Source organism: Phoenix dactylifera, chromosome 8, assembly GCF_051530095.1.
Source record: "Phoenix dactylifera cultivar Ajwa chromosome 8, Ajwa_hap1_PhDact_Kaust_v1.1, whole genome shotgun sequence".
Taxonomy (NCBI): domain Eukaryota; kingdom Viridiplantae; phylum Streptophyta; class Magnoliopsida; order Arecales; family Arecaceae; genus Phoenix; species Phoenix dactylifera.
The window spans coordinates 29,427,600-29,551,901 of NC_143197.1; the positions used below are offsets into that span (position 1 = coordinate 29,427,600).

General features: G+C 40.0%; 13 protein-coding genes, 1 long non-coding RNA gene and 1 pseudogene across 23 annotated transcripts in view; 6 read left to right on the top strand and 9 right to left on the bottom strand.

Moving 5' to 3' along the window:
• The window catches only part of LOC103714381 (putative protein phosphatase 2C 73), a 3,899-nt gene extending 3,097 nt beyond the window's left edge, over window positions 1-802 (top strand). The window contains exon 5 of the mRNA XM_008801600.6: window positions 70-802. Within this exon, the coding sequence (XP_008799822.4) occupies window positions 70-516 (447 nt within the window). The 3' untranslated portion in view covers window positions 517-802. The remainder of the gene's footprint in view (window positions 1-69) is intronic.
• A 4,320-nt stretch (window positions 803-5,122) lies between these two features.
• LOC108511558 (uncharacterized) lies at window positions 5,123-6,340 on the top strand. The gene has a single exon (XM_017844574.4). It carries the CDS (start codon window positions 5,321-5,323, stop codon window positions 5,762-5,764), a length of 444 nt encoding a protein of 147 aa, XP_017700063.2. The 5' UTR covers window positions 5,123-5,320; the 3' UTR covers window positions 5,765-6,340.
• Window positions 6,341-10,509: 4,169 nt separating this feature from the next.
• Window positions 10,510-13,958, bottom strand: LOC103714408 (cation/H(+) antiporter 15). Its single transcript, XM_088702148.2, has 3 exons — window positions 13,844-13,958; window positions 12,754-13,793; window positions 10,510-12,440 (listed from the first exon to the last, which is right to left on the bottom strand). Exons 1-3 carry the CDS (start codon window positions 13,956-13,958, stop codon window positions 11,175-11,177), a joined length of 2,421 nt encoding a protein of 806 aa, XP_088558274.2. The 3' UTR covers window positions 10,510-11,174.
• Window positions 13,959-16,384: 2,426 nt separating this feature from the next.
• Window positions 16,385-32,039, top strand: LOC103714407 (uncharacterized). 4 transcript variants are annotated; one of them, XR_015968391.2, is made up of 7 exons: window positions 19,448-20,202; window positions 20,647-20,725; window positions 22,349-22,439; window positions 22,648-22,714; window positions 23,253-28,661; window positions 28,766-28,983; window positions 31,305-32,039. XR_015968391.2 is itself a non-coding variant. In XM_026807391.4 (5 exons), the coding sequence occupies exon 1, from the start codon at window positions 16,418-16,420 to the stop codon at window positions 18,827-18,829; it is 2,412 nt and encodes an 803-aa protein (XP_026663192.4). In that variant the 5' UTR covers window positions 16,385-16,417; the 3' UTR covers window positions 18,830-19,260; window positions 19,368-19,432; window positions 20,647-20,725; window positions 22,349-22,439; window positions 22,648-22,714. The 4 variants fall into 4 exon arrangements, 3 of the variants coding, with proteins under 3 accessions (XP_026663192.4, XP_026663182.4, XP_088559572.2); XM_026807391.4 differs by lacking the exons at window positions 19,448-20,202; window positions 23,253-28,661; window positions 28,766-28,983; window positions 31,305-32,039 and adding exons at window positions 16,385-19,260; window positions 19,368-19,432; XM_026807381.4 differs by lacking the exons at window positions 19,448-20,202; window positions 23,253-28,661; window positions 28,766-28,983; window positions 31,305-32,039 and adding exons at window positions 16,385-19,260; window positions 19,368-19,393.
• On the bottom strand, window positions 24,705-28,698 carry LOC103714379 (aldose reductase-like). Of its 3 annotated transcripts, none has more exons than XM_088703452.2 (9): window positions 28,534-28,698; window positions 27,807-27,857; window positions 27,633-27,706; window positions 27,265-27,352; window positions 25,877-26,083; window positions 25,700-25,771; window positions 25,397-25,438; window positions 25,106-25,282; window positions 24,705-25,027 (listed from the first exon to the last, which is right to left on the bottom strand). In XM_088703452.2, exons 1-9 carry the CDS (start codon window positions 28,681-28,683, stop codon window positions 24,938-24,940), a joined length of 951 nt encoding a protein of 316 aa, XP_088559578.1. In that variant the 5' UTR covers window positions 28,684-28,698; the 3' UTR covers window positions 24,705-24,937. The 3 variants fall into 3 exon arrangements, with proteins under 3 accessions (XP_088559578.1, XP_008799819.2, XP_088559579.1); XM_008801597.5 differs by having other exon boundaries at window positions 25,397-25,462; XM_088703453.2 differs by having other exon boundaries at window positions 25,397-25,462; window positions 27,633-27,728; window positions 28,534-28,674.
• On the bottom strand, window positions 30,266-34,713 carry LOC103714380 (aldose reductase). 2 transcript variants are annotated; one of them, XM_008801599.6, is made up of 9 exons: window positions 33,780-34,709; window positions 33,094-33,144; window positions 32,934-33,007; window positions 32,580-32,667; window positions 31,410-31,616; window positions 31,246-31,317; window positions 30,946-31,011; window positions 30,658-30,834; window positions 30,266-30,579 (listed from the first exon to the last, which is right to left on the bottom strand). In XM_008801599.6, exons 1-9 carry the CDS (start codon window positions 33,927-33,929, stop codon window positions 30,490-30,492), a joined length of 975 nt encoding a protein of 324 aa, XP_008799821.3. In that variant the 5' UTR covers window positions 33,930-34,709; the 3' UTR covers window positions 30,266-30,489. The 2 variants fall into 2 exon arrangements, with proteins under 2 accessions (XP_008799821.3, XP_088559574.2); XM_088703448.2 differs by lacking the exon at window positions 30,946-31,011 and having other exon boundaries at window positions 33,780-34,713.
• Window positions 34,714-37,033: 2,320 nt separating this feature from the next.
• Window positions 37,034-46,368, bottom strand: LOC103714377 (protein RETICULATA-RELATED 5, chloroplastic-like). Its single transcript, XM_089925085.1, has 7 exons — window positions 45,627-46,368; window positions 44,535-44,664; window positions 41,279-41,809; window positions 40,866-40,973; window positions 40,074-40,622; window positions 39,264-39,380; window positions 37,034-38,313 (listed from the first exon to the last, which is right to left on the bottom strand). The coding sequence occupies exons 1-7, from the start codon at window positions 46,283-46,285 to the stop codon at window positions 38,149-38,151; spliced, it is 2,259 nt and encodes a 752-aa protein (XP_089781211.1). The 5' UTR covers window positions 46,286-46,368; the 3' UTR covers window positions 37,034-38,148.
• Window positions 46,369-50,590: 4,222 nt separating this feature from the next.
• LOC103714378 (uncharacterized) lies at window positions 50,591-60,619 on the top strand. Its single transcript, XM_008801595.6, has 11 exons — window positions 50,591-50,836; window positions 52,316-52,464; window positions 52,785-52,966; window positions 53,131-53,901; window positions 54,035-54,091; window positions 57,937-58,297; window positions 58,382-58,581; window positions 58,995-59,071; window positions 59,848-59,949; window positions 60,051-60,237; window positions 60,345-60,619. Exons 2-11 carry the CDS (start codon window positions 52,317-52,319, stop codon window positions 60,432-60,434), a joined length of 2,175 nt encoding a protein of 724 aa, XP_008799817.4. The 5' UTR covers window positions 50,591-50,836; window position 52,316; the 3' UTR covers window positions 60,435-60,619.
• Window positions 60,620-62,133: 1,514 nt separating this feature from the next.
• On the top strand, window positions 62,134-66,166 carry SEF (HIT-type Zinc finger family protein). The gene is made up of 4 exons (XM_008801592.5): window positions 62,134-62,579; window positions 62,963-63,065; window positions 65,576-65,685; window positions 65,774-66,166. Exons 1-4 carry the CDS (start codon window positions 62,475-62,477, stop codon window positions 65,975-65,977), a joined length of 522 nt encoding a protein of 173 aa, XP_008799814.1. The 5' UTR covers window positions 62,134-62,474; the 3' UTR covers window positions 65,978-66,166.
• A 955-nt stretch (window positions 66,167-67,121) lies between these two features.
• Window positions 67,122-70,746, bottom strand: LOC103714375 (laccase-3). Its single transcript, XM_008801591.5, has 5 exons — window positions 70,506-70,746; window positions 70,272-70,423; window positions 69,825-70,069; window positions 68,495-68,623; window positions 67,122-68,392 (listed from the first exon to the last, which is right to left on the bottom strand). Exons 1-5 carry the CDS (start codon window positions 70,617-70,619, stop codon window positions 67,311-67,313), a joined length of 1,722 nt encoding a protein of 573 aa, XP_008799813.3. The 5' UTR covers window positions 70,620-70,746; the 3' UTR covers window positions 67,122-67,310.
• A 2,240-nt stretch (window positions 70,747-72,986) lies between these two features.
• Window positions 72,987-80,499, bottom strand: LOC113463203 (uncharacterized). The gene is made up of 2 exons (XR_003387039.4): window positions 79,742-80,499; window positions 72,987-73,710 (listed from the first exon to the last, which is right to left on the bottom strand). It is a non-coding gene; the product is annotated as an uncharacterized LOC113463203 (long non-coding RNA).
• A 7,793-nt stretch (window positions 80,500-88,292) lies between these two features.
• On the top strand, window positions 88,293-102,683 carry LOC103714374 (sorting nexin 2B). Of its 4 annotated transcripts, XM_026807376.4 has the most exons (6): window positions 88,311-89,473; window positions 91,840-92,049; window positions 92,194-92,454; window positions 96,135-96,221; window positions 101,958-102,037; window positions 102,465-102,683. In XM_026807376.4, the coding sequence occupies exons 1-6, from the start codon at window positions 88,472-88,474 to the stop codon at window positions 102,577-102,579; spliced, it is 1,755 nt and encodes a 584-aa protein (XP_026663177.3). In that variant the 5' UTR covers window positions 88,311-88,471; the 3' UTR covers window positions 102,580-102,683. The 4 variants fall into 4 exon arrangements, with proteins under 4 accessions (XP_038980862.2, XP_038980863.2, XP_026663177.3 ...); XM_039124934.3 differs by lacking the exon at window positions 101,958-102,037 and having other exon boundaries at window positions 88,293-89,473; XM_039124935.3 differs by lacking the exon at window positions 92,194-92,454 and having other exon boundaries at window positions 88,306-89,473.
• A 951-nt stretch (window positions 102,684-103,634) lies between these two features.
• On the bottom strand, window positions 103,635-106,930 carry LOC103714373 (putative leucine-rich repeat receptor-like protein kinase IMK3). Its single transcript, XM_008801589.6, has 2 exons — window positions 104,849-106,930; window positions 103,635-104,521 (listed from the first exon to the last, which is right to left on the bottom strand). Exons 1-2 carry the CDS (start codon window positions 106,791-106,793, stop codon window positions 103,857-103,859), a joined length of 2,610 nt encoding a protein of 869 aa, XP_008799811.5. The 5' UTR covers window positions 106,794-106,930; the 3' UTR covers window positions 103,635-103,856.
• A 4,615-nt stretch (window positions 106,931-111,545) lies between these two features.
• On the bottom strand, window positions 111,546-112,789 carry LOC149753073 (protein ASPARTIC PROTEASE IN GUARD CELL 1 pseudogene; annotated as a pseudogene).
• Window positions 112,790-119,183: 6,394 nt separating this feature from the next.
• Window positions 119,184-120,202, bottom strand: LOC103714372 (PRA1 family protein B1). The gene has a single exon (XM_008801588.6). The coding sequence runs from the start codon at window positions 120,121-120,123 to the stop codon at window positions 119,422-119,424; it is 702 nt and encodes a 233-aa protein (XP_008799810.3). The 5' UTR covers window positions 120,124-120,202; the 3' UTR covers window positions 119,184-119,421.
• Between the last annotated feature and the right edge of the window lie 4,100 nt (window positions 120,203-124,302).

Sequence of the window (124,302 nt, forward strand, 5' to 3'; positions counted from 1 at the left end):
TTGAAGAGTGGAGGAGATGTATGTTTTGCAAGTTAATTCATCTAATGCAAGCATTACGGGTTTTTGTAGGTATGGGATGTCCTATCAAACAAGGAAGTTGTTAAGATAGTGTCATCGGTTAGTCAACGATCTGATGCTGCTAAGATATTAGTAGACCGAGCAATCCGAGCTTGGAGATCCAAACACCCTACCTCTAAAGTTGATGATTGTGCCGTTATATGCCTGTTCTTGAATCTGCTTCCCACATCAACCATGGCAACCATGGAGGTTCACAGGAGCAGTGGAAAATCTCTTGGATTATCGTTCTCCGAAAGCTTCAAAACAGCAAGAAGTGGGGAAGTCTCCGATTTGGATGATGAGAGTACTGCAGGCTCAAAGAAAGAGTGGAGTGCTCTTGAGGGTGTCAGCAGGGTGAACTCATTGTTGAAGCTTCCTCGGCTTACCGGTGTATTGAGCTGGCGTAAGAGATCGGTCAAAGTAGAAGAGAATGAAATGCCAGCTTCACCCAAGATATAGTTGTTACCCTTCAATTGATGCAAACCAATTTTAATTAGAGTAGATATGTGCTTGAAGATATCCTCTCAAAAAGGAACATGTACTTGAAGGTGAATCCAAACCATTGCCCAGGCAAACACAATCACCAAACTGGCATGGTCCTGTGCACCTAACATATGCTCAACAGGACAAGATGTTCCCATGATCTACGCTGCTGGATTTTTCTTGAAAAGATCTACTCTACTAAATATGAAAAACAACAAAAGGAACCAAGTTGATGAGCAATAATACCTTCCATTTTTCTTCATTTATATCACTGAGATCATTTTGATTCTTTCACAGTGTGCTCTGCTTCTTATCAGCAATAAAATCAGAACAACTGCAGTGTAGGGAGGTATTAATGAATATAAACAGCCTTCTATTGGAATTATCTTGGTGAATCTGGTTTTATTCGTTCAGGTGAAGGGAGGCAAAGGGCTTGGATGCTTTATCAGTTAAACTTGCTCGTGCTCGAAGAATTTGATTTATTTGCTATAGTCTTTGCTGCATTTATCAAGCTTTGTGAAACATACCAAGTAGATGAGTGAAGATATCCCATTGGGTGTAGGAAATTCTAGCTAATCTTCAACTCTCATCTCACTTTCTCTGATCAATAAGGATTTCGGACCTTTAATTAGATGAAGAATAATAGCACTTGGAGAGCCCTTCAGAGAGGAGGTAAATAATGACGAAGAAACATGTTGACTTATAGAGAAGCAGATTCATATGAAATACTAAACCGTTTCATTATAGGAATTCTTTCAACTTGGAGTTACATGTAGAAGAGCATACTTCAATTTTGAGTGATAATAAGATAACTTTACTCAGAGAGCTTAATTACATAGGGAAGTTCTTCATCAGGTACTCCAGGATTGCTGTTGTGGCCTCTGCACCCATAGGTTCACATCCATCATAGCCTTTAAATGGTGCTCTTGCGGGTTCTCTTCATGACTAACGTAGGGGTACTCTTCATGACTAATGTAGGACACGTACGTGCAGACAAAATGAGTCTCCCCATTCCTTAATACAGGTCTTACAATTTGGTTAATCCAGGTCCAATTCTATAAATTTTCCAATTTCTGGTCAATACCGCTTCTTTGTTTGTACAATAAATTTCTATTTCCTTACCACATGGTCACACACTCGCTAGGGCAGTTTGCTTTTCGGCCTCAGGGATCCAATCGCTAACCCACATAATTTGGTCTCTATGCGGCAACACACTCTCGAGTGTTGGCTCTAGAGGTGTAACTAGACAAGCTTGGTTGAGCTTGGTTTGATATTAATTTCAAGCTTGACTCCAAGATCGCACTTGATTTACTTATTATTATCTTGAGCTTAATTCAAGCTTAACTTTAAATCAAGTCAAGTATGAACCTATTTGATTGGCTTGATAATCCTAAATTGATCTAAAATTAACTCAAGATTAAAAGAAATTTAGTTTAAGCTTGATATAAGCTCGAAATAAAATTCAAGCTTGGTTTGTTTAGCTTCAAATTGAGCTTGATTCAAGTTTTTTTCAAGTCAGTGCCCAAGCTGAGCTCGAAATGTTCAGTTCCTTTGACACCCTAGTTGGCAGAAGGTTAGCAGGGCCCAATGCGATGCCCAAATTCTCATGTGAAGATCTTGTATCCAAAAATTCCCCTGTTAAGATCCTGTGTAGTATTGGTTGGACGAGAACATCTACAAAAGGTGACAACCGGCCAATGTTTGAAGAATCAGGCAATTCTTTTTATAATTCCTTCAAATATATATATATATATATATATATATATATATATATATATATATATATATATATTATCGGGGAGAAGAAAGATTTTTCTCATCCCACTTAACTCGAATCTCTCAAAAAAAAATTAGAAGAACTGTAAAAATAGGATTTAAGTCTCCTTTTCTTTCATTGATAATAAAACAAACGAGGTACACAATTCTATTTATAATTGTGAGTTCCATGCTTGCATAATTTCTTAAATAGAGGTTCATCCATCTCCTCTACATATCGTCGATCTCCATGGATAATGATTTGTCTGTGCTTTGTAGACTGGCTAACCTCCCAAGCATCTCCTGCATATGGCCAAGGATCAAGGACCTACCCACCATCCTGAATAACGATTGATACAGAAGGATCACTATCTCAAGTGAAACACCTATTTGTTTCAATGTTGGATGTCCTTAATTTGATCCTCTCTTTAGTTAAGTATACCAATCCTTTTTTTCTCTTTTTTCCCTTCCTCCTTTGTACATATCTGATACTCCTACGGGTGTACATTTCTCTACCATAACAAAATTTGGGTGGTAGGCCTCCCCTCCAATCAAAAATAAATAAATAAATAAAAGCTAATAACGCAATATTACCATCAATATAGCCCCTGCCATCAACAGTACTTTGTTGCTGGTTGGCACTGCGACAGCCATTCATAGTGTTCAGTTTGTAAAGCAATTAATTTAAGCCAATGCCAGGCTAGCATGCAACATTATATCACGATATATAGAACTAAGCCGGTAAGAGGTCGCACAAGAAAAACAAAAGCGGACACCAAGTCAATTAGGAGAGGACTGGCCGTATACGAGTCCTTACGAAACCTTTTGCCCAAAAGGCACCCCTCTTATTATTATTACTATCTTAGGGCCCCCCACCCCTTGTCTTCTTGCGCCTTGACAGCCTTGCAGATCCAGCGGTTCCGCCGCCGTGGGACCGCCTCGCGCTCGCCGTCCGATAGGACGGGGTCCTCCGCGGATCCCACGGTGGTCGGTGCCCGAGACTTGCGAGCCACGAAGCTTCTCGCACGTAAGCACCAATGCCCGTACACTCCCACCGTCGGCCGGCTCCATTCCCAAGCTGCCCTCCATCCTGTCCACCTGTTTTTCTTATGCGTCCTGAGGGTATTTTAGGGATAATATGATGGGTTCTTTAATCTTAATCATGTTTTATAGTGACAAACTTGATTTATTAGCCACCCAATCTATATGGAGGACGGTTTCAAAAAGAAAAGGCCCTTATAAATATTTATAATGATTTTGAAGGACCACAGCGTTAAATAGATGGTATAACCAGTAATTAAATAATGATTGTTTCTCTTAGAAAATGATTAAATAATTATTATGTGGCATTATTTTGTTATAGTGGCCATTACGAGTATTCGTGCCCGCACGTATTTAATTATTCTCTAAATAAATTTTAAGTATTTATATAAAAAATATGCTATTCAAATAATATCTCTACAAAGCTATGTGTAAGTCTTGTTGCAGTCATCTGTAGACTAATATTATACAAATCAAATAGCGGTGCTATTTACCATATTCGAAATGGTGGCTAATAACAATTGTTTTGGTAAATCTTGGACATCCAATCCACGGTTAGGTTAACTGTCGCTGTTCACAGATATTACAATAAACAATCATATTTGATTGTTAAAGCCTAGCCGGATGACCAACAGGGCATGTCAGGAAAAAAATCAACATTTTTTTCCGAGCATCATCACTTTTATTGTCCAATCGGTTGATAAATTTTGCTCCTTAGCCTAAGCCTATACCATAGAGTGGTGTCCAAAAAGGTTACTCTATCATGGTGATGAGGCCGGCAACAGTCCCGGAATCAGTGAGGCTTGGTGCATGCTGTGTCCCCCCGAGCGCATCTCCATGAGAGATTTGGGCGGCTCCGACGGTGTGCACTCAGCCTGAAGGCCACCCACTACGCAGGCATATTTGCAACTTTAGATGAGAACGATCAAACACCATGGCCTAGAATTAAGGAGGCATGTTTAGAAACACCACAACAATATCATTGGAAAACTTTTGCTAGATACTCAATCATCTGTAAGCAAATGAAGATTATATGCACAACAAAATTAATAATATTATGCACCATGTTGGAGAAATAGCTGATAAAGATGATGGCTCCTCAGAATTCACTAGGCACTAATATGAAAGTTGTTACTGTTTCATATTCTTAATTATGATTGCATGCACTTATAGGTTCTTATTAATTTAATGCCAATTTAAAACTGAGCCTGTTTGTATCCATATTAATTTGGTGCAGGATTAAACAAAATCCAGCTGCAATAGATATTTTAGACTGATGGGTTTACGAGAGGAATTGGGCAATTCATGCTATGATAAATCAATTATTTAGTAAAACTTTCACCGAAAAACTAATCTGAAAATTAATAGAGGTTGCATAATTAAAGACGTCTTTGGGATATGATTCCCTGCAACATTACACAGCCAAGCATTTGAAATGGCCGACCTTCCTAGGAGCATTATTGTGCTTAATGAGGAGATTAGTGTCATCCACTGCTACGCGTATTCTGGGAACATGTAAACCATTCCAGTTGAGTCAGTGATGGTACGTGGCAGAGTAGATGAGCCTCTTCCGTACCTGCATTGCAGGCTGCCACCCTGTGAACGTGAAAAAAAAAAGTACAGGCTATCAAGATGTAGCAAAATTTTATAAAACTCTATAGGCCCCAGAGAACATGATGGAGAGGTGCTGCTCATCTTTCTTTTTTTTTTTTTTTTTTTGAAGTAGTTGGATGAGGTTGGGAACAAACTTTCTCAGCTTTTAAAATGGTATTGAGCAAGTCCAAATGAAACCCACCCCCTAGAATAAGGAGACCTTTTTTGTCGCGGTGCAACATGGCTTTTCATGCTAGTTTATTCAAATTGAAGTGACGGCTTCTATTTATAACCATGGCAACCCCACCAGAAGAAGAAGAAGAAGAAGAAGAAGAAGAAGAGAGGAGGAGGAGGAGGAGGAGAGAAAGAAAAAGGAAGTAGATAGGAGAAAATGGGCAACAGCCTTCGATGTTGCTTGGCTTGCGTCCTCCCGTGCGGCGCCCTCGACGTCGTTCGGATCGTCCATTTGAACGGCCAAGTCGAGGAGTACAGCCGTCCAGTCCCCGCCGGGGAAATCCTGGCAGCCAACCCCGACCACATAATAACCAAACCGTGCTTGCAAGGAGTCAACCATAAGATCTTGATCGTGTCGCCTGGCTCCGACCTTAAGCGAGGTCACATTTATTTCCTTATTCCGGAGTCATCGCTTACAGAAAAGAAGAAGAAGAAGAAGAGGAAGCATCCCCAGAGAAGCACGGCCATGTTTGAAGTATCAGATCAGGACTACTTCCTAAAGGAGGTTCCTTCCGAAAAGAAGCCCGGCCACCGTCGGAGGAGGAGCGGTCGGGTTGGCGTATGGCGGCCGCACCTCGCGAGCATATCAGAAGACCCATGAAGATCCCGAGAGGCCGGAATCTCACATCAGGGGGGTACCTTGGAGAGCCGGATTCCACGGATTGACATTATTTGCTGGTCTCTAAGTTGGGATTGCACGGATGTGATCTCTCTTTTTTTTTCCTCCTCCCACTTCATGGAAATGAGTGGAAGTTGTGGGACCTTGTGTATTTTATGAAGATCGATCATTTCTTGGAGAAGAGGGCTTAGATTGACGCACTAGAAGAAAGTGCAATAAACCGTTTGTAATCATATGGGGATTGGTACTTTAATACCCACCAAGTTGTATAAAGAAATGAAAGCGTTTTCTTTCGTATGCAGGTCGATCTTAATGTCCATATTTATATATTAATCCTGTTTTTAAGAATTATTTTCTTTTTTGGAATTCAGATATTTTTGGTTCTAGTAAGACGTTGAGGTGTGCAACTCCCCCCGAATCCTTTTTCTTCATCCATTTATTTCTAGCTCTCTCTAGCATCAAGCAAAACTTTTGACTTTATATCTTCGTTTCACCATTGTGCTATTGAAACAAAAAGTTGAGAAAAAAGTTGATGTTTTTAATAATTTGTACCTTATTTTTTACCTTATCTTTCAAACCTTGGATTATATGACATCAAATCTGACCATGTCAGCAATATATATAGGAATTTGACCACAATTACATCAAATTTCAAGTACAAATATATTCTGAGTTGAGTCATTCTAGAAAATATAAAAATAGGTTAGAATCAATTTAATTTGTGATAGTATGTGTTTTGAGAAATTATTTTCAAAACAATGGAAGGAAACATTTTATTGGTGCATACTCATCTAGCAAGCAAATAATGAATTCAAATATATGAAACTAATGTATTCAACAACAATAAAAAAATATATATCTTGAGTTGTAGTCTCTTCTTTCTTGGAAATATATATGATAGTTATACATTGATTTTTTAGTGAAAGAATGAAATGCATGAATTTTTAAGTTTGAAGCTGATTTGATGCAAGAGATTTATGTCACTTGGACAAATTGGACTTTGGCTATGGATGTGAAGTTTCAAAATGAAATTTGGTATGTCAAATCCCTGATATCTTAGCTCTTTGAGTTATATTTGATGTTTGTCTCATCATCATCATCCTTGAATTTTATGCACTTAATGAAATTCTGCTATGCTCTTTCTTCGAGTGCCATCTTTTTCTAACAAAATATTTATATCTAGATTTGCTCCATATTATTATATCCCCAATCATGGGCATAAACTAATTAGGTCAAAGAGACGATTTAATGAAGCCTTTCACACTCCATCCCTCAGCAAGGAACCATGAAAGCTTCATTGAAATGAACAAAATAAGATAGAACATGTTATACATCCACAATTTCTCTTAGTTATTCCAACCCAGAGACTGCATTATCTAGTTGGCCTATGGGACCTGAACCCTAATCCTCTCTATTACAACCTTCAAAAGGAACTAACCTAACTTCCCTCAAAGGAGGGAGAAAAAAACTTACCAATTAATGGTAACAGCATAGTACCTAGCTAGCAATGGTGCTTCACAATCATTGCAGTGTTGCAGGACACCATGGGATCTGTGATTCAAAATGTTATGTTCCTCAACCACACTTAGAGTTTGGGTTGGCCCCAATTATGATTTTAAACAAAAGAAGATATCAAAATTGGTACCTGTTCCATTATTCTCCCTAGATTACAAGCAAGAGCCAGAATAATATTATTCAGGGTATACAACTTCCAGCTAATGCAGTCCCATTTTCTAAACAAACCATTTGCTACAACTGTTGGATCGAGTCATCACGAGAGGCTATTTATATATAACAACCATGCCTATTGATTCCTTTCCTTTCTCGGTTTAAAAAAGTACAGTGGACAGCTACGAGGCTGTGGTTGGATAAGAATATTAACTTGGCCTGAATTTTTCAAAGTTTAGTATCTTTCAAGTAGCTGCCAGAAGTCATCGCTATTCTATAACATTAATCATCGAGACTGCTAACAAAACAACAGCACTAATTATTATAATAAAGTTATAGATTATTTAAGATTTTTATGTAACGTAATATTAAGTATAAAAGAAATATACTTTCGCTCAGATTGGCATAAGATAGTACCATGTCCGTACATGGAGAGAGAACAATACTTTATTATCCGTGAACTCCGTCTTCTTATTGGAACTGCAAATACGCTGGAGTGTTAAACTTACACGGCCATGCTTAATTAGCACTGTAATAAATTTTAGTTTACTTTTGTGCATGAAATAGTAACAAGTTTTCAGTTAAAAAAACATAAATCTTCGTACTCGCATTTAATTTGCAGAAAAAGAAAATATACTGAATTAAGCAGCAATTTTACACCAAAAATAAATTAAGCAGCTAGAATATGTCCAAGAAGTTTGCCTCAAACATGAAAAATATATGAGACAAGTCAGCTTAAAATATCAAAAATTAATTAAAAAATCAAAAATTTAGTGGCACATGCTATATATATTGCCTTGCTTCTACATTACAAAGAATTAATAAATATGTTGACAAAAATAAACCTCACAAGTTACCGCCGATAAATTAAGTATTCTACCGGAAAGCTCGAAAGGAGAGGGTATATAATATAGCGACAGGCTTTATTGGCAAAAAAATGATTTATTACTGAAGTATTTTATCAAACATTATTTTTTATTATACTTAAAGTGTGCAAAAATATTTTTGCTGAAACAAATGATATTTTTCCCACTTTTGCTTCTTTCCGGCAACTAAAATAAAATAAAGTAAATCATACTTTAAAAATATAATTTTGAGAAGTATGCATTCTAAGCATTTTGTAGACTTTAGTTTTTCTTCTGTTTCTTTTTAACTCTTGAAAGGAGGGGGGAGGACCATCGAGCTAGGTGGCAGCACGGATAGAATGGGGCTTTGTTTCCACCGATGTGGCCCAGGTTCGAAATGCGCGAGCATCGATTAAATATGGAGACTGGATGCCCTCCGTCTGGACGCACTCGATGGGTGCACTTCTGGTCCACTGATACTGAGGTGGTGCTAGGATGACGTACTCACACGTGGGTAACTACGAATCGGGGAGGATATGAGTGTATTGTCTATCCGCATCGGATATTTTCTGGTGAAAGGAAGGCCCAGTGGGGGCTGCTACGCGGGTGGGGTTAATTCTCCTCCCCCGCCCCCTTCTTTTGCCTAAGCAAAAAAAAAGAAAAAAGAAAAAGAGAGGAAGGGGAGGGGTACTGTGCATTCTCAAGTTAATTATTTTTGCTTATCAAGAAGATGAGAACTCTATTTTTTAATTTCCTTGAAAATAAATAATTTGTTTTAGTTGTAGTACCATTTTGTTTACGAGAAAAAAAAAGAGGCAACAAAATAAAAGTTGCAGAGCAAGTACTACTAGATTATATTAGATATTTTTTCTTTTTTTCCATATATATATATATATATATATATATATATATATATATATATATATATATATATATATATATATATTCGCACATAACTGAAGTTGAATATATTTGCCCAAGAAGAAAGAAAGAAAGAAAAACTATGGTTGCGTCCACCTTACAACGTTAATTGGTTATAACAAGAATATATGAAGCCATTCTATTAATGTGTTGACGGACAACACATGAATTAATGCTTCTTAATTGGCTCCTCAAACCACATCAGAGATGACCATTTACCTCTCCAACAACATCCAGTTACTTCACTCGAGATTATAATAAGGAAGCTTATAATCTTTTGGGCCAACTTATACCGTGTTGAGATCCCAAGAGGGGACTTCTCTTCTTATACGAGAGGAACATATAAGGGAATCTAACCAATGGTGAACTGCTGTTTATGTTTTGCCAGTTTATACGTGTCATCCAATGATGACTTTTCGAAATAATCAGTAATATTTTTCTCTATTGTAGTTAAAGCGGCTTCCATGTCCAAGAATGCCAAGATCCACCATCAATGCAGCGTTTCTTGCTCTTTAATTAACTTTCTCTTCTTGAAACGCCATGCGTCAAGAGGGAAAGATGCCGTGCGTGTCTGAGCTAGCTGTTGGAACATGACTCTGCGTAGATTCTGGATTCCTGACCATGATTGAGAGAATAGAGATTGATTTAAATAAGAACAGATCCTTTACCCAAAAAAATAAGAACAGGTCGGCCAAGTTTTCCTTATTGCTTGTGGTTGCGTGGAATAGGAGCTTCTTTGTTTTCCGTTTCCGTTTCTGTCACATAGTCCATTTCACTACCTACCGAATCTTGATTGGTCTCATCAACCAATGCGCTGCAAATGGTTTTTTTCTTCTTTGTTTTTGGTACAACCTGCAAATGGTTGATAGCTGGCGAGTACAGTACGAAATGAATTGTTTAAACCCTTGCCACATGCGGCTCTGCCGCCCTGAGCGTGGGTTTGGAATTACGTGCATGCATGTATAAAATCTGTAACCTTCCCTCGAAGATAGTGCCTAGAAACTGGCCGCAAAAATATTGAATACGTTAACCTCCGCTTCAACCAATCTTCTTGACCTAGTAAAACCGAAGCCTCGTTCTACTACCGATAAAAACCGGCAGTTAAGGTGATACCATACTTAATGCAGTGATTGCTGCGGCATACTGGCATTGAGTGATTACCACATTGTCAACATCATGCTAAATTAGATAATAGATCTGTATTCTACTTTAAATAAAAAAATAGCCTAAAAATTCTTAAATAAGTTTATTTAGAAATTTTTTTTTATAAATTTTTTTTTTCGTACTGTCGTCCTATAATTCTAACTTAAATATCGAAGGATACTCCGTCAGAAGCTTTTCGACAAATTGATTTTTTTAGATTAACCTCGAAGAAGACCAGTTGTTCTTCATCTCGATCTTATTCAACCTCACTCAACTCGGTTCCTACTGGCCTTAAAGCAGGCCAAGCCACTCAGAATTTTGCGGCCACAGAAATATTTAAACACATAGGAGCATTATATAAACAGGACGGAAAGATCCATGTTGAGTGCATTACATTGCAGGTTTCAAGATTCGCGTATGAGAAAATACATGATAATTTTTAAAAGACGAGCTGAAGGTACACTACTTGGAACACGGTACCACGGTACCACGGCAACCGATAAACTTGGACTCGGTCCGGTCGAACCGTAACTACAAAAAAGAATCTTAAATAGACTCATGGCCCGGTGCAATGCATGACAAGCTTTGAGATATATGTTTAAGGTACGATACTTAGAACCCAGTACTACATCATCCCACAAACTGAACTTGGCCTGGTGGAGCCATGGGAAACTTAATTGGCTGCTCGAACCCAGATCCTTCTTCCGATACTATGTTCATCCCTCCATAGTCCAGAAGTGCGGGAGACTATTACCATTATCTGAGATCTCCAAAACAAAACTCCTAAAAGGAAAACCTTTGTAGTCTAATTTAGTTTAAGGCTGCCTGTGAATCAAAACATCCTTCACCTCCTCCGGCTGTTTATTGTTGGGATTGAGGATGTTAGCCATCATTCTTCCCCCTTGTCTCTTCCTTGCACCGGCAACACTACCACCACCATCTCCTCCTCCCTCCCCTGCTACTCTGTCGAGCTGCTGCTGCTGCACCACCATTATCGACACCTTCCGCTCGAAGTGCGCCACCGCAAGCATGTCCCCAATGATCCCCAGCTCCGGGCACTCGCTCCACTCCGACAACCCGCTAGTCAACGGCGACGACTCCAGCCCCTTCCTCCTCCCCACTATCAACAAATCATACTTGTTGCTCATATCCCGTACCACAGCCGCCGTCCCCTCACCATCCTCCACCGCCTTCTCCATGTACGTGACCCGCTCGGCGTCGCCGTGGCGGTCGCGGAACTCCTCGATCATGCGCTCATCTTGCATCGCTTCCTCGTCAGGCTCCGACGGGGTGTTGTTGGCAGACAAGACGATACGGATGACTGCGAGGTAGATGCTGTCGTTGGCGGCCATGCGGGAGGCGTAGGCGAGGGCTTCGCGGTCATCGGGGCCGCCGAGGAAGTAGACGGCGACACGCTGGAGGAGGCAGTTGGTGCGGGCGCAGGTGGTGCCGGCCGGGAGGCTGTGGTCGACGAGGATGGCGACGGAGCAGGGGGCGAAGTCGAGGACGGAGCGGTTGAGGGAGCGGAAAGCATGGTTGGCGGTCTCGCTCGCGCCGTCCGACTGCTTGTGGAAGGGGAGGAGGATGACGTTGACCTTGCGGTCGAGCGCGAGGGAGCAGACGTCGTTGTACATGGTGGCGTATGGGGAGATGGCGACAAACGGGTGGACGGAGACGGCGCCGGGTGAGGATTGCTGCTGCTCGAAGTAACGGAAGGCGTTGACAATGTGGTCGGAGGTCGAGGGGTGGGCGGACGATCGGTGGCTACGCTTGTGGGGGCGGAGGACGGAGGCGGCCTGGCCGACGAGCTCGGAGACGTGGAGGACGGTGAGGGAGATGGGGGAGTCCTGGGTGGCGTGGGAGGACTCAAGGAGGTCGAGGACGCCGGCGACTTGGTCCTGGTTGTGGATGCAGGCCAGCAGGCGGAGCTCGTGGTTGGGCTTCGCGTGCTGGATGGTGCGCCGCTTCCGGGAGACGTACCGCACCGACGGGTTGTACAGGAGCCTGATCAGCGGCATGTTCACTGCCGTGATGCACATCACCGACACCGTCAAAATCGAGTAGTGCTCCACCGTCAACAACTGCGACCATTTATGCATGCATGCTTTCAGACAAAAGTTAAAATTACATGCAATGCTACTCGAGTCGAGAAATATTGCATCCGTTCAGAATATTGGATACAACCCTATGACTCACCCGGCGCTTAATACTTGATAGTCATAAGCATCAACAAGAAAATTGCATCTGTTTGCATCACGATATTTTAAGGGCAGGGTCTTTGGCTTTAAGTTTTTCCTTTTTATATTAAAGCATCAAGATATTTTAAGAGAATCGTGTTGCCTGAGGGTGGCGGATCTTAAAAAGTGAATACAAGCTGAGATGATGATACCTCACCTCCCTGTCACCCCAATCATTGATAAGGGAGATTTCGATGATCCCTTTAATGTTGGACATGAGCCCCACAGTGATGGCATCCCGGAGAGGCATCTTCAAGTAGAGCGAGGCGGCTACGGAGCCCATTAGCTTCCCCACATAGCACAGGATCACCACCAGCTCCAGCATCCCCGACGCCTTCAAGCTATTCAACTCGGAGAAGTCCGTCCTGAACCCGGCCAACACCATGAAAGAAGGCAAGAACAACGCCAAGAAGGAGGAGTCGACCCTCTCCGTCATCGTCGCCCCCACCGGCATCCCTCCCGGCAGCGCTAGCCCCAGTATGAATGGCCCCAGCAACGCCCGGTACCCCATCATATCGGTCAGAAGCCCCGATGCCAGCGCGGCCAATAGCAGCCACACAAAGGGCCCCTCGTCGAGCAACTCCCCTGGCGGCGTCCGTTTCGCCACCCACTTGGTCGCTGGCCGTGCCACGAAAATGACGAAGAGCAGGAACAGCGCAAGCGCCGCCACGGTGGCCACCGGCCACGCCGGGCTCCGGGACTGCATGGCCAGCCTGTACGTGGTGGAAGCAGCACCCAGGACCCAGCTTATTATGTCGGTGACGAGCGCGCCTGACATGACTATGCGGCCGAGCTCCGAGTTGAGGAGGCGGAGCTCGCCGAGGGCGTCGGCAATGACAGGGAAGGACGCGAGGGAGAGGCGGGAGGAGAGGTCGAAGAGGAGCGTGCCATTACCGAGGTCCGGAGGGAAGTGGGGCTGGAGCGCAGCGATGAATGCGGTCGAGAGGACGAAGGGGAGGACGAAGCCAGCGATGCCGATGATGAGTGCACGCTTGCCGGGCTTCTTGATGAGGTTGAGGTCGGTTTTGACACCTATGGTGAAGAGAAAGAGCATGAGGCTGAAGAAGGAGATGATGTCCAGGAGGAAGGTGCCGCGCGCCGGGAACAAGGTCCTCCGAAACTTGGTGCTCCGCCCCATCACAGACCGCCCCAGTAGTATGCCCGTCTGCACCAAGCCATGACAATAATAATCCAAGACTTAGCTAATCATTCTTGTAATGGACCTTTAATTGTTCATTAGTCATTACTTGGTAGAGGGTTTTTCTCCAGGAACTTGAATTTGTTGTAACATGTCATGGTTGTCTTGTCTGAACTGGCATCTCTAGTTATACGAATTAGGCAATTGGATGCTTCATTGTTCATATTCGCAATAAGAGAGAGAGAGAGAGTATGAATTGGCATCTCTAATTCGTCGTATGAATTGGCATCTCTAATTGTATGCATCAGGCAGTTGGATGCTTCATTGTTCATATTCACAATGAGAGAGAGAGAGAGAGAGAGAGAGAGAGGGAGAGTGGGGGAGTAGGGTTAAGAGGTCATACCACTATTTGTGAGACAACTCGAGGTTGGCCAAGGTGCCCAAGGACATGGTGAGTTGCATTTGACAACAAGAACATTACGATGACCTCCGACAGCAAGAGGGGGAGCGAGTACAGGAGGGGCCGTTCCCCAAGGAATACTCCTTGGGAGTTGACCCAATTTTTTTCGTAGCATACCGTCCGGAGACGCTTCACAGATGTCCCATTGGCGACTGGGGACTCGACGAGAGACATTGGAATAGGATAGGGGCGCCTACGGGAGGGTCCTTATGCTCGTGCTGGCAATTTAGACATGCAAGGAAAAAGGCGAGGAACAGAAGAGACGAGGAAGAAGAGAATGGAAGAGTAATAGCCTCAAACTTTTTTGACATGGATGAAGAGAGAGAGGCTGGTGAAACTTGCTTCATTTCTTTCCTTGTCGATCGTTGACCGTTGACCAATAACGTTGTTGCCGTATTTAGGGCAGTCCTTCGATTGTTCCGGTGGAGGTAAAGCCAGACACTTGTCACTCCCTCCCTCCCTCCCTCCCTCCCTCCCTCTCTCTTTTTTTAAGACTGTTTTTAAGTTTTTTTTTTTGCCAAAAATGGAAGTATCATACATAACGTGTATGGATACGACCAAAATAATTAAAAAGCAAAACATCATGGAGGGCCCTAGGCAACTCCGTCTCTCTCATCCATTGGCGGTCCCCTGAGTGGTTGGACTGTTTTCAAGTTTCATCTAGCCAAATGGGTAACTAAAGTGGAAATTTTCTATTCTAGGGACTAATTAAAGTTCTCATTGAGCGAATTACATTTTTAGCTTGCTACCCAATGAAACCAACTGATGTCAATTACAAAATTATACGTAATGATTCCCCTAAAAACATGGATCACCTCTATTTCATGGTGAATTTTTTGATTTATGTTATGGAACCTATATGTAAGACCATATAATTCTCTTTGGTGTATGATGTGAATTCAAACATGTTCATAGTTGCATCCAGAAAAATGATCGTTGGGCAAAAAATAAATCAGTTTTTCCATCTATTGTATTTTGCTTTCGCCACATACTGATCCATAAAATATGACATCACATGTATGTATATGCACTGAATACCCACTTTTTTTGCTAGATCTAAATATGTTAATCTGACTGCATGACATGAACCATATATTATACCCTCTTATATAGATCCTCTCATAAATGGATCCTAAACAGACTACATGAACTTGAATATTTGGTTAAGGGAAGTGAGACAAACAGTTGCTGCTAAAATTCGTTCTAGAAGGTCGCTGACGGATCCATATAAGAGAAAAAAAATCCGATCTACGCTAAACAATCTGTATACAGGGAATGAAGAAGAGCTCGAAGGTTGTCAAAGTTGATCCGGTCAAAGGCACTTTGATACTTAAGTCAAACAAGGCTCTGGGGCATAGCAAAAAAGTAGAAAGAAAAAATCTAGAATAAAGTAGAGAGAGAGTAGAAAGTATCTATATATTTTATGTGCTTGGTACCTTGAGCTTTCTTTTTTAAAGAAAGAGTTCTTGCCTCATCTGAGTTGGACTGTAAAGCCGAAAGGTAGGAGGAGAGCCTTTTCTTATCTAAATCAGTTCAAGAATCTAAATCCAATTAAAATAGGCCTCTTATGATCCTACATATTAGTTCATAATTGGATGATAGATTTAGGTCACATCACAAACCATGCAAATTTTGCCTACAAGAATGCATGCACGTGAATTTCGCCTTTTCCATATATTTTGTATCTAGGCCATGTTGAATTTTATTACAAATTTGGGATCAGAAGCTTGCATGCTGCCAATATCGTTGATCCAGGCCAGTCAAAATTGCAAGGTGCAGTCACCAGCATGTGAGTCAGAATTTGCGAACTTTGACACGGGTCATGGCTTGTGGACGGACCCAACTCCTGGCAACATTCGCGGATACGTGGCCCCATTCTGCTCATAATTCATCGAATTTGGATTGTGTTCTTCACGCAAAAGAAGGATTCCCCTTCCTTCATGCGAATCCACCATTGGATCGCGCAATATCCGTTTTGAAATTTCTACGAGCCGATGAAAGAAGAAGTTCGAAGTGCTTTGATAGCTGTGCGGGGCATCATCCAACGTTTGACGTCGTGAAAGAAGAAAAATCATTCTTTGGCGCGAAAGATATAACCCGAACCATTACATCATGAGTTAACCACAGTACGTACCGATCAAATCTCAGCCGTCGATCTCCCCTTCCCTCCCCTTCCCCCCGCCTTCCAAAACCCCTTTCCGCGTCTCTCCCCCACGACGCACCATGAGACCACCTCCTCCCGTCCCAAGAAAACCCTGCCGGCCCTTGTCCTGCTCCAGCGCCTTGTCCAGCTCCAGCTCCGCCGCACCGGGGCCACACCACCCCACTCAGCCGCCTGGCGCCGCTGCCTCCGCCGACGACGACATCCCCCTCCTCCGCCGCAACCTCGCCCTCCTCCTCTCCCGCCCCTTCCTCGACGCCACCCTCTGCCGGGAGACCCTCGCCCGCCTCTCCCCTTGCCGCCTTGACAGCCTCCTCCTCGATCTCCGTCCGGCGATCAAGCCCCGCCCCGCCCTCCGCTTCTTCTCCTTCGCCTCCGACCGCTGCGGCTTCCGCTTCACTTCCCGATCCTACTCCCTCCTCGTCCACGCGCTCCTTCGCTCCAACCTCGTCGCCGCCGCCCGCCTCCTCCTCATCCGCCTCATCGGCAGCGGCGCCGGCAGCAACCTACCCCTTCTCCTCGACGACCCCAGCCACCGGTTCGCCGAGGTCGTTCGCGCCGTCGCCGACACCATTTCAGCGGATGAGCCATCCTCTGGTGCGCTTGATACCCTGGTCCACGTTTGCTGCACCCAGTTCCGATCCGACGTCCCGAAGCTCGCCGTCGTGGCATTCAAGATCCTTGTCGAGCGAGGGCTTTGCCCGTCTCTCAAGACCTGCAATTTCCTTCTGGCCTCGTTAGCTAGGAGCAGTGATTGCAAGAATGTGTGCACGGTGTTTGAGGGAATGCGACAGTTTGTTTTCCCAGACGCTTACTCGTATACTCCTCTCATTGACGTCCTCTGCAAGAACCACGAGGTCGAGAAGGCGATCAAATTGTTCTCGGATATGGAAAGCTCGGGAGTTTGTCCTACAGTCGTTACTTACAATGTGCTGATCGATGGGCTCTGCAAGAAGAGGATGTTGGATGAGGCATTTAGGTTCAAGGAGAAGATGATGAGGAGCTCGGTGAATCCGAGCGTTATCACATTCAATATTCTCATCAATGGCTTGGTTAAATCCAATAGGTTTGGAGATGTGGAGTGTATCCTAAAGGAGATGGAAGAGATAGGTATTGCGCCAAATGAGTTTATTTATAATACTCTTATTGATGGGCATTGTAGGATGGGGCATTGTTCAGAGGCTTTGAGGTTAAAAAATGAGATGGTTGTGAAAGGATTGCAGCCAAATTCAGTTACTTATAATGTGCTTGTACATGGCTTGTGCATGGCAGGGGACATGGAGCAGGCTGTGTATCTCTTAGATGAGATGCTATCAAATGGAATGGAAATAAATGTTGGGCTATTTAATTCAATTATTTTCTACCTTGTTACAAATGAACTGAGATTGGACTCTGCCGTGAGGTTCTTGAGGGAGATGTTGTTGAGGAATTTAAGACCAAATGATTCTCTAATGACGTTGATGGTTAAGGAGCTATGTGAGAACGGGAAGCATCGTGAGGCAATTGATATTTGGTTAAAAATGCTAGAGAAGGGTTTTGGTGTGAACACCATGACTTCGAATGCTTTGATTCATGGGCTATGTGTGTCCGGAAACATGAAAGAGGCAGTTGGGCTTCTTAGGGCAATGCTTGAGAGGGGATTGGCTTTGGATAGGGTGACATACAATACTCTGATTTCAGGATGTTGTCAAGAAGGGAAAATGGATGAAGGGTTTAAGCTTTGGGAGGACATGACTAAAAGAGGGTTTAAGCCTGATATTATTACCTATAATACATTAATACACGGATTATGCAATTTGAGTAGGATGAAAGAGGCCATTGGGCTTCTGGATGAGCTTAAGAATGAGGGTTTGGTTCCGGATCTTTTCACATTTAGTACAATGGTAGATGGTTATTGCAAGGCTAAGGAAGTCCATAAAGCCAAAGTCTATTTGGACGAGTTGGTTAGTTGGGGTTTAGAACCAAACAGTGTCATCTATAATTCACTTATTGGTGGTTACTGTAGGGATGGTAAAATTTCAGAGGCTTTAAATCTTCTTGATGAAATGAAAAATAAAGGAATCGCACCAACTTCTGTGACTTACTCCACCATTATGCATGGTATGTGCAATGTTGGTTGTGTGGAAGAGGCTAAGAACATGATTTTGAAAATGAAAGAGGATGGTTTGGCATTGAATGTTGTAACCTATACTACACTTATTGGTGGGTATTGTAGAATAGGTCAAATGGATGAAGCATGCAAAGTGCTCGAGGAAATGAGTGCTAGTGGGTTAGCCCCGAATAAGGTTACTTACACTGTCCTGATGCGTGGGTACTGTGAAATGGCAAACTATGATGCAGCAGCTAAACTTCTAGATGAAATGCTGGATAATGGTATTGATCCAGATGCTGTCACTTATAACACGTTAATGTCTGGTTTCTCGAAGGAAGGTAGAATGGAGAAGACTTTTAAGATACCTGATTGTATGACTTGAAAAGGTGTGGTGTTGGATGAGGTTTCTTAAACTACTTAACTATTACTGGATGCCAAAAGGAAGCTGCTTCCATATCCAAAGGAAGCATTATCAAGCAGGGAATTGGGCCTTAGCATGTCAAGCTCGCTTCATGGGCAACCGAACCTGAACAACTACTTTCAAAAGAAATTATATGCATCTAAGGCATGTGTTAACATGCGGTGGAGAGTTTCCCTGGGACTGCAATCCTAAGGCAAACTTGTGCTTATATTCACCAGCCATGAGCACTAATTCCATTTTGGAGATGGCACTCTTGAAGGTTGAGATGGTTGGCATTCATGAAGGTAGAGATGGTTGACATTCATATCTGGCTGATGATCATAGGCTGACGGGTTCTAATCTTGCCAACTGTGCTTTTTGTAGTTTGTGGTTTTATGTCACTACATTAGACGGTATACATGCATTTGATCATATTAATATAATCTCATACTGTACTCATCTTTCTTTCTAAGCATAGCTGTTTCATTCATGCTTTTCCATGTGATCTACCTTTATGCAGGCAGCTTATTGGAGAAACATGCAAAGGTACTCATTGCACATACTAAAAAACATAGCACATATTAGGTATCAAACTTGTCTCACTTTAGATGAATCCTTGTCCTAATATATTTTTTCAAGTTGTATTCCTATTTGATCTGCATATTTCCATGCCCACCCTATTGGTTTTGGGAGTAGAATACATGGCTAGTTGTTTTGCAACTGGGCAATATTCCTATTGTATGTGAGACTTGTGGATTTCCTGAAGTTGTATGAAAACTAATGCCTCTTTTCCTTGTTTTCTTTTTTATAATGCTATTTCCTTTTCATTATCCAATTTTATGAATTTTGCATCTAATTCTTGCATTGGAAAGATTATATTAAAGATTGGGGTTTTGACCAATTCATTCTAATTGATTCGCAAACTTCTTCATAGTCCTGATATCACAAGATCGATTCCAACCTATCTTCCACAAGACTGTAAAATTAGGGCTGTTGGTTGGAACCAGCAGAATCTTAATCCAGTTGATTATGAAGTATGACTTAAATTCAACTTGTTATTGACCTTTATCTTCGATGTATTGATTCTTTTTGTCCGAAAAAAAAAATTGAAGCTTGGGCCCTCTACCTCACCAAGTTGCACGGTTCATATTTTTATTAAAATTGGAAATGCAATATGTTTCAAACCTAAGAATTTGTATAGAAACCATCTTAAGGGAAAAAAAAGATGTAGCTATATGTACTGACTTAAATTTATAACACAGTCAAATATCCACTGAAGACTACCATATTGTGGCAGGAAATAGTTAAGGACTTCACGAAGACATGTTGGTTCTCTTCCCATGTTAGAAAAGCAGGTACACACACATGAACCAACCTCCATCATATACTATACAGTGTCTACTTATCATGCAAGTGATCCATATCTTTTCCATCCATAATTAGGAAAACAGGTGATAAATTTGCATCACCTTTGTTCACATCAATATCATCACCTTTGTTTTACTGACCAGTTATTGGTAATCAGACACATTCTACTTAGCCATATTATAATCGACAGAAACCGTTATAACTTTAACACAATAAGTGTTCGTGTTATTATTTTAATAAGATGCACAAAAATGAATCAGTTTTTACCAGAGTGATTAATGTGACTTTTCATTATCTTCCATGTGTCATTCCCAAGAAATTTTCAAGATAAATAGAAGTCTTATCAAAATTTTAATCATGCGATTTTTTCTGCGATGTGTCTGACATAATTATCTCTTGTAAAAATTAAATTTAAAATTGATTATCTGCAGGATATCGTTCAAGCTTAGGATTTCAATTTTGAACTCAAAGGAACCATCAGCCAAGCATCATCATCAATGTCAAAATGAGGTGTGTTCCTTTGTTATTTCATTTTATTATTTTTTTATGAAGTTACAATATGTTTGTGCTTGATTGCATGTACATGCAGCTGGTGTTCTTTCGGGGCATTTATTAGGGCAGTAAAAAAAAATCACGGTTTCACAGCTTTATAGAGATATTTCTTATGTGGTGTTATGTTGCAATTTAACTGGGAGAAAGTTTGATGGCTAGTGCTGGACGAGCAATCTAACTGAGGCCCATGATACAAACGTCAAGTGTCTAGAGGAACCTGGTCTAGAGAACTTTGGACAATTTGACACCAGGACATCTCTGTACCTTATAGATGTGCTTATGAGCATACTTATGAATATAGTGGATAATCAATTGTACGAATGCTCATATATCATAAAATTAATAAAGCCTTCACAAAATTGTTATGTTAGACTTGATTTTTGATTAGAATTGCCAAAAGTTGATGCGTAGTGGTTGTGACATAATAATTTACCAATTTTAAGTATCAAGTAATGTAAGTGTCCATTCAGTGGTCCAAAAATTGGGAGCGTGGATGCAAGACATAAAGGATATTTGCATTCAAAAATGAAAACTGCATTCTTCTGTCTTCGTTAAGATTTCTCACTTGGAGCATTTGGATCTAAAAGAAACTGAAGAAATTAGAGTTTACTTGTCTCAAGGTTTTAGTAAATATATAGTTTTAGAAAAAGACTGGAGGGCGTAGATATAGCCTTTTGTCTCTCCAAGCAGTACATTATGTTCCTCGAGAATATTATATATGGATTACTTGAATCCATCTAGCTGGCAATAATTAAGTTAAATTATCCAAGTATGATTGCAATAATACATCAGCCATTTACCATCACCTCTCAGATTTAGAACAAGATACTATATGGTTAGGATGATGTTGAATCATCTGTGGTGCTTCAAAAGTGGCTATCTGCCATCTGCGGTAATGCAAGGCTTATTTTAAGATGATATTATTCTGCCACAAAAAAACCATTTCTCTCTGCATTGAGAGTGGTTCTAATCGTGCAGCTTGCTAACTGGCCTCCTTAGGACAGGTCATGGCAACTTATAGGACTGGCGTCCTCTTACTGTATGAACATGGTGAATGATAGGAGGATATAGTATTCTGGATCATTATTTCTTTTTCACAGTCATCCTGCAAAAATGAATTTGGTGCCATCTCTGTACATTGCTAGCTTTTTGGTTCACCTTGCCACGACAATCAATCTTGAAGGACATCACCTGTCGTAGATCTGTGAGCCTTCAGCTCTGGACTCAACCAAAGGTTGTAGAGTTCCATTTGATTAACTAATCTGGCATTCTTTGATGTTGTTTTACATGCTCATTATTGATCAATAAACTAACAACTATATATTTATTTTTTGTCAGTTTTTAATTCAATTTATTTGTGTAAGTTTTGAATCCTAACCTGTGACCAGTAATGAAGACATATTTGCAAGTATACTGTGAAACAAATTTGATTTTATAATTTCCTTTTGTTGCACACAAATCGACAGTTGTAACTTGATGTTGAAGTGCTGACTGGGAGTCGCTTTACCAGTCTGGGTATGCAATTCTATAATCTTTTCTAATAACACCTAAATCTGTAACTTAGTATTTGTACATCATCAGGTTGCACTTAGCTGTCATGGATTAGGATCCAAGATATGACCACTTCAACTTAGAGGGAATGCTGATGAAGCCTTGACCACTAGTATGAAAGGTTAGAACCTGGAACTGACCATGCCTTTTTTCATCTATAATCAACATTCTGCTTCATCGCATCCATCACTCCATCGGAGATCGGACTGTGAATAGTTTTTGGTGAAATCAGACCATGAATTGTTACTGCCTGCCATTGCATAGGTAAAATTGCAGTGCTTCTTTGACTCTAGTACAGTGTTTTGAAAACAAATTTATCTTGATTTCAGTGGTGGGATCACTCAGCAAGCATTAAGAAGTGATTAAGGGACAAGATCAGAGATGGTGTATCTAAAGGTTCAGCTTCACATCTCATTTCTTATCTTGGCTAAACTGACACTGATATGTAATGAACCAAAAAGTTGCATGACTTGGTATAGATTGATGCTTTCATACTTCTGGATCAACCAAACGTCTTTGGATTCTTTTATCTATAGCCTGCGGTCTTGAGTCCTTGGGAAGATAGTTGAATTATTGCTGAAATGCTTATCTGATAATACTTTATAGAATTGGAATTTGCTCTAAGCACTTGTACTTCTTTAAATAATTTATAGTTTGAGTTTATCATCTTTGGAACTCATGTACCATTGCCTCACACAGGTCAGCCATAGCATGCAGATAATTGGCTGACCATATATTGATTTGCTGCTATGCTCCAGACAATTTTGGTATGGGCATATTAACTGCTGCCCACATAAGCTAAAGAATAGCTAAGATGCTTGTCTAAGTTGAACGTACCTAAATTACTTCCAGATTTGAAGTGTTTTCCCCCATATAATTTTAGATTCCTAGGCCCAATAAACATGTAGCAAGTTGAAGTATTGATCTTTTGCAGAAAAAATGATGCAGCTTAGCTTCTATGCAGTTTGATGTTCTTCTATACCCACGTCTGTCTCCAAACCGATCAATAGCACCAAAGGTTTGCATTCTTATTTTGGCTCTCCAGGCTCATTTTCTGGTCCTGATGCCAGCAGGTTAGCTCAGTTTATAATTACTGATATGTAGAAAACCATTACGGCATTGCATTGTTTCTTTGTAACAGTTCCATGTCTATGTTCTATGCTTACACAATACCATCGTCCTTGCCAAAACTTCTGTAGCATGATTTGAATTCGTTGCCAAAATGTTTACCTAATACATCATCGTCCCATTAACAAGATTATTTAACCTAATGAGCATATGACCAAATGACCGGTGTTCATTTTTCTTGGCCATAGTTATTTTCATGGTTTGTCTTGCAATGACTTATCATATGAAATGCCTGATCAGATCAGTTAAAATAGTTAGTATGGAGATTTTAAATTTGAGTCAAAGGTGTGGTCTATTTTGGTCCGAAACCAAACCAAAATCGATCCCCGATTTTGGATTGCAGTTTGTTTCAACGGTATTGAAACCAAAGATGGCAATCAGATCGAGTTCGAGTTGGACCAGATATAGATTGGGTCGAATACATGATTAAATAAGCCAAAAATCCAATCTTAAATCTGGTTATTTTATTAAACAGATTTTTTAACTCGATGTACAAGTTGAAATAAATTAAATAGGTTAAATGATTAAGCATTACCGCCCCAATTGAAATTTACTAAAACTAACAACTAATATCATTTTATATTTTATTTTAATAATTACAATAATATGGAATCATATCTTCACTATATAAACAGCCCATTTAATTTTAATTTCCAATTATTTTTTAATTAAAAAATAGATAATAAATATGATCCTTAACAAGCCTAAAACTTCGAATGAAACTTTGACTATATGATTTTATAAAGACCATCCGAAACAACTAATAATAAAAGACATCTCATAGTAATAACAACTTTTCTTATAATAGTTATGTTGTTTTAAATTGACATGCATTTAATTATAAAGCAATTGATTTTAAAATTCTTGAAAGAAATACCTAAATTTGATATATTTGTGAATTCAAATAAAAACTAAAAGAAATATGATTATATTCAGCTTTAAGAGTTCCATTTTTTGTATGTCACGAAAAGCAATACGTATATATACGTATTGAATTTCAAAAAGCAATACGTATATATACGTGATGTAATTACTCTAAATTCTTAAATTTTTTAACTTTTTAACTTTTTATTATGTTTTTGCGAGGGGCAAAGAAATTGTTGTCAAAATTGAAACTCCATGGAACCAGTAGAAACCGAAATTTCAAGATCTCATGATCTACCCATTGGTTTGATCCAGTATCTTTGTTAGTGCAAACGAGCTAAGTGCATTGAAACTCTCGTACTCTTAGCTAAACCCATACATAACAAGCACAGTATTTAAGCAAGACATTGAGCACCTTAACCGGATAACATAGAAGCACAAAGCATAAAACGAAAGACAAGAGCATAAAGCAAAAGTTATCCTAAAGCAAAAATTTTACAACTACAGCACACTTTGCATTCTATTCTTAAGGTACGGTCCTAGGAAAACCAAGCAAAAGTTATACAACTACAGCACACACTGCATTTTATTCTCAAGGTACAGTCCTAAGAAAACCAAGTAGGCAAGCTAGTCCTCGTTGTCCCACAAGTCGGCTGCACACCTGTATGGACCATGGGTCTTGTTCACAAATATATCTTCTCCATCCAAGACTCTCCTCTGCAACACCGAAAAGCTCATATGAGTTCCATCAAAACAGAAGCTATGTCCCAGCTAAAGAAGAGTCCCGATATTCACCTGATCCCTGATGCTACTCAGAGCCCGGAATTCTTCTTCAGGGATTTCCCATCCAAAAACCTGGATGTTTTCCTTTATTCTTTCAGCATTTGTTGATTTGGGGATGACACTGGTCCCCCTCTGGAGTGCCCATCTCACAAGGACTTGCCCCGGGGTCTTGTTAAGCTTGTTTGCTACCTATATATAGTAATTGTAGTTAAAAAAAAAAAATCAATTGATCAAAATAATCTGCAGCAGCATCGATGCAGCAAAACTTGATGGTAATAGTAGAACAAAATGGAGATGACAAACCTCTGTAACAGTTGGATCATGTATAAGATCACGGCCATCATCCTGAGATCCAAGGGGAGAGTAGGCCTGCAAGTGTAAGACTTACTAGTCTTATGCATGTCTAAATTCTATACTTGGGAAATTTTGAAACTATAGTCAAGACACTTTTGACTTTAATTCTACTCTGTTGGACACTTGGACTTTGATTCCTGCTTTGTTTTGGTTGTTATTCCTGTCTTTGCAGCTATATATTTCTATTTGTATTGTGTTGATGTTAGTAAGACATATTAGTGCCTCTCAAGAAGATAGGCATAATTTTCTTACAGTCACATGGATCCCATTTTTCTTACAAGCCTCCAACATCTTATCATTCCTCCAACCTGGGTGCATCTCCATCTGTGCTCCAGCCCAAGGAAACATGACATTAGTCCAGTAGTAAGATAAGTGCTTCATCACTTGTAGGGCCCTGAAAAAAACATAAAAAAAAAGGAGATAACATACCTGGCACACTGAGGGCATGGTTTGTGCAATTCGGAGTAGCTTGTCAAGCTTCTTGAGTGTGAAGTTGCAGACACCAATATCCCTAACTAGTCCATCTTTCACCAGCTGTTCCATTTCTCTCCACACTCCTTCCATGTCAAAGTCTTGTACTTCTCCTGCTTCTGGTGGCTTATGTGCTCCTCCTTTCAAGTGAATGGGCCAGTGGATCTGCCACCGCCAAATATAATTAGTTCTCATGACATTTTGGAATGAACTGTAGAGTTCATTTGTAAGCCTTGGCTTGTAAACCTCATCTTAGATTAGCATCAACAAAGATAAGAACTACATGATACTAACTACCCTGCTGCTACAAAACATTCCTATGGGTCTTTTAAACTAGTCAAGGCTTGTTTAGATATTTCTACAGGATTAAACTGAAAATTCTGTAGGAATCAGGTGTGTTGGCCCATTTATCTTGCATTCTAAGAGCCTGTCTAAAACCAGCACAGGTACTAACCTTTGGACTGCAGGATTAAAAAAAAAGACCTATGATATTGATAGAGGGCCATGCTTAAATGGTCAGGCTAATACACGAATCCTACAAGATTTTCAACCTAATCCTGTAGAAATATCTAAACAAGGCCACAGTTTTATCATTATCCTAGAACTATTCACATCCTATCAATGTTAACCTCTAACTATCGCCAATCCTTTAGGCACATCCAAACTGTTATCCCTACCAAGGTCTCTTCAAATTTACGTGACATAGTTTATAAACATCCGTAACTCAGATGCTGGTAGAATTAATGTATAAACTGTATATTCATGTGAGGTATAATGTGGAGCACAGTTTCAACTTGGAAAAAAAAAAGGCGGATAGATCTAAAACTTGCTAGTCTTGTTTATCAGAATTATTGAAAAATTCTCAGATTATTCTTGTTGAATTTTTTTTCCTTTGATTGAAAGGGACTCTAAATTAATTGTAGGCAATCAATTTTACTTTAAAAAATTAATTTGAAGTTGATCACATATAATTCAAGAAACATTTCAGGAAAACAAATTAATGATGCTATTGATTGCTAGTGATGGTGGTGTTTCAGCTATTGTTTGTCATTTTTGTCTCTTTTATATTTGTTTTTCATTAGTTTAAAAGCATATTAATTGCTTAGATTCTTTGTTCTTATTGATTCTTTTCTAACTGCTGATTATCTGAATTTCTTGAGCTTTTGGTGAATTCTCCACATTTTTTTTAATTTTCAGAATCTGGGATCTTGGCCTCTAGCTGAACATTTCCCCAATGGCTAAATTTGTGCCCACAGTAGAACATAGTTTTTCTTGCCTTAAGCTAACAGAAATAATGTGGATAGCTGACAAAAAAGCCTCGTTCATTCGAAAGACTGTTTAAGTACCAGGTAGAGATCCAGGTAATCAAGTTGTAGATCCTGGAGTGTGGTCTTCAGTGCAGTTCGGACTCTATCAGGAGACAAATCTGAGCACCTGCATAGAACAGTCTGAGCTTCCTGTTTAATTTTCTTTCTGATGCTGTGATAATAAAGGTTGCCGATAGAAAGCCACAAAAAAATCCCTATTAAATCAAAAAAGAAAATCCTATAAAGAGAGCTTCATATCCATGAAAAAGTAAATTGTTGGCCATGCTGTTCAGTCTGTTGCCACTTGGATTAGCAGCCATTTATTTAAAACCAACGTAGATATCTAAACATTAGGAAAAAAACAAACAGAGAATCGCCTAAAAGTGAGTGATTGGATGATTCCATACCATATCTTGGATGTGATGAATAGGTCTTTTCTATCAATCCCTGCTTGCATAGCAGCTGCGAGGCCATGTCCCACCTGAAATTCCAGGTAGATAGATCTTGAGAAGAGCCCTGTTGTGGATCCAATCCTGGCATGAAACAAATTGAAAAGAAAAAAAAGTAAACCGGACTGTTACCTCTTCCTGAACTCCATATTCTGCCGCTGTATCGACATGTCTATATCCTGCCTGCAGTCGTCAACGGACACACGGCATGAGTATTTGCTGATATATGCATATGGGAGGTAAAACCATTACCTTTTGCAATGAGTTAAGGCCATAAGCTTGATTTATTCCTGTTCATGCTTTGCTTTTCTTTGTGCCTATTGAGACAGTTTTTTTCAGTTCATGTCCGGTCCATTAACAGCTCAAAAGTGGGAATATTCGAATGCATGATTGTTTATTTTTCATCTTGTTATTCACGAGCAAGTAGGGGTTCAAAAAAAACATGTGATAACACTTCATCCTCCTGAACTAGTGGAACTTTTTCCCTTTTAAAAAAGAAACAAGAAAAGAAAAGATCTCAAGGGGCTATATGGATGCCCAACTATCGCTTTTTTGATGCAAATAGAGAAAGGAACCCTTCCCCCAGCTTTCGTAATGAAGGGGCCGACTATCTCTTCCCTGCACCAACTGATGTATCCAAAACGAGGGCCGAGAAGATTAGTTTGCAAATGAGCCTAAATTCCAATTTGATTCTGAATCATAGGGAGTGCATGTTAAAAGAGCAATAAACGAATGCTTATGTGATACAGTAAGTAACCTCTATAAAATATTCTTAGCTTGGCTTTGGTCTTTTTTTTGTCTGATACACCAAAAATTCCACGGGGTGTGGAAGCGAGACAGATGGGGAGAGATGGAGAACCTCGGTGATGGCCGTGAAGACAGCATCAGAGGCCTTGGAACCAGACCTCCAGGTGCCGAGCCCCACCGAGGGAATGGTGTGCCCGCTTATCAGATGGAAGCACCGGGGATCCGCTTGGCCTTGCGCAGGTATCAGTTGTGCTTGTGCCATCCTATCTTCTCTTCCTCTTTCCAACTCCTCCTCCCTTAACAAAAAAAGCTAAGATAGGCTTGATGCCGTCGATGTCTTATAGATGGACAGCGCCGTATGTATGTATGCAGCTCAGAGTGGAGGGCTTTGGGAGAGTGACACCTATGCTCATGACATGACACGTAGCTTTGAGCTCTCTTGACACATTGCTAACTTTTTGGTGCATCTTGCCACGACAGCAGCAATCTAGATGGACATCACCTGACATAGGGTTGTGAGATAAAGGCTTATTGCTCCTCACAACCGACTCAGCCAGTCAAGGTTTTACCTTTTACAGTCTTATTTGATTTAACTCGTCTGTCATTCTTTTATATTATTTTACATGAGAATTCTTGGTCAATAAACTAAGAATTAAACCACCTATTGGTTTGTGTAAGTTTTGAATCCTATTCTCTTACCAGCGAAAATATACATTCAGAGATACTGTGAAGCAAAATTTATTCGTAAATTCCTTCTAATGCATGCAAATCGACATTTGTGACTGGATGCTAATTTGAATTCCAATTCTTCCTCAACTTCAGCCCACTGTTTGGTGCGTAGATTCCACATTTCTACTTGGCTCAGCTGAAACGAGATTGACCCTCTATGACATTCTATCCAAATTAGTGGTGTAAACTCAGCAAAGCATTACAACATAATCGAGGAACAAGATCCAAACTGGGGGTTATTTTTGCCCCAGCTGATTTAGATTCCCAGGCCCAACAAAACATAATTTAGATTCCATCCAAATTAGTGGTGTAACCTTTTCTTCCATCCAGTATTCCAGTTTGATATTCTTTCATATCCACGGCTGACTGCAGGCTGATAGGTAGCACCTAAATGGATAAGCTCTGAAATGGTCTTGTTCTTGGTGCTGCTCTCCAGGCCGTTCTGAACTTCCGATGTTAGCAGATAAGCTCAGTTTGTAATTGCTCATATGTAGCAGACCAGCAATGTATTGTGATTTTTCTTTGTAACAGTTCCTAACTTATCTTCCATGCTTGCATAATACCAGCTTTGCTGCCAAAATTTCCAAGGCATTCAATTAAATTATTTTTTCTGAAATGTTTAACCTCATATCTATGATCATGATGTTGACAAAATTGTTGACCTAATGAGCATATCATCAAATGACAAGCATTCAACTCTGTTTGGCCATATCAATGATATTATCTAAGTTTGTCTTGCCATGGCTATCATATAGAATGTAAAATGCCTGACATTTCATGTCTTAGTTTGAGTGAAATAATCTTATGGATCTGTAGTTTGTGTTGCATCATCTATTAGTTTATTCCCAAGCATCCATTATTGCAAGAGTTAGCAGCATTTGAACAATCATACACCTAGGGAACCCATAATAAGCACCAGATTTTCCCCCTGTCATGATGACTTTTTTTTAAAAAATTTTGTGACCCACTTTTCTTCTTTCTCTGTCTTTCTTTCTATCTTCTTGTGTTATTCTCAAACTTTTAATGAAATGGTGGAATTTTCATCCCTCCAATTACATAAAAAAAAGCACCAGATTCTAAAGAGATCGATAAGATCCCACATAAACAGGATAATATCGAAGCACGAAATAAACAACACTACATAAAACAAATGTTATACAATAACACTACACTAATGCATTTTATTCTTGAGGTTCAGACTGAGGAAAACTCGTCATTGTCCCACAGGTCAGCTGAAGCACGAAATAAACAACACAACATAAAGCAAATGTTATACAATAACACTATACTAATGCATTTTATTCTTAAGGTTCAGACTAAGGAAACCCAACAAAGCAAGCTAGTCCTCATTGTCCCACAGGTCAGCTGTACTCCTGTATGGGCCATGGCTCTTGTTCACAAATAGATCTTCTCCATCCACGACCCTCCTCTGCGCCACCAAAAAGCTTATATTAGTTCAATCACCACAAAAACAATGTTACAACTATAGAATAGGACCCATACTCACCTGATCCCTGATGCTGCTCAAAGCCCGAAAGTCCTCTTCAGGGATTTCAAACCCAAAAACCTGCATGTTTTCCCCTATTCTTTCAGCATTTGTCGATTTCGGTATGACACTGGTCCCCCTCTGAAGTGCCCATTTCACCAGGATTTGCCCCTGGGTCTTGTTTAGCTTGTTCGCTACCTACATAAAAATAATCGAGGGTGTAAGAAATTGAACTACTCAAGAGAATTAGCAGCATTCAAGCAGCAAAACGTAGTAGTATTACTAATAGAATAGACTGAGATGGCAAACCTTTGTAACGGTTAGATCATGGATAAGATCACGCCCATGATCCTGAGATCCGAGCGGAGAGTAAGCCTATAAGCAGAAAACTTCAGTTCTATAAATGTCGATACTCTCATTCCTGAGAAAAATGTGATCATGGTTGGATAATTGTGACTCCGACTCTACTGGCAACTTGAACCTTGATTCCTACTCTTTTCAGTTTTTCTGACATTTCCTGTCCTAGCAACTCTATGTGTCTATTTGTTTTCTGTTCATTTTAACAGGATATTTTAGTGCCTCTGAGAAATATATGCATAGTTTACTTACAGTGACTTGGATCCGGTTCTTCTTACAAGCTTCCAACATCTTATCATTCCTCCAACCAGGGTGCATCTCCATCTGTGTTCAAGCCCAGGGAACGTAACATTGGTCCGGTTGCATGATAAAGGCCTCATCGCTTGTAGGATCCAGAAAAAATTAGGACTGTGTACCTGGCACACTGAAGGCTTCGTCTGTGCAATTTGGAGCAACTTGTCCAGCTTCTTGAGTGTGAAGTTGCAGACACCAATATCCCTAACAAGTCCATCTTTCACCAGCTGTTCCATTTCTCTCCACACTCCTTCCATGTCGAAGTCTAGTACTTCTCCTGCTTCTGGTGGCTTATGTGCTCCTCCTTTCAAGCGAAAGGGCCAGTGGATCTGCTACAATAAAGTACTGTTAGTTCTTGTGAGCCATATTTTAGAATGAAATACAGAGTTCACGTGCCAAACTTGCTTCTAAACCACAGTAAGAGGTACAGAGCAACACTTCCTGACCATTAAAAGCCATTCTTATGGGTTATTATTTTTCTATTCATTCTTTTTTTTTCTTTTTTTGAGTGAATATCTGCTCCTTATTCTTGTCATTATCGATCTCTAGCATAGTTTGTAACACTTAAATCCATGTTATCTTACGTTTTATGATCACCAAGCTGTTACCTTGAGCAAGGTGTCTTCAAATGTACTTGGCAAAAATTCTAGATTATTTGTAGTTTAGCTGCTGGTAGGAATTAATGCAAATGCAGCAGATAGCCATATACTGGATTCATGCACAAGCAATCAGTGAAGATGCTTCATTAACAATGACTCGGCCATATATCCAGACCTATAAGTCTTGTTGTTGATTATATGTTTACAATGTTTTCTGAAGTGTCGAACAATTCTTGGACTACTCTTGAATAATTTGCCATTTGAGTGAGTGACTCTACTACACATAATTCACTAAATAAAAATGTTGAATAGACCGGCAGTATTTCGAGAAACATTTCCAAAGTACAGATCAATGATGCTATGGCGCTGCTAGTGATGTTGGTGTTTCTGCTATTTTTCATTATTCGCCTGTCATTCTTGTTGTCTCATAATTAAAATCATGTATCATTAGATTCTGTATTTCTGTCAATTCTTTTACAACTTATAATTGTCTGAATTTCTCTTTCAATTTTGGTGAATTCTCCACGTTTTTTTTCTCTGAATTTGAGATCTTTGCCTCTTGCTGAAGTGTTCCCTAATGTTATGTTTGTGGGTGTAATGGAATGTAGTCTCTTTCTTACCTTAAGCTCATATAAGAAATATAGAGCGGTAGGACAAAAGTAAACCTAGTCATCCAAAAGACTGCTTTAATACCAGGTAAAGATCCAGGTAATCAAGTTGCAGATCCTGGAGTGTATTCTTCAATGCGACTCGGACCCTGTCAGCAGACAAATCCGTGCACCTGCACAGTGCAAAGCTTACTGCTTAGTTGCTATCTGATGCTCTCTCAAGAAAGATCACAGAATGAAACCCACCTTAAAATTCCTATAAAGAAAATTCCTTAGTCATGTCAAAAAGTTTGTAGATTGTTGACCATGCTGATCAGTCCCATTCCACTTGGAATTGTTGTCAAGTTATTTATAGCCTACTTAGATATCCAAGCATTGACCCCTTTTTCCTTTTTTGAATAGGGGAAAAGAAGAGAGCAGAGTTGTGATGAATTCATACCATAGCTTGGATGTAATGAACAGGTCTTTTCTTTCTATCCCTGCCTTCATCGCAGCTCTGAGGCCTTGTCCCACCTGAAATTCCAGGCAGCTGGTTCCTGATGGAAGTTCTCATGTGGATAGCTGAAACCTGATAGTCATGAGAGTTACTAGATAATTACCTCTTTCTCAATTCCATATTGTGATGCTGTATCCACATGTCTATAACCTGCCTGCGGTCCCAAGTGAAAATATACATGGCATGAGTATGTGCTCGGGTATGATTAAACAGGAAGCAAGACCCAATTGCCTTCTTTAATAGGTGCCTCATAAGCCTGATTTATTCCTCTCAATTATTAAGCTTGTCCTAACTAAAACTCTTTCATTTTCTCAGCTCATGCACAGTCCATAAACAGCCCAAAAGTTAGGATACTAGAATGCGCGATAGCTTGCATTTCACATTGATGTAGACATATAAGCCAGGGGAAGAAAAAAAAAAAAGAATTAAGTTTATTTCCATGTTATCTTCATTGAGAACTTTGAGGGGCAATTGCCAACTATAACAAGAGTTTTAAATACAACCTGTAGTTTGCAAACCGGCCAACCGACTGATCCCCGTCCCCTTCATATTGGATGAGGGAGATCTGAATTCAAATCTAGGTGGGACTGCCTTCTGATTATTGAATCTAGGTAATTCTAAGAGACGATATCCCCTAAGTTTTCTTTTAAAAAAACTGATAATGTATAAGAAGTGCATGTTATAAGTGCAAACATATTCTCATGTAATCTAGTATGTAATCTTAGCTGGGCTTTGGACGGATTCAATCAGATACGTGTCAGCAATTTGAAAGAGAGATAGAGAGAGGACCTCGATGATGGCGGTGGAGACGGCGTCGGAGGCCTTGGAACCAGACTTCCAGGTGCCAAGCCCCACCCGGGGGATGGTGCGGCCGCTCAACAGCTTGAAGCCCTGGTGATCCGCTTGTCCTTGCGCCGGGAGCTGGTGTGTTTGTGCCATCCTTTCTTCTTCCTCTTTTTCTCCTCGCCCAAGGGCTGGAGATTGGCTGGGCTCGACATGTTGGTTCTCTTATAGAGGGAGCTCCCCAGGCACGTATGCATGCGGCTGAGAGTGGAGAGCTGCGTGAGAGTGCCACCTATCGTCATCACATCACACCATGAGATGACACGTAGCTTGAGCTCTCTTTACACGTGTGACTTCCATGCAGGCGAGAAGACCGTTCTTCTTGGTGGGTTGCTACTTGTGGTGGGGCTTTGCCCGAGCAGTTGCCACCTTCCTTGATTGGAGGAGGCGCGGGCGCTTCAAAATCGACCTGCAAAATTGTCTCATATAATTCATATTTGTTCATTGATTATTTATTTATTGCTAGTTTTGGTGGTTATGTTTATGTTAGTCCTTTGGCGGAGCGGCTAGAGTTTTTTCATGGGCAAGTGGATGGAGCGCTTGATTCCCTTTTTCCTTTTAACTTACGCGGACGTGGCCAAGCATGCATGCACTGCATCGATGATATAATTTCTCTTAGAACATCGTTGAAGAAATTATATCCTAAACCAGATGCACTGCATCGATGGTGCATCACAGAAATAAGATGAGAGAGGGGACAATTTAAGATGAGCTGCATGGTGAATGGACATGAGAAATCTGACTGGTTTGGTGCACTCCTAACATACACATAGTTTTGAGTATGATTTGCCTTATTTTCAGCGCCCAACCCTAGTGGTTCATCAAATGGGAGATCGCAACAACAGAGGCGGTCGTTGCAGTGCCGGCCCGAGCGTTAGGCGACCAAGGCGGTCGCCTAAGGCCTCGGGCCAATGGAAGGCCTCCGGGAGGCATGACCCAAAGAAAGCAAAGGCCCCATGTAAAAACGGGAACAGGAGCTGGTTAGGAGTCTTCCCCCTTGATGGAAGGGAGGTGGAGAGTTTCCTGGCCTGCAGAGAAGCAATTTGGGAAGTTGGGGACAGTAGTTTTGTTTTGGGTGGAGAGAGAGAGAGAGAGAGGAGGAGGGATTTGGTTGGCTTGATACACGCCTGAAGCCACTCTTATCTTTCATCCCATCTCTTTTTTGGTTTTGTTTTTGGTTTTCCTTCCCTCACATTACTCCTGATCCAGCTGGGCCATCAGCAAGAAAGATAGGGGGATTGGAGATGGACTTCTTGAGTTCTTGGAGGGTGGAGATTCTTTTAATTTTCTCCTCAGGGTTTCTTCTCCCCTCTTGGGTGGTAGAGAGAGAAAAGGAGGGAGGGGGTTGAATGGCTGCTGTGCTGTGATGTTGCAGTTGCTGCTTGGGTACTCACCTGAATGGGAGATGGTGGGATGGGACTTTTATTAATTAGATGGAGTAAATTTTCCATAATGCCCCTACTTTGTCTTATAAAGAGGCGCCTTTCTGGATAAATTCTTTTCTTTACCTTGACCATGAAGTGCCACGGGATGACCTTTTCTTACCCTGCTCTTGCTTGACATGATAAACAGTATTGCCAAGCATTGTCTCAGTTATCAGTCTCATGGCCCTTTTTTTAGAGCAATTACATTTTTGTGCTTTCATTCAAAAATTATATTAAATTGGAAAAGCTTCTTATCTATCTCTGTTAAATTCATGTATCTTTGTTGAAATAGTGTACTTGATAGCTATCTATTTTCATATTATTTTTTAAATATTTTATATTTATTAAAAAAATTATTATTAAAAAAAAGAAGCCTCATTCATTGGATTCGCCTTAGGCCCCCAAATGTATCGGGCCGCCCCTGGGTCGTTGTACTATCCGAGTCTCAGTATCAGCCCCGATATCTCAACCGAGCTAGTTGCTACATCTTTGGAGGGTTCAGTGAGCTTGAAACGGCCCACTCCGAAGTCGGATATCGTGACGCCATTGTTTCTCACGCAGTGGAAGGTGCCGATCGATCACTGCTGCAGGATCTCCCACGCATATGATGGAGAAGAAATCTGGAAGATCGGTACTTACTTTCCACCTGCCCACAGCCGAATCAGACATTTGGATCACTGGTCCGCAGTACCCCACGGAACAGGCATGTACCACCGCATAGTTTTCTTCGTCAACATGGAGGCCGAATCCATGTAGAAAAGAAGCATGAGGTGGCTCCGGGAACAGGAGCTGTTCCTCAATTACAGGTTTGATTCATGAGAACTTACATTTGCTTAACAAAGTAGGAGCCCGCCTGAGGAAGCAATGGTATTGGGAGAGTGTTAAGCACGTCGAAGAGGGTTCGAAGCAAAACACACTCGGGTCATGGCCGCAGGCATCACTGGCAGGTGACGAAGCGGGCGTGCCTGAGAAAAGGCGAGTTGTCATTGTCATCGTTGTCACGAAGCAGCCGGGCAAGGGGATTTGAACAGGCGGACCACGCGAGAAGAGATAAGAGCGTTGCTTGATTTCGACGCACGCGGCACGTTTGAATCCAAAAATAGAGTGGTGCAAGGGGAGATGCTGAAGGAAATAGCTGCGGCTGCCTTTGCTTTCACCTTCCTATCCAACATGGTAAGGAAAACAAATCCAAACTAGCCCTACAGAGGAAAGGATGGAGTTCTGCAGGGTTTAAAGCTAATGGAATTATATGATGCTCACGCTTATGTGTCGAACTGATGGAAGACTTTCATTCAGTGTCAGGAAGAAACAACTTCTAAGAAATTTGGAAATATTGGAATCATCATATCCTCTAACATATCTGATTCATGACTGAAATTAAAATTAAAATCAGAAACAAATTTAAATACTAGAAGAAAGTAGGGGTTGGAGTATTTCCATCCCCTCTCTAGAATCAGCATGAGAAATTTTCCAACCAAATGGCTGAAATAAGAGCCACTCATTTTCATTCACATTCTAGAATTCAACTCCTCTCGAACTAAATATGCCCTAAAAGTTAGACCATGGGCCAAATTCAATAGAAAAGGCAACTGAGTCCCAATACGGTTCATAATCTATCAAAATTCAGACACATATCATCCTCGGGCAACAGGGCCCAGTGGACGGTAGGCCCAGTCAAGCCCAAATATAAAAAGTACAGCTGTCTATGTTTTCCCCTTTAAATCCGTGGAACTATATCTATATGAGTTCACATGAATAAGACGCAAGATTTCTCTCTTAGGAGAAGCATACACAACTCATTCCAAGATATCAACTGTAAAGACATACACCAAATCAGAAATTTATAGTATTTTATCCCTTTTCCGCCCACACTTAACTTACGCTGGTTTCTAGGCGTGACCACCAGGGAAGCCCCATTTCACCTGATCATTATTACCACCACATGTTGAAATCAATACAGAAAACAATAGCTATTTTTTTTCAGGCCATACTGGATGATATCCTGGATCCGCTGGTCGACATTGTAATAACTGACAATAGGTATCTATCAGTTCAAGGAATGATCAACAGCAGTCCAATTAGCAAAAGAAAAGAAGCACAATTGTCCCAAAGCAACAGAATCTTTCTTGAAACTATGATAAAAATTTCAGAGAATCGTCTCTAGATGATAAGCGAGCAAATAGCAACTGCAGAACCTTTTGGGCAATGTTGGACAGTGGCACTCTCATGTCAATCAAACTTATTTCATGCATTTTTTTTTTCCCATGTACATATGCACAAACTCTAGAATAATCTTTTACTGATAAACAAATCTATCTATATCTGTTTGAAATTGATGCAGAAAAGCGCTCAGTGCCAACTGCTCAGTTGTCATTTTAGAAATAAATCACTGATCTAGTCAAGCAGGATTACCTTTGGTGGGGTAAAAAGAATAGAACTCCATGAGAGCATGACAAAAATAATTCATTACTTGTTATGTTGGATCCACAGCAGACAACTGCATTTTTCGTTTTGCCCCTATGTCACTGTGCTGATGTGCTAGTAGGTTTTGAACAATGGGATGGAATATATACAAACAGAACAACAAACTTGAGAATTGCCATCCTTCCTTTAAGCAGTAAGACTATCTCCAAAGGACAGTTTTAAACTGTAGGAAAACTTTTCATCATCCTTGAAAGATGAATTAAATCTGGTGGAAGTTTTAGACTTATATATCAAACAAAAGAAGAGGTGTCTACTTATCTGACCAAAACTTTCACATAATGTATCAGGCCAAACTCCAATCACATGGCCTCAGAATCTCAACCTCAAGTATAGCAGTTTCTGGCAGATTATCCCCAACAAATTTTTGGTAATGATGATTATGATGCATCACTTAATGGCTTGCCCTGTCAAGTAAGGCTGTCACCTGACTGATTGCTGCCTTCATCTCTACTGTCTATTTCAGCAGGGTTGCATTCCAGTAGTGGGATGTCAGGCGTCTCAGAAACCTGATCAGAGATCATTTCTTTCTTACGTGGTTGTAATCCTGTAAATCGTGCAAGATCGATCCATTGCTGCAACAATGTGAGAAATAGGAAATTAAGACAGGAAATATAATTATGAAATGATATTATTATTTGTGAGAATAACATATAAGATGGATAAAAAGTTTTTCATATATACTGAACTAAATTTATTCATGACTATACCAGCAAGATTGAAAAATAAAAAAGATCAGTGTTAATCTGTTCGGCATGATTATCAGAAACATGGGTTAAATGCTTGACTTTCAATATGTATGTATCTTGATTGTTATGCATTTGGATCATTGAAGGTATTGTTTTCTAGTCAGTATTTTAAATCTTATGGGATGTGAATTAACCAAACAAATAAGTTTTCACAATTGCAATCTCTGTTGCACACTGAACCTTCTGCTTATCCAATTCAGTCTGGAGTCTGGACAAGCAGGATCAGTCCTTTCTGTTCATCCTGGAAAAAAGGAAAATAAGTAGATGGGAGGAACTAGCCATAAATATGAGATCAAACAGCATTTCATCAAGGGATAAAAGAGGGTCAAATGAAAACTTTTGATAGTCAGACAATTAAACTGACCAAATCAAATCATGTATTGATCATTGTAGCTATCTTCTATTAAAGTTCATGACAGGAGCCCCTCACATGGTGTAAACAATCATGACCGCACTTAAAAGGTGATTTACAAGGAATATGCAGAGGCAAAGTATGTCAGATAGCCTCAGCCATCAGGTATGTCATTACTTTCACCTTCTTTAATGCATTCATGATTATGTTACAAAACAAGCACAAACATTAAATAGTGAGAGTGTAACAATCCAGGATCTCACCCAAAATGGTTAGCCGGAAGGTATTATTTGGGTTCCTTGATCCTGTATAAGTACCTAAGATCTACCCAGTGAATAACCGATGTGGGACTAAACACACGCCCACACGGGTTCTCACAGAGAGCGAGCAGCCTAGCAAATCAAAAAGTTGACAAAGGACCAACCTGTGTTCCCCAGTATGAGTTGACCGTGCGAACACTGAAAGACAAGATATTCGAAAGTAATGGCTGATAAGATAATAATTCATCTGAAATCCGATGCTCCACTATTCCAGCAATAACCTGCATATTATAGACTTATCATTAACTGCAAAAGAATCTTATCATATTCTGCCATGAAAAGTCATTTATAGTGAAAAATCTGGAAAGATTGAGATCACCAGGCCTGATGTTGATCAGGAACATTTAGTAATTGTTATGTAGTGGCAAAACCCAGAGAAGACAAACAATACTAAGAAATCAAATAGACAGTCAATAGGAAACTGAACATGACTAGCATTGACCATTAGGCGTAGAGTAGCATTAAGCCAACCCATGGTTGATTGAGCAATCAGCACTTCTCAGAAGGATCAGCAGTTAATATTAAGAAAACATAGGTGAATTACAGTATGTTGCAATAAGTGGGTACAAGGTTGCAAACCAATCTCATGAAAGTAAAGGCATATATTTCGTGCATTCTCTAGCCTAGACACAAGTGCATATATCACGGTCAAATATGGATATACACCAACAGATGAGCTACCATGGCAAAAAACACTAGTCATCACAACCTTATATGCCATTGATAAGAATTGTAGGATGATTTTCCTACCTAAAAAATGACAAGAGATAAGAGAGCAGAGGTTATAGATTAGCAATGAAATTGTAAAACATAAACAAATTAGAGCTACCGATAAAAAGACTTGCACATAATTCTTAACTAATCTTGCTATTGTTGGTTTAATCTATGCCAGCTGGGGCTGCAAGATGCATTACCTGATACCGCAGATTAGCTGACATTCCAAGAAAACATCCATTTATAATTGCTGACTTGAATATGGGAGATCTTTTGCGTTTTTCATTTACAGTGAATGAGGGTCTCAGAATTTGGCGGATAGCATATACAACATCTGAAGCAACTCCAGCCCCAACACTAGAAATAAACCCCACTCCAGCAAGTTTGAAGCCACCAATAAACACTGATGCAAATCTCTGATTCAGATTCCAGTCCTTTCCAACAGTGTTTTTTTGGAAGGCATTGTCTGGTAAAGATCTCAATAGACCATTCAGTAATTCCAAGTTCTCAGGGGAAGAGCTATCATCAGCATAAGAGAGGAATGACAAGGTAGGAGCAGGAAGCCACACAGTAAAGAAATCAACGACCGAACCTCTGATGGTATCAGTAAGAACATAGTCAATTTCTTCAAGAAAACGTCCTTTGCGTCTTTCATATTGTGCTAAAAGGGTGGTTGTTATTGATATAGCCTCTTCTATGGCTAATCTATGCAGAAATTTGGGATCTGCTAGTAATCTTTCCCGAAAACCCTGTAAGTGGACAAAACTGGATACTAGTATCAGAGCATTTTTGCACCACAACAAACATGCTATAGTAGTTATTCTGGTAAGTACATGCCCATAGTTTCCCAAATCATGAATTTCACAAATTTAGACTTGTTCGATAATTTGATGAATCTTCTATGGACCATGGCTACAAATAACTCAAATAACTAACATATATAACAGATAGTGAAGAAAAAATAAGGTAAAACTTCCAGTACAACCACTTACTTGGAACCGGTGAATAAGTTCTGAAATAAGAGGATACCGCTCGAGGTCAAAAAAGTTCTGCAGTATTTCAGGTGATACTACACCAAGATCCAGTCCTTTCTGAAGGTCCTGTGAGTAGATCCAATACGGGATGCCATTACAAAAATAGCAATAAAAAGCACAAAATATAGAAGTTACTTGATAGGCATCCGGTCTCTCTGAAGAAAGCAACTAAACAAGAACCAGCTAAATCGTGGCCACCCAACACATTGAAGTTTTATGGCCCTTTTCATCTTTCAGGACACAGGATAAGTCAAAATACCAAAAATTTCTTTTCATCATCACCGACAAACCATAAAAAGTAAACCAACTAGATACCTAAAGCAAGCAAAGTTAAGGCATCAAAGCAACAAGCACTATTAGCTGTCAAGTACCTGAGGTAAAGCTTCTCGCCTCTGACCAGCTGCATTCATTATTCGAGAAATTTCAGCACGATCAAAGCAATTTCTGCTGCAAGGTTTGGCAGCAGAGTACCACAAGAAATCAGCTATAGGGATTTCACCCTCTCTGCGTATCTGTTGCCTTTCAGGATCAAGCAATATGACAGCTTGGTTTTTCTTTTGCAGCTTCCTAGATATTCTAGCAGGAATCCCAATCCCCCTTGATCCATAAATGACATGGCTTGCACCAGTTACAACTACAAGCATGTCTGTAGAACCTTCCCCTATTATTGCTTGCATGATATTCTGGGACATCGTGTAGTCATCAACAACTCTTACCTGTGCAGATAGATATGAACTAGGACCGAACGGAACAGATTGATTCGATGAAATCTTGTCTATCAGTGACCTGCCTCGGATGGATGTGAAGCCAGAAATAAAACCTGAACCAGCTGGAGGACCATATAACTTCCGTTCTGTCTTGGAAAGACCTCGAATGCCTTCAGCTTGAACAGTTCTTAACACCTAATCAGTTAAGCAAAAAAATGAACTCTCCTTGGTGATTCCAAAAGTGAACAGAAAGAGATCTGGAAAGTTTGTTAAAAAGTCAAACAAGTCATTGAGGAAAAGATTGATAATATCTATATCAAGGAAAAAAAATCACTTTCTTCTAATATGAGTAGTTAATGCTGCTTACAAGTACATATCATATAACCTAATGGCCAAATTAGCAAGAGCAAGTATATTTAAAGGGCTGGAAAGCAGTATATGAGCAAGAATGTCTACATGTAACAACCAGCCTACTTAGGTTCATTTGGGATTCAGAAAATATGGAAGAAGAATTAGAAGGACATCCAAGAGTCATAAAGTTCGCATGTTCCGTCATGCTGTTATTGGACAATTAAGACAAGATGACCAAAGTTGAAACTCCAGAACCACAGTCATATTTTACATTCACCATTCAATGTATATGAGCTACACAATTGTATCAACCATTACCAGCTTTTGTAACATTTCATCCATTTGCCTATATAAACTTCTTCGAGTCTGAAAGAATCCTCCAGATGCATGTAACGAGTGCATCCCTTTAATGACATGGACCCCTGTTACTAGTCTCTTCTCTCTCATGACTCATATGGTAAACCAAAATATATATCAATAAATAAACAAACATTTAACTAGTCTTCTATGCCAAAAGATCGTGGTGCACCTATCAAGATTTTGCAAGAGCTCGTAATAGATGAATGGAAACAAAATCGATAACAAGTGTTGTACGAGCTAATGTAAGCACCATTATGTTCCATCTGATATGTATGTCATTTCAATGTATAAAATACCGTACAAGCTTGAAGTAGAAACAGGGTTCTGTTCAAAATCAGAAGTTAAAAAGGGAGATGCTAGGAAAAAGATAAAGAACATGACAAGACCATGTCATCCAGATATGGAGGAATTATTTAAAATAATTAAAGAGCCTTCAAGAGGAATAAAAGTTCCATTACAAATCAAAACAAATCACGGTTTCCTCCTCAAAGCAATATCCCCTTCTTGCTAATACGGAACCAGGTAATTTTCCTTGGCATGCTTACTGCCTCGTAAACATCAAAATTCTTAACAAAACAGAAAGATAAGATTTCTTTTCTGCAGCAGCCAGCAGAAGTTCAGATGATGCATTATAGCAACAACAACAATAGTTCATTGAGAAGGCAGAAGTGCAAACCAACTCACTTGAATTTATTTTCTGAATCAGAAAGATGATGCATTATAACGACAACAACAACAGATAATAAACCACCAAGAAGGTTGAAGTGCAAACCAATTCACTTGAATTTATTTTATGAATGAGAAAGTTCTCGAGTCCGTTAACAAATCAGGCAACACTATCTCAAAACCAAAAGGCACTAGTTAACTACCTGTTTCCTTCTCAACAGACAACAGAACCCCAATCCATAAAGTTCTTGCAGATGTCTCTGAAGAGACATCCTCATCTATCAAGTTACTAAAAACTTCATCTCCTTTTACTCCGTCACTACCTGTGTGGTAGCTTTTGTGATAGTGGTCGACATGGCCAAGTGTGAAGTAGAACAACCTTAAAAGCAGGACTTATCTTAGGAAAAGTATGCAAGTGTGTAGTGGTGTTCAACATGCACATGAAGCATTTCAAAAAAAAAAAAACAGAGCATCCTGGTGCACAAGGCTCCTATCACTGCAAGGTTTGGAGAGGATTAGATGTACCCCGCATGCAGAAAAGTTGTTTCTATATTTCAAACACGTGACACCAAGGTCATAATAGAGCAACCTTACCATTGCACCAAAGCCCACCCTCACATGAAACATAATGTAGAAAAAAATCAATACATAAATGCATCCTAAGTTCACATTTAAGAGATTAAGTTTATATACAGTTTTGAAGTCCATGTTCACATATAAAGCAACAGAATTTCTGATTTTCTATTATGAAAACACATAATCACTGTAAACAAAGAGATGTTAGAACACTGAGTAGATGAACCAGACCTTGTAAGGCTTCACTTTAATTTCTTTCTAAAATTAAGCACCTAATTTACTCCTCTGGAATTTTCTGTCAGAAACACAGTATATCATAGTAGTATACTGTCTTCAGTTTTTTTTCTTTTTTTTGTGCAGTTGCCTATGTTACCAACATAACCTGTAGCGCTCAATAGGCAGTCATCATTCTTGATGTTGTTAGGAATCTCAGGTAAAAGAATGTAGATAACTCTTAAAAAACTATAAGGAGTGATATGTTGAATTTCGTTTTCTTTTATTTATTTTGGTTGTCACTCTTATGTTTGTGTTACAGGTGCCAGGATGTTGGCCTTTGATAAGTTAATTGCCTGCAGTCATGGACCAGACTCAATGCTACACTGCTACTTTTGTCGCCATAGCCACCTTAGGTTTCTTGTCAAGATTCCCTTGGTAACGTTGTCCCTCAAGTTGTATTGTTATTTAAGACATGGTACGAAATCAGAAGTAGACAGGTCAATTAATAAGTGAATGAAATGCTAGAAAATGACACGGTTTACCTTAACTTCATTCTTTAGGGTTGTCTAATCATCTTAAGATAACATTGTTATTGAACGACTAGTTTCAGAAATAGCCACTATATCATCATCGAAGATCAAAAAGCGGCGGAGCTTGCCATTTTTCAGACAAGAAAAGAGGAGCATGGAGAATAAGCATCCACATTTTTCTCACATACATATTGATAAGTGCAAATACATATATGGATTACCTCGAGTGGTGTACCACAAGCAACAAGCTTGATTTGATTATCATGACAGTAATTTAAAAGAGGTTCATATTCCTGCCAGCGCTGAGGTGGCCAGTGAGAGGTATAAGATCTTAAGCTTCTGCCATCAATTCTGTCATCAAATATTGTTTTTATAATGAGAATATTAACTAAAACAGGACTGGCTGAATGTTTTAATCCAAAGAGATATATTGGCGAGTTTATAACATCATAAAGATCAGATATTATAAGATCAAGAGCTGTCACGTCCTTTGACACTTAATCATCAGCTATTTAAGTTGGTTTCTTAAATAACAGAGAAGAGTTGTTAACAGACAGAATACTGACTAAGAACATAAATAAAGCACGAAGCTACCACATGGTTGAAAGCTTGCCCAAAAACTATTTAGAGTATCTAATAAGCGTCAAGTGTTTCTTTGATTAATGAATTTAACTGTGAAGTGAAAGGAGGTAAAAAGGGCAGAAGAACAGAGAAAAAAACAGAGCAGAAGAGAATGGCAAACAAATGAGAAGAGAGAAGCCCAACAAGCTTATCAACAAGATTTTGAAATAATGTATGATGTAAGGACATGCTAAACGAATAAAATCCTCATCCCCTTCACAAAAGAGAGGCACTCTTCAACAGGCCAACAAAATCCCATGACTACCTTGTAGCATGGTAAGCATTAACTCAAGGCATTTCCCAAGTAGATTTACTTGACAGAATTCACCAGCTTGAGTCGTTAAAGATATTGATGCTAAAATACAATTGTTCTCTATGATAAGATTATTTTGAGATCTGATCACAATCTAAGGACAGGACACATTGACAAAAAAGTGAGCAAACCAGCCATTTTAGAGATAAAAAGGGCTTCAGCAGCACACTTCTTTATCCAATATCATTGATCAATTATTTCTCCCATGAAACATGAAAACAGTGATTTTGTCAAAGATATTCCATATACTTAATCAGTTCCACTATTAGATTACCAGAATCCAAACACAAAAGTAAGAATCCTGATAATGATTTGTCACAAATATTCATTTAAGAGTTAGTATTAAAAAAAGGTCGATGCAGCAAAGAGAAAAGCAAACCTTCCATCCATGAACTGATTGAGCTGCTCTTGGAGAGTGCAAGGGAAGGCTTCCAAAGCCACCGAGATTGTTAGCTGCCGCTCAAAGCATCGGTTTCGAAGATTTTTAACAATTTCCAGCTCCAAAACCCTATCGTCACGATCGGGAACCTGCTCGGCCTCCCCCAAATAGACAACCCGAGCGCTCATGAGCTTCTCCCACACCCTGCTCTTGTTCTTCCCCAGCGCCTGGGGCTCCCCGATCACCGTCGCGTCGTAAACCCTGGACAATATCGCCACCTCCCCCTCCTCTTTCTTCTCCTTTTCCGCATCCTTGACGGCGGCGCCGGACGCCACGCCGGTGGCGGCGGCCGGAGCATCAGGGGCCCTCTCCTCCGCCCTGGCGGCGGCGATCGAGTGGAGGAGAACCGTCGCGGAAGCCAAGGAGGGGAGGAGAAGGAACTCCCGTCGCTTCCCGGCGAGAAACCGGCGGTGCTCGGCCTGGCTTTCGGCATCTCCGGCGGCGGGGTCTCTCCGGAGCCCAGCGCAGAGGGGCCTCGTGTGGCGGCTCGCCGACGAGGGATGACCGGAGAGTTGGATTCTTGGTCCTGCGTGGGGAAGGGGGGAGGGGCGCCAGAGGAAGGGCTTAAAATCGGCGATGTTTTGGGCGTGGGTTATCATCTTCCGCGGCGGCGTTCGATTAAAGAAGCTCTCCTCCGGAGCAAGGGGAAAGGAAGAAGGCTATAAACGTTTCATTAATAGTCGGGCCGCCGGCACGATGTACGGGGACTTCAATTTGGACCGTATATCACTTAACGCCGTTAATAACTCCGTTATGAACCGTTGTAACAGTTAAGAAATGTAACATCTTATTCTAAATAATGTTTAAAATGTAGAATATTAGTGTTTCTTGTAAGAAATATTTAAGAATGAATGTTTCTTTTTGGTAAACTTGTCTCTTATTACCTCATGTCCTTGAGCTTTTGTCATCATTTTAAAGTCCCAAATGGCAAGTCTAGCTGCATAAAGCTATCTTAATAAAAATAAAAATAAAAAAAAGGGGAAGAAGAACGAGCACAGTGAGCATTAGATTGAAACATATTAATGTCTTATGAGTTGCTGTAAATAGCTAGTGTGTCAATCTATAGCACGATCCTAAGTATGCCTATTTTTCTATATAATTCTTTTTAAGAAAATCATTTTAGTGTATATTTTAATTACCAATATTTTCGACCATGCAACTCATTATGATTCTGTATTGGCAGAAATGCATGAGAATGACCGTTATATAAGTTTACTTGATTATTACACATTTATAACAATTGGTTGTATAGGTTGCTTACATAGGTGGTTAATTTAATGGAGGTTGGTTTCGGCTCTCCTTTGATTTGAATCGGTCGAGGCTAAGCTTAAATTATTTGGTTCTCCCATGTGAGAAATTTTCCAATATTAAATTGGCGCAACAGAATAGCTGAAGCCAAGTTCGTGTTTGCGGAATAAAAAACGTTTACGTGTACAGAATACATCCATTGATGTGAGTGGCCAAGGCTGAGCTTTCCGAGCTGGAAATATGGCGGTTGTTGGGATGCGTGGACTGAGATAGGGCAGGCTTCTACCACCACACCCGGGAGTTCGGACTCTACGAAGCCCACTTGCCAATCAGCGGGCTTGACGACGACTATGAGTGCGAAAAGCCTAAAACTGACGTGGTATTGACGTGTCAGTCTAAAGCTCACCAGGTTTTGGAGTGGTCTCGGGCAGTGCTGCAAGGATCAGACACGTCAATTTAATACTTATCCAGCCAGGGGGATTGCATGATCACTGGGTTTTTTTTTTCTCTTTTCAAGGAAAAAAATTTGGCAAACCTGGGTCAGCAAAACCGGTCAGGTTGGCCAGGTCGCACGAAAGCTGGCCAAATCTAAGTGGTTGCAGCGGGTCAATTGTAAATTGGATCTCTAGAGAGCTAAGAGACGTCCCGATTATTTAGACATTTCTTTGTTAAGGAGAGCTTGAAACACCTTGTCGGGAGGCAAAAACAAAAATCTAAATTTGGCCTTTCTGGTTTATGTTTTCCAGGTTCGACCAATTGGTTTAACTTGTATCAGAAATTATGGGCAATGTTATAGATATGGTATATGCCATATTTTACCGAATTGGACGGTATGAAATGTACCATATTGTACCAGTTTGGTACCGATATATATAACGTACTGACATTCAATATGCCGAATAGGTTCCGTACTGTATTATACTATATCGATATAATGATAGCATGGCATGTGTATTTTGGTTTCAGATCTTTGTTTGTGTGTTTTTGTAGAGTAAGCTAAATGAGTTGATCTACTCGCCGCTCGTTCAACACCCTGTGTGAAATTCTCCAGCTTATATGGTAGGGCAGTTTACTCTTCAATTAGGTTGAAAGTGAATTCTATCAACTTTCCCCAAAAAAGTTCTTTTGATCTCATAATAAATTGGTTATTTTAGTTTTCTGAAAAGGGGTAGAAGTTGAAGTTGAAGTGTTGAACCCTGGCTATTAAAGCCCTGGTTATTGTAGGAACCCAGACCTGATATGTTTCATCGGATCAGCTATAAGTTTTGTCACTCTGACATGCTTGACCAGTCAGTTTTTTGAGCCTATTGACCAATCCTAGATGAGTCTGATGATTATGACTATAAAAATTTGAGTTTTCTGGACTTGTATACCTTTGCACAAAAAAACAGGTTTATTATATATTTATCTTTTGAAAATATCATTTGAATATATATCTCTTAAATCATCTAATTTTTGCAACGAGACCTTTTTCTATTAAATTTTGATTCACGGTTATCAATAAATAACTATTTTAATTATAAAATAACTTTATGACTTTTTTTCCATTAACACTTCTAAAAAAAAATATACAAGCATATAACTTCTTAAAATATAAACCGAGATTGTACGCATTGTAGAATGTTGTGCAATGCCCAATGACTACATCAAAAAATAGATGACTATCAAACAAGATATTTTTACATGCTATACGTCATTGTTGGTAGCCATCGACCGTTGTTCAGTATATTATTTCTATATTTTTGAGGATTGGAGTAGTCTATTGACATCTTATTAATTTAAAAATAAGATACAGATATTAGTAAGTTCATTTTTCAAATCTTCAAATCCCCATATATAGACCAACCATATGTATTACTTTACAGAAAAGTGGTCCAACCTATACGTCATCTCTCATTTATTATGTGGACTACTAGGCCTTCTTCTTTGGAAGAATTATGTCCATGACCCACTTTGCAAGAATGAGAATTGGAAATAAATTTCTCATGTTGGCTCAATTCCATTGTTGGAAACCTAGACATTAATGAGCTTTCACAATTTTGACCCTATATCCAAATCTAGATGATGACCAAGCTATGGCCTGTGACCTCTTAAATGGAGCTTACACTTAGCTCAACCCTCTAAAATTTACAATTGTCGATACAAAATTAGTACTTTATTTTCTTATAGCTTCATTAACTAAAATATCATAGGGCATGAAGATTGTGATGGCCATAGAAGCCCCTCTATCTTACTAGGAGATGTAAGCTTTGAAGCATTAGGTTCGATTAACGTTACGAAGTTATCCTCTCATGGCTATACCATTATACGACTTGGTCAACTGCCTCATTTGAGAACTAAGCACACCACATCTAACCACTTTTCTCACATGCATAAGCACCAAAATATTCAAATTCACAAAGCTCCGTAGTAATCAAGCAATGATCTCCTGTTGTGAGCCTAGTCGATAAAAATAATTTAATTTCCTAGATATGTAGTTTCTTAAGCTCTCTAGCTTTGTAGTGTATGGGTTATGTTGCTTAAATAATAATCGAGAAAAGACTAAGCTAACTCTACCCTTTCACTTTACTTTATTAGTTATCAAAAGTTAGTCATTAAGACAATAAACAAAATTTAACATGTTTATGTCAGGTATGAACTTTTAGTTGACTTTTAGAGCCATATCGAACAAATCCTCTACGTGGGAAATGAGTCAAGTTGTTTAATAAGCCTTGCATCCTTACTTTAACTATCACCATGAAAGCCTATGCTATCTCCTTGGTGTTAGCCAGTGTTCTTATTCGCCATCCAAGGCTACAAATTAAGATATGAAATCCGATATCCGCTCATCTTCTGTATTAGATACAAATATAATAATCAGGGTGGGCAAATTGTCCAATAACTATAATTTATGGAATCAATAAGCAAATTTGCAATGGAATTTAAAAAAAAGGGGTAACAGAAACACATCATATCAGACTTGCTGATGATTTGTAGTTATATCAACTAACAAATTTCTCCATGACTACTTTAATATTAGAGAATCATAAATATCCAATCTAATGCGAGAATTTTTTGTTGAACCAATTTAGTGCAAATTCATTCAGCTGGTAGCATGCATTACTCCTCTAACAAAACGGTAAAAAGATATTAATATTGATTAGAATAACATCTCAAAAAAAATGAGAAACATATCATATCAAACCTGCCGGCAATTTACAATACCAAATAGTTATTTTCTCATAATCAACATGAACGATATCCTAAAAATTCAATCCAATAAAATAATAATTCAGGATAGCAAGCCATCTCGGTCCATTTATCACATATCACAAAATAATTGTAGATCTTCATCTTCATCAGGTTCCCTTGAGTTCTCTATTTGTCAAGTATTAGTGCCTTTTTCTTCTCTTTTCCCCCCTTGTGCAAGCCTGCAAGGATTCTAAATGGGTAATTGAACTGGGCCCAGGAACCATTTACTTATAAAAAGTACTTCATTATGGGCCTCGTCAACCTAGGCTCAGGCCCATTAATAAGGGTGACCTTGGCGCTGCGGCAGTTACATTTATTTTATGGAGGGGGACTTGAGGAGTATAACTTGGGAGTGTATCTCGAAAGAACTACGCTATGGTCTACATTCGTGCATGTACTTAGGAAAAGAAGGTGATTAATGCGTTGCCTTTCACGGAAAAGGAAATGAGAAGGTCGGCTGATTTTAAAAGGCACCGTCACTTCCACTCTCTCCGCCGCCTTCCTTCTCTGAGCGCGCGCTCTCCTCCCCCTCCAAAAGCCCGGGTTGATCGTCCCTCTTCTTTGCTGCTCTCTCCATTTTCTGTTCTCTTTTCTTCATCCTTGGACTCACCCATTTACGTTCGCAGTTAGAAACGGAGTTAGAAACCGCTGATCCTTCTTTTCACAGAAATGTGCGTTGCAGGCATTAAATCTTACTTTCCATCGTCTCCGTGGTTAAATTTCTTGTCGTGGATGTCTGTGTTTGCAATGTGCCATGGATTAATATGTTTGTTTTTTTTTTTTTGTGAGGGTTGATGGATTTGAAGAGATAGTATTGTTCGTCGGTAGAGATTTTTGAGTTATTTTAATGAAAATAAGGAAGGAATGTTGTTTTCCGAAAGGGTTTTTAATATATATATTTTTTTAGTTTGAGATTGTGCTAGGTTTTACTGGGAACTGCATTTGTGGTAAACTTTTTGCCTGTTTTTGCTTTAATATTCATCTGAGATCTGAAAATGATTTAGTGGTTTTCTGTAAGAGAAATGGTAGACAAACGGAACTGCATTTTTTTTTTTTTTTGAAAAAAAACAACAAATAGATGCAGGAAGCAGCCCCCAAGTGATCTATTAATGAAGCACGGATTGGGTGGCAATAGCTTATGGGCTTTATGTTTTTCCATGGTTTTGTAAGCCATTTTCACATATTTGCAGGCGGTTTTGCCACATTTTTTTTTTCTTCAGGCTCTTCCTTAAATTTTCCTTGTGCGTTCTCAATCATGGAGAAACGGGTTAATCCATTTCTGAAATAGCTTCCTTGGAAGCACTGGTACATGAAAACATTTTATGATATGTAAGAAAGCCATTCCATAGCAGTTCCTTTAATAGGAACATCACTGGTTGAACATCACAAACATTGGGCTTATTTGGCTCAAAAGATTCTCTTGAAAGTCTACTTATCAGGCTGAGAACAATCTAAGCACCTTTTCTTACCTTTTGGGTGCACACCTGAACTGCTTGAATTCTAGACATCGGCTGCATGTACTTAACTGCTGATTCTTCTCTGGTTACTTATAGGTGATAATGAAATTTAGCGTGCATTGGTTTCATGACAATTATATGACCTTAGCTTTTGCCTCTCTTTTCTGCTAGTGTTTGTAGATTGTTATAAAATGTATGCTCTGGCATTGCAAGGGATTTGTGTAAAACTGAGGCTCTTAAGGTATTAAGGTAGATGATAGCACACAATGTCTTTTTATCCCTTCACTGTAGTATAAATCTGTGATAGTTTCATACTGTCCCTAGAACGGCTACAAGTAAGTATCTATTTTTCTCTTAAGGTATCTGGAGTTTATCCTTTTCCATGTAGCACTTAGATTTTTCTTTTCAACATGTTTTCTTAATACTTATTATAGTGACTTACTTTCATGTATATTGACCTGTAGCTGCTTCTCACAGGTAATATTACATTATGTATTTAATTGAACATAAGTCATTTTCACATTTTGATGTAAGTTTTTGCATTGTAGGAGAAAGAATCAGTCTGATTTTCTTTTCTTTTTTTTAAAAAAAGGCAGAAAACTAATACTCTGCATTCGTCGTTGTGCTTTCAGTTTCTCTTTCGGATTGTTTCATCTTAATATTCAAGTTAATGTTATTTTCTCACACAAACAGAATGGACCAAAGGAAGATTGCACATGCAGTAAGTGTGCCTTCCAACAGCTCTGTCTCTGCTAGAAACTTGCGCAAGAACGATTTGGGGGGAGTCATCTTTGGGTGCAAACACAGCACAATAGCAGAGTGCCTCTCAAAGCAATTATTTGGTTAGTTCTTGCATCTGTCTTCACACTCGCATGCTACAAATATTTTATGATCTCAAGTTAATTAACTTTAGTTCTTTGATAATGCTTAAGCTTTTTGCCTGTTCCTCGATTCCTTTTGCAAATTGGATTCTGGAAATCTTATGCAACTGTGGCAGTTAGATGTCACAGAATCATGTTATTAATTTTCCTTTAATCTTATTAAGACATTATGTTATGCATGGTTAAAATCTTATACATGTTAGTTCTGTTTACATTGAGTGATTTTCATCAATAACTAAAAATAACGTTCCATCGATGCATGTCATCTTTGTATCTGGCAGGCTTACCATTCTCGCACTTCAGCTATGTAAGAAATATTGAGGAAGGTCTTCCTCTATTTCTGTTTAATTATAGTGATCGGAAGCTGCATGGCATCTATGAGGCTGCAAGTCGTGGGCAGTTGAATGCCAACTCATATGCTTGGACTGATGGTGGTGCCGAAAGGACACCCTTTCCTGCACAGGTATTAATGATCAGCAGTTTCTTTCTTGTGATATAGGTGGTCAGGCTTTTCATTTTATCTTCCTGATGTAGCTCAGTAACAATCCTTTTATTGAGTTTCCTTATTTGTATTTGTCAAAAAAAAAAAAACTAAGAAATCTTTTTTTTGTTGCTTTTTTTATCAAGGTTGCAATCCACATCAAAATGCGCTACCAACCACTCCCTGAGGATCAGTTCAAAAAAGTCCTTGCAGACAATTATTATACACATCGACACTTCTGGTTTGAGCTGGATCATGCACAAGCAAGAGCGCTGATTGCATTGTTCAAGTCTTCATCTTATCCTATCAATACCCGGCTCACTCCTGATGTATCAAACAAGACCAAGTTTTTAATATCATTACCAGCCACCAGAGGGAGCACAACTGCAAATATGGAACGCACATATGCTAAGGTCTGTGAGTTGAAAAAGGATTTGGAGTCATCTGTTGATATGGTGATTGAGAATAAGTTCACATCACTTGGTTGGGATGATGGAGATCTTGAACCAGGTAGCTCAAGTAAGACATCATCTGGTGCTCCTGATGATATGGAAAATAAAGTGCCACAGCTATTCTCTGTTTGGGAGGAATGGGTAGAGAAAAATGAGTTGGCAAAGGGCTCAGGTGCTAGCACTTATTTGGATGGAGGGAACCAAATATTGCAGGAACAACAGTCTGGTAATGAGAAACTAGCACCTGACATGGAAATGGTGTTACTTAAGCTAAAGGAGCTGTCTGCTGATCACCAGCCTTTAAATTCATCTGCCAATGAATGCAATGCAGATAGTGTGATCCCATATGACCCTGTCCCTATAGAAGTGCATGAGAATAATGAACAGATTGCTGAGGATTGCCCAATTTTGGATGAGAAGGAAGAAACTGCAACTGCAACCAACCTTGTCCAAGGAAATGCAGAGGTAGTTAAGCTAGCAGGCCTTGTGTAGTTTTGTCCTATATGATTTCTTTTTCTTATGCCATATACCTTTCCTAATCCTTCAATTCCTTCCCCCTAATTTTAATAATTAATAATTCCTGTATGTTTTCATGTAGTTGATGCAGGTTATCAAAGAGCTGCAAGAAAGGACAACAAATTTGGAGAAGAAGCAGGTTCTCTCTCTCTCTCTCTCTCTGTGCGCGCGCGCGCGCGCGTGCTTGCATGGGTGAACATGCATGGTGCAAGTCTAGAAATTATTTACTACATGTTTGCTTTGGACCTTTTTTTATGGAGAAGAATTTTAAATTCTTGTATTTTGAGCAAAAGTTTTGAATATTGTTAAATCGTAACAACTAACAAGTTAGCTCTAGTTTTGGATCGGCTTTTGTTATATATATACATATGTGTGTGTATATGTATGTATGATATATGTCTCTCTCTCTCTATATATATATATAGAGAGAGAGAAAGGGCTAGACTTGGCTACACTCAAGTGGGTCTCCACTCAGATCCAGTTAGATCTACATTAGAAAATAGGAGTTCTATATCGATGATCCGAGCCATTGAATGTGATCTACTATCTCTAAATTGCTCACGCACCAAAATCATATGATTTCAAGATCCCTAGCCTATGCATCAAGTGATCAAAAAAATATACATAATTTAATATTATTTAAGCTATCCAATTTTTTGATCACTTGATGCGTAGGTAGGGGTATGTAAATCATATAATTTTTGATATGTAAGCAATTTAGCGACAGTAGATCACATCCAACGGCTTGATCATTAGTGTGGGATTCCCATCGTCTAGTCTAGACCTGATCGAATCTAAGTGGAGATCCACTCAAGTGGTGCCAAGTTTGGTTCTCTCTCTCTCTATATATATATATATATGTATCCCTCGTTGTTCTATTTTATTATTGCAAACCATTGGCACCTGCATCTGTTGGATTTGATGTTCATCCATAGGGATTCCTTGATTTCTCAATGTTAGATCCAATTGCTTTTTTCATGTTGGTGTTTCAGCTTACTTGCTAAAATTCATTTCTTCAATATATTTTTCTACCATCTTCATTCTATTATTTTTTAAAACATTAAGAAACTTAAGAATTCTTGTTGAATGATAAAGAAATTAAGAGAATTAAGAATGATATTAAATTGAAGCTTAAGGAAAAGGTTTATATTTTGCATTGTAAACATATTGGATATCTAGCTTCATGGCTTAGATCATGGATTCACTTCAAAACTTGGTCATTAAGTTTCATCACACCAAAGCTGCATGTTGCAGCTATAAGACTTAGGTCATCATTGTATTGAATCCTAATGCCTCAACCCTTTTCCCCCATCAATTGACCTATGTCATCTGTCAAATGTTGCGAGAAACTATCTACTTTGGGCACCAGAGAAGTTGTAGGATTCTGGTAAGAGCAAAGGACTAGACATGTTTTTTTTCCTGGAAAGTCATGATCCATCCTCTTGACTAGGGCTAGATTCAGGTCGGACGTGCTGGGCCACGCACATGGTATGCCGTACCGTACTGTACTAGATGGTATCGGACGTATCGTATCCTATCGATTTGATACTCCTACCGGTTCGGTACCCATATCGGTACCAGTGGCATATCGAGGGTCGGTATGCCAAAAAAACTCTGTACCGTACCGTATCGAACTATGCTAGTATAGCACCGGTACGGGGTTCGGTACTGGTACGGCAAACCTTGGCCACGCCATACCCAAGCCCTGCCTGGGCCTGGGTCTGGAGTTTTCTTCCCCTCCCCTAGCCCTTCCCCCAAAAAAATTCCTGATTCGAGCTGAAAATGTGCCCAGTTTCGACTCGAATTAGCTTGCTTAGGCCAAAAGGCTCGGCCAACCTGAATTGGTCCGATTAACCTGAAATTTTTGCCCAATTGGCTTGAATGCCTAGGCCATGGATGATTATGCAACATGAATGTCAAAATTTTCTCTCTTTTGCCCATACATATTTGTTTGATGCAATGCCTATGTCAATACATATGCATCATTAGTACTTCGTCTACTTTTATAAAGCATTTCCTTAATAAGTGCGCATTGATGTAGGGGTTGTTCGGGTGCCTGCATTTCTAGATGTTGCAGCAACTAGAATGCTGCATTTGTATTTATAGTATGCTTGCTTGCATCTAAAAACTGCATCTGCAATTTCTATGTTTGGTTGTTTAATCTGAAGGAAGTGTGATCTTCATAGAAAGTGGTATCGTCCTGAACTGCTCAATTCGGGTTATACCAAATTGTACCGGGGGTGGACCGACACAATTACGCCCCTTGATTTGAGAAATTCAGTGAGGGAGGGGAAGAGGGTGAAGGAAAGAAATGAAGAGAGAGAGAGAGAGAGATGGGGGGGGGAACGAGAGGGTTTTCAAGCCCCCTCTCCTCCGGCTACACGAAAACAAGGGCGGAGCTCCAGTTTCATTTCTAAATAGAGGCTTGGCTCCTTTTTTTTTGAATTTTTTTTATAGTGAAGTCGACAGCAGACTTCACTTTCAAAAAAATTCAAAAAAAAGAGAGCAGAGCTTTGTTTCGTTTCAAAACAAGGGCTTTGCCCATCTTTTCATGCGGCTAGAGGAGAGGGGGCTCGAAAGCCCTCTCCCTCTCTCGGCTTATCTCTCTCTCCCTCTCTCCCTCTCCCTCCCACTCTCTTTTTTACTCTTCTTTCCTTCTCCATCTCCCCCTCCTGCACCGGCTTTGGTTGTGTCAATACAAATTCGGAATGGCATGATAAGATACCGCACTGTATTGCCGAGCAACTGGTATGGGCCCCAGTACTAGCATAATATACCTTGGCGATCACCTTGCAATTGGCATGGTAAAATTTTCTCCACTAATATTATTATATCCATGGACTGCTATATCGCTCGGTATGGGGTGTCGTTTACGAAACTCAAGTTTGGATTGATACTCGTCTCATATTGCCTCATTTCGAGGTGTACCTAGGTGTGTACCGATCTGTATTGAGACATACTGAGATTAAAAGTGAAAAAAATAGTTAGAGAATTGTTTTGGTATGGAATATGTATCGTACTATATCGAATGTACCATACCGTACCGAATCGATAAAGTATCAGTATGACATTCATTATCGAGATTGCGGACCTTAATTATATCATTATCATATTATCACACTATATAATTATTAATATTATATTATAATATTATATTTATAATAATTATGAAGATATAATATATTACGACAAAATACTACATTAGATAATATCGTATAATAAATATTATAATATTATGTTATCTTATATTATATATCTTATAATATAAGCTAGTGCTATAATATAATATAATATACATAAGATAATACAACACATAATAATATAATGTATTGTAATGTAATGATCATGCAATATAATATAATATACTGTAATATAGCATAATAAATATGATATTGATATTGTATTTATTATATTAGTTATTATGATATAATACATTACTATATAACATCATGATATTAATGATTATTTTGTTTTACAAAAATATTATCATAAGAATGATGATAATATTATAATAATATTTTACTATTGTAATCATAGTAATATTATTATCTTACAATTATTGGAGATAATAATGGGAGGTGATAATATTTTCTGGTTGCATCTCTAGATGTAGCAAAAGGGACTTAGGGTTGGTTGCTTGCATCTGGTGCGGCAACCAAACAGCTGCATCTGTGTGCTTATTACTAGGATGCAGCGTTTGAAGCTCAGAAGCAGGCAACCAAACAGCCCCAGAAGGAGGGGGCCTGCTTATAACATTAGATGTTATAGGACTTGTCGGCAATATGTTTTCTTTAGCTATCAATTTTTTGTGCTTCTATTTTGTGTATTTATGCAGTTTGCACTTTCCTTCAGATTGTTATCAATTACAGCATATCACGTGAGTGTTTAAGCAAACATATAACTATCTTCAGATACATATATATGCACTTTACTGAGGTCACTCAAAACATTGTATTTTCTTCCAAATTGGACTCTTGTATTCAGGTCGAATCAGATACACAAATGCACCAGTTAGGGGATCTAGTTAAGGACTCGGGAAGAAAACTTCAAATACTGAAGGACTGTGTAAAGGAGCTAGAAGCTAAGAGTGATCCTTCTACTGTTGTTGATGACTCTCTAAACAAATTTGTTGAACAACGCTTGGGCTCAGAGGATGTCATATATCTAATTGGGGGTTTTAATGGCTTATCCTGGTTATCAGCATTAGATTCTTTTTCACCCTCACTGGACCTATTAACACCCCTTAAACCAATGAATTCTGCTCGTTCTTATGCTTCTGCCGTTGCATTAGATGGCAGCATATATGTTTTCGGCGGTGGCGATGGTCATTTGTGGTATAACACAGGTAGCTATTTCATGAATTCAGTTTCTTTCTATATGCTTCATAATCATCATCACAATTAGGTGACTTATTTCTACTTGTTTGAAGTTGAATGCTACAACCCAAGGCTCGATGGGTGGAGCTTATGCCCCAATTTGACTCATGAGAAAGGAAGTCTAGGTGGAGCTACTTTAAATGCCAAAATATATGCTATGGGTGGGGGAGATGGAACTGAGATTTTTTGTGATGTTGAGATGTTTGATCCAGCTCTTGGAAAGTGGATCAATGACCAATCAATGCTTCAAAAGGTACCTCATATTTGCAGTTTCTTTCATATTATGCTTGTTCTTTATGTCACTTGATTACCGACACTCATAAGTGCCATGATATTTATAGTCCTATGTGTGAAATCTTTATGGATGAGAATGTATGAATTTTTTTCCTTGCTTTTTATAGTTATTTTGATTAGACTCAGCACAAAGGGACTCAGTATGTCACACTGCAATGGATATATAGCAATTGAAATATTGATATGTAATCCTAAATCCATTGTGTCTTTGGGTCATATAGCATTGGTTACCCTATAAGTTTATTATGCACTTGCAGGAGTAAGAGCCACCATATAGTCTTCCTGATTACAGCCACTATTTTTGTATCTAATCTTTCTTTTACAGACAATTTGTTTAATTCTCACTGGTGTTACATCATTGTGTCATTTCAGCGGTTTGCTCCTGCTGCAGCAGAACTTAATGGTGTGCTTTATACTGTTGGCGGATTTGATGGAAAAGATTACTTGAAGTGAGATGCTCCCCACTTTTTATTTCCTTTCTTTGCTCCCGGTTCATCAGGTTCTACCACTGCAGGGCCCAATCATAGTCAAAATCTGAGTTTGATCCTGTCATGTTATGCTAATTATGAAGCTCTCACATGCACAATGTCTCAACAGTGGTTGGTCTATCACATCTGTTATAGAAAAATGGCATCTTTGCATTTGGTTATTATTATGAAGTATTAAAACAAAGCTAATTTTGAAAATTCAGTTGCCTGTGATGGCTCTCTCTCTTGGATCATGTATATGCTTTATTGAGTTTATTCTATTCTCTGTCTATCTATCTTGCTTGACTAAGTTCTAACCATCAGTCCTTGTCCTATCTATCTATTTATCTGTCCTCCTTAGCTGTTTTCTTGATTAAAATGTTGAAATTTATTTTTTGAAAATGAAGATTAAGGTCTTAACCACTGTATCATGCTAACTTTGTTGCTGTACCTGACATCAAAGCTCACATCTCTCCTGCTATACGATATTTTAACATTTTTATATCTGAGCATGATGCACGACGCTTTCAGAAACCTTTTAACTTGAGTGTTTTTGGGACTTGTCATTCCTCTTGCTCTCACTTCCTGCCACTTCCAAGTTATCTGATGCCTCTTCCACCAGTTATTTAAATCACATTTATTTTAGTTAATTTCATATTCCTTCTCATTCTTTGCTCAAGTAGATCAAACTGTTTATGTGATTCCATGTGTAAAAGCTTCACATTTTCCAACTTGCTGATGGGAAACTCTCTTCCCAGGTCAGCTGAAAGATTTGACCCCCGTGAAGCCTTTTGGACAAACATTGCTAGCATGAGCACAAGGAGAGGCTTCCACTCAGCGGCAGTGTTCAATGAGAAGCTGTAAGTATTTCTCTTTGATATGCAATCAAATATAATAAGTGAAAGCTTTGAATCATATTCCTTCGAATATTGTTTCTAAGACTCATCAATCTCTTGTTTAGATATGCAATTGGGGGATTTGATGGCGAAGAGATGGTCTCTAGCGTAGAAACATATGATCCTCGTATGCCCTCCTGGGTGATGGCTGAGCCGATGAGTTTCAGTAGAGGGCATGCTGCTGCAGCTGTCCTCAGCGGTTCGTTGTTTGTGATTGGTGGGATTAAAGACGAAGATAATATCTTGGACACTGTACGGTCATGGTTTTGTTAGTCTTTTATGCCTCATATTTTCATATTTAATGCTTTGCATCAAGGACACATCAAATAATTCTTTATTCTTGTTCAATGCAATGACAGATTGAATGTTACAAAGAGCAAGGTGGCTGGAGTAATTCTGGTCTGGGGGCTATTGGAAGGAGGTGCTACTGCTCAGCCATTGTTCTTTGAATGTGGTCATTAATGTTGCTGCTGTTTTTTACTGTGTTCATGACCTCGCTTGACTTAGATATCAGGAAATGTTTTTGAAGTGGTCACTCAGCATATGCGCTGGAAAGCCTGGCACTTCTAACTATTTGTTTTGCATGACGCTTGACTTAGATATCAGGAAATGTTTTTGAAGTGGTCACTCAGCATATGCACCGGAAAGCCTGGCACTTCTAACCATTTCTTTTGCATGCAAGTGTGCTTGTCATTTTTTATCTTACCTCAGAATCAGGTAATTAGCATAGCTATGAAAATCAATTATCTTTCTCAATAATAATGGCAAATTCAGGAAAAATATCAATCGAACTGTCCTTTTCTCTAATATAATGCTGTATTATATTTACCTTACTCCAATAAAATGTTAATAGAAATTTATAAGATAGTTCAGACTGCTAGCTCCTGAAGGGAGGCTGGTGGAGCTCCAGAAGATTGGCCAGTGGCTGATCCACTGTCAGTGCTTCTCTTTAAACGTCTCCATCTACCTTCTTGTGGTTTTGACCTTGGCAACACTTTTTATGAGTAGGCCATGGCCCTTAACTTGGCAACCTGAAAATTGGTATATGAAATTATATCTATCCATCAGCGTGTGTGTGAGAGAGAGAGAGAGAGAGAGAGAGATATAGAGAGGCTTTGGGAAAATGGCTGGTTTTGGCCCTTTGGGTCCGAACGATTTGGCGGTGGCTTTAAAACTCGCTGACCCGAGTCAAGACTCATCCGAGTAGGGTTGGATTGGTTTTTTTAGTTTTTTTTTCCCTTCTTCCCTTCTTTTTCTTGGTGCGCGGTCGAAAATCTGTTCAAAAATCAACAAAACCGGATCAAAATTAAATTGTACCCCTTTTCTTCGGCTAGGTAGGTAATTAAAATATACAGTTCGGCTTGCTTGAGTTTTAGCAGACTAGTAGGTAGGCTAGTTTTATGTACCGATGAATTAGTTTTATTTGGATTTTATGCTCGTGATTTTGTATAATTCAACTAAAATTTTATATATTATATTAAGATATGAATAATACGGCTCTTTAAACCTCTAATTTAGGGTTTTTGACAAAGGTCGATGTTACAATCTCTCTAAAATTTTTTGGTACTGTTGGTCCAATCTCAAATTTTGCATTTCAAAATCATGGATCTAGCTGTCCAATATATTTATAAGAAATTTTCAATTGGTGATATACATGGCATAAACTAACATAGGATTAACATTATATGGAACTTATCTTTTTTTTAAGTGAATATAATATCAAATTTTTTAAGTGATCTTCTTTTTTTTTTGGATTTTGAAACAAACTAAGTAGACTTGGATGAATATTCTTAATAAATCAAGTTAGATTTAGATTGTTTAAATCTAATTATAAATGCACTGGATTTGTATTTAGCTCAAGACCCAAAAAGAGACGAGTTCTACATGCCAACTCGTTCCTGGGTCCACAGGTTAATCAAGCAGATAGTGCGATTCATGGTTAAGAGAAAAAACATAAAACACTGGATACAAGATTGGAGAGAACCATACGATTATCATTTATCTAATATATTTTCTTTTATTTATCTAATTATCTCCTCTCTCTCTCTCTCTTCTCTCTCTCTCTATTTACATGTCAAGCTAGGGTCCATTTCAAGCCTCATTTTGCTTTCGTTTGATGCACATTATCTGGCTCTGGAATCAGGCCTGGGCCGTCGGGCCGCCGACCGTTCTGCAATTTGGGCCGTAAGCTTCTGTCAGGCTGGATGTTGGAGCCCGACTCCAGCATAATTAAGAACTAAGAACAATTCAGGGCCCCCACACCGACGGTGAAAGATCGGATAAGAGACCAAATGGACCGTTGGATTAATCATGTGCAATAACGCGGGCGCACCGATCGGAGCCGTCGCCGAGACGTTCTCTTCCTTAATACTTTCCTTCGCCTCCTGCCCCCTCTCTCCATCTCTGGCGCTAATTGGGTTTTCTTCCCTCGACCAAAGAATCGCTTCCTAAACCTAGATTTCGAGAGCTCTCCGAGAATTCGAGCCGCCATGGACGAGGAGAACACGGGCCCCTTCCGCCGAACGTCGACCCGGACCAGGAAGATGGCGTCGAAGATGGCGGCAGCTCTCGCCAGTACCGATAACCGCACCCAGGTAGATCCCATATCCCCCTCTTCTTGTTTCGCGAACTATCATAGTTTCAAGCGTTATTCCCTTCATTTGAAGAAATCGGTTCTAATTGATGCCATCTTGAACAGATTTAAGGGATCGATGTTTATCTCTTGTTGAATCTGACGCCTTTTTATCGATTATTTACTTGCATACACATTTTTCTGAACAAAGGTCTTTAATATATATGTTATAAGAATCAAATCACTAAATTAGATGTGGAAAGAAGAGTTTGGATGGTTAACGTTTTGAGTTTTTGCGGTCATGTTTTCGGATCTTGTTGCCCTCTCTGATACCAACATTGACAATTTAATGATTTTAATCTGTATCTATTCTTTTTTCTTTTTTCTTCTTTTATCTTGCCAAAGGCAGCACTTGCTCGTCTTGATGCATTGGAAAGTGACAATGCCGGAGCAGAGGTGTTAGAGATCAATGATGATGATGATGCTTCTCTTGATGATGATGATCAAGGTTGTTTACCTCCTCGTTAGGTTTCTTATCTCCATAAAAGTTTTTTTGTTTTTGTTTGAATGTTATGAATTTGCTAACATTGTATGATTTAATAGGTCTGTTATCTCACCATTCAAACCGATCTAGCTTATAGAAATTTGGAGCAATGTTAGTAGGATGCTCAAAAATAGGTGTTAGTGACAGGGTTAGAAAAATAGGCGGAAGCTTAGAGTTTCCAAAGGAAAAGGATTTAATGCCACAAGGTGATCACTGATCGACTATGCTATCACATAAGAGGCTTGCTGTGTTCGATGTGTCATTATATGGGAGACTGAGCATTATACTTCTGCATTCAGCTATGAAGAGATAAATTGATCCGACAGAATAATTATGAACTCTTCCATGACTAGGAGCTGAGAGACATCATTATTGCTAATAATGAGAGTCTCATTAATAAGTTGTTTAGATTAATTTCTGTATCCTTTGTTTCCATCTTTATTACACCTTCTCTGGAATCCATGTGGCCATCATATGCATCATATGATTTGGCTGTAAGACTTCATCACTTTAAAGTTTAAACCTTGTTATGAACTTTCCCGTTAGATCTTATTTTTCTGCAATTTTGACATACATGATAATTCCAGTTAACTTAGTCTTTCTCAACACGACATGGGTACCTAAGAGCTTTCGCATTGCACTTAATCAGACTTGTTGTATCTGGTTTTGCCACATAGTTGTCACTCAGTTCTTACCTAGGCTCATTTAATCTTACATGCCCCTTTGCCTGCTTCATATGTGCCAAATTACTCTCAGTGTTACATATTCAGAATTTACACAAGGGGCGCTTCCACTGCTTCACTAGGTTATATATGAAAAGCTTGTTATGAAGTTAGTGGTATCATAAGACCTTGGTGGAGGCTTTTTTTTTTTAATCACTTGCATAGTTTTGAATTGAGGGTGAGTCTTAGTGTTACTATAAGGCTGCTCTATTATGACCAAGGTGTCACGGGTTAAAAACACGGAAATAGCCTCTCCACGCATAGAGGTAAGGTTGTGTATATGTGGCCCTTCCCATACCCCACAGTGGTGAGAGCCTCATGCACTGGGCTGCCCTTTGCATACTTTTAAATTGTCCCTTACACTCTATTGGAGTTTGAGATTTTAGCTGTTTCTTGGTGGTATAAACCAATAGATTCTCTAAGAGTTTACTGATTACACATATAATTTTTATTATCTTGTAGTGATGCTCCAAAACATTTGCAAATACTGATCTCAAAAGCAAAGTGCTACTTTCAGCATGCTTGTCTTCTAAGAACGATGAAATTCATATTCTTCTTTTGCTTGAATTTTTTCATGTGTTTCATTATATTTTATTTGTAAGCAAGTTCTTTGTCACTCATTATGTTCAACTAAATCAGCATTATAGAGATGGGTTCAAACTTTATCTAAAAATAGCAAAGTTTTGTTCTAAGATAAATAAGAAGCATGAAAAAATGACCATGTGCACAAACAAAATAAGAAAACAAAAGGTTTTATTTATGAACATTAGATTATCATTTTATTTCATAACATGCCTTATATAAATAAGAAGATGCACAAATATTCATCAAATTGAAAAGGTGAAACTTTCTTTCTAATAAAATTGCGCTAACAGATCTGCACAAGTACTATTACTATTTTCTAGTAAGTCTTTCGCAAGTCCTATAGTAGTTCCATTCTAATCCCACTGTCATGTGGCTCTCTCCAGTAGATCATCTTCAGATTCAACCAGAGATAAACACAAACAAATATTTATTATGTTTGGAGGCATAATAGTGAACTCTGCACATTCTGCAGAGCTACATGCTATCAGCTTCTATTTGAAAAAGCTTCTTTAGACTTTTGTATAGCTCTTCTCATCAGATAACTTATTGTTGGACTGAAAGCACTGGCTAAATGCGGTTGACTTTTCAACTCCTTATAATTTGTATAATATATTAAACCTCATTAAACAGAGGTGCATGACTTGTTGAAACTGTTTCTTTTCATAGACAATGAGCTACTTCTTTGGAGCACTTGCAATATAGTTTTCAGTATCCTTGAGTTCTCCCAATAATGAAACTGGCAATTTCTGCTGTTTAAATTCCTACATCCGTGCCAGTATCTTTCTGTTGGAATTCCTACATTAGTGTAATTATCTTTCTTTTTCGATTAGTTTCCCTAAAATGAGCACCCCGAACGCACAAGTTAATTTCTGTTGTATTCTGTGATCAGTTTTATGTATGAAGGTATTGGACTACTAGTTTAATATTCACCCATTCAGCTGACAGAGAGCATGCCTGTGCATCTCCTTTGCTCAGAAAACTCCATATGACGCTATTATTTCTGAAAACACTTGAATATGCCATTGTCACACTTTAAGACAGATGTGGTCTTGTGAAAGTAGAGTTGGATCAGTTAATGGTGCACTTGTTGAAAGTGAGCTTTGTCACATCAAATTGAAGCCAACTATTTTCCCCTGACACAATATAACGTTTATTATGTGTTTGTAGTGTACGTTCAAAGGAAGCAGTCCAAGAGCATGAAGCGCAAGACCAGACAGGCAAAAGCACTGGAGAATGCAAAGAAGGCACCAAGGACATTCATGGAGGTGTTGCAGGATGTAGGCACTAGTGCATATCTTCTGGTTTAATGGCTATCTACACCTATACTTCGTCTGACATAATGCCATTTGCTTTTAATTGCAACAGGCAAATCTAGAGGCCCTGCCTCCACATGTTCCCTCCTATTTGAAGGCTGCCGTAGGCCCCCCAAGCACTACATCCCGTCGCCATTTCTGCACAGTTTGTGGGTATGCTGCCAACTATACGTGCGTTAGGTGCGGAATGCGATTTTGTTCATGTCGTTGTCAGGTTATACACAATGACACCCGATGTTTGAAGTTTGTAACCTGATCTCTGGCTTGCTAGTTATCAAGAGTTCCATCATGAGATCGCAAGTTGTATTGATTAGGTGGAGTTAGGTTTGATCAGTTGAGAGGAGGTTTGCTTCCTCTTTGTAAACATTATGATGTTAGATCACATTGTATTTACTAATATTTGAAAGAGAAAAAGAAAGAAAGAAAAATTTATCATAAAACAAAAGGATCAAAATTATAATCAACAAATTCGCCTAGCTATGGTTGGCAGTTGGTATACAACCTTAAACCTTGTGGATATTGACATAGATGAATCCTTATCTAATTCATATCTAAGGCCTGTAGTTTCCTATTGGAAGCTTTTTCATACTGCAGCTCATGCTACCCAACTACCCAATCCTTGTCCCTGCTCGAGTATATAATTTGCTACAGCTGTCCTATTTCCTGATCTGTGTATCTCCCGCTTGTCTAACTACAGATCCATCTCAATTTGTCTTTGTTATATATAAAATATATAAATAAATTTATTTTATTTTATTAGCTTAAACTTTTGGGACAAATGGTGATTTTAACATAGTATCAGAGCAGAGGTTTTGAGTTCGAATCCTAAAGAAAAGTCCGGCTCACATGTGAGGAGGAGTGTAAGAAAATATAAAATATATAAATAAATTTACCTCATCTTATCAGCTTAATCTTTTAGGATAAACCAACTTTCCTTCAAACAATTCTAAGCATGTTAGTTTAAAATCATCAATGCAAAGTAGTCTCTGTTTTTAGTTCTTTATGACTTGGTTCTATTGTATCCACGAAGATACATGGATGCAAGAACCAACCTATCGGATGCATAGGAGAGGAACATACTTTGTTGCTTATGTCAGCTGGGTGATCCATCCTACCAGTTACGTGTTGCAGTTTAGCACGTTAGATGATGCATAATGGGCCTGAGGAAGACTCCAATCTAAAAATATGATCCATCAGTAAGTAATTTATGCCTCTAAATTCTTTCTAAATCCTTCTGAACGGCCTTACAGAGATTTCTTTGGGGAAAGCATGGCCGGCCCTTTACCGTCTGCCTTGCGTATTACTAACTTACAAGCATATTCATTGACTCTCTAGTCAGGAAGCAGGCATTCAAAATTGATAAAAGTGATGCAGATAAATACACCGGTAAATATGCATGATTTGAGGACGGAAAAAAAGCTAGGAGATGGTATTCTTCTAACAATAATTATTATTGTTGTAATAAATGTAGATAAGATCACCAAATGTGAGACTCAAATAATCCAAAATCCTCTAAAAAAGAACAAAAATAAAACAAAAAACAATAATAAAAATAAGGAGGACGACTACGCTGAGAATCTTCCTCGAGCCTAGCAGACGGGAAGGTCAGCTGGAGGGGGCTCTAGGGACTGCAACTCTCCGACTCCGTCCTCCACCAGGAAAGCCATGGCCAAGCCCCAGGTGATGTGCACATCCAAATGGCAGTGCATGAGCCAGACCCCCGGATTGTCCGCCACGAACCGGATGACAGCCCAGCCGTTCACCGGCACCCCGACGGTGTTCTTCATCGGCGGGTCGACAAGGTTGAACTTGGCTGTGTCCTTGGCGGCGTCGAAGTTCCCGAACCCCTCGGCGAGAATGTAGAAGTCGTAGCCGTGGATGTGGATCGGATGGTTCTCGGCGGCAAAGATGCTGGTGCCTTGGAGCACCAGCTGCACCACGGAACCGTACCTCAACTTGTACACCTTGGTCGCCGCGACGGGCTGCCACAGGGCGCGGGTCACATTGGTCGCCGTGTAGTGGAACTGCACCGGCGGGTTGGCCGGGAAGTCGGTGGTGAACACGCCGGCCACGCCGTGGTGGTGGGCCTGGAGGATGGAGAAGCTGGCGGGCAGGACGAAGGAGATGTTGTTCACGCTGGCGCCGAAGCGAGTCCCGTTCGGGCCGCCGCACGTCTTCCCTGGAGGGCAGTTGAAGAGGCCCAGGCCGACGGTGAAGAAGAGGTTCTCATCTACCGGGCTCGGGATGCTGACCTTGTTCAGGCTTCTGAGGCCGGTGGAGAAGGCGGTGGCGGTGGCGGTATCGTTGTAGGCCGGGAGGTTCGGGAATGCCGGCTGGATGCCTTGTCCGGGCTTGGCGGAGCATCCGCAGTCGTAATCCAGGATGGCGGTGGTGGTGGTGTTGTCGAAGGGGACGCCCTGGGCGCTGGCGTAGGCCCGGGCGGCCATGTAGTACCGGGAGGGCGGCTGGTCCATGCTCACGAGGACATCGGTGGTCTGGCCCGGGCCCAGCATGACCACGGAGGTGGTGAAGGGCTTGGTGTAGGAAGCGTCGGCTCCGACGACGGTCATCTGGTGCCCGGCGATGGCGAAGAAAAGCTCGGTGTTCAGGGCCGCGTTGATGATCCGGAGGAGGTTGGTGTCACCGGGGGCCACCGGAATCACCGTTGTGTCTGTAGATATGGTAACCAAAATAAAATCCACGGCAATTACATGAATCGCAGCCTACGGTGAGAGGTTTCGTAACCTAAAAGATTACGAAGAGATGAGCCCACCTTTGCTCGAACAGTTGTAGAGATCGCCGGGCTGGCCATTGATGGTGAAAGCATCGGAGATGTTTGGAGCTGCTCCGGTCCGTGTCGCCTCTCTGACGACATCAATTGGATTCGCATCCCACCACTCTCCTGTTCATCATTACCGTATTTGCTTAGAATGATCTATTACATGGTTATTGAAAAAAGATCTCTGTATACATGCCTTACTAAATCATTGGTTGGGCCACGGTTCAGGCTTGTTGCAGCATACAAGAGTTTCCTCCTTGGAAACATTATTTTGTCAACTACTAATTAATCTTAGCAACACATTACGTTAAATCATCATCGGAGACATAAATTTCTCTTTGTTGTATATATTCTCAATAACATATGGGGCCATCTTTGCATGTAATTAGGTCCTAATGAAAGTTGGTTAACTCCGTGGTCAATAGACTTGACTGACAATTATATATATAGATATATATCCTTATCTTGCACACTTCTGAAGAACATAAGGTACAAATTTATTAGAATTGGTGATAAAATTTTCTCTTTCTTGTGTACTCCAAGTCTTGGGTCCAATTTTATGAGTAACTAGGTCCTAAAACCCTGTAGCCCATAGACCTGCCAAATGATGTGGTTGCCTAAGTGGTGATGTTTGTTTGTGATGCCTGTCATTTTTTTTGCTCTTAGCAAAGTCAAATGACTTTTCTGTAGCTAAATTATTGCCTTTTCACAGAAGAAAAGACTCCTTGCAAAGAACACCCCTCGTTTCCAAAGGACCCAAACTATGAAAAGCCCTCAAAACCAATTATCTATAGAATTCCCTTTTTTTTTTTTCTGTTTCCAAATTTTCTCCCAAGAGCCTCTTTTATTTTACCAATTTCTACACTTCATGACTCGTATTTCTAAACTTTTTTATGGAATTTAAAATTTTCTGCAGGCCATGGATTACTGCCATAACCACTCACGAGCCCTCATATGGGCACGAGTCTATGGCTACTCTGCCAAAAGCGGTATAATAATGGTAAGGGATTATGAGACCGTATCAGAAGTCGCACCCCAGCATCACTTTAAACTGTAAAGCGGTCAGTCCCACCGGATGAAACCCAGCCAATCAATGTAAGCATTGCAGATGGCCATCATCTACGTGGGCCCACCAAAGTTGCACGCTATCTACGGATGGCTTGGCAGGGATGGTGCGTGGGGGCCCACCATTAATCTTCATCCCAAAAAGAATTTAACAGCAGCATATGAACATATCAAGATGTTTCAACTTTGGCATGTCACACTCTTCGTTGTTAGTTATTTACTGTTATTTGAGAAAGACACAGAGGCTTGAGATTGTTACCGAGAAGGATGGGGATTTCTCTTGCAGGCTTTGCGAATGGATAGGAGGTGTTCTCCTTTGGGTGGATGATGAGAGCTCCATACACGGTGGCGCGGAGCCAGGAGCTGTGTGCGTGCCACCACAAGGTCCCCTCCTGGCCCTCGATCGTGAACCGGTATGTGTAGCTCCCGCCGGGCCTGATCGGACACTGAGTCACCATCTCCGGTCCATCGGCCCATGCCGTTCTCATTTGTCGAACTCCATGCCTTCATAAAAAGGAGACACAGAGAGAGAGAGAGAGAGAGTTTTTTGAAGAACTATCGATGCAATGAAAAGAAAATTGAGCAATACAAAAGATATGCGATAAATCTGAATATAATGTGGGTTTGCATGCATGTTTTCATGCAGGTGCTCGTGCGAATGGATATCTGTGTATGTGTGCGTGCATAAATGTTCATGTATGTATACCAGTGAAGTGTGACATTGTAGCTGGCTCGGTTCACGACATTAATCACGAGGGTGTCACCATTTTTAACCTCTAAAGTTGGTCCTGGGTATTGCCCATTCACCGTAATGATGTTGTGGGTCTTGCACAGCCTCTTCACTGGCGTCGCTTGGACCTGAATCCAAAGTAGTTCATATTCAAAACTGAGAAGAAGAGGAGGAAGACGAAGGAGAAGAGTGATAGAAATGGATACATACAACAAAGTCGTGGTAGTGAACTTCAGCTTTGGTATGGGAGAAGAGAAGAAAGAAATTACTAAGGAGGAGGCAGAGGAACCAGGATGGAATGGCGGTGTTTGAGTGAGACTCCATAGCTTAACTAAGCCTTGTTGTCTTTCTCACGAAAACTAGGCTTGGTGTTTGAAAGCTATGAGATGGTAATGCGATGGAAAGGGAGAGGGGCTCTTATATATAGATCGCATGGGACAGGCTTTGAGGCAATGGGGTTGTTTTGAGGTTGGCAGATTAGGTGTTGATTTGCGGTGAAAGCCTTTTGTTTTCTTTTAAATTAATTTTTGGCAAAGTTTCGAACTTCTCTAAGCTCCGCCCTGTAGAAGTTGGTGCACCCACTGGCCTCTTTGTTAGAGGTAGTAATTTCAGAAATGCTTGTTCCACAAGTTTCCCCATGGATGAACCCCCTCAGGACAGCACATCATGATGGCCTATGCTTTCCATGCATCATATCACATGAAATTTTGTCGATACCAAAGTTCTACAATTCGCTCCCTTACTTGGTTCTCTATTTTTGCATGAACCTTTTAAAACCTATGGCCCATGACACCTTGGAAAGGGATTAATATATATTAGCTTTTTGACAATGCATCAAGCCTACAGTCAAAAGCCTCTTGTCTATCGAAGCCCACCAATCTTTCTTGGAAGCGACACTAAGTCTATGGGTTTGGTTAGGGTGGTTGTAGGGGGGGTGCAGGTTTTGGTGCAGTAAGTATATATGACCGTTCCATTTTGATGGAGAAGTGAGGGGCCTGAAAAGTCTACATTTAGGTCTCATGCCCACACCCTCTTCTCAGCTGGCTTGTTCTCCTGGAGAAAGAAACCTAGACGTGAACTAAATCGATACGACTCCTCCGGGCTTGTTGTCATGCTGTTGGAGTTATATTTGCTTCTCCTGAACTGTCAATCATCTTATATTCCAATCGCCTTTTGTCAGTTTACTATAAAAAAAATGAGAAAGTTTTGCTTGCTTTAATCTAGTTGCAACGATTTATAACTAAATCCATGACTTCACATTAATAAAGAAGTTGAATTAGGTAGAGGCCAATTGTCCAATCCTTCAAAACTCGAGAAATTGGACTCGACTGCATTCTAGAATTTTTTGACCTCAGCTTTTTTTATCCATAAGAATGGAATGAACATGAGAATCAGTAAAGTTGGTAATCAATATTAAATAAGGCTAACTTTCTTTACACAAGGCTATGTATATTAGCTTTGCAGCGTTGCTTGCACAGCAGTTGCCATTATGCACTTCAGTCCCAAAAATTCCATGCATCCATCCAATGGTTCCATGAGGTCTCCCCCTGTCATGAAGATTTCCATCCTAGCCATCAGGTGTACTTATTTGGTCTATCATAGGCAAGGCTACCTAATAGCTTGGTCCACTGCACTGATGATCTCTCTACGGCGACAGCACGGCAGCCATCTAATGTTGCTGCAAGGAGCCTTGTAGAGAAAATCCAAACAACGTATTGCTGATAGAGTCATTTTACCGATCAGTTTCCTTAGAGTTTCTTCATGGTGGATGTTTTCCCTTCTGATTCAAGGAAGGGAGGGGGGGGGGAATACTTTTGAGAGCCATTTAGTCAAACAAGTGGGCGAAAATGACACCATCAAATCTTAAGATGGACGATAGTTGTTCAGCCAAAGAAAAAGAGAGGATATTCTCGGTAGGATCAGACTGAAACTTAGGTGGAGACTAATGATTGCTGATTTGGAGTGATTTGGCACCTAAGAGCACAACCATAAACAATGGTTAATGATTCTCCAAGACGTTTCACATGCCGGCTGGTGGTTCCTTAGATCTCTATCAACATATTCCAAGGGGGTTACGGGCACTTCCACCAACCATTGGATGGTGACACAAGGACGGACACCTTAATTTGGTCCTGGTGAGGGGATCCATGGATCAGCCGAGGCAGACATCATTCTACACACCGCATGCAACCGTTGCCTAGATGCGATTTTTAATGCACCACTCCCATCATGACGTAAACTCGGCTGCATGGCTCCAAGCAGCCATCCATCACCTTGTATGTTGGTAGCATCGAAAGATGGTTTTAGGATTCTAATGTCGAAGTAAATGAATCTCCAACATGCTCTCTTGCATCATACAATTCTGACACAACTCAGAAGAAGGCAGTCGTAGTTTAGCTCTGAAATTCAATGGTTCAGAGGGGATGGTGAGAATTATAATTGGGCAGGGCAGATTCCAATGCGATACACACGTTCGAACAATTCGAGACTTCAAGTTGATATAATGCTTATAGAAATTTGAAGCAATGTAATTATGCAACACTTTGATTACAACGAGCCTATTAGCGGCCCCAGGATCCAGTTTTCCTTTCGCAGCAAAAACCATTCATATTTTGACTGCTACCTCATTCTGAACGTAATTTTTTTTTTTAAAAAAAAATGATATGTTTAGGCATCTGGCATACCTCAAAGTACAAAAGTGGGGCAAAAAAATAATTTATATAACCAATCAATTGGCATGATCTTCTTTCTTTTCCTTTTGATCTGATGGAAGATCCATTTGCCTAGACATTAGAAGAAGCTCAGCACTCTTATTTACAATATCATCCTCTTGCAAGATCATGAGAACCTTTCTGTGTTTAAAAAATATGGATGAAAGAACTTTTATCCATTCAGTATCTCAATTTACACAACTGAGTCATTACAACAAAAAGAAAGACCTCAGAGAAGGGTGGGGAAGGGGATGGAACAATATTAAATTCTTCCTGTATGAAAGCCAGGCCTGGATGTCAATACATACAGCAGTCAGCAAACAACTCTCATTGAGACCAAGAGCAAAGTAAGAAATCTTATATAGTCATCCAAGACTACCCTGTGATATACTGGTGCTGCCAAGTTCGGGACCACCCATACACTGTACTGTTGAATGACTACGCCAGCTTTACCTTTCAAATCGCGTGCGACCACATGAATTAATATACAATATGACCAAGCAATCTTGTATGCTAGCATACCTAAATTAAAGTGTAGATCTTGCGGTATTAACCACCCATTAAGACCTTCCTCGTGATCCCTCTTCTGTAGGTCAGAAACCAGTACATCCAAATCCTAACCCACCAGCTTGTTTATTTGATAGCAAAGCAGTTTTCAACACCTTAGTGCAGTTCTCACAAACTTGAATCAGACAATGCAAAGCCTGCAATCAAGGCGAGTTCAACTGATCAGTCGCAAAAGTATAGATCTTCGACATGATGTGCCAAGAAAAGAATTTTGTTATTAGATAATCCAAAACTGGTAGGTTACATTTAAGACTAATTAATGTTAATGGTAGACAAATCAATTGTTTTTATGCAGTTTTCAACCAGGCTATATACCATGTGCTATGAAGCTGCACTGCACTTCATCCATCTACAAATTGGAGTTACATGAATTGATTACAGTGGCAGGATAACACCTGAACCAAATTCAGGTGATAAATGATAAATTATACTGGCAAAAATGCTCAACAGCAATGCTCGTGCTTCATTGTCGCTACCTCTATCTATATTGATGCAGCTGGAGTACAATGATGTCCTATGCAAGATCATTTTCCCCCTAATAAGATGATTTTTTTTCTCCCTGTAAAGAAGAGCCTGCAATGGGAAATAAGAAGAAAAATGCAATCCCAATTCCAATAAATAAATGCGAAAGTCTTATACTCTTGAAAAGAGCTATCTTTAACGCTTTCCAGAGTGTCAAAAATCAAGGAATGGAAACAGAAAAGGTTTTCCTACTTTATAGGTCTAAACAGCTCTTTTCGTGACAGAAAGAGAAATAAGCCTCCGAGGTAAATAATTCTGTTGAAAAGCATGATATAAAGAAGAAGTTAATAATGAAAGGCAAATTGAGAAAAGGTTCTGCCCTTTTACAACCAGGCCCATTATTGCCTCTCTACTTTATTATCAATAAAGGTGCAGATAATGGACAGGAAAAACCCCAATTTAGAGGCAAAACGTAATCATTATTCAAACAATTCACACTTGAGAGGATTTCCAGCACTTTGGGGTCCCAATATTACCTTTATTTCACCATTAAAAGCATAAAGAAACCCTTTTTTCTGCATATCTTTCCAGCAGAGACTATAGGTCTTAGCTGCTATTCGTGTTAGCCACCAAATCATTAGGCTTGACAATTTCCTCGATGAAGATGAAGCCATCTATATCAACAAATATGAAAGCATGGGAAGAATGGATTTCCTCTCAGCATCTTTTCCCACAATGCCAACTTTCCTCTAACTTTGATGGTTATGCCAGAAATGAGAGACACAATATTACTAAAATCTCGGCAAAGAAAATCAACACATTTAGTAACACTATGTATGATCTCCTTTTCGTGTATTGTCTCCAATTCATTTAATAACTAAAAATCAATGAAGCAAACTAGAGTTATTGGCAGCGAAAAATCCTTCCCAGGTAACTGATTTTCAAGCACCACGAAACCCTTTTCTTACAAAAACGTTACTTGATTAGATATATATCATACGGAAAAAAGTTTTGATTGCACATTTTTTTCTATGTTTGCACATAGTTATGTTGGAAATTGCATTAACTAAGTTTCATCATGAACCGGAAATAAAAAGCATATGATTCATGAATCATGATTTGTCACTTAAGAATAATGTTGTCTGCAACCCACTTTCTAAAAACAGTATAATGTAATACTATAAATATAAGAGAGAATCCTCTGCAAACCTTTTGTTTCACAGAGACTATATGCTAATTACAAGTCTCACATCATTTTACTGGTTCTCATATGAGAGGGTTTAGCAAGACCTAAATCCAAGATTGACACATAAAAGCATCAGGGCCCAGGCATCACAAACAACTTTGACAAATCAATTTGGGGTCAGAAATCCTTCATTGCAATTTGTATCTATTATGACTGCATCCTCAGTCAATGCCAGCTTTCTCAAGATATCTCCTCTCCTACCATCAGTGCATGTGCATCCATGTTACATGTATACAGAGAAGAACTAGAACTCATTAGTAGCACCATAACAAAAATAACAACAATATTATTTCCCTTTCTTATGTTAATTTAGGACTATTATTTCTCTCTCCCAACATGGCTAGTATGCGTCAATTAGATTCAGAGCACATCATCAACAATAATGAGCTTTGATATCGGTCAACAACCCACATTCAAGATTCCAAAGCTGTACAAAAATTAGTAATCAATGAAATAACATTCGGTATAAGCAAAATGATACGCAACTTTTATACTTTTATGATCACCTGTCATCTAAATTGCATGGACATGAGAGGGTGAAGAACAAAAACCAGGTACAAGAAAAACCAGCGCAACATTTAAGCTGTATACATCAATGTATCATCAGATAATCACATGGTGGTAACACCAGCAAAAAATCAAATACTGTAATGGATCACCTGAAACTAAAACTAACAGTAAAGAGAGTTTGACCTGACTCCAAATTCTTTGCGTTAGTACAAGCCGAAACTATCTAAACTGTAAAGATAGAAATAAACCTATATATTGAAATGAGTAGATCATGAGAGGGAAATTCCAGTCTTTTCTTCATATCACTGAAAGGGACAGAAACAAATATAAATATAAATAAACATTATCCAAGAGACTCTCACAAGCAAGAAAAACTCTCTTCCGAGATCCTATGGCAGTTGCAATCTAGAAATATAATTTACATAAGTAGGATACATGGCTTGCCAGCAATTCAGGTACGAGGATAGGATTTGGAAGTTTTGGAGATATTTAGATCAAGGATGAAAGGAGTTGATTACTCTTGAGCAGCTCTTCCCCTGCTTCAAATTTTCTTCTAATTTCAACAAGTGAATTGGACCTATAACTGACTTGATCTTCCTATCTAAGAAAATCTCAAGATCACAGGGCAAATGGCACATGATGTAAGATACAAGCCTCTTTGATTGTCTTCCTAACAAAAGCTACAGCATCAAGCCAAAAAAATTGCCATGTCTTGCTTGAGCTTCCTCCAAGCTTTGATCTAAAATTTAAAAGTCCAGGCCATACTTGAGTGATCTAGCCTTGGGCTATTGAGTGGCCCTATCCATGTCCCTCCTCAAGAGACTACAGTGGAGCAACTTGCCTAGCAGATAAGAAGCTGCACATACAACAAAAATGCAACAAGATCTTTCTGCCCTGCTTTTGGTACTTCCAAATTAGCTTATACATCATAATCTAGAGCATCCTATTACACGATCCTGAAAGCTTCCAACTCTACAACATGTTCCCCTGCCTTTTTTTAAATTTCACATCCAATATAAGCCTCCCTCTCTATCTCAATGTGATGGATGCCTTTAGCTCCCACATTACTGGTGCTCATGAATGTCACTCTGACCCAAGATATTTAACATTCCCTTCTTTCATGTTGCTCTTCCTCAGCAACTAAATTCAAAAAGCTTGAGAGGAAGGTGCAGTGGAGAGGGAGCATCATTATGATCTTAACACTGCTTGTATATATCAGCATTCAGCAATGGCATTCCTGTCTTTGTTCTTTATATGTGCCAGTTTTTAGGATCACTTTTATGTCATTGCCTTGCTTCCAAACACCAAGGTACCTTACAGGTTTACATGCTTTACTTTGCTAGCTTATGGTAAAATATCTTGGTTCTTCCCTTTGATTTGCTGACTACTTATTTTCAGATTCAATCCTGCATATACAGTTTATAATTACTATGCTGTGTCTAGCCTTCTTAGATATCTCCAAGGCAATGCTGTAATATCTAAATCCTATCCATTAGATTATAGATGTGTCTTTCTGACTCTATTGTAACTTCACTTATGTTCACTCCCCAATTTTTCCCCACCTCCTTCATGAGGTACTCCTTCATAAGCTACTTTGAGTTTGCTCCCTCTAAATCATTGGGTCCTTCTGCCTCCAATATGCTCCTTGACTGGCTACCGTATTTCATTATTACTCTCCTTGATCCAATCATATCCTGAGATTTTTACCCCCTATGTTCCTCATCAAGATTCTTCCATTACAAAATTACTCCAATACGATACATTGTACAACCATTTGACACATGATACTTTTTAGATATTTTATTGGTTGGATATTAGCCATTTTGCACTCCATTCATTCTGCTCATTTCTCTTTCATTCTTTGTTACCTTAAAGGATAGCAATTACGACCTTCCCCTTGTGTTCCTTCTTGCCCTCGAAACTTAATGTCTCACTCATATTGATTAGGCATGGGATTCCATAGCTTGGTATTTTCAAGTTTATCAAAGAGCCTATGCAACAAGGTTCGCCGTCTCAATACTAGATCCTATTCTGGCGCCATACTAGTATTGTGTCGGTATGGTACAGTACAGAAATTTTTCGGCATACCGCGTATCAGTATGCCACTCGATATGCCACTCGTACCTTGTATCTGTACCCAACCGGTATAGTACATCCTGTATCTCCCGGTTCGGACCAGCACGGCGAACCATACTAGGCAATACTAGGTGGTAAATCACTTGTATGACCTAGGAGGGAACCTATATTCTTAGACGGCCACATAAGGAGGAAAGGTCTCCAAGCGTTTATTATCATATGCATAAATAAGCATGTACATATATTTTAGATACACTCTTTTTTCTTTATGGGATCATGAACATATGTTTCACACTTAACAAGATCTAAAGATCAAAATACATATGGAGAATAGGGTTGTTACAGCAATACCCAACAAACTATAGAATACATCCAGGAAACCAACACCTAGCAAGAAGTGGGAGGAGGCAAGCAGATTATAGGCTAGCAACAAAAACAAGTGGGAAAATTTAGAGAAAAAAAGTGGAAGAAAAGTCAAACGAGGAAGAGGTGTGCTAGTCATGGTATGCACTATTACCACTTATCACTATGGGCTACTGACTGACCTGTCGGCAGCCACTGATCAGCCCACTAGCCATACTAGGTTGGTGGTAGCCTTCGGTATCCTCCCATGTGTCCCATGGAACTTAAATAAGGAAAGAAAATAGAAAAGAAAACCATTAAAGAGGCAGAGTTTAAACGGGCTGAACCTAGTAACCATCCAAATTAAGTGCCTAGGCGGCTGCTTTTGACAACACTGAGGTATTATATTATGAATTTTCAGAATTTCTCCTTATTCTTGAAAAGCAAGTTCACCGTATCAATCCATACCGATCCACACTGTACATATTGTACGGTAACAGTACTGAACCGAGACTGGGTACATGAGATGCACTAAGTCTCGACATCCAGAATTAACCTCTACACTGGCCATAGCGACATCATACCAACATGGTACCAGTATGGGGTCTGGTGCCAAAATTGCGTACTTTGCTGAAAAATGTCCATCTCTTAGTTCAATATTAAAGTTTAGTATCATTTGACAACCTGCACACATAAGATGTTCATGCTGTTTGACTTTGCACTGGACTTACCTATCCGTGATCCTCAACAACTAGATGATGATAGGAGGTCCTAAAAATGATAACCAAACGGATTCTTAGTGGCTTCTCGGCCTCATCCCAACTTGGATGCCACATCACCACCCTACATCTCTCATGTGATAGCTGAAGTAATAAATTCTTCTAGGATCAAAGAAGGCTTATTATGAGTAAAACTTTGTCGCTTTGCTAAGACTCCTGTCACTTTTCCTTGTTCCCCTCTCCATGGTATCGCATGGATTTCTTCAGAAATACATAATGCCGTGCACTTCCAACCTATATTTTGTTAAACTCCAGATATAACCCATCTTGTCAGATGGGAGGTAGAGACATGAACAATTATACTTATTCTGAGCCACCATAGAACTTTAATGCATGCAAAGCCGACATCAAAATATGTACTGACTAGTGTCGAGCATTATTTGCAAGAACTGTGAAAGGGACTACAGCTTATTGTGAGCACATAAACAGAAACTCATATAATACAAAAATAAATACAAACATACGTAAATACAAATAATCTCCAAGAAAAACAGGAAAGATTGAAATCGATCCAACTACTCAACCAACGTAGCACACTATCCGAGAATCTAACAATCCCTTTCTCCACAACTTGTTTTCTTTTGTTCTTTACGTTAATATTTTTCAATATAAGCATATATTTTACCCTAAACTCAACCACCGAATTGGTGATTTCCATTACATCAGCAAAATAGTTCGTGAATCAAAGTTGCGAAATTGATTCCAATAAATTTTGAAACAAAAGAGGGGAAATAAAAGATGGGAGAGACTTACAAGAATGTAAAGCGAGTTAAGGTTGAGCGAGGAAGGCAGAAACGAGTCTAGGGTGAGATTCGAAACAGCGAGAATCGACGGCGTCCCGTACCGGCCAGTGACCGGGCCTGCCGGGGATCCCGAACTTATCTGCCCTCCACCGCCGGCGGCAGTGGTTCCCGGTCCGACTGGGCACCACCATCCTCGCCGTCGGTTCCCCCTTTGAATCCGAGAAAGCCGTCACTGATCCCTCTTTCCTTGCACGGGGGTTTCGGGGGGGCGTCCATGTTCTTTGATTTCGCCATCATTTTATCATTAATTTTTGAGAACCAGATTAGGTCGCAAATTGCGACCTCCGCATATGAATGAAGGGAAGATACGGAGTCTTGGATATGACGATGCAATGACCCATCAGGTTGGCTCAAAGTCCCCAAGTTAACAGGGAAAGGGGTTGAATTACGCCTGGGATCTCAAGCACACGCCTTAATTCATCGCTCATTTGAATGTTGCAGTCATAAGATACTGTGATCCGTGTTGACCGGAATCAAAAATATCATTTTTATCTTCACTTTAATGATCCTTTGATAAATTTTTAGTTTATGATCTGTATTTAAAGTAAATCTAATTATTTATTACAAGAAATATAATTTTATAAAAAATAGACGAGTGCTGAAAGCGGAGCGGACTCTTCTCGAGAGAGATGCTGCCAGGGTGATCGATTGGATAAGTGGAGAGGGGCGAATGGGAGATGAGTTTCCTCTACTTTGCGACATTCGTCGATTAGCAGGGGAATAGAGCCACATACTAGATTGCTACCTATGTTACGCAGCACTTCAGAGAAATTTTCTTTTTTTGTCCATGTCATTGAATATAAGAAAAATATTACTTTTTTTGAATTGAATTGAGGATTTAAATTTTAAAAAGTAGTATTTTAATTGGGTGAGACATGAGACATGAATATAGCCCGGTACTTGTTATTCTCATTATTATGCAGCAATAATCATAATAAGAAAAAAATTGCTAAATAAAAAATAATCATATTTTTTTTGTATACGTTATAAATGTAGTACTCCATAATTTCAAAGTCGAAACTAGCTTTGTTCCTTCCTATCCATTTCAAAGGAATTATCTTTAGATCCCTATACAATTAAACTGGAGTCAAACCATGAACTAGAAAATAATTTCTTCAAGAATGCGTAAATCTGCTACAGGCTAAATCTTCTTACAATTTTTTTAGCTTTAGCATCACATTTTGCTAAGCAAAGTTCTCATGATGCTAGTGACGTAGTGATTGGAATGCCTTTGGATTTGAAAATGATGATAACCTACCTAAATAAATATAGAATGAATTATAACAACGATCCCTTGTGACAAGAAATTAGAAACATTTTTTTTTAAAGAATCCAGAAAAGGACAACACTTTTTTGCCCATGTCAGTGACCCCAAGATTTTTTTTTTGAATTGATTTGATAATTTTGATTTAAATAAATACTATTTTAATTGGGTGCATCCTGAATATATCTCAATGATTGATACTCTTATTATTATTCATGATAAGGAAATAATAGCTAAATATTTAGAAAAACATTCATATTTTCTGCATAATTAATATAAATAAAGGCTGCCCCAGTCTCAATGACGGCCACTATACTAGCCTTTTTCTCTCTAAGCATGAGATATGGTCCTCATTACTAGTTCCAACTTTACATTGCATATTTTTGGTTTTAAAGGTCATTGTTAGCCATTATAATGGCAAAAAAAAAAAAAAGAACAATCAGACTATGGCATTACCCACAAAATAAAATATTATTGTCAAGTTAGTATGAAGGTTTTTAATTTTATATATATTGTCTTACTATCGTCAGTAATAAAAATACTAAATTATGATATATTTTTATTATGTAACTCGACTTATCAGAACTACCTCATTCCTCAAACTCTACACTGTGTGATCATTCATCTCCACCTATAATAATTATTTTGGTTGATATAAATATGCCTTGCAATGTTTAGTTGTAAGGGACAAACAAGAAATTCATCTCATACAGTTGAGAATGCTTTACTAAATTATATGAGACATTTAAAAATGTTTTAAAGAATTGGGGTTCATTTTCAAAACCATCTATACTACTACTCAAATCTTTGCATGTATCAATAAAATCGATAATAATTTTGATTATTTGTGGTGAGCAAGTTTGAAAATAATTGGCATGCATCCTGGAGGTTCCAAAATATTTTACCCTTTGTATCTCTGCATAACAACCAAAAAATAACATGGAAATTTGTGAAATAAGAGATTAACTCCAAATTCCTTGCATGTTGTTTTGCTATCTTTATACCTGTATTTTATTTTTTTATACATCTTTATTGTATAAAAAATATGCTAAATGAAAAATTAACCACTTTGTCTATAAAAAAAAAAAGAAAAATATATATTTAAAAATGAAAATGAAAGATTAATAACAAATTCCTCATTTCTCTTCTCTTGGAAGTTTAAACATGTGCTTATTTTCCATGCTTACGGGGATGCCAATCAACCAACCGATCTACCGTCCAACGATGGGCAAGAGTTAGAATTTGTGACTCTCATTTTTGTTAATACCTGTGCAACCTGTAAACGTGAATAACAATTCTGTTTATTTCCAAAGGATTGTGAGACACAATAACCAAGCTTGGACTTTTCTCTCTCTTTTTTTTGTTTAAAAAAAATAAGTAATGGAGTAATATATTTTTTTTATAAGGCACGCGTTTCACACTATTCTATGGTGAATACATTCAAAATAATCAAAAAATAAATCATCCCTAAAAGCTGTAGGAATGTGAGCCTCAGAAATCCATACAAGAGCGCCAGAGTTACCGGCCATGTAGGAGACCATCTAATTTGTGGCTCCATTTGCCTCCCGATAAATAGAGATGGGCACTGGGCCGAGCCGCCCACGGCCCGGCACGAAGCGGGCCGTGCCTGGCACGGCCCGCCAGCTACAGTGCCGGGCCGTGCCTGGCACGGCCCTTTTGAGAGGGCCGTGCTGGGCTAGAGGGTCCTGGCCAGCGGGCCGTGCCTGGCACGGCACGGTCCGCGGGCCAGCACGGCACGGCCCATAAGGGCCTGGGCCGGGCTGGCACGCGGGCCTGGCACGGTCCGGGCCTGGGCCCGGCTCGGCCCGATAAAAATTAATGCTTCATAAATTTTTTTAATAAATTAATAAATATTGAACACTAAGAATTTATGATTTATGAATATAAAGCCACCTTAATGGTGGGGGGTTTGGCATAGACCCCTACCAGTTTATTAATTTAAATCAAAATGGTACATGAAGGGAGGTTTGGACCTTGGTCTGACCTCTAGAATACAATAAGAAACTAAGAAAGGGCCGAGGTTTGGACCTTGGTCTGACCTCCAGAATACAATAAAAATGTACAATTATAAAAAATTAAGAAATCTTACTAATCATCAGTGATTCAGTGAATCAGTATTCACTCTTCAGTCTTCAGTCTTCAGTAGTGTTTGTATCATCATCATCAGAGGATGTTGTATTATGTCCACCTTTATCTTGAAGTCTTGCCTCAGCATCCAGCCAATCCTTGAAGCAGAGAAGCATCTCCACCGTTTCGCCCGTCATCCTACTTCTCTTTTCGTCAAGAACACGCCGACCTGCACTAAAAGCGGATTCCGATGCTACCGTGGACATCGGCACAGCTAAAATATCGCGTGCAATTGCAGACATAACAGGATATTGATTTCTAACACTCTTCCACCAAGATAATACATCTAGATTCTCTATTTGATTTTCATCATATGCAGAGTGAAGATCATTTCGTAAATAAAATTCTAGTTCACTACTTAAAGATGAAGAAGATGAAGAGGAACTTGAAGCATGTGTGTGTCTTCTCTGTGCAATGAATGAAAAAATAGATGACGAACGAGAACTACTAGAAGGAGCAATAGAGGTTTGTATTTGTGTTCTAGATCCACGAATTTTTTCATCATATATAGCATAAATATCATAAAGAAGTTTTTTTACCTCATCTTTAGCAGATTCAGCATCTTGATTCATATTTTCAGAGTATGCATCAAGTAAAATTAGCAAGCCATTTAATTTAACTCTAGGATCAAATACAGCAGCTAAGTTATGCATAGGACATATCCTGTCCCAATACTCATTCCATTTAGATTCCATTAGGTCAATAATAGGCATTAAAACATCATCATATCTATGTTCTGCAAATTTTTGACTAATTATATATGCTTGTTGTAAAAATGAACATGAAGTAGGGTAATAAATACCAGAAAGAACATTGGTAGCATTATAAAAACTAAGCAAAAAATCTTCCAAAATTTTTTCTTTATTCCAATCAGTTTCAGTCAATGTAAATCCTAATCCACGATCATTAATATATGCACTTAATAAATTTTTATATGGGTATGCATCATGTATCATGCTATATGTGGAGTTCCAACGAGTAATTACATCAAGTTTAAATTTTTTAAAACGTTTACCATGATTTATGCATAATTTCTTAAATTCTTGAAGTCTTGATCTAGAAGCATGAATAAAAGAAACTGCATTTCTAATTTTTGAAATCACATCTTGAATCATGCCCATGCCAGCTTGAACAGAAAGATTTAAGATATGACATGCACATCTAATATGCAGTAAATTTCCATCTAATATGGGATGCAATGAGTCTTTTAATAATACAACAGCAGAATTATTATTAGATGCATTATCAAAAGTAATAGACATAATTTTATCATTAATATTATATGAACATGCAGTTTGATAAATTATATTTGAAATTTGTTGCCCAGAATGTGGAAAATCAAAAGCACGAAAAGCAAGAATACGTTTATTTAATTGCCAATCATTATCAATATAATGAGCAGTAATGGCAATAAAACAATTACTACCTACAGATGCTGACCAAATATCAGAAGTTAATGAAATTTTTACATTTAAAGTAGAAAGTGTTTCAATTAAATTTTGTTTCATTGCTAAAAAATTGGTCATAGCTACTCTTCTAAATGTACGCCTACTAGTTCTTTTGTAAGCAGGTTGTAGGTTTAATTGAACATATTCTTCAAAATTAAAAGATTCACATAAACTAAAAGGTAATTCATCCTTAACTATCCATTTTACAAGTGCTTTTCTTTGATTTTCATGATTATATGCAAAATTACCTACAAGTAATCCCCCTTGTATATTAAGGGTACTTTGAGTTTGAGCATGAGAATCATGCATCCTATGACTCTCTTGATGTCTTTTTAAATGCCCTGTTCCCCCACTACTACTACAACTATAAAGTTTGGCACATTTTTTACATTTAGCTTTCCAGACTCCCTCAACCATAACTCTATCAAATTTATTCCATACAGTACTAGTCCTCTTACGAGAAGAGGTTTGACCTTCACTCGGTTCACCAGTTCTAGAGGAACTAGGAACAGGGGGTTGGGGATTAGTTTCTTCTCCCTCAGAAACAGGAATGCCAAACTGACTTTCCTCAAAAGATGACATATCTATGATTAATTCAAAAAATAAAAACTAACCGCAAAGAGGAATTGAGTAGAGGGTCGGAGGGCAGAGGCAGAGCCGAGATTCCGAGCTTCCTCTTGTGCTCTCAACAGAAGCGACCTTCTCTTCTCAACAGGAACCTCCTCTTGTGTAGCACTTGAACAAACTAAAAATTAAATTGCTAGAAGAGCACTTTAGAAGAGAGAAATAATAGCAGTAGAGAAGGAGAGAATGAGAGGTTTGGTGTGGTGAGAATGAGGGAGGAATGGGCTATTTATAGAAGCCCAAAATTTTTTTTTCCCAAAATATCCCTCAATTCAGCCGTTATTGGACTGTTGGGAGGGGTAAAAGGGTCATTTTCACGAAAATAGCCGTTGGAAATGGCTATTTTCCTCCCCCCTCTCCAGACGGGCCGTGCCAGGCACGGCCCGTTTGGAGACGTTGCGGGCCGTGCCTGGCACGGCCCGTTTGCGCCCGTTACGGGCCGTGCCTGGCACGGCCCGTGGCGTGCCGTGCCCGGCCCGGCCCACCAATAGAGGGGCCTGGGGCCGGGCCGGGTTGGCCTTCCATGCTGGACGGGCCGTGCCAGGCACGGCCCGTTTAGTCTTTGGGCCCGGGGGGCCTGGGCCGGGCCGGCCCGGCACGGCCCGTTGCCCACCTCTACCGATAAACATGTCTCGCCCCATGGAATAATAGCTTAGGATGCAAATTAGGCTGGCCAGCACAAGGTGTAAGCTCAGTTGGTTGGAGTATAGATTTTAAACATTTCAGGCTTCAACATAAGGCAGACCCTGGCATTGTAACTTGCTCCAGCCCCCTGCCCTACAACTCAAGCATACATATTATAGAAAGGATTATGTCTGCGTGTAACCGACACATTAGAAGAAAAACTCGGAATTTTTGACTAAAGAAAAAAAATTCTCGTTCAATGTCTTAGTTTTGCCTAAATAAAGATATAAAGGAATAAAACTTTCATTTCTAGTGATCAGATGGATCGAAATCAGGCTTGGTCCATATACATATTATCCATCCATCTCAAGCATACTGCAGGCCACAACGGCCCATAAAATACAAAGCTGCAGGCGACAACGGCCGCCGACTGGGCCAAGGGCAGCCTGGGTCTCTGTGTACTTCCAGTGCATGCGATTAGGGAGCCTACTCCAGCCTAGTTGAGCAATTAGTTGCTTTGTCTTTGGTCGTTATGTCAAAGGATCGATCAAGATTAGGGCGAGTCTGAAAACATATGTTCGATTTCAGCTCATCTGCGAACTGGACCAAGCTCGTGCAAGCTTTTTATAGATCCAAGCTAAATTTTTATTCATTTTTTCAAACCCAAAATATTCGGGCCTGGATTACTTAATCATCAAGCTTAAAGAAGAGTACGAACGAGCACATTTGCAAACCAAGCTAGATTTGGCCTAAGCAACTCGGTTTGTTTGAAGCCCTATGTATGATAGCACAAACACTTGCTTTATAGAATACAACTTAATTATTCAACATGACAATAAATATCTTCGGCAGGATTAGAATCTTGAGCTATGACTTACCAGACATGCCTCATCTTCTCTAGTTTTGTTACATTTAACTAGTCAATTCAAGCCTTGACCAATATCCAATACTTTACAAAGTCATTTTTTCTTGGTTTTACTTCGAACACACAGAAAACCAAACTAACGACCATGCCACTTGGCAAGCAAATGTAACAAATTGAAGACCTATCAGCTATGGGTTCAATAACTTGACCAAACCTAAACCCTTACCGTCGCCATAAACATGACGTATTCGGATGGCTGTTTCTCTCTCGTGAAAGGGCACCTGGGCACGAGACGTCGGCCGATCCCGTGATGAATGTGAGGTGCTTCGAGGCGGTACGCTCACCGTACAGTGTCCGGATCTTAACCCCATTCATAAACACGCCGTGCCCATGTTAGTCCTCGCCACTGGACTTTCGGGTACTCAGTTCTTTCCGCCAAACACCAAACCGATCCAATAAGTAGACGCCAAGTAATCATAAAACTCGAGACTTCTACAATTGGCTCCTTTCCCTTGGTACATTTGATGCTTGGTGTGGGTTCCTTTTACACCTGAACCGTTCCCGATGACACCCATCTCTACGCAATTACTGAAAAAATCCCGAATCATTTTCATTCTCCCTTTCAACCGAATTATTCTCCAAATCATCTTATATAACAAAACAAAAAATGTTTAATTATTCATGAAGCATATCAAGATTTTCATAATTTATTGGTGAAATATTCAATTAGCAGCGTGGTTGCATTTATCATGTTTATTAATTTCACATCTTTTATATTTTATTTATAAAAACTAAGTAATAAATATTTTATTTTTATTTTTAGCGAACTAAGTTTTAATATAGTGTTAGTACCCTTTTTGTTTATTTGCAAAAAGTTGGAATTTTGATTTTACTAATCTTTCTCAACTCTAAATTGTTGTAAAAAAATATTATGGATGCCAAATTTTTGATTTATCGGACCATAGTTTAGGAGGTACTATGAAGACAAGGATAGCTAGTAATCTGAGTAGTTCAAGCTTAGTTTGAAAAATGTTCATTTTAAACTTGATTTGAATTAAACAAATCAAATTTGATCAAAATTAACTTTAAATCAAGCTAAAAATAAATATAGTTAGATCAAATTTAGCTTTAACAAACTTGAAAATATATACATCCATATTATGTATTTAAATTTACTTTTTGAATCCATCATCACAGAACCACTTTTCGTTCAAGCTTGATTTGATTTATAGTTTAGTTTAGGATGCTTAACCTGGTTGATTAGCTATATATTTTGCTTGGTTGAAATTAAATTCAAATTATGCTTGAAATAGTGGTAAAAGAATCATGGTTGGCCTCATCTTTTTAGCTAGAGCTAGAAATTAAGTTCGAACCAAGTTTGATCAGACCGAAATCGAGGTCTGATCAAACTTGACGCCATTACACCCTTACCGGCGAGCGACACCGTGTACGCACATATAGTTTTTATGCGTACGTTCGTAAAATAGCGTCATGGCACTCCGTTGCCCGTTTGGCTTAGTCTCACAGCCGGTACACATACCACTCGTCGCCTCCTCCTCCGCCCACCACCCACTGCGATCCAAATCTCCGCCCTTTTCCTTCCTGCATCCAAAACCCCCAGCCTCTGTCTCTCTCTCCCCTTCTATTAAATTTTATCCATTCTGAGTTATTAAAAATAAACGAAGAGAGAGAGAGAGGGGAACAAAGATGATGGGCGCCGAGAACCATTACGGGCTCGAACCGCCGCCTCCGCGAGAAGAGATGGAAACCCTAGCCCTCGTCGATGACGACCATCCCTCCACCGACCCCCACCCTCTCGCCGCCGTCCCCGCCACCCTCCACGGCGGCGATCCCCTTCTCTTCCCCCCTCCCTCCCCCCACTCCCCCTCCTCCTCCTCCCCCTCCCCCTCCCCCTCCTCCTCCTTCCTCGACCCCCCCGCCTACGCCGACGTCGTCTTCTCCCCCTTCGACTCCCAGAATGGCACCTCCTCCGGCTCCAACTCCCCCCGCTGCGCCGCTGCTGCCGCGTCTGAGTACGCCAGAATCACCGTCTCCGACCCCCAGAAGGAGCAGGAGACCTCCGGATCCCTCGTTCCCGGCGGCGGCACCTATGTGACCTACCTCATCACCACCAAGATCCGCACCCCCGCCTCCGGTGGCGGCGGCCCGACGGAGTTCCGCGTCCGGCGGCGGTTCCGCGATGTGGTTACGCTTGCTGACCGCCTCGCAGAGTCCTACCGGGGGTTCTTCATCCCGCCCCGGCCCGACAAAAGCGTGGTGGAGAGCCAGGTGATGCAGAAGCACGAGTTCGTCGAGCAGCGGCGCTCCGCCATCGAGAAGTACCTCCGCCGATTGGCGGCGCACCCGGTGATCGGGAAGAGTGATGAGCTGAGGGTTTTCTTGAGGACGCCGGGGAAGCTGCCGCTGTCGGCGAGCACCGACGTGGCCTCGAGGATGCTGGACGGGGCGGTGAGGCTGCCGAAGCAGCTCTTCGGGGAGGGCGGAGGGGGGTATGCTGGTCCGCAGGATGTGGTGCAGCCGGCGAAGGGGGGCAGGGATTTGTTGAGGATATTCAAGGAGCTGAAGCAGTCGGTGGCAAATGATTGGGGAGGGGCGAAGCCAGCGGTGGTGGAGGAGGATAAAGAGTTCTTGGAGAGGAAGGAGAAGGTGCAGGACTTGGAGCAGCAGCTCAGCACTGCGTCCCAGCAGGTATATCGTGATCAGTTGTAGTTATGGTAGGAGCAGTTGCTTTGTTTATTTAGTTTTCTTGTGGTTTGCTTGCTGAAACTGCTTGCCGATAGATAGTTATAGTATGAAAATTTTGGAAACTGGGTTTGCTTGATTGACAGAAGTTAGCTTATTCTCTCATTGATAATAGGATATATGTAATAGGAAAATATAGTGAGAGTATGTTAAATGCTTATTGCAGCTTGTGGAATACTGGAATGCTACGTCCATGGAAGAAATGAACATTCCTTTTCTTCAAAGTGGCCTAACTAATGATTGTGAATGCTTGAAACGCCACGGAAACATTCATTAATTTCCTTCAAGGTGGCTTGACTAATAATGCTGAATGCTCGAAATACCACAGAAATATTCTTTAATCCGTGCATGCACGTTGGATCGCGCGTGTATGAGAGAGAGAGAGAGAGAGCGCAATGAAATACTAATGATTCATCAAACAACCGAGAAACAACACCTAGCCTTCAATGGAGGTACAAGTATTCAATCATTTTGGTTAATGACCAATACCAAGATGAACCGAGATCGCAGTTTATTGCAGCCAAGATGGAATATGGGAAATTAAAATCAACTGAGATATTCTCAGATCTTTGGTTGATGCATCGAAATTGAGCTGTCAAGATCTTGATCGATATAGTAAAACCAAGTTTACTGTTTTGGGGCATCAACTTTGATATTTATTAACTAAAAAAACATTTAGAATGGTAAAAGAGAGACCAAAAAATCTTGGTCAAGATATTGATATTTGTATTGAAGGATAACTCAGGGTATAATGGTTTATATTTGTTGATATAATACGAACTGAGATTTCATACATATATTATTGGTGGCTGCCCAATGCAGAGGCTAAGTGATATCTTGGCCAAGCTGAAAACCTTGCCAGGCTTGCCTTCTAGAGCAAAGACGACATATGTAAATGCTATCTGCTATTTTGGAAGTACAATTACAACGAGTGTACAAAGGCAAGATGGATCATTTTTAATTTTGATTGTTGGCTTGTTCATCAGTCACAAATAAATGATTTCTTTACTTAACACTCCCACTTAAGCTCTATAATGGGAACAAATGATACCTTATTGAAAAGAGATGGACCAGAATGATTTATCCATATTTGGACGCTACAACTTCTTTATATACATATCCAATGCCATGAAAAGAGGAACATATCAGGGAACTGATAGAGAACTGCGACCTCGTAGGTGCTTTATCAATAGAATCTTACATATTCTAACAAAGATTGGGATTTATTTAGTTTCATGGCAAAAAAAGTATTTGGTGGGAGGGGGACTATAAAAAATCTTAATGGGTTAACGTCATGGTCTGCTATACCACCTCGTGCCGCCCCGTACCGGGAGAAAACTGGTATGAAACATACCTTTAAGTCAGTACAAGCACCGTACCGAGGTGTACCGAGGTATACCGCCTCATACACAGGTGTACCGATCTGTACCGAGGCGTATCGGTTCCGTATCGAGACGTACTGAGATAAAAATTGAGAAAATAACTAAAGACATATTTCGGTATAGAGATGTACCGTATTGATAAGGTACCGATATGGTACTCGGTACCAAGATTGTGGACCTTGGCTAATGCTAAGGAAAAAATTGTATTTGTGGCTATAAGGACTATTGGTTGGTCAAGATTATGTAAAAAGTTCTTTTTTGTCATGAAACGAGCTGTGGATAGAATCGACAAGGCTAGCTCGAAGTTTCTTGGAAAGGGGTAGACGGGAACAGAGGTCACAGCCTTGTGAATTTGGTCCATGTATGCCAAACAAAAGAGCAAGGAGGCTGGTCATTTTAAACCTTGAAGATATAAACCTTAACTTGCTTAGTAAGTGATGGTGGAAGATACTGTCTTCCATGGTGCAGAGAGTATTTGGAAGAGAAAATATAAGAGAATTGGGCTATTTCTTCCAAGACCAAGGCGATTTATCACGTTTCTGGAAAGGTTTCTGGTGTAGCTTCCAAGTATGCTATTAAAATGGCATTGGAGAGGGACGTACAATAATTTGGAAGGACTTTGAGGCTGGTGAGGCTTTGTCAGCAACCCAATTTCCACCAATATTTTAGATTTCCTGGGCTGAGAACACCATTATCTGCCATCATTGAGTCGATTACATTGAATACTGAGGTTCAGCAAAGCTGTGGGAGGGAACGCTGATCTTGAACCTGATAGTCTGGTTCAGCTTTCGAGTAGCGTAGGAGTTAATTTTCTTGAATTGTGAACATGTTTATGATTCAGAATTACACTCCATTAGCAGAGATTTACCTGTCATATTTTGACTTCATTGTAAGTGATTTTCTCATGTAATTTTCTTTTCTTGGGTGCAGGCTGAAGCACTTGTCAAAGCGCAACAGGATATTGGAGAAACATTGGGTGAGTTGGGATTGGCATTCATTAAACTCGCAAAATTTGAAACTGAGGAGGCAACACATGATTCACAAAGAATACGAGCTGCTGATATTAAATGTTTAGCAACTGCTGCTGTGAAAGCAAGCCGATTTTATCGAGAATCAAATGCACAGACAGTCAAACATCTGGTATTTTGGACTTGTCCCACAGTGTCAAAATTTGATCTTAGTCCAGTGTTTTTATGTTTGTCATGGTGGCTTTGCAATATATATATATAAAACTAATTTTTTCATTTATTTGTATGCATATAGCTGATATCATGCTTTTGGCAGGATACCCTCCATGAATATTTAGGGCTGATGCTATCTGTTCACAGTGCATTCTCAGATCGTTCCAGTGCTTTGTTAACTGTACAAACACTTTTGTCAGATTTGTCTTCCTTGCATGCAAGGGCAGAAAAACTTGAAGCTGCATCCTCAAAGATATTTGGTGGTGACAAGTCTAGAATTCGTAAACTAGAAGATTTGAAAGAAACAATAAGAATCACAGAAGATGCTAAAAGCTGTGCAATTAGAGGGTATGAGCGGATTAAGGTACTGTATGCTGCTAGGCTTCTGCAGTCAATTATTTCTGCTAAGTTCTTCTAGCTGTTGATCACCAAGTATTTGATGTTTGCGACAATATTTATCGATGATCAGCCATATTCTAATGGATTACTGTAACATTCAGTAAAGAAACTTGAAATGTGAAAACTCATTGGTGTACTGGATGGGCATGCTTGAAGGAGAAAACTGGAATATGGTTAGCATAAATGTCTATATTTTAACAAATAGAAAGAGTTTTTTGGAAGAACATAGTAAGATAATAACAGACGACTTAGCATGAAATTAGTTATGGATGCACAAACTGAATTATCAATATTTTATGCATAATTATCAAGGAAGGCCGAACCGGACTGAACTGGTTGGATCAGCGGACCTTGGTAATTATGAACAAAATCAAGTTCGCATAAATCATAGTCGCATTCTTTTCAAGTGCCACGACTTTCCATGTAGGGCTGTTAATCACAAGGTCTGGTTGGGTCACCAAGAGAACAAAGCATGAGTATTTACAAATTACAACACGTTCCTGAACCAAAATGAGGCTTGACAAAAGAGGCCTTCGGTGAGCCCAAGCTCATTGACAACCTTATTTCCATAATCATAATCATGACTAATATGCTTTGTCATAACTAATTGAGCCATGCTTTTGATCTCCTTTTTCTTGTTTGTTCATGTCATGGGCTTTCTTGTAACTTCTATTTATATAATTTCATGTTTCTTCTCTTTCTTGACCGTTCAATATCAACTGGTGTTGCTATTTATATCTGTTCCTAATTGTAACTTTGTTGCACTTTTCATGGTTCTATCCTCTGTTGTTTTCATCTCTTCGAATCAGTCATTCAGAACAGTAGTCTTCTTGGTTTTACTGCACATCCAATTTAGTAATCTGATTTATCAGATGCTCAATAACACAAATGACAATCTCAACTCTCAAGGCTAGATGAATAAGGTAGAGAGTTGACATTACAACCAATCATAGAAAGAAGCTCAAACTATAAAATGAATCTTAAATTGTTAAATTTGTAAAACTTGCAGTAACATGAAGGTCAATCCTTAATAAAAAGGAATGTTAAATAAGGGTTTACAAAGACAATTTCCAGATATTTTAAAGCATAAGCTGATGGGTATTCATCTTACATGCATTGACCTTTTTTTTTTTTTTCCAACATTCTGATCTATCCAATATTTTAACTCCTATTGTTTCCTTATAATTTTCTTAAGTCTTCAACACATGAAATAAACAGATCATGTGCCGAAAGAGCTCTTCATATCATTTATCTTGTGTTAAAACCTTTTCTTTTATTTCTCCTCTCTTTTAAATATCATATTTAAGATAATTAATTGCTGTTTAGCCTTCTATTTTATCCATTAATGTATTCTATCAATTTGTATTTAATGAATTTTGATTTAATTTACTAATTTTAAGACACTTATCCTCCAAAGTTTTCCTCCATAAGTCTAGTTTAATGGTTTAAGGTTGTCCTACTATGCAGCCCCTTATCATCTGATGGCAACGCATGGCAGCACTTCCTTTTGAATATCAGCAGTAGTTTCTTTTTTGAGAAAAGAATGCCAATAGTATTGTCCTAAATCACTTGTGCAATCTTATTAACATATTCTTAGTTTAAAAGGCTCCCTTTCCTAATAGAGTTCAGGCTATTCAATTTAATCCAAAGACTTCATAGATGAAAAACCATATGAGCTCTTTATTGGTATTTCATGTATTAGTTTTTTTTTCCTGTGTGCAATGAGATGTATAAGTTCTAGGTTTTCCTTAGGATGCAACTACTGCACCTGCATAGTCTTTTTAATTTTTTTTAATTTTTAAGGAGGAGGTTGGCATGCCAAAGCTGCTCCAATTAACCTAATGAAAGAAGATCATACATGTAAAATATTGAACAGCAATAAATTCTTACAGCTTTATATGTACTGTTTTGAACTTGTTTTGGTACTACTCCACAATTGTGAAGCTATACCTTTTCAAACATTTTCAATTTTTGTAGACTTGTAGGACGTTCTTGATTCCTATATTCAATATTTGACACTGTTCATGACTGTGGTCACTTTGAAAATGTTTGTGCAGTTGGTTTTTCTTGTATTGCAACCTTCTGATCTGTTGAGTATGTGCTCAGTGCTATAATTTAATTAGTGCTAGGAAATACTGGGTTCCATATTGCAAGGGGCTGAGCTGTTCCTTTCAGGCAGGACAATGCTTTATGAAAACATTAATTGTGCAACTGTAGGCTTTTAATCAGGGTTCTGAGGTCATTTCAGAAGGACCCAAGTACTTGCTAATGGAAGTGTGGCACATTATCGATAAAGTTGTATCCTGTCTAAAAGGAGTCAGATGAATTGCTACCATCCAAATTTGTAGGGACCTTGATTTTACAGTACATATTTACTTCTTAAGTTCCATTCCTAGTGTTACCATGAAAATTAAACATTATAGAATCTTGCTTATTCTTCATGACATTCATGACTTGCATGGAAGGCGGCACCTCCCCAAACTATTCGGTTCGGGACGTACTCAGGAAGAGAGCAGGAGAGGGAGAAGGAAATAGAAGGAAGATATAAGAGAGAGAGAGAGGGAGGGAGAGGGAGAGGAATGGAGGGAGAAAGAGAGGGAGAGGGAGGGGGGATAACGAGACAGGGGCTCTGGTTCTTTTTTTTTGATTTTTTTAAAGTGAAGTCGGTAGTGATTGCCGAATTCACTTAAAAAAATAAAAAAAAAGGAGCCGAAGCTCTTGTTTCGCTTCGGGAGTGACTGCCGACCTCTCCCTCTCTCCCTCTCTCTCTCCCTCCCCCTCTCTTTCCTTCTCTCTCCCCCCTTCCCTCTTCGCCCCCTTTTTGTCGGTACACCGTAAGTCACGGTATGTACCAAACCATAACCCGAGCAACTGGTACGAGTTCTGGTACCAGTTCGTCCAACCTTGGTGACTTGACATTAAGTAGAGTGACTTGTAACTCCATTACTAGACTTAGTTATGGTTATTGTTGATATGCAAACCCATTGAAGTTTTATTATTATTATTATTATTATTTTAAAACAATTATATAGCAATCAAAGGAACCACATCCTTGTCTTTTCAGTAGTCCCATAATCACATATAGTGTAGGAAACTCTGACAGGTGTCACAGGTCATATATGATGATTATGATGATCTGAAATCAATTCTTATAGCAGCGTCACCATATTATCTTTACAAAATTAAAACAAAAAATAAAAGCTTATACTTATATTGCACATGAAGCATGGACTGCTAGATATGTAATTACTTGGTCATAAATATTTAAGTCTTACCTTTTTCATGGAACTTAGTAGTATGATTATTAGGCTGATTATTTATATATTTTTTCTAACCAATTCAATAATTGCTGGCTGCCATACTTCATGTTTTCTTTACCAAATGAAATAATTTTTGGAAGTGACAAAGCAATCTCTCTCTTTCTCTCTCTCTGGTTCTTTCTCGTTTAAATTCACCTTGTCATTTTATCAGCAAATTTAGTACATGGATGGAAATATTTAGATAGAGTCATTCTACTTTGTATTTTGCATCGTTATGGAAAAAAATGGCAATGGACTGCTGGATATTATGGAAACTACATAATAAACCACTCCTTTTTTTTCCAGTTATTTAAACATATCTTCTTTGGTTATAACAATAATGCAGGAAAACAACAAGACTGAACTGGAGAGGCTAGACAGAGAAAGACGTGATGATTTTGTAGCTATGCTCAGGGGGTTTGTAGTTAATCAGGTATTATTTAGTCCATTTAATGCTCTATGATGTGCTATTTTGTTCTATAAAAGGCTTATATTTTTCCCTTCCAATGAAGCATGCCGAGTTGTCTTTTAAGCTTGATTGTGATTGGCATGTGCTTGTACTTTGGTAGATTCGAATTAATTTTTTAAACAGACATTGATGTATGAAAATAAGATTAGATAGGGGAACAATTCACCAACTTGTGCTAATTGGATCGGACATGCCTGCAGAGGTAATTAGAAGCAAGTTTTCAAGTACTGGTATGTACTTGTACAGATACCTGTCTGGTATGAGTGTACCTAGTGCCAGTATGATAGGCAGTCTCACACATAGTGCTGGTACCAGGGTTTTGTACTGAATACCAGTCTCTACCTGTTTGGCACAGTATAACTGGCATGGGCAAATATAATTTCAAGACTCAAAACCTTGATTTGAAGGCTTTAAAAAATTACAATATTAGGCATTTCTAGCTTGCTTTGGAAAGATTTTTGGCACGGAGAGGTCCATTTGCGATATTGTTAACTATGCCATTGGGTCTTCAAGGGGTTATCATCAATCTCAACATTTCCAGAAAGAAGTCTTGGTACAATCATTGCTCTGAAGAATGTGGGAATTCATTGGAATATGGAGAGATTTTGAATTTTTTATGTAATCACGGCATCAGTCCCAAGAAGATTCTGCAAGATGCTAGAGCTTTTTGAATGATCTTCTCGTGGGCATACGAACCATATTTGTCTTTTAAAAAGAAATTTGAAATACATTTCTCAACGTACAACGTTCTTTGATGTAGGTCAGGCTGAGGACTCCTACTTCTCATGTTGAGGAAATAGGAATCGGGGAAGAATGTTTTGTACCTTCTTAAGGAGGTTTGGGTAAACATGCTATAGAATCTAAAGATAAGCGACCCAATACCAAGATATTCAGGAGGGCTCCAGTAAACAAAAATAACTCATTATAGATGAAATAATATCTGAAGCTTTAATGCCTATGTCCTATTCTGTTTGCTCATTGATTTTGAAGAAAAGCCTAATATTCAATTTTTGGTATTGAGGCCTTCTGATTTGAAGGTTCCGTTGTGTTTGTGGGATCTTGTATATTATAAGTTATTTTATCTTGAACATGTAAATTTTTTTAATGGTAGAATATGATTTTGTTGTACCTTTCTGTTTGGAGCAGACTATCATGGAATCTAGCTTTATTGAAAGCAGAAGATTGTGGCTGAAAGGGATTTTCTGAGGATATGGTAAAGGTGGCAATCTTTAATCTAGGATTGCAAAAGCATAACAAATAGTGACTTTGTTTCTCAAGTAACGAGTAGTTAGAATAGTAATAGAAGAAATATACTGGGAAATATATAATTTGCTAATAAGGAAGTGGGCAAGGAAGGGCGAAACTACAACTTTATGTTTACAAATACTCATTCATAGGAATGATTTTAGAAGTGAAAGTTTAAAACTGTCTTTTAGTTGTATTAGAGGCACAATTGCATATAAGGCATTTTGGATGAGGTGGTGGATAGCTTTATTACAGGGTTACTTTTCGTGTCAAGGCCAATCACTTATCTGAACTGTAAATAACTCTAGCAAACAAATTTTTTGTTTTCTAGTGTACATGGTTAGGAAAATATGGCCTTCAGAGGGATATTTTGATTTTTGATGAATTTTTGCATTCCTTTTTTTCTTTTATTTTTCGATGAATGTAGCATTAATATTCACTAAACAAGATCTAGGGTTTATAACAAGGTTGTCATCTTGGTTGAGATTTCAACCCAGATATTGGTCTGTATCTAGGGCACTGACCTGTTTGTGAAATAGGGGCCTGTATTTACTCAGCCAGTGCAAATACATTGGCTGGTCCAAGACAAATATATTGGCCAGGATCTTTATTGAATGCTTACTGCCCTAATATGGTCTTTTAATTAGGTTTAGTGAGCCCTGATCGGGAGGGGGATCAAAATTTCTCAAGGGCTATCGAAGGGGAGGGTGTGAGGCAAGGAGGGCTTTTGCAAAGGTTGGCAAGTCATTGTACTTGGACCATGAGAGGAACATCGCAGCTGCAAAGAGAGCAATAAGAGGAAGCACCATCTTCCAAGAGGGTGGTTAAGGTCTTGTAGTTGTTGTTGGTGATGTTAACCAAAGGTGTGAATCAGCCATACCCTTGCAAGGAGAGGGCTGATGGCAAAAGGGATCTATGGTGGAAGGTGCCTGCAATTATGATGGAAGTTGATGATATGTCATGGCCAAGCAAGAAGAGGAGCTGACGGTGAGATGGATCCGTGTAAAGCCTTAGCTACCGTTATGGAAGGATCTACTGTGTTTGAGCTGGTGGTGGAGCTCAGAGAAGAAGGGAAGAGAAGGGTGAGAGAGGATTGGACAATTTATCTATTTTATTTGCCTTTGACCATTATTGAATTATGTGTATTAAAGAAGGCTGTTTGATTTTCCTACATCTTGGTCCTCGAATATTGGCCACGATGTCCTCCAACCTCAACACACTTAGAAAAAAACTCTTCAATCAAGGCCAAGGTTAACAAATGTGCTGCTTTATCTCAGCTCAGAGAAGAGGTGAATGGTGAGAGAGGAGCAGATAGTCATATGGTATTCTATCTTCTACTCACCATTATTTACTTTCATGTATTAAAGAATATTGTTCGATTTTCCTACATCTCAGTCCTCTAATATTGGCCGTGAAGTCCTCTAATTTCTTATGTCAAAAAAAAAAATGCTCAATCTTCCATCAAGGCTGAGGTTAACCAATGTCCTGCTTTATCTTGGTATTCCTACCCCACTGAGATGACTGAGATATTGGAATTTTCAAACCTTGATTTACAATGAGATGTTATGTTTTCTGCAACTTAATTAGTTGGATGAGATAGGCATTTGACAATACATTTGTTGATATGAAAAGCCTTGATTTGGAAAGAGTACTTGGTGGCTAATAAAGCTGACCCCAAAATATTGGAAAAAGGCTTGATGCTTATGATTGTGATTATGATTATGACTTGGTGGCTCCTAAAACCTTGGCACGCACAAAAGATTTTCATTTTTCCTTACAGTGACTATGCAACTACTTGAGGAATATTAAATCTGTAACGAGACATAGCAATAAATTTGCTACCAAAGATTAACTTGGCAATTTCTGTGCTGCTGAGTGATAATGTCCAGAGTTGGAGAATTGGATTTGACAAAATATCAGGTTGCAGCAACATAATCCTTCAAATGCCTTTAGTAAAGGTTGAGCATTTATAAAATTGTTGTGGTAGCCACCCTTGACACCTTTGTGGATGGTCCAGGAGGTTGCCTAGTGTTGTTAGTGGTCAGCTTAAACCACCCAAGTAAACTATAAAAATAGTTGCTCGCAAGTAGATTGTTCAGTTTGATTTATATGTTGCTAAAAAGGAAATTTTTAATAGGAAAATTGAGCAAGAGAAACAACAAGAAGAGAAGAAGAAAAAAGAAAACAAATAAAAGAAAAGATACTAAAGAACTTTGATTCAAATGTGCAGTTGGTCGGTAATAATATTCACAGCCTGTAGGTGATAAGATAGAATTTAATGCACCCAAAAATATCCATGCAAGAATATACTTGAGAATTCTTTGGAATGCAATCAATGACTCCTTTTTGGTGTATTGCATGTAATGTAAAGGAAATTTTTGATAGTAGAGATGGTTGATAATAAGAAAGTAACATCCTGATGTTATGCTTCTTAAATTTGCTGGGTCATGCTCGAAATTGAGCTCGAGTTGGACTTGCTTGACTAGTGAATGAGTGGAACTCACGCAAGCTTTTCGAGCTAGGAAACAACAAGAACGAGCAAGCACGAGCTGGAAATGGTCTCAACTCCAATAGTTTGAAATTTATTTTAATATGTAATATTGTACATCCTATATATAAATATAATATAATATAAAGATATCCTTTTAATAAGATAATATTATACATCCTATATATAAATATAATATCATATAATATATTCTTTTAATAAAATATTATGTTTATGGATTTTATGTTGAAGAGGTTTTGATCCGTTAGACCTTAATCTAATGTCTGAACTATTTGCTTATTACATAGCTATTGGATTGAAATTCGATGGTTGGTTTTTATAGTGTAGCAATAGTATGTAACATGAGAACCATGGTTCGTCGTACCGGCCCAAACCGAGCGGTATGGAACGTATCGTACCATACCGGTTTGGTATCGATACCTTGTACAGGTGGCATACCAATACTCAGTATGACCAAAAAAATTTCGTACCGTACCATACAGACATTGTGCTAGTGTGGCACCAGTACGCGGTCCGGTACCGAGACGACGAACTGTGATGAGAACCAAGAAGTCCTCTACCAAGGTTTTCATCTCTGTCGAAATCTTATTTTGTATCAATATCGGGCACCTCCTGATAGTATATATAAAACTGCTGCCCTGTTATCTCGGCCAATATAAATCGATAAAATCCGAGATATCAACCGATACAATATATTCATATCATCTGATTTTTTTTGTTTGCTTTTTTTACTTGAATATTTTTTAATTAATAGTTCTTAGAATTAATGCTTAAATATGGTTCTTAATTTTGGATTTATTATTATATTGATCAAGATTTCAATATCTCAGTCCAAAATTATCAGCCGAGATCTCCAAAAATTTTGGTTCCCTTCAATTTTTCCTAGATACTATATTGGTTGAGATAAGGCGATAAACTAGGATCTCGGTTTATCACAATCTCAGCTACTCACTGAGATAATTGGTATGTTGAGATTTAAAAACTTTGGCTTCCACTCCCACCACCTTTCTCAATCCCTTTTTCTTCTCCCACTAACTAGGTGTCCGCCACCTCCACTATTGGTCTCCACCATCCTCTCCCGAGTCCAGATTCCTCATCCACCTTTCACTCCCACCATGACTTTCTCGGGAACCTGTGGCTTCTTCAGCAGTCATCTCTTTCTCCACACCCGCCTCCATCCAATCCTGCCATGCCAATACTCACCATTGCGAATGGGATTTTGAGTTAGGTTGAGGGGTTTGATTTGAAGGAGGAGGAGGTGGTGGTGGTGGTTCATGAGGAGGGCATGTTACTGGGTGGACCCTCCTCACTCTCAAGTGGCACTGCTGCGATTTGCTGGCCCCCTCTTCCATCCTTGTTTCTATTTCCTCTTCACTAGTCCCTATGCTCCCACCATCTGATCATGAGCCTAGACAAGCTGGATGAGCTCGAGTTCAGATTGATTTTAGTTTCAGAGCTGAAGCTAGCCGAGCTTGAGCTGGCTCAACATTTAGACCAAGCTAGAGCTGGGCTCTCTTAGCTCGACTAGATCTTGAGGCATGCTTGAGCTCGGCTCATAAACAGTGAGCTTGAAACCCACTGTTTATAGCCTCGATCTGAGTTGAGCTGAGTCCAGCTCGCTTGTGCTAATCTCTTTTCCACCTCTAGTGGTTACCTGTAATGATCTCATGTAAGCATGGAGTACCTCAGTCACCTTCACTGGGGTATGGTACTATGCTTGTTGATGTGCCCTCCTAAGAATTCAGTCTCCTTTTAGAAAACAATGGAACCAGAAGGTAGGAAAAGAAGATGCTCCATGCTTACCATAGTATTAGATATGTTCTTTCTGGGCTTTGGTATAAACTAAACAGTCGCATTATCAGAAGATTGAAAGTGATGTTTATAGAATGTAATTTCCATTGAAGTAAAAAATATTAGATGCTTAATATTTTAGAACCAAATTGCAGGTGATAAGGTCTTCTTGCCTGGAATATGATGATTTGCTGTCCTGCTCGCATGCTGTCCTACCTAACTTTAATATTTTGGGGTTAGTGAAATGTCTTGTAATCTGCCACTGGAGCCTGCATGATTGTAAGAATGTTATATTTCACATCCTGTCACTTTGCACCAATTTTTAGCTTATGATGTTCGTAGAAATTGAAATGAAACGACTTGCATGTTCTAATTCGAGAAAATCAAGTAATTAGTCCTTGTGGAAATAAGGGATCCAGGAGCATCATATAACACCAGCCAAAGCAATGGAGCATCAGAAATACTTCTGCATAAATTGTCAGTTGTCAATTTGCTATCCCATGGGAACCACCCATTTGCCAGTAGTTTAGGTCTCTCTTTAGATCATAGACAAACTTACTGATTTAGTTTTGCTCACGAGTTAAACTGTTATCATTTGTCAGTCATTTTCTGCCCTGCTCAATGCCAGCTGATGAATAAAATTCGTTTTGTTGTATGTGCAGGTTGGGTATGCAGAGAAGATTGCCAATGTGTGGGCTAAGGAAGCAGAAGAAACTAGCAGATATGCAAAGGAGAGCAATTAAATTCAGAATATATGTAAAAATTTCAGGTTTTTAGCCTTCCACGACCCCCGCCCCGCCCCCCTATACATGCTTGTGCATTAAATTGTAGGAACCAAAGACTCAATAATAAACATAATTCAGTGGAGTTTCTTGATGCAATTTATTACGTCTTTTTTTGCACTTCAGTTAACACAATTTTGAGTCTCTAATTATGGCCCGTTGTATTAAATTGCTTTATAGTTCCCAAGATTGGAAGTGATTTTTATTGCTGTAGCTTGCAATATTTGCAGCGGGGGGCCTGCATTTGTTGACTTTTCAGTATCATCTCATGGTGGTAGATATCTACTCTATGTGGATGCTTTATCCTCTCAGATCTTGTAGTATTTGATCCTGCACGGTCTGTGAGTGGATGCTCTTTGCTCCTGCCCTTGTTTGTCCAGGGGAACAAGTATATGATAATAAAGTCTGCGAGAAAGATGGTGAAAAGACGCCATTCGCTCTCTATTCTGCACAGTGTCTAAAGAACATGGAGGTCTCGTTCATGATTCCATTCAGCATGTGGAAGATCCTTCTTGGTCTAATTGCCGCAGCTAGGATCTGCAGCTTGCTTGCATTTGCGAAAAACTCCCCAAGTCGGCAGAGAAGGCAGCAGAAGAAACAGAGAGCTTAATTGTCTCTCACCAACACAGCCTATTGTGAAGAGTGATGAGCAAAAGATCTGAAAAGAAATAAATTGAGAGAGATACAAAGTACACAGACAAAAGCTGGGGCGAGCAAGCCGCTCGATATTATCTTCGTGGAGACCGTCTTAAAGTTTGCAATATGCCTTATTTTCAGACATCATGGCATGGAGGGAGGAAGACTTTTTTGTCTTTTGATTTTGATCAATAAGGAATGGCTTAGATGAACAACTTTCTTTGTAAAACGGGAAGGCTTCAGATACCGAAGGCACCACATGCCTGGATTAGCTGAGATAAGCTTCAACGACTATAACTCATATTGGATAAATTTAAGTTGCATTGGATTAATTAGTGTGTGGGCATCATAAGCTTCTGTCACGGCACCAGAATATAATCACCAAATTATCATCAAAATCACATAGAACACAACTTAAACACAATTTTCCTTTAATTTAATCATCTCCTATCTGAACATACATATGCTCCTGCATAAAGAAAGCTAGATAAATAACAAATGAGAATTACTAAAAATCATAACGTGACAAATAATTCTATTTACAGACCACAAAGATCAACCTAGATATTTCTTAATCATCAAAACTCAAATGAATAAAAGAATACTCAAGGCTCTACTGGATTCTCTCATTATCGATTAATCATTGCTTGTCGGCGCGGCGGCGGCGGCGGCGGCGGCGGCGGCGGCGGCGGCAGCAGAACCACCTTCATCGGTGGAGCCTGCCGAACCATCAGCCATATCAGGCTTGATCTCCTCCAGTTGCTGCAGGACTTGCTGAGCCTCAGGCCGGGCCACCGGCGAGGGATCCACACAATGCAGGGCTAACTTTAAGGTGTTGAGCAATTCATCCCCCATCATCCCTGTTGCATCTCTAATCAGCTCCAGGTCGAACACCTCATTAGTCCATTCCTCCTTCACTATAGAAGCTACCCACTGAGGCAACTCCATGCCATTCATCGACTCCCCTGGTGATTTACCTGTTAGGAGCTCGAGTATGATCACACCAAGGCTATAAATGTCTGTCCTTGTGCTGGCCTTCTTGAGCTTCGAGAGCTCCGGCGCGCGATAGCCAAGCGCACCGGCGGTGGCAATCACATTGGAGTTGGCAGCTGTGGTCATGAGGCGGGAGAGGCCATAGTCAGCAATTTTAGCGTTGTTATTCTCATCTAATAGAATATTGCCGCTGGTCAGGTTTCCATGGATCATATTCATGTCATTGTGAAGGTAGCATAGGCCCCGAGTCACTCCCTTCGCTATGTTCATCCTTGTAGGCCAGTCTATAGGGGTGTCTGGTCCGCGAGCTGCGTCGAGGAGCACAAGATGAAGACCGATTAGTTATTTCATCAAGAACAAAATTTCAGTTCCACAGCATCTTTAAGAAGTCCAAAATCTAAAATCAAAGAGCTTAGAGAACAATTGGATCTCCATGGAATGCACTGCAGTTAATTAAGAAGCGCCATTGCTGAAAATATCTAGACTTGCCTAAACAGGATAAATAGGCGAACATAAACATAGGTTGGGCTTGGTTATCTTGGCATGAAGTTAAAGAAGCTAAATGAAAATAGAGACATTAATTTCAGCCAATGACAAAGGAAAATGCTACAAGCAAAATTCAATAGAGAGCATACCATGTAAAAATGCTGCAAGGCTCCCCTTGGGCATGAAATCAAAGACAAGCAGTTTCTCCCCTTTGGGTCCCAAGTAATAAGCCTGAAGTGCCAATAGATTTGGATGTCGGATCTTCCCGAGAACACTAACTTCTGTCTCAAACTCCCTCTGGCTCTTTGTGATCTTCTCTCTGAGTCTCTTCACTGCAACTTGGTTCCCATCCTCCAATGTCGCCTTGTACACAGTCCCGTAGGTGCTCTTCCCCATGATCTCCGCCGTCGCGCACAGAAGATCATCGGCTGTGAATGCCAATGGCCCGTCGAAGTGGACCAGCTTCCCTCCAGTGTCCCCACCTGACTCTACTTCCGTTCCTGCAGCGGCCGCCGGCTTCTCGCCTCTCGCGGCAGCCCCGGCAGCTTTGCTCTTCTGACTCAAAGTAGTCCTTTTCCTGATCAAACAGCAGAGCAGAACACAGCAGAGTAAAAGTAGAAGTGCAAGCAGTCCTCCAGCAGCTACGAGAATAATGTCCTTAGTGCTCAGTTTTCGCCGGCCGGTTTTTGGGGGACTGACCGCAGGTGCAAGGTTTGGAGAAGGAGAAGAAGGACAGGGGACTGACACACTATAACCACAAAGCTGAATGTTTCCTCTGAAAGAGCTGGAATTGAACTTCTCTGAGAGAAGAAGAGGAACCGGACCTGACAGGTTATTGTTCGAAACATTGAAGGAAGCGAGCTTGGCGAGATGGTCCAAGGAGGCAGGGATTTCTCCAGTGAGATTGTTATCAGACAGGTCCAACTGTGATAGGCGAGAAATATTCCCGAGTGTTGCCGGGATCTCGCCATGGAATCGATTCCTGTTTAGTGATAGAACTGAGAGATTCCTGAGCCCATCGATGGTTTCCGGGATCCGGCTTTGAATGTGGTTTCCCTCAAGTTCTAACCGGACTAACGACGACAAGTTGGACAAAGAAGCAGGGAAGCTACCACCAATGGAATTGCCGGAGATATCGAAGGTTTGGAGCATGGGAAGCCTCCCGATCTCTTCAGGTATGCTTCCACGGAGTTGGTTGTTATTAATTGAAATCTCTTTCAGCATTGGTAGCCTACCGAGGGAGGATGGAATGTTTCCAGTAATGGAGTTATGACCAAGATTCAGAGTCTCAAGCTGATAGATTTCATTTCTATTTCTTGTCGCACCCCAGGTGTCATGAATGGAACCAGACAGGTTATTGTGCTGAAGTGAGAGAAAAGTAAGAGAAGGGGAGCGAGTGATTCCGAGCGGGATGACGCCGGAGAGGCTGTTATAGCTAAGGTTGAGCCTATAGAGCTTAGTGGAATTGGCAATTGAGGAGGGAATGCTTCCTATGAGAGAGTTGTTGCTAAGATCGAGGGTCTGAAGCATGATGCAGTTACCGATAGACGGCGGGATGGCACCCGAGAACAGATTGTTGAATAGGTGGAGGCCTCTGAGATCGGGAAGGAACTGGATGCTCGAAGGGATCTGGCCTCCGATGGAGTTGTCGTGGAGGCTGAGCTTCCGCAAGGCGGTGAGTTGGCCGATCTTCTCGGTGATGCGCCCACCGAGCCCCCGCCATGGGAGCTGAATCGCAATGACCTTCCCCTTGGCGCACTTGATCCCCGCCCACGCGCCGGCGCAGGCCCCGAGGCCGGTGTCGTTCCAGCTCCTGAGGAATCCCCTGGGATCATCCAATGCATGCTTGAAAGCTTGCAGGCCTTGGTAGTCCGACTGGGCTATGATGAAGCCGTCCCATGCCTGACTCGACTCTGAGCTAACGAGCAGCATCAAGAGCAGAGAGCACAGGGATGCCGAGAGCCGGTCTCTGACTCCAAAATGCCAGAAGGTGCATCTAATGGAGCTCTTTTTCTTCGATTTCTTCGATAGAAGCTGCGAGAGATTGGAAGGATACTCGCTGAGTCCATCAGGGAACTGATGGGATTCCTCCATGGCAATGGCGAAGGTTGGGCAGCACCGTGAAGGGAGAAGAGAGAGTTGGGAGAGGAGTTTGTAAGGGTGAAGATAGATTGAGATCTTTGGAAACGAGCCGGGTCTTATTTTGGAGGGGATAAGAACTGGATCGCGAGGACTTTAGAGACCTAACGGCTAGTTTTTCTCTCGTTTATAAACAGGGGACTGGGCTGGTGTTGGAAAAATTTGCGAGTCTTTCCAAGAGCCGAGCTAACGGCTAGTTTTCCAACGGGTCCCAGCTCCCGGTCCCCGTCGTTGATGAGATCCGACATAAGTACGGCTCTGACTTAGTTCTTGAATTACGCAAGCATGACGAAGGGGCATTAAAATTTAGATTCCATTTAACTTCTCTTTTTTGGCTCCGGTTCGTACGAGGAAAAATCCCTGCTATTTTTCACTTTTTTTTTTTTTTAAAAAAAACTACTTTCTTGGTGATGTGTTTCTGGTCCCAACACTGCGATTCGTCTAAAGATGCGAGCTTTTGTTGATGCATGGGCTCGATGAGGGTCTTCTGTTGATCCGACGGCGGAGTTTTCATTTCAACATTTGACCGTTTCGGGGGACGTGCGATGTGTGGGCCAACTTGTAGGAGATCTTTCGAAGTTGGAGCAGGTTTTGGTCGACGCTGCCTGCGGTTGGTGTAGATTCTTGGATATTACCAAGATTCCGTTGCCGTTGTTTTTTTTTTAACCGCCTCCCGAGTGAAAACCACAGTTCAGCTCCGATGCATCCTTCCTTGGAGGAGCCTGGGATGGATCCCACGAAATTTCTTTAGGGCACCGGCCATGGGGCGCAGCAGTATGTGATGGCTTTAGAATGACGATTCCAATAGTCCATGGACCACTAAATGGGGATGTATTTCAGAGGAAACCGTTATCTTTGTCATCTACTTCATTTCCTCCTGCGTGTCTAGAAATGGTTCCTTACAAATGTTCTAGCAACTTAACCTTGGTCTAGTGTTGCATTTTAGAAGGAATCCTATATAAGTTGCTGGCTGGTAGGAGGCTGGTGGTGGCATGAACTCTTTGCTAGAAAAGGTGCTCCACTTTAACGAGTGGAGACATGCAACTAATAAAAGGTGTAAATTAACTATGGAGATAAATGATAGTTGTTGCTGTCATATTTAGATCGAGGTAGGAGCACAGCTCGGATGACCCTTAGGTTGGTTAGAGATGGGTTGAGCAAGTTGGTTGAGGCATTAGACGCTAGAGTTCTCCATTGGGTGGCCTACAAGAAGTCTACTTGTTGGAGAATTTTCGAGTGGGATCCTCTGATGCCTAAATCAGAATAACGAGACAACAATATGAAAGGAAGAGATTTGAGTCTTTGTGAGAAAGGTAGCATATTGCATGCCTTAGATTCTTCTGATTGTTCCTCTTATATAGGAGAGCTAACGTTGTTACCTGGGCTGATGTGACGTGCAATAATGCCAAGCAACGGTTGGTGGTACAGCTGCAAAGTGCGGGTAAGTCCATGTGGGCAAAGTGCGATGTGGTTTGACGCAGGATGTGAAGTTGCCATGATCATGGACTAATAGAGTTGTCGGTTGTTGAGGATGTCGGCCCTTATCGACGCGTGCCGATTGTTTTCCGCGACCGGCAACTTTTTGGTCAGAGCCAAAGTCGTTCACCGAACCAAAGCCGTTCATTTTGGTTTATGTTCGTGGATAGAAAGATTGGTTAGGCCCGAGAGTGAGGTATCCAGTATTTTCTTCATCAGCAAATGTAGCTAAAAATGCCCATTATTGCTGCCGGCTTGGGTTTGAATCCTGCCCTTACCGTAATGAATGAAAGTGCAGCTGTACAAAAAATTGAAATATTTAAAATTAGAAGAGCAAGTGGGGACTTGTGTAGGTCGGTTCAAGCCGAGTCACTTTCATCTCAATGTGATGCGGTAGCAGAGTTCGACGCAAAATGAGCAATGCCCAGGGACCAACATCAGATATAATTACACACTATCATTTCGATAATTTTATCTAATTTTATAAATTACAGTTTTTTTAAATATAATATAAGTACCGATAAAAACATATTTTATTTATATATTTTGCTAGAAAAGCATTTCATATTATGAAGATTGCACTTCTTGCACTTGTTCCGAGAGCATCAAATTCTTGGCCTAGAATTCTTTTAAACACTTCACCGCACCTACGTAATTGCCCCCTTAACTTTCTTGGCGCATGCTAGCTTTTGTAACTTCCGAACCGAGTTCATGATTGTTCATCTTTCTTTGCGAGGAAAAGGACCAATTTGGTCGTCCGCTTTTGGAGCCCGTCTAAGATATAGCTTTACTTGCCCGTCTTTCACCTAGAGCTCGTTTGGTTCGTGGAAAAAAAAAGAAAGATAAGTGTGGTCAACGAAAAAGTAACGAAATATTTTTTGTTTGATTGGAGCTTTCAAAGAAGAGAGATAAAAAAGTTATATTTCCATAAGAATATGATTCCCACATTTCATGAAAAAAATCTTTTTCATGATAAACATGGGAAAGTTACTTTCTCATGAGTCAGAAATTACTCCATTTTATTTTTTTTTCCAAAAAGGCCCTTCAACATTAAAAAGACATTAAAGACCTAATTTTTATTAAGGATATAATATGAATTACAAATAACTTTTTTAGAAAAGTGGATGATCAACCAAATATAAGTACTCTGAAAATCTGTCACTTTTTTGTGGTCAACCAAACATGCCAAAATTACTTTTTCAAGCATGCTCTTCTTAGGAATCTGCTTTTCAGAAATCATATTTTTAGAAAAAAAAATGCTTTCTACATACCAAATAAACCCCTATTGTTGCTTATGAGCTACCGAACCATGCGAACATTGAGTAAATGAGCCGGCTTCAAACCTATCTGCAGAAGGCCAGGCTACAAACATGGCAGGACAAGCATTACAACTGTGTCCGCAGGTGAAATGAATCCGGTGGAGCCAATGAAGAGTCCTGTTACAGAAATCTTTGCAGTCTCACATCTTCGTTTCGTCGCTTTAACAAAGATTGATATGGAGATGCGTTTGGGTGCAAGCGTGGACGCATGCCATGGCTCTTATCATCTTCGATCAAATCGAGTTCTTTCTTGACCCCCTTTTGGGGTCGGTGCTAGTGCTTCTAGGTACCAAAATGAACCACCACACTTCCTAATGTCGTCCATAGTGCGAGGCCAAGTTGCACCATTAGATGAGATGTCATTTCAGGCAGACAGTCACTAGCCAGATATTCCCTACCCGTGAGCAATCAATCATTCAGTCCTCAAAACGATAAGAGGGGACTTTTATTTTCATATTTTTCTCTTATGCTCATCTTAAAAAATAAAAAAAAGACAAATAAAAATAAAACTTTTTCAACCAATACAATCCATCAATTCTATAACTTTTTTAAAAAAAATATCAAGCACCAATAAACGCCATGCATGAAGAAACACCATTATATTTTTTCTTTCTTTCTCTTTCTCATCAAGTAATACACACTCATTGGCTTTCTGATACATACTGTAATTTTTTTTTATATACACTTAATAACTATGCAATACATTCTTTTAGGTAAATCGATACACAATTTATAGAATATAGTTTTCATCGGTACAATAAGATATCACTAGTTAATACATGTCTAGCAATATAGTCATCCAACATTCAAATACACATCTTTAGGTAAATTAATATATAATTTTTATAATATTGTACTCACCAATATATACTACATGGTTAAATGGTACACACTCGTCGGCTTTCTGATACATACTGTAAGCTTTTTTGATACATACCCAGCAACAACCTGATACATATCTTTTAGGTAAATTGATACATAGTTTTTGGAACATGGTATTTACTAGTATACACTGCACTGTTAGATGATATAAATCTAGCAAAATAGTCATCCAATATTTCAATACACATTTTTAGGTAAATCGATACACGGTTTCAAGGAAGGGACAAAGAGACTGGGAGGAGAAGGAAGACTTCACGGATGAGAGAAACAGTTCATAGGAAAGGAAAGAAGAAGAGGCTTGACAAGAAAAAAAGAGGATGTAGATATTTTTTTTTTGTGTGTGTGGATGGTCTCTCTTGATGTATGAATTTTTTTTCTTTTTTGTTTTTTTATTTTTATTTAATTTTTGAGTTTTTTTTGTTTAGGATTGTTGCAAAAGTGAACATGTTAAAAAAAGAGAGCCCCGTCCCGTATTTTCTCCGATGGTGTCCATCTCACATAATTTTTGTCGAATAGTGACGGGACCCATAGCTTTTTCGCTAGCAGAGATCCTCTCAACAGAGTCCGCTTACTCTAACTTCGTGGCCACACCGCTCGATCCAATCAAATATGCACTCACTTTTGCAGCATCAAACTAGGCATGAGTCGAGATACCAACCATCCCACCCGAAATACCAACTTTCCCCCTTTACGTTAGAACTTGGATTCCTGTCTAAGCTAGCAAACAAGCTCTTGAGATTTTTACACAAATATCCTTTGAAAGTATAATAATAAATATTTTAAAAAAACTACAAGGTTTTCAGCAACCTGATAGTGCTAAAGTGGCATTTGTGATTAGGGACCACGGCTCCAAGCTGATTGCTACGGGGGACGTCGTTCCTTCGAGGCTTCAGCATTTGGGGCAAAGCTCAGAACAGCATGGAAGAAACTCTTCTACGCAACACGTGTGCTAGAGACTGACTGTATCATCCTACAGAAGGACTCAACCTTATTGATAGAGCGCTTAAAAAAGAAGGGGCGGGAGGAGGCAGAGTATTTGCTCCTAGATGACACACGACAAAAGCTGCGGAAGTATCGTGCTATCCAGGTCAGGCATGCTCTTTGGGAGGCGAACCAAGCTGCTGATTAGATCGCCTTATTTGCTGCTCATCATTTTGGATAGAGATGGGCACTGGGCCGGGTCGCCCATGGCCCGGCACGGCCCGGCACGAAGCGGGCCGTGCCAGGCACGGCCCGCATGCTACAGTAACGGGCCGTGCCTAGCACGGCCCATAAAAGGGGGCCGGGCTGGGTTACCACTTTCTGGCCCACGGGCCGAGCCCGGCACAGCCCATAAGAGCCTGGGCTGGCACGGCCTGCGGGCCAAGCACGGAACGGCCCGTCTACCGGGATGAGGTAGTTCTTCGCCGGCAGCCGGAGCTCCCGCCCTTCCGGAAAGTGGAACGCCACAGTCAGCACCTCCACGCTGCTCCGCGACGAGAGGTCGTAGCACGTGTCGAACAGCGACATCCCCTCCGCCGACGGTAGCCCCGACGTCTCCCGCCGGAACGCGTCCCGCAGCGCCCCGTACGCCTCCGCCTGGAGCCGCGTCACCGCCGTCCCGGAGTCCACGATCACACCGCCGCTCCCGCTCTCGTCCATGGCGAACGACGACGACGGGATCGACAACATTTTCCCGCCGACGATGATGCCGGAGAGACCCACGTAGTAGAAGGTATCCAGCTTCCAATTGTGGAGGAGCGGCGCGGCCACTGCCGGGCCGGAGGCGGCGCCGCCGCCGCCGAGCTCGAGGGTGGAGCTCGCCGGGGAGTCGCGGTCGACGAGGCAGTAGGAGAAGGAACGGGCGGAGATCTGGGAGGGGAACGAGAGGGGCCCGCCGCCAAGGGCGAGAAGCCCCGCGGCGTCGACGAAGAGGCCCTCGTTGTCGTGGCCACAGCCAAGGGTGACGCCGGCGACAGGGGCGGAGTTGCCGAGGGTCACCGTCTCCGTCGCGAAATCCCCGACGGTGTAGGACCCATCGCCGTAGGAGACCTGGTAGAGGCACGATGAGCCTCCTTTGCCGCCGGAGGAGTTGCGGCAGGCGGAGACGTCGAGGGCGCGGCAACGGGGCGAGTCGCAAGGGAGGGGGGTGTAGGAGGAGGAAGCAGAGGGGTCGAAGACGGGGTCGTGCCTGGAGGGGGTGTAGGACCCGTTACGGGCCGTGCCTGGCACGGCCTGTCTGGCAGCCCATGATGGGTCATGCCTGACACGGCCGTCTCGTGCCGTGCCGGGCATGGCCCGCCAATCCACGGGCCTAGGGCCGGGCCGGGCTTGGGTTTTAGGCTAAGCGGGCCGTGCCCGGCACGGCCCGTTTAGTCTGTGGCCCGGTGGGCCTGGGCCGGGCCGGCCCGGCACGGCCCGATGCCCATGACTAATTTTGGAGAAGTCCTCTGGACCCAGCAGACCTTTTCTTCTGCTTTGTGTAGCTTTCTTGCTAGTGATGTAGCTGACTGTGCTCAGATAAGAGTAGCGTGAGCAACTGATGTACACAAAAAAAAAAAAAAAAAAACGCCCCAATCTCCTGAGAAAATTAAAACTTACAAATTAGATATAATGTCTGCAAGATGAAATCATGAAAGGAAATGTAAAAGTCCTTTCCAAGCAGATTCAGATTATTGAGCTCAGAAGACGATCCTACAAAGAATTAGAGGCTTTGGACTGTCTTTTATATTGTTTATTCAGAAACTCTAGACGTGGTAAATAATTTCCGATTCTTGTTGAAGATTTGCCTCACAGTCGGTGTCGCTTGGTATTTTTTATTTATTATTTATTTTCAAAAACAGAAAATTAAATTTCATTTCTATTCTTTTCAAACTTTAGAAAATATAAACATATTTATATTATTTTTGGCGAAGGCACTGGTACCAGCAGCGGAGACTGGAGACGGCGATGGCGTTAGAGACGTTGGCGATGTAGTGGAGACGGCGATGGCGTTAGAGATATCGGCAATCTGACGTAGGGGTTGTGGGCAACTGACGGTAATATTGATTTGACGGCAACGACAGTAACACCAGCAAGTAGACATATCCATCGAGTGGGCTGGGATGTGTTTTGGCGAAACCCAACCATGATGTATAACCAACATTAGTCAAGCTTGGGCCAGCCTGATCTTTGGGTCTATTTTCTAGGTCCAAACCTGATACTTAAATTAGTCAAGCTTGGCCCAGCCCGATCTTTGGTTTCTAGGGTCTAAACCTGATACTCGCCGAGCTTCAGACTAGGTCTCAGGCTTATTTTTTTTATTAAAAAAAACGTAGAATGTGAAAGGAAAAAGATAGAAAGGGGAGACAGATGAGGAGGATAGAAGACCGAGCTCCGACCGAGCCAACCAAAGCCTTAGATGGGCTTACATTTCAGACCGGCTCAGCCTGTCAAGCTTAAAATCCAGGCCCCGGCCCTTCGAAATTATTTGGATTTGAGCAGACCATGTGGACCAACCAGATCTAACAGTGATAGTGACCATGGTGGCGGATGGTGGTCAAGATGGTATTAGCGGTGATGGCCAAAAAAAAACCATAAATGTTTGTTCCAAAAAATATTAAAACTAAGAATTTCTTACTTTTCTTTTTTAGAAATAATACAATTACTTTAAAAAAACAAAATAATAGTACTAAATATGTTTTTTTAACAATTTCCGTAATTTTATTTTTAAAAATGGAAAACAAGAAGCAAAACCAATGCTAGCCCAATCAAAATATTTGGCAATAGTTACATAGCACACTCAAAAGAACTGCAGAAAAAATAAAAAAATCACCGAGAGTAATGTATCAGATGCCTATCTTTGGACTTATATAGTAAAATCTGAACAAATTACTAATCAATATATTTCCAGACCATCATGCGTTTACTCACCAGTAACTAGAAATTTCATCTCTGAAAACCATCCAGAACTGCTCAGATTTCACATTATAATTTATACCAATCTCGTCCTGATATCACTTGATGGAAGCTCAGTCGTGCAACCTATGTTTCAACAACAAACAGGAAGTAGCATTCAACTTGGTCAGTTTGGCAGTGAAAATGATCCCCTTTCATCAAACAGGTAATCCATGTTTGACAACCCAATGTCATGTAGCTTCTAGCTAACACTATTTCAGCAAAACTTATATGGTTTCGGAGATCAAATTTGACAAACCGGGCATTCCACAACAGAAATAGCCTGCATTCTAATTCTCAACAAGATACCAACCAAATTTTGCACACCCATGCGAGATCGAATCGGACAGCCAGACATAGAACACAAAACTAAATATCTAGCGATTATTTATCACCATTCTTCTATGGTTGCATGTGACCACCCTAAAGGACAAAGAATTCTCAAATTTCATCCTTCACCGACAACATCAAGCTTTTCTAGCCATGCTTTACTACCTAAAAACCATGTTAATTCCATGCACAAGCACAGGTACGCATTACAAGAGCATGCAAAGACGACTGTGTGCCCACATGCACCCCTCAACCCCACCAAAGAAAAGAAGGAACCAAAAATACACTCACGCAACCACGCCATTACCCACAAAAAGTCTACTACCTAAGATCCAACGTCATGCATGAATTTCATTTTGTTCAGATTTTCTATTGGGTCATACGAAAATGATATTGTAAGCCACGGCATTACAAGGTTTTAGGGTGGAGAAAAAGATCTCGATTTTGGAAGAAATGCTGGCTGAGATACAAAATTTTCATAGGAAGTGGCACATATAAGCAGAAGACACAAGGCTAACACAAATTAACAAGTGCACGCACCAACCTAACATAAACTTCAGGTAGGTAACAATAAGATACCCACTTCCAAAATACGCAAGACTCCCCAAAGTGTGCAACGTACAAACCTGACCGAAAGGAGACCCTGAGATTACCATTAAGGTGATTGGAGGAGGAAGGAGGAAAAAGAAAGAAGACTCTAGGTCAAATGTGAAGTTAGAAAAGAAGACTCTAGGTCAAATGTGAAGTTAGAAAAGAAGACTCTAGGTCAAATGTGAAGTTAGAATCTGAGAAATGTCTCAAATTTGGAGTCTGAAGTTCCTGCTTTAGCAAGTGCAAATAGATCTAATGGAAAACAGAACAAGAAGTCATTGACAATAGGGAGGACAATTACTCAACAAACACCTCAGTCAACAATCAGATGAACTCCTGTATAAGAAACAAAAGCTAAAGAAGACTGATAAGCAGGCATATCATGTCAAGGTGATGTATCCAATTTTCAGAATGTATCCACCTTCAATAGGCGTTCTCCTCATCAGTTCGAAATAAAAAACCACACAAAGTGCTCGAGCAGTGAACAACTTCAACATTTTCTTAGAAAAAACATACAGCTTAGCAAGATGGTGGCAAAAGGGAGCCTTGCACAGCATGCTTCTTTCCCATGATAAACAACAGCTGGAACACCTAAACAGGTTGCATGCACTCCTAAATCCATCTTTCTAAAATCCTTGCTTCATGAGCATGATGTAGAATTCTACACCAAAATCACCATGACCCCATCCTTGGAGGAATAATCACCAAAATAAAACAATGCAATTCCCCGCCCCCTCCTTAAGTAGTTAAATTTCTGCAGGACCACATTTAACCATCAACAAAACTGCATACCTTTGACAAGGAAGAACTACCTAGCTGGAGCTCATTTTCTTTTATCAATTTGGGCAGCAAATCCCCATTTTTAATATCAATATTCCCCACAAAGATACATCTCTTGTTTTGCTAACCCCGTTTCTAATATCAATATTCCCCACAAAGATACATCTTATGTCTTGCTAAGGTTATTCTTCAACCTTGTCCTCAAGGGACTTCTGCAGATACATTACAATAACCTTCACACGTTCCCCAGTCTCATCAACTACCTACAGATCATTTGCAAATAATAGGCACCAAACTTGAATTTTAGCCCAAAAAAAAAGATTGATTTAAAAAAAAACAACCAGGGAAAGGATTGACTAAAATCACAACTAGGGAAACATATTATGTATCCCACCAATCAGATATAGACACAGTATAATGACCGAAACCACTGTATCATGCATGCCAAATTGCATTGGTTCATGCCAACTTTAAAGAATCAAAGCTAAGCCATGTTTTCTGAAGTGGGTCCCCAGCATGTGACAGGCACAACACAGTACCATACCATGCTGCCACTGATATAGCACAGCAACAACACATAATAATGAAGTCCTTAAAATGAGCACCAAGATACACGCTTAAGTTGGTCTAGGCTCCTTGAGGCTCTTACATAAGTGATGTCAGACATGTCATTGCTCTCATGTCTTTCATATTGTTCATGTACTAGTGTCATCTTGCCACTCTTCATCAATCAAATATGCAACCTTGGCATTCTTTGAGACAAACCATATTCAGAATCCTTATCTGCTCTTAATTTTTTCACTGGCTGTGCAAGAAAACCACCATAATGGTTAACTCTCCTGACATGAAGTCACATATTGGTTTTCTGATTTACTTGGCTGATAAATGTGTATAATAACTATAAAATGAGGAAACAAAAACCAGCACAAATAGAACAATATAAGTGCTTTGTTCATCTATTATGAACAAGCATGTGGGCACTTGTGAGGCAAAGGACCTATTATGGGTTAGACTAAGTTTTTGTGGATGAAGTGTCGAAAGATCTAATGAGTTGCAACGGGCATTCCTGGACAAATAATTGCCAAAGTAGAGATTTGAAGTTAATATGTAGCTAGAGACAGTTATAGTGGTAATGACGTAATGTAGGAGCCGGAAAAAAGATTGCAGCCAACTTAACCAAACCAATCCTCGCCCCCCGATATGAGGAGAACTAATATTCTACTATAATGGTTAAGAAAACAGGAAATTTTTGTATACCAGAAATGATTAATATGGTATGTAATGGATGAATAGGGCAGAGCTGCCATCACCAAAGTAGCCTTAAACTTCAGGCAGTTAATGGAATCACGCCATGGAGAAAAGTAATAAAAAAGAAACCTCTAGGATTTTATTGTAAATCTCAATCAAATTCATTCCCAATACCAATCGTATAACCTCTTCCAGACCAGTCCTAGGCACATTTCTAATGGGACCAGAATAATGATACCAAAATCAACTGTCTGTAAAAAACTATAAATACCACTCTTGATCTTTAACAAACTAAACACTTAATCACTGACTTAAAACTCACATGATCATAGAACTTTTTTTTTCTGTTACAAAGAAAGAAATCATTTTCTTTAATCTGCTGCATTACCTTGTCAAATCACAGAAGTAACTGACGTACTTTGTTATCTCTGGCCATGGAAAATATGGATTGGTTGTGATGTATGCTCAGTAGACTAGTCAAATTATTCTGCAAGAACAACATTATGATGCACAAAACTTTTAAGCCAGAATTATATGGGCCACAAGGAGAAAACATGTACTGAAGGCATTCAAAATTAACAATTGAGAAAAGAATCAGCCTCTCCATATGCCTTCTCATACATGCCGGCACATGACAGGATACAAGTACCACTTATTCTCCATTGCTCAAATGTGATGCAATAATTAACAACATGTTCAAGATTTGAATCAATGCCCAAGATTAGAACCACAAAAACTTCTGTTCAGCAAATATTATTTCACTCATATGAAACAAACTAAAAATGTCACAAAAAGAAATGCACTCTAAAAGAGTCAAAAGGTAAAGAGGAATGCTACATTAACCATATTCAGGAGCCTCCCAATCCTATACCAATGTTTAATATGCAACACACAGAAAAACCAAAAAAAAAAAAAAAATTGCAAGTAGCTGAGGTGATCTGCTTGAAATTTGAATTCTAATTCTATTCCATTGAAGCATGGATCACAATCTACAAACAAAAAGAAATCCCATTTCTCAACAACAAGAACAACCTTTCAGTTCCTTATATTATTCAATTATATGGCTAATCATGAAGACAATTATATTTTTTCATGCAGCAGGTATAACACTGAATCTCGTATTATGTTGCCAAAAGGACCAGAACTAGTTACAACTCAGTCTAAAACCTTAATAATGACACAATAAAACCATGCATCAAGACCAATTTACCTAAGATATCCACAATGTAGTGCCATTGTGCATTGATGTGCATCTCCTTCTCGATCCATAAGTCTAAATATAACGAAAATATTACTCCCTATTACATCAACACCACAGTCTATCAATCTCCAATTTTACCATCACAAAGATTTCCATAGCTCAGTACAGTTGAATTTCCATAGCCTAGTGTATCCCCGCAAATTTCTCAATACACCAAAAATGAAACTGGAACACATTTGTTTGAGGGGAGAAACCTGTTAGCCACTTCTTATAATTTTCGCACACTAGTTCTAATTTATCATGCCAATGATGAATATCGTTTCTGGAAAATAGAACCTCTCCTTAAATCTCAAGAAAAAAGTAAGTTGCTAACCATAAACAAGTAAAAGTCCGTTCTAGATCTGGAACCTAGGTGTTAAGAACAAGCAGATCTAATCATTCATTGCTCACAATGCTGAAGATCAGCTTATACCCTGATGGAAAAAGATAAGAAAACCAGAAGCCACATAACACCCAGGTCCACTCTCACCTTGAGCAAAAAAAACCGCATCAAACCAAAATACCATAGTAGCGAAACGATTCTAAATGAGAAAAAAGACAGTATGAATTCAAGAACATATCAGATTTATTCTTTCAACAGACAGATATCGTACGCACTCATCAACTAAAAACTTACAAGAATCCAGAATTTTATATTACGATTTGTGTGCATATATAGTACTGAAAGAACCACATTCGAACAAAGCTTAGATCAATGATTTTTTTTTCTCCCCCTACAAAGAAAGAAAGGTAACGAAGACAAAAGAAATCTCATGGCCTCACCACCAGATCGGCATCACCATCAGACGCGCGCGGCGACGGCGGCGACGGCGGGGCCGGCGGCGGCGGTGGCGGACGAAGCGGTCCCTCCGAGGAAGGAGAGGAGCCCCGCAGCGGCGCCGCCGGGCTCCTGGTCGTCGAGAAAGAGGTCCTCGGGCACGCGGAAGGCGCCGTGGGCGCAGACGATGGCGACGCCGACCATGAGGGCGGAGATGAGGAGGGATCCGACGGAGGTGAGGAAGATGACGAAGACGGAGAGGAGGACGAGAGCGCCAAGGGTCTCGCGGTCGGAGAAGGTGCGGCCGAAGAGGACGAGAGGCGGATCGGCGGGGCGGAACAGGTAGAGGAAGCACCAGGCGGCGAGGAGGCCGAAGAGGACGAGGAGGGAGAAGGGATGGGAGAGAAGGGAGAGGGCGAGGACGGCGGCGAGGAGGGCGATGTAGTTGACGCGGAAGTAGGCGAAGTTCTTGCGGACGCGCAAGGAGGCGTCGGAGAGAGAGTCCGGGCGGGAGAAGGCGGAGCGGTCGACGAGCTCCGACCAGGGGCGGCGGTTGGAGAGGGATCTGCTGACGGAGTCGGAGAGGCGGGACAGAAAGAGGCGGAAAGCCGGCGTGGCGATCGGGGCGGCGCCAGTGCCGGAAGCGCCGGAGGAGGGGGCGGCGGCGGCGCCGGACTGGGAATTAGAGATGGGGAGGGGGGTCGGGGCCGGGGTGGAGGCCATCATCGCGGTGCCGGCGATCTGGGCGGGATTCTGGCGAGAGTTTTGGGGAGGAGGAGGGCGTGGTTAATTTATGGGGGGGTGGGGGGGATCCGGTGGTGGAGAGACTAGATGGGGGCAATTATTTTAATAAAAATAGAGGAGGTTGGGGTTTTCCAATTTCCTTGCTCCGGTATAAAGTCACCGCAAGGGTGGACCTAGGACGGAAGGTGGAAAGGAGGAGGGCGCTGTCGAGATGGTCCGAGGAGCATCGTAGTATTAAAGTGGTCCGGCATTTCTTGATGATCGAATCCGTGTCATGAACTTCACGAGCCGTAGATCAAACGGCCGTCGTGATGTTTGTAGGATTGAACGGGGTCACGGGGCATAGGTGTTCGTAGAAGGCGCTATTTTGGTTTGGTGGGTGGAAAGAACATCGACGGACGGCCAGGATTGGAAATTGACTGTCGGTGATGCCATATTTGTACAAGTGCGGCATAGCTTAGTATAGCGCTGGATACTGTATGTTGTCGAGCTTGACGTGGGACATTTCCGCGGGGACCTGGGTCCGAAACTAAACTCCAGTTTTGGTTGGGCTGGGTTTGAAGGTTAGCTATTCCAATTCAATTCAATGCTGAACCTGATCTCCTGAGTCCAAATCCAGCCTAGCTGAAAAATTTTCAACACGAACGCAAGTTGGATTGGTTCAAGTTATGCTTGGATCTAGTAAACTAAAATAAAGTTTAAGCCATGCAGATTGGATGTTTAATTCTAAAACTTAGATTAACTTTGAATTTGATTAGGTTGTGACCTATATAGGGCATAATGGCTTAGGCTTGATTTCTATCGGTTTAGATGATTGTCGTAAAAATTTGAGTTGGGCTAAAAAGCACCAAGTTCTCAACTCGAACCAATCCATCTTGAATTTGGTTCAGCACATTTCAATTCATCCAAAACCAAGATACATGCATGCATGCATGCATATAGACGCACATGCACACACCTACCCAAATTATGCGTGAGGTTAGGTTGGTTTTGGATGACAATCTAAATAGACAATGTCTTCCATGGTTGTCTCTTTGCCCCTTGACATGGCCATCGTGTGATGCCTAGATACATAATGTTCCCTATGGAATTTATTTCCCATGGCTATAATTTTTGATGCAAGGATTCTCGATCTACAGTACTCATTGTTCAGGGACGATTTGCAGTATAACAATAATAGCATTACGACGATTGCCACATCTCTAACCTAGGATGGCCATTACGACGATTGCCACATCTACTAATAGCATCCTCATTAGTAGGATTCCATGGAGTTCCATCTAATAGCATTACGACGATTGCCACATCTCTAACAAAGAAAAGATTGCTAAAACAAACACTCGAGGCATATTGGATAAACATATGCATGCAAGGCAAGGAGTTAGCCACACATCAACACATCTAGCACCACCCAAGAACCCTGTGACCACCAACCTCACAGACTCATTTTTATCATTTTCTTTCCATATGTCAATGGTATCCCTTCTAGTTCACCATGCATTCACCTAAAAAAATTCTTCTCTTTTAAGAGCTTCCTTCTCCTTGGTGTTTCTTTTTCTCTTTTTCATATATCTAACACGCATCTACCTACTAATGAATGGAATAAGGTGAGTGTCACAAGTATCTTGCATGACCATTGGTTCAGCTTTTAAGGCTTTTGACTGTAGATCCACCACCCTATCCATTGGAGACATCCTTGCTCATATCTCCATTCTCATTAATTAATTAAGAACATATTTTCTTTCCCCAGTTAAGGAACAATTTTAAAGTAACAAAATTGATTATTTTAGGGCCAATTCAAGATTTCTCTCTATATATCTCAAAGTATTCTTCTGGTACTTGATAAATTTCTAATTTGATGCTGTTCTCTACTCGTCTTATCAACTACCACTATAATTTGTAAATTAAATGAACCAATATGCCTTCTCTTGGACAGTTACAGCCGATCTGGTTAAAATAATTGTATGAAGGTAGGGAGTGGAAGTCTACATTAATTAATTAGCAAGATACTTAGTTTTATTACAAGTTGAGAAAAGGAGATCTATTACAAGTTATTGGGCATCTGACAATGTTATATCCATCTTATATTCTATCATTGTCAACTAAATCTGTATGCATTCTTACTTCTTGATTTTGTTTCTTTTTTTTTCTCATAATCACTCGATCAGGAAAAAAATATGTGTATGCATTTTGAAGTATGAAACAAAGCGAAGTATTTTGAAAGTCTTATTGGTGCAATCAATCAATTTGAATTTATAATTTTTGTCTTCAAGACTTCAAGATAGGTTAGTTTACTATTCTTTCCACAACCATCGTTAACTTACTGGTGCTCAATCTAATCTTAAAACTTTACTCGCTACTTGTTTTTTCTTCATTCTCCGTGCTAATATATTCTGTCCAAATAATACTTGTTAATATTGTATATATATGTGTGTATGCATGTATGTATCTACGTACTTACTCACATACATATATACTTACGCACATATGTATAAATGCATACGTTTCAAATCATCAGAAAGACACTCCACAAATTAATGGCAAGAACAATTACTTCCTGGATAAAACTAGCGATTCAAAGAAGAGAGAATTTGGAGGAGTAGTTTCCTATTCATGAAGACGTCTTTCTGTTTTTTTGGAGAAAAAGAGAGGGATAACGAAGCTATACTCCATTAAGATAATGAAATATTCATGAAGATGTCAATGCATGCTTCCATGCCTTTTAACAGTGGTTCAAATCCTGGGTATCGTTCTGAAAAAAAAAAGTGTAACAAAAGACTTCAGAGATCCGGCTAATTTTGATTATAATACTTGATAAATGTAGCTTTAGATTTTAAAATTTGAAATCAGAAGACATTCTAGACTGGTAGAATTAAAATGGAAATTATGAATTCACTTCGATAAAGCGCTCTTTGATGTTGGCTGGAATTTTGATGATTGAAAAATGAGTCAGAACAAGACAAGTTAATTTATTGATTCCAGGTTCATTAGATTTTTTACCATGTCCATCGAAACCAGATCAGAGAGTCTGAAGGTCTTTATTAAGATAGAAACCAAACGAAATACTTGAGAGATCTGCTAGACTTCCACTTCCTATGAATCTGTATAGCTGTGTGGTTGCTATATAATGAACAATCAGAGACCTAAAGATGCATCTGTTTTGATTCATCAAGTACCATAAATAATGTTTTAGAAAACAAAATAAATAAATAAATAAAATAAAACACCATTTACCAGGTATACTCTTTCCTGCATTGAATCCTAACTTTTGTTTCTCAAAAAATCCTAACATGTGTAATTGCGTGTAAGCTAGGCTTTGCCTGAAAGGAGAAGCTTGGGATAGAAGTTGCATGCAATTCATATGAAGAGATCAGAAACCAGTAGTTTTCATGACAAGGAAGACTCCGGACTAGTGGATACGCTACCAGGGAAGAATTCTTTCTCTTGAGTGCCAGAGGAACAGCACCTACTCGTTCACCTATCATGCTTTGAAGCTATCTCTCCCTAATTTAGCAAATCGAGACACATCAGTAGATTACCAGCCTTCCACGAAATGCGAACTTCCTCATTCGAAGAGCATGATGTATATGGGCATCAACTTTTGTTTCTTCTTGAAAAGGAAGGTGTGAAATTTAATTTCAGCAAACTGCTTCAGGAAGCGTGGACTTTGAAGAGATATTGGTAATACAAGGAGCATAAGCAATGAATGGTAGGTGATAATTTGTGGATTAGATGATTAAGTTTGACCAAAATCTATCTATCCAAAGTAATCCTACCTTCTCTGCTCAAAATTTCTTGAGATACCCAAAAACATAAGAAAGCTGTTAAAATATTTATAGAAGAAGAAAAGAGAGAGAGAGAGAGAGAGAGAGAGAGAGAGAATTTTATTTCTTTGTTCCGTCATCTTCGGTACATCTCAGGAGTTACGTACACTCATGTACCGACTCTATATAAAAAATAATAATATAGGCCGATATAGAATCATACTAACAATAAAAAATATTACTAGCTAATATAAATTGTTATATGATCCTTAAATCACTTTAACAAGGTTATGCTGATAAAAAAAAATAATATAGGTTGATACATAATCACATTAATAAAAAAAATATTATGAGTGATGCAGACTGTTTTGTATTCTCTAAAATTATGCTAACAAAA

What these genes read in the sequence shown, in the direction of transcription:
- LOC103714372 (XM_008801588.6), bottom strand. Translation starts at nt 120,123, where the DNA reads ATGATGGCCTCCACCCCGGCCCCGACCCCCCTCCCCATCTCTAATTCC.
- SEF (XM_008801592.5), top strand. Translation starts at nt 62,475, where the DNA reads ATGGACGAGGAGAACACGGGCCCCTTCCGCCGAACGTCGACCCGGACC. An exon ending in TCTTGATGATGATGATCAAG is followed by an intron (nt 63,066 to 65,575) that starts GTTGTTTACCTC and finishes ATGTGTTTGTAG; the next exon opens with TGTACGTTCAAAGGAAGCAG. An exon ending in TCATGGAGGTGTTGCAGGAT is followed by an intron (nt 65,686 to 65,773) that starts GTAGGCACTAGT and finishes TAATTGCAACAG; the next exon opens with GCAAATCTAGAGGCCCTGCC.
- LOC103714377 (XM_089925085.1), bottom strand. Translation starts at nt 46,285, where the DNA reads ATGATAACCCACGCCCAAAACATCGCCGATTTTAAGCCCTTCCTCTGG. An exon ending in GGCGAGAAGCTTTACCTCAG is followed by an intron (nt 40,974 to 41,278) that starts GTACTTGACAGC and finishes ATCTACTCACAG; the next exon opens with GACCTTCAGAAAGGACTGGA. An exon ending in CAGCTAATCTGCGGTATCAG is followed by an intron (nt 39,381 to 40,073) that starts GTAATGCATCTT and finishes TATAATATGCAG; the next exon opens with GTTATTGCTGGAATAGTGGA.
- LOC103714407 (XM_026807391.4), top strand. Translation starts at nt 16,418, where the DNA reads ATGAGACCACCTCCTCCCGTCCCAAGAAAACCCTGCCGGCCCTTGTCC.
- LOC103714380 (XM_008801599.6), bottom strand. Translation starts at nt 33,929, where the DNA reads ATGGCACAAACACACCAGCTCCCGGCGCAAGGACAAGCGGATCACCAG. An exon ending in AGAACCGGATCCAAGTCACT is followed by an intron (nt 31,012 to 31,245) that starts GTAAGTAAACTA and finishes TTCTGCTTATAG; the next exon opens with GCTTACTCTCCGCTCGGATC. An exon ending in TGAGCAGCATCAGGGATCAG is followed by an intron (nt 30,580 to 30,657) that starts GTGAGTATGGGT and finishes TTGGTGGCGCAG; the next exon opens with AGGAGGGTCGTGGATGGAGA.
- LOC103714375 (XM_008801591.5), bottom strand. Translation starts at nt 70,619, where the DNA reads ATGGAGTCTCACTCAAACACCGCCATTCCATCCTGGTTCCTCTGCCTC. An exon ending in TACAATGTCACACTTCACTG is followed by an intron (nt 70,070 to 70,271) that starts GTATACATACAT and finishes CTTTTTATGAAG; the next exon opens with GCATGGAGTTCGACAAATGA. An exon ending in CTACAACTGTTCGAGCAAAG is followed by an intron (nt 68,393 to 68,494) that starts GTGGGCTCATCT and finishes CCATATCTACAG; the next exon opens with ACACAACGGTGATTCCGGTG.
- LOC108511558 (XM_017844574.4), top strand. Translation starts at nt 5,321, where the DNA reads ATGGGCAACAGCCTTCGATGTTGCTTGGCTTGCGTCCTCCCGTGCGGC.
- LOC103714408 (XM_088702148.2), bottom strand. Translation starts at nt 13,958, where the DNA reads ATGAACAATGAAGCATCCAATTGCCTAATTCGTATAACTAGAGATGCC. An exon ending in GGAGAAAAACCCTCTACCAA is followed by an intron (nt 13,794 to 13,843) that starts GTAATGACTAAT and finishes TGATTAGCTAAG; the next exon opens with TCTTGGATTATTATTGTCAT. An exon ending in ATGATTGGGGTGACAGGGAG is followed by an intron (nt 12,441 to 12,753) that starts GTGAGGTATCAT and finishes AAATGGTCGCAG; the next exon opens with TTGTTGACGGTGGAGCACTA.
- LOC103714374 (XM_026807376.4), top strand. Translation starts at nt 88,472, where the DNA reads ATGATGGGCGCCGAGAACCATTACGGGCTCGAACCGCCGCCTCCGCGA. An exon ending in CACAGACAGTCAAACATCTG is followed by an intron (nt 92,050 to 92,193) that starts GTATTTTGGACT and finishes TGCTTTTGGCAG; the next exon opens with GATACCCTCCATGAATATTT. An exon ending in GGGGGTTTGTAGTTAATCAG is followed by an intron (nt 96,222 to 101,957) that starts GTATTATTTAGT and finishes ACCAAATTGCAG; the next exon opens with GTGATAAGGTCTTCTTGCCT.
- LOC103714378 (XM_008801595.6), top strand. Translation starts at nt 52,317, where the DNA reads ATGGACCAAAGGAAGATTGCACATGCAGTAAGTGTGCCTTCCAACAGC. An exon ending in GGACACCCTTTCCTGCACAG is followed by an intron (nt 52,967 to 53,130) that starts GTATTAATGATC and finishes TTTTTTATCAAG; the next exon opens with GTTGCAATCCACATCAAAAT. An exon ending in TCATTTGTGGTATAACACAG is followed by an intron (nt 58,298 to 58,381) that starts GTAGCTATTTCA and finishes ACTTGTTTGAAG; the next exon opens with TTGAATGCTACAACCCAAGG.
- LOC103714373 (XM_008801589.6), bottom strand. Translation starts at nt 106,793, where the DNA reads ATGGAGGAATCCCATCAGTTCCCTGATGGACTCAGCGAGTATCCTTCC. An exon ending in CCTTGCAGCATTTTTACATG is followed by an intron (nt 104,522 to 104,848) that starts GTATGCTCTCTA and finishes TCCTCGACGCAG; the next exon opens with CTCGCGGACCAGACACCCCT.
- LOC103714379 (XM_008801597.5), bottom strand. Translation starts at nt 28,683, where the DNA reads ATGGCACAAGCACAACTGATACCTGCGCAAGGCCAAGCGGATCCCCGG. An exon ending in AAAATGGGATCCATGTGACT is followed by an intron (nt 25,463 to 25,699) that starts GTAAGAAAATTA and finishes TTACACTTGCAG; the next exon opens with GCCTACTCTCCCCTTGGATC. An exon ending in TGAGTAGCATCAGGGATCAG is followed by an intron (nt 25,028 to 25,105) that starts GTGAATATCGGG and finishes TCGGTGTTGCAG; the next exon opens with AGGAGAGTCTTGGATGGAGA.